The 123,410-nt window shown below is 37.7% G+C and overlaps 1 protein-coding gene and 1 long non-coding RNA gene across 2 annotated transcripts; one reads left to right on the plus strand and one right to left on the minus strand.

The window, feature by feature from the left end:
• Window positions 1-11,757: 11,757 nt before the first annotated feature.
• Window positions 11,758-19,111, minus strand: LOC126811230 (uncharacterized). The gene is made up of 4 exons (XR_007675442.2): window positions 19,045-19,111; window positions 18,612-18,880; window positions 12,017-12,097; window positions 11,758-11,864 (listed from the first exon to the last, which is right to left on the minus strand). It is a non-coding gene; the product is annotated as an uncharacterized LOC126811230 (long non-coding RNA).
• Window positions 19,112-35,357: 16,246 nt separating this feature from the next.
• Window positions 35,358-112,855, plus strand: LOC126810853 (solute carrier organic anion transporter family member 2A1). Its single transcript, XM_050536169.2, has 10 exons — window positions 35,358-35,660; window positions 98,904-99,623; window positions 101,502-101,588; window positions 104,059-104,247; window positions 105,003-105,167; window positions 106,218-106,404; window positions 106,869-107,001; window positions 108,109-108,263; window positions 110,459-110,523; window positions 111,840-112,855. Exons 2-10 carry the CDS (start codon window positions 98,930-98,932, stop codon window positions 112,139-112,141), a joined length of 1,977 nt encoding a protein of 658 aa, XP_050392126.1. The 5' UTR covers window positions 35,358-35,660; window positions 98,904-98,929; the 3' UTR covers window positions 112,142-112,855.
• Window positions 112,856-123,410: the final 10,555 nt, after the last annotated feature.

Genomic DNA, 123,410 nt, shown 5'->3' on the forward strand with positions numbered 1-123,410 from the left:
TCCACCCGAACAAGGTAAGGGAGAATAGAATTTTTTCCCTAAGCAGTCTGTGCATGCCAAATCTTCTTAATATTTTTGCCCTATTCAGGCTCTAATCGCAGCTCGCAGCCAATGTTATTCTTGTGGACAGTTCATTTGTGATCGACATCAACCGTTCATGACCGGAATCGGCCCTTCATGACCGCAAACTGACGAAGCTCCCTGGAAATCTCGGAGTTGTTCGAGACACAACAGAACGACTTCTTGTACAAATGGCAATATAGTCTATATAGACAGTCTATACAATTATAGTTTTATCTATAAGGCGATCGCAGTAAAACTCAACTAGAGGAAAACAACATCTATAATTGTTTTTGTTTCAACGTAGGGTGACCCGTGCACTCTACAGAAAGTTGGTCTCGACACGGCTAAATGTGCACGCTTCAGTTGCGTGTCTCGAACTGATTTCTGACTACCCCGCACTCTCTTTGAGTCGATAAATAGCCATGGCACGTGCAATTCTCTACAAATATATCAACTATTACAGCCGTAAAAAATCTATTGTTGACGATTTTGAATAGCAGTAAAATTTAGCTGCTTGGTTATTACAGCAGCTTTAGAAATTACGTTTGTTTTATTTTTTTAAATTGCTTTATCATTAACTGTACCGTTAAGAGCGGCATCTTTTGGTTTAGTACAAATAATATCTCTGAATCACTTTCGTTAGCAGGAACATGATACTAGCAGTAGTTTCATTTTACTTTTACAAGTTTCTTAAAACAATTGTTGAGTTGGCTAAAGTGCTAATTTCTAAATTCAATTTCTTGTTCTAGCTTTCTGTTATGTTTCGTAAAAAAGTAGTTTTGATTATCCCGACCTGTCAATCAGACGTAGAATGGTCAATAGACTGGTTAAGCGAGACTAATTTCAAAACAAGGGCACGTAACCTATCTTTTACTCAAAAGTGTCTGGATGTTATGGACGACACTTGGAACCAGTTTTCAGTCTATTATTTATAGATGATTAATGGTCATAGCTTATTAAGTACAACATGATCGTTTATTAAGTGACTATAATTGTGTGAAACTGATTTGAGGCTTGGCATATATATAAATATTGTGGCGTAATTGTCGAGATATTTGGAGATATTTATTTATGGAGGTCACCCTACAGACACTAACTGGTAATGCTAGGTTCCCACTATCACGATTCGCGCTATGATTGAAATCGTGGTTTTAATCGTGGAGTAATCGTGGTGATATTATCATGTCTTATCGACATCAGTCGTGGGACTCCTTTTGATCGTATAGAAACGTATCTGAACATATCTGCACGTACCAGATCGTGGACTCAATAGGAACAATCCTACGGTAACGAATCGCACGACAGTGGAAACCTATCATGAACAGAATAATGTTTTCAATTTACTATTTTTGATGATTAATGGGAAAGCAAGAGAGAGAAATGGAGTTTAACGTTCACTCGACATAAACTAGGTCATTTCGGTACTAACACATGGTTCAATTTTATTTCAATAATTCGCTTGCGCGTTGGGTTCTTTAGTAGTGGGGTGAAAACGGATGACCCGGAGAAAACCCACGAGGTTGGACAGGCGAGCCTACTCCTTGTCACGTACAATCTAAACCACGCTAGTTGACTCAATGACAGACCGTACGATACAGCGCGCACGATGATTAATGGAGCTAATTCTCTAACTCAATATTTTTCATAATATTCAAAATTAAAACCACGAATTAGAATTCAATATTTGTCCATTTCAATCAATATTGATGCTGTTATCTTGCCGTGATAAAGTGCGATCCTAATATCCAATATTTAAGACACAATGATCATTTTATAACCAGTACCGATAGTTGATTCACAAACAACAAAATAATAATTAAGAATGGACATACCTGGCGAAAACAATTGTCTTTAAATTTGAACTATTCACGTATTTCACCGAAAATAATTGATTAGAAATTACAATAACTGTTTTCAAAATTAAATCTAAATCAATTCAATATTCTTTTTGCAGTAATATATACTATTCAAAAAAAGTAGGGGATATTTGATTTTTAAGTGTTATTAAAGTCACCTAATGAAACTGACGAAGAAACAAATGACAAAATGAAATGAAGTTCACATTCATCGATTTATTCCAAATGATCGTTAGACTAAGTAAGGCACAGACTGACCATTATAAGGGTAAAATGATACCCGGGGTCAAACAGCAAAGTTACCACAGCATCACAACCAAGTCAGTAACGGGTAAATCCTCCTCTGTTTGCCAAACAAGCATTGATCCGACGTGGCATACTCCTAATGAGACGTCTAAGGTCATTTTGGTCCAGATTGTCCCATTCCTGTTGCAACGCAGCAGCAAGTTCTTGGACATTGGCAGGACGTTGTTGACGTTGACGTAACCTCTGTCCAAGCATGTCCCAGACATGCCCGATGGGGGAGAGGTCGGGACTGAGTGCTGGCCAAGGTAATGTGGTGATGTTCTGTTGTTGGAGGTAACCTGTAACGATCCTGGCCCTGTGACATCTTGCGTTGTCATCCTGGAAGATGAAACGGCGGCCATGACGTCGTGCGAACGGCACAACATGGACTGCCAAGATGTTGTCCCGGTAGTACTGGCCTGTAACACGCCCTGCAACAACATGTAAAGCCGTTCTTCCAGCAACAGTGATGCCTCCCCACACCATAACAGAACCACCCCCAAATCGATCATGTCTGATGACGTTAACGTCTTGGAAGCGCTCGTTTCGACGACGCCACACCCTCCTACGTCTGTCCAAAAAATCAACAGTGAACCTTGACTCATCTGAAAACATCACATTGCTCCAGCGTCGATTATCCCAGTGTTGACGATCCCTACACCAACGACGTCTTGCCTGAATGTGATGATCTCTCAAACAAGGGATCACGCGAGGACGTCGGGCGCGAAGGTGACCCCTATGCAGTCGATTCCGAATCGTCTGGCCACTCACTCTCACACCAGTGTCTGTTTGAAGACGAGCTCTGATCTGATTTGCTGTGATGACACGATTTCTCAAGGCCAAGGTACGGATAAATCGATCCTGGGCTTGAGTTGTCGCCCTTGGTCGACCTGAGCGTGGTCTGTCCTGTACAGATTGTGTATCACGGTATCTGGACCATAGGCTGCTTATGACAGACTGAGAAACATTCATCGTCCGCGCCACAACCGCCTGTGTTGTGCCGATCTGTAGCATGCCAAGGGCACGTAACCTTTCATTTTGGGTAAGCCGACGCATATCAAAATTTGTTTTCTGGTCACTAAAACAATTAAACTGATGTTTCCACCCTGGAAGTCAATGCCACAATGACTGTAACATTCAAAGTCAGAGTCGTGCAAATCTTGGGTTGGACCCCCATGATGATCCCAAGCATCACCTGCATTCCATGCGGTAGCTATTGGTGCGTTTGGGCGTCACATGTAACTGGAAATGTTTCTTCTGTTAGATTCTATAGTGACTTTCTTCGTAGTCATTTGCATATTTTAGTATTATGCCCCCAAAATCAAATATCCCCTACTTTTTTTGAATAGTATATGTTCTAAAGAAGAAAGCCATACGGCCTTTAAATTAACTTCTAATTTCCATTTCCACGACGAGTAATCTATCTATATAAATTTAACCAAAGATGTTTGTGTGTTCGCCAACGCGCTTCGTCGCCGCGATAAACCACCATATAATGTATCAATAGGGACAATCATATCGTAACGAATCGCACGACAATGTTTTAGACCATCGAATGTGGGCCCCAGGCGAATCACGCTTCGTCGCCGCGCTTCAGCCCACATATGTGGGGTCAAATTAGCCTGCATGACCCCGTGAATGTTGTAGGCGATCGAATATAGACCCAGGGCGAATTGTCTCCCTGGCAAATTTGGGTCCCGGGCGAAGATTGGTATCCAGCTAGTACAAGAATATATTGATATTGTTAAACATCTAGAGAACACCCGCGGTGTTACAACAATACTATGGTCTAATTGCCAATCGCTCGTATCTTCTCATCTTGTCTTCTTGTTGATAAGATTGGGGAACAGGTTTAGCTTATAAGGTTACTTTAGTTCTAAGAAAGGTGTTCAGTTTAATATAGAAATTCTTTACCTATATAAAGTGTGACGAAAACTAGGGTAATGAAGTAGCTTGCATTATTCTACTACTATCTTAGACTAACTCACCCACTGTTATGTCAGTATCCATTTCTAGAAATAAGAGGTACTATCGTCCAGTCATCTCGTGCACAGATTAGTACAATTAACTAGAATAGTGTTGACGTAAAACGGTGCCTATCCGACAAACTTACCCAGAAATGGTAATTGTCCTGCCCTAAAAGATAACGCATTATACTTTCTATATAGGAGAGATCTGGTTTGATTTATCCTCAGACATCATTCGGGGTTCAGAGGAACACCATACCAATAGCCTCCTCCTCGACTTAGAGGCCAGGGTGAACACATCACCCCAGCGCGAACATTATGTAGAACTATCAAGAAGTATGTGAATCTTGTCACGTTTAAGCCGTTAGGTCTGAGTTAGAAAGGATACTAAACTCAGACCGTGGATATTTTACTAACTCCTAAAGTACTATCACAGATATTGTAGTTTTCCTCTATTTACCTCTGTATTCGATATGTAAATATAGTAACAACATAAAGAGTGTTTCAGGCTTAATTGATCATTGGAAATAGTTATCACAACGTGAAGTCAAAGAAAGGCCTAGACGATAGTGTCACATTTAATTCCTTATTTAGTGCCGTGACGAAGGATTGTCACGACGTAACCCTACCCCATAGTGTCACAATAATGCATATTACTTGGCACCTAGAAATGGACACAAATGGGTCGCAACGCATATAATAATCTAATATGAATGTATATAAACTGATTGACATTCAATCGGCCACCTTTGTACTATAATTTCTAATCAGTTATGTTCGGCGAAGAGTGGAAATTGAATGACAAGTCTTTGGCGTCTGGTTATTCCAGTTTACTCCGTTAGTCTTCCCGTGTGGAATATGTTTAGCCTCGTCCATCAAGTCGCTTCATTGAAAATGACGCTCGGAAGCATCCTGGTACGCGATCCGTCCGCCTATTTTAAAATTATCATTGTGCTTAAATGTTAAGATACCAAAAGCCCATCTTTTCACGGTTAGATAACATCAATGCTGATTTAAATTGAGCAATAAGTCGTGTTTGCAATGTCAATGTCTGTGAATGATACTGAGTTAAAAACTTGGCTACTTTAAAGGGACTTAATGGGGAGGAAGGGGGGGGATGTAGAAAAAGAACTTGCGGTTCTCGCTAAAATAGTTAAACAATAGATTACGTAAAGAGAAAATGCTGAAAATCTCAGCCCAATTGCTCCACTCTGAACCTAGATATTAGCGATTGCATTTTGGGCCTAGCCTCGATCACCATCACTAAAGTCGGTACGATAAGAAAACAAAGCCTCGATTATCCATTTTGACGTTAAATCATCCAGTAAATATGGCAGGCTAGGGATGGCATCGAGTGTTGATTATGGTCTTGATAAGTTAATTAATGTCTAATTATTAATTTAGATAACATTTCAGGCAAAGAAAGTCCTGTAATAGGCATATTTAGCACTTTCATAATGCATGTTTAATAAGAAAAAAAATAAAAGATCAAACGATTCAATATTGTGATTTTAGGTTTTCAAATGGGCTTTAACTTCAATAAATATAATCTTTACAACAGCTACATCAAACGTTGACTTGAACGGAATTGACTTTTGAAATACAGTATAGTCTTTTGAATTTTAACTGTGTTTCAAATAATCAATATACACGGGATAGCTCTTGTCATCCAGTAAGCTTGTTGGTAGATAATATAATCTGCAGGAAAAACAAACGTGAATGTGATCGATTTTTAAACACGTCAACGAACAAGCATTGATTTTAACCCCGTCAATTTTCTCAGTAAAAACTTAGATCAGACAGGGTGGTTGGTTCTTAAATAGAGAAGTAATATCCAAGAAAATAAACGTAGGAGGGTGTGAAGAATACGGTTTGGAGATTAATTTGGTAAGTTTTCTGTAGAGGGTAGTGGTTAAAAGGATTGTTGTATAAGGTGGGATATATTGCTGTTTGGGTCCTAAAATATGTTACCCATTCTAAGAAGGGATGCACGGATTGAGCATGTCATTAATTATTGAACCATGTTCAGGTATAAGTAACGAAATAGGAGATTTTAGGATCCAATAAAAACTTCATGCTTCTGTGACATATTTCTGGAAACATTTTAAAAAGTAATTTACAATCTAAAGGGGTAACATCTTTTGGCCCGCCCTGTATAGTGATAGTGCTTGTGTTGGGGATTCGTAGTTCAGCACAGGAGCGATGAGGTTGTTTTGTGTCGCTCTCGCATTGGTCATACATATTTCAATCGAAAGGGGTAACATTTTTTGGCCCGCCCTGTATTGTTATAGTGCTTGTGTTGGGGATTCATAGTACCAAACAGGAGGGATGAAATTGTTTTGTGTCGCTCTCGCATTGGTCATACATATTTCAATCCCAAACGGAATGTGATCACTGTCATCCAGTACCATTGACGGTTGAGCACATTTATAACCCACAGATCCTTTCGATATTCGCGCATACCGGAGCGTATAACTTCCTGGATTATTGCCCCTAAAGGTCACATTTTTATACGATTTAAACAAAAACTGTTACACCATAACGACGTTTAAATTCGACTTTGGTGAAAATCGTGCCCCACGAAATGTGGACCCTCTGGAGGTAACAATTTTTATCCGATTTAACAAAAGTGTTCAAATGGCCGCTCTCTGTACGAAAATAGTGTAAAAGTATGTAGACCTACATTGTGAACCCTCTATAGGGTCACAATGTTTATCCGATTTTGATGAAACTTGTATGTGTATATCCCAAAGATAATGGTTCCTTTTGGTATTCGCGCATATCGGGCCGTGACTTGCTTGATTATATAGACCACTGATTGTACAATAAATCAGGTTTTTAGCTTATGGTCCCTCTAGAAGTCGGGTTTTTATCCGATTTTAAAAACCGTTACACCCTAATGATGGTTGAGTTTGAATTTGGTGAAAATCGGACCGAAACTGCCCAATGCTTGTAAATAATGTAAAAGTGTGTAATACCAAGGTTGTGGACCCTCTAAAGGTCACAATTTGTTTCCAGTTTTGCTGAAACTGAAAATGTGTTTTTTTATTTCGATTCTTTACCATACATTGGATAATGGCTCCTGATTGTACTAACCAGCAGTTGTCAGTCATGATACGCCCACATTTTGCAAGAAATGGACGGAGAACAAGCTAAAATAATGCGATATTTTGTACAACCAGGTACCATAATCCAGGATGTTACGGTCCGATATGCACGAAGATTGAAGGTAAAGTTTTATCAAAATCGGATACAAACTCTCGAGATCATTGGGATATAAACATATATTTTAAGTTTTATCAAAATTGGACAAAAATTGTGGACTATCTACAGGTCACAATTTTTGTCCAATTTTGGTATTACATACTTTTAGACTATTTCCGTACAAGGAGCGCCCATTTTGTCTGGCAGTTTTGGTCAATATGTAATACCAAAATTGGACAAAAATTGTGACCTGTAGATAGTCCACAATTTTTGTCCAATTTTGATAAAACTTAAAATTGTGGACTATCTACAGGTCACAATTTTTGTCCAATTTTGGTATTACATACTTTTAGACTATTTCCGTACAAGGAGCGCCCATTTTGTCTGGCAGTTTTGGTCAATCTGATTAAAACACAGATCCAATTTCGTTTCGTTTTTATAGTTCAAAATTTCGATTTTACTTGTCTTTACTACACTTGGTTCTGGAAGCGTTGTTATTTAACTCGTGTTCTGCTTGAAATGAGGGATCAGCCAATCAAATGGTCTGTCGAATCGAGCGTTTGACCTTTTTTGCGCGAACTGTGGGTAGACATTGGCGGCACTAGAAATCAAAACAACACTTGGTTCTGGAAGCGTTGTTATTTAACTCGTGTTCTGCTTGAAATGAGGATCAGCCAATCAAATGGTCTGTCGAATCGAGCGTTTGACCCTTTTTGCGCGAACTGTGGGTAGACATTGGCGGCACTAGAAATCAAAACAAAGTAAAGGTAGATAAAAAATACATGGCGGTCGCTAATTGGTTAATCGACGTAATTTTGTCAAATGTCGCTTGCTTGGTACCTGACGTCATAGAACGTGAACTCCCACTATAACTTGTTAGATCTACATGTAGTGCAGGCCATCGAAGGTATAAAAACGAAACGAAATATAGATCTATATTTTAATTAGATTGAGTTTTGGTCAGTTCCGATATGCGTGATCTGCTAAAACGTGATTTATTCGTACAATCATGGGCCATAATCCAGGAAGTTACGTCCGATATGCACGAATATCGACATGAACCAGGATCTTTGGGATATAAAAATACATTTTAAATTCTATCAAAATCGGATCAAAATTGTGACCTGTAGATAGTTCACAGCCTTGGTATTACATACTTTTACACTATTTGCATATGAGGGACGGCCATTTTGTCGGGCACTTTCGGTCCAGTTTTCACTAAATGGTGCTACGGTGGTATATTTGAACAGTTTTGTAAATCAGACTAAAATTGTGACCTCTAGGGGGGGGCCCAAAGCTAAACACGTGATTTTTTGTACAATCGGGAGCCATAATTCATGATGTTGCGGTCCGATATATCCTTGGAATATAAACAACCATTTGAAGTTTCATCTAAATCGGATATAAATTGTTACCTCTGCAGTGTCCACAAGCTAGACGTGATTTTTCGTGGAATCAGGGGCCATAGTCCATGAAGTTCCGATCCGATACATGCTGTAAATCGGATAAGAAATGTGACCAGAAACAAATTGGACAGACGTACTGGGGTGACAGCATAATACGTACATCTCTTGCAAAATGTGGGCGTATCTTGCATGACAGCTGGTTAATTTTGTATATTATCTGTGATATTTGTTTTTATTTATGGATATCAATATATTTCTTTGATTTCTTTTATTTTGGCTCGAATAATTCACATGTTTGGCGCAATATAGCCAGGTTGGTGGTGACGTGTCATTAAAGCACATTTCATTCGTTATAAAACGGTTTGGTGATTTCTATAGAGTGTGGTGTGGAGAGGGTATGACGTGGATGTTATTTTCTATATGTTATTTGTGGTCAGGGGATAATATGCAGTGGCATGTACAACGTCTTGGGATACACACGGTAGATTTTGTATTACACATGGTGGTGGTGGTGGTGAGGGGGATAAAACAGTCTGCAGATTAACATGGTTGGTTTCATATTACAGATTTAATGGTGGTAAGAGGGATAAAACAGTCTGGAGATTACCATATTGCAAATTTGGTAGTCTGCAGAATAACACAATGGGGTTTATATTACACACGTGGTGGTAGTGCGAGGGATAAAACAGTCTGCAGATTAACATGGTTGGTTTCATATTACAGATTTGGTGGTGGTAAGAGGGATAAAAAAAAGTCTGCAGATTAACACGGAATGTTTTATATTTTTTTTTATGGTGAGACGTTGGCGGTGGGTAAATAGTCTAGAGATTAACACGATTGGTTTCATATTACACATTTGGTGGTGGTGAGCATAGAAAGGTGTTAACGCTATGCTATGGAGGTTATGGTTACTCGGAATACAAATACTGTTGGTTTTTTCAAAATCAAAAACTTATTTGAAGTGTTCGAAATTGTATTGCATTTAATTTTCTATCTCATTTATTTAGTATAACGCAAGATGTTGGCACTGATAATCACCACAGCGATTTTCATCACTCCGTCCCGCACGCTTAACCATCCATTCAGCAGTTTCACTAGATCGAGTATAATTCAGAATACATGCGATGATCATAAAGTGTTATCAAGAACCACGGTTAGAAGAAAATTTGATTGTAGCGCAGCATGTGGTCTAGATGCTGACTGTCGGCGATTTCTATACTGTTCTAACAGAGCCAGATGTACGCTGTATCTGGATGGTACTGATTGTATTATGAACGGTGATTCTACTGGATGTTACTGTTATAGTAAGGTGAGTTTAAAGATACAGTGGGGCTATTTGAATGTAATATAGTTTAGCCGTATTATACCATCCCCATGTCCTTCAACATATGACTTGTGAAAGTGATAGCAGCTACTGTTGTATGGTCATGTGAGGACAAACTCTATTGATAGTCACAGTTCCGCGACCTTCCGTTCCCGCTTTTCCAAAAACTGCTGTTTCAACAGGTTTATCTTAAGGGCGTTGAGTAGTCTAAGATACTCACTAACTTTTCAACACCAATCTTGTTAGAACTTTGAACACGTGTCCCATGTGTAAAATAACCCAGAGGACACATAACAGTCCGATCGTTTGTTGTGTAATAATGGAGGTACAGTCGGAAAGACAAAAACTATTTATAGCAAACGAGATTTCCTCGACCTAGATTAGTTCTTGAATAAATTATGATGTCGTATACACCGTTTACATCATCGGCTTCAAACAATCATGACCGTGTCTAGCAGTAGTTTCACACTGGATCATTCACGTCTATCTAGATATGACGTCAGAAGGAATTCTCTCTTAAGACGCGATTATCCACGTCTACCATCTATCGCGATTGAAACGTGCTGGCTGAATTTCATTTGTTGATGGTCGAAGACTGCCATTTTTGAATGTATAAAATGATTTTACTTTTTACTATTTACGTCCGAATTGTTGTATTTTAAAACTTGTTGTGGACGTATTGAAAGAATTAACCCAAAATCACAAAATCCCGTTTGGGGGTAAATAATGAAGAATGATTTTAAAATACTTTAAGTCGATGTTTTCCAACGTTTTTGGTGTCGAAATGTAGCTTATAACCTCTACTTTCCATCTACTTGTGTGGTTATTAGCATGTACTAATAGAATTTCCAAGAAAAGTTATCGTTTTTTTTGCGTTACCATTGATACCAGACAAACCACGTCCTATAATTAAAAATTGACCATTGGCTTTTTTGGACTTGCTATTAGCATTGTCATCAAATTTAAAGAACATCCATGCAGGCATAACTGAGAAAATTTGACTTTTATTGTCATCGGCACCCCTTATTATCATTATTTAGGGCCAAGTTTGGAAAATAGTTGGTAAATAAAATTGGCATTCGTTTGGTAATTAATATGTAGTTTACCACCCAAAATAACAAAAAAGGTCATATCTTATCAACAAAAATTACAATGCTAGCTTTTAAATGTGCATTTTAGACTGTGCAACGCACTTAAGCTTCTGATTAGCTGTCTGTTTTCGAGACGCCGCTGTTGTGTGGGCGTATCTTTATACTATATATGTTGGGTGTATATAGATGGGATGGTTGTATCATACTATAGATGCTAGTTGTGTGTGTATAATTATATGCACGAGGTTGGCTGTATATATAAATGGGGTGGTTGTATTATACGAGGGTTGCACAAAAGGATAGATCAATTGGGTTGAAACAAACTTTTGCCACCAACAAGTACAATCATTGAATGAACATAGACGGGCAGAACTGGCTATATGGCCGTCATCAAGGACCTGAAACTGAAAAGACTAACCTCAACAGATTCCTGATGTCCCGTGACAATCTGCGCCGTTTTGAAGCAGATCCTGATAACTTGTTGATCAGATTTGTAACCGTGGATGAGACCCGTTTCCGAAAATGAAAATGTAGCAGGAGTTTTGACGGACAGACAGACTATCCGGCAGTCCAGGTCGTGGGTAAAGTTGTATAGACTAGTTGACTCCAATTAACAATACAACAGTTTATTTCAGGACAAAATACACTTCATACACATCACAAAAACACTGAAAAGATACAAAATGATTATTTACAAAAGTGAACTATTAAATACGGTATCTCTGTTATAATATAAGTACTATATTATTATGCATTAAAATGAAAAGACTATCTATTTACATTGAACCATTCAAGATATAAATACATATTTCAAACATACCCTAAGACAGGTGCTTTCTTTCCAGGAAAATAAAGATGATTTATAAAGTTATACACTTTATAGTCAACACAATACGAAACACTATAAAACAAATAGATACCACATTTAAAAGACTTTACACATGAGGGAAAAATATATTTAATCAACATTTACTTATGAAATATAAGGTTATTTAATTTCTATATATATATTATTATTAACTTGCTAATATTTACTTTAATAGTTTGGAATTATTTATATAGTTTAAAATGTCTAGTCCAGTCAAACAAATACAAAACCTACCTTGAAATAAATGATTAATTTGTGCTGTAATTAAGAAGAGCTGTTTAAAGATGGGTAGAAAATAGAAGAGTGAAGTTAGTAACCAAAATCAACAAAGCAGGTTTCCAAGGGAGTGAAATCTACTCACTACCTTATAACAATAGCATTTTTAAACTTTAAACTAAAGTAAATATCACCACTGGAAAGAAAAGGCTAGCTGGATACTCAAGACAATAGAGACTGACTGAGATAGTTAAAGTGGCTATAACACCCTACTAAAATATTTAAAGGGGCTAAAACACCCTACTACACTATCCCCCCAGCACAAGAAGTGGCGTCCCGACACGAACAGACTTAACCAGCCTATAATCCACTTTAAAAAAAAAAACAACACACACACATATATATATATATACATAATGAACCAACCCACAAAACCAAAATCATTATCCATAAACAAATCCAAGTCGTCATCAACTAAAAACTATTATAGCAACTACATATATTTCTACTTTAACCGAACTAATAATGCAAAAATGGGACAATTATAAAAGTAGATATAATCAATGAAAATCAAACCCAAACAGTATTCCCTAAAACCCAAGCATCGGATTTCATCCATCCCGGTGGTTTTCGTTGACGTTTTCAAAGAACATGATCCTCTGACGAATTAGAATCAAGCTGTGAAAAAGAACTGTCTGACCCACTTGGACCAGAAGAAATATCCAGTGGTAAAATATCTGGAGCTTTATGCAAAGAACTATCAGTAGAACAGTGATCATCAGAAACCAAATTACTATCATTAATATTAACCCCAGACCCATTTGCATCAGAAGACTGAAAAACAACACTACCTGCATCAGAAAGAGGAATGACTTCCCTAATTACATCACTCTCACTAACCTGGCTTTCGATCGGGGAGCTGAAATAGGATGCCCTGAAGAACAAATAGGTAAGAGAAGATTTCTGTGAAGGGGGCGTCTTTCGGAAGTGCCATCTTTTTTAACAATATACACTGGAATGTTGAAATCAGGCTGTGAAATTACAGTGTAACAAATATTCTCCCACTTATCAGCCAATTTATTTTTTCCTCGAATTTGCACGTTTCTTACCAAAACAATATCTCCAACATGAAGGTTAGCGCCTTTAACTTTAGTATCATAGTGAAACTTCTGTCTATGTTGAGCCTTTTCTATGTTCTCTCTTGCAATTTCATTAACCAAATTGAATTTATCTTGTAGCTGAGAAGCAAATTGTGTATATGAAGAATTAGTATCAGAAGAATAATTGTCACCAAGAATTATATCAACAGGAAGTTTCGGATCTCTGCCAAACATTAGATAAAAAGGAGAATAAGAAGTGGACTCGTGTTTTGTAGAGTTATATACATATACTAAAAATGAAACATAATCTTTCCAGCGAATCTTCTGATCTTCAGTGAGTGTACCAAGCATATTTAATAAAGTTCTATTAAAACTCTCACATAACCCATTACCCATGGGGTGATAAGGTGTTGTTCTAGATTTATTTATTCCCAAGATACTGCATACTTCTTTAATAATATTAGATTCAAAATTTCGACCCTGATCGGAATGAAGTCGTGCAGGAATGCCATATGGTAAGAAAAAATGTTGAATTAAGATTTTAGCGGTTGTTTTCGCGGTCTGGTTACTTGTTGGTACTGCTACAGCAAATTTTGTGAAATGATCAGTTATGATTAAAATATTCTCAATACCACCTTTAGATGGTTCCAAAGAAAGAAAATCAGTACAAACAAGTTGTAATGGTTCCGAAGTTTGAATACTGACTAAAGGCCCTCTAATATTCTGCTGAGGAGACTTTCGGCGAATACATCTGTCGCAGGATCTGACATACTCCTCTACATACTTCGACATTGAAGGCCAGAAGAAGCGTGATTTGACCAAGTCCAACGTGCGATCACGACCCATGTGACCCATGTTGTCATGCAGTAATGATAATACATGTTGACGAAGAGAAACAGGTAAAACAATTTGAAACACGGTATCAGATGAAGGTGAAGGTAAGTATTTCCTATATAAAATGTCATCTTTTAAAATTAAATTATCCCAGGAACGAAGTATAGCAGCTGTATCCTAATCGACACTATGAAAATCTGTAGGTTTACATCCATTTCTAACAGCTTGAATTATGTACTGAATTCCAATACAATCTTGTTGAGCCTTGAAAACTCTTGACTTATCCATTAAATTTGAATATTCCACAGGAAAACCAACAATAGAAGAAACAACACAATCTAGAACATTCTGACTAAAAGAAAAAGTTTCAATTTTACCAAGATCAACGTCAGTGAAATTAATTATGGCAGATACAACAGAATTATCAAGATTTGAAACAGGGAGTCTTGACAAAGCATCAGCTGCAACATTATGAATACCAGGTAAATATTCTAAAGAAAAATCATAAACTGAAAGATCGGCTAACCATCTATGCCCAGTAGCATCCAATTTAGCTGAAGAAAGTACATATGTCAATGGGTTGTTGTCTGTCTTTACTATGAATTTGTTGCCATATAAATAATCGTGAAATTTCTTGGTCACTGCCCATTTTAATGCCAGGAATTCAAGTTTATGTGCTGGATAATGTCTTTCAGATTTAGATAATGTACGGCTAGCATAAGCAATAACACGTCTTCTTCCATCTTGAACTTGATACAAAATTGCACCTAAACCATGAGAACTGGCATCCGTGAAAAGTTCGAAAGGTAATGAAAAATCGGCATACGCTAAAACTGGTGCTGAGGTTAAACATGAAATTAAAGTATCGAAAGCTTCCTGATGTTCTGGTAACCACTGAAAAGAATTAACAGATGATATTGAATATTTCTTGGAAGTAGGCTCACCAACAAGTAAATCAGTTAATGGTTTAGCTATTTTTGAGTAATCTTTAATATATCTTCTAAAATACCTACAAAAACCTAAAAAGCTACGGATTTCAGAAACATTAGAAGGAATCGGCCAGTTTTTAAGTGTAGAAATTTTGTCAGGGTCAGCCTTTACACCCTCTTCTGAAATAATATGTCCCAAATATTTTAATGAAGGTTGTAGAAATTCACACTCGATGGTTTTAATTTCAGATTATGCTTCCTGAGACGAGAAAATACAGATTTCCAAACGAACAAGATGTTCTTCGAAAGTTTTGGAAAAAACAATAATATCATCTATATATATAAGGCAATGAAATAAATGAATATCAGCCATACACCGCTCCAAACAACGCTGAAAAGAACTAGGCGCGTTGGTTAACCCGAAAGGCATAGCATTAAACTCCCAAAAGCCTAAATTACCAGTTGTAAATGCTGTCTTTGGTTTATCTTCTTCAGCCATTTCTATCTGCCAGTACCCACTTTTTAAATCTAATGAAGAAAAATATTTAGAACCATGAAGTGAATCAAGAGTTTCTTCTATCCTGGGAAGTGCGTAAGAATCGTGAACTGTTCTTGAATTTAATTTTCTGTAGTCCACACAGAAACGAAGGGAACCATCTTTTTTACGAACAAGAACTATTGGAGAAGCAAAAGGGCTATTTGAAGGACGAATTACATCTGCTTTTATCATATCATTAATGTGATCTTTCACTTCCTGAAACATTGAAGGTGGTATTCTGCGATGTCGTTGTTTAAAGGGAGTATCATCAGTTAGCTGGATTCTGTGTTTAATAATATCTGTTCTACCAAAATCTGTATCGGATAGACTGAAAACATCTTTATAACTATGTAAAAGAGCTTTAAGTTGATTAGCTTCTTCTTCTGTACACTTTGAATGAATAGATTGAAAATTAAATAAATCATCGAACGGCTTTTCTTAAGAACTATTTGACGATAAAAATGGAGAATTATTTACGACGTCTACTTGCTGAAGTTGACAAAGAACTGCTTTACCAGGAATAGTGATGGGTCTGTCTGACGAATTTGTAATGTTAATTCTCACTTTATTAGAAGGCTGTGTAAAATTACATGTAACTATACCAGGAACAACATGAAGAGAACCAGGAAGTGATATATCATCTAACGCCATATAACATTTACCAGGTAATGGTTTAACTAATTTTGAAGTACCAGCTACAAGCATTGACGAATTTGCAGGAATCTTAACCGAATTTGAGCTTGACTTTAAAAAACAAGGAACTTTACTGGATTGAACTTGTGAAGTTAAAAGTGAAAATGTGGAATTCCACACAGTGGATTTAGTCTGAACATTACACAATCTAGATAAAATATTTGTACCGATTAAAAATGGAACCTTTAAATTGAAAGAACACGAAGGAACAATTCAAACTAACGCTTGAAAATCCTCTGAAGTATCTGGAATACGAACTGGAACTGAAATGTACCCAAGATATGAAACCGGAACACCACCTGCAGCACGAACATCTAATAAATCGTTCAACGGATAAATCTGAAAATTGGATAAAAAACGACGATGAAAATCAGTAGAAATTGTCGAAACCATGGACCCAGAATCTAATAATGCAGAACATAAAATATCATTAATTAAAATCTGAGCAACGTTGGATGAACCAACTAAATCTGAAATAAAAGATGAGGCATTCTGTTGACATGAAACATCAGGACTTACCGACCGCCCCGTGGAATAAGTCCTTGTGAGTTTAAAGGACACTCTCGATCCCCTCTTCTGTGACCAGGTTGTTGACAAGCGTAACAAATAGGAATCACCCTAGGACGATAATCACCTATATTTGAAAATTGATTGGGTGGGCGAAATGCAGGATTGAATAAAGGAGGAGGAGGAAAAGGAGGAACGTAAACTTGACGAGGTGGATCTCTCATATTTGAAGAATTAAACTGTGTAGGTGGCTGTCTATAGTACCTCTGTCGTGGTTGCTGCATCTGATGTTCCATATCAGTTATACGAGAATTTACTGTCTTCATTTGCTCTGACAAACCGGAAATCTGTTGAAGAATTTTATTTTGAAAAGTGTCTGAAGAACTTGAAGTTGTAGATATTACGTGAAATGATGAACTAGGGAGATTAGGAGTGGCTGAAAAAATATGCATCTCTTCTTCAGCTTTCCTAACAGCAGTCATTAAAACTGAAAATGATACATCAGCATCAAGAATATGCCTAGTATTAGATTTAACTTGTGAATTGCTCAGGCCATGCCAAAATCTGTCCTTCAATATTTTATTTGAAGCAGGTTCAACTAGAATACCAGCATTAATTAACTTTGAAACAATATGTTTGATGTTACATGCCCATGAAGAAATTTGGAAATTAAAAATTACACACCATGTAGATGAAAATATTTAAGTGAAAATCAAACAAAATTCTCGGACTGGAATGTGGAATTCAATACCGAAAACAATCTACAAAGTTGAAGTCACAACTACAAAACCAGAATATATATGAAGATTTATGACAAAAAATCCAAGTCCCAAAAAAATACCCAACTGAAACTTGTCAAAACTCTTCAAAAATGAAAATACGAAAATGCAAGAAAAACAATCATCAAATACTGGAACGCTAATGTTAAATAAAAATCAAACAAAGTCACGAGCAATCAATTTCCCTTTATTAATTCAAGACGAGTTACAAGGAAAGAAAAACTGAGAAATAGAAATAGAAAGTTAAGTGCAAGTGTTTTGCTGATGTTAAGCTATGAAACTATGTTGAATGTAAACAAATAAAAAATGGCTGTCAATGTCACTAGGTCAATGTCACAGGAAGTAGGTCAATGTCAATGTAACCTATCACCTATAAGAGAAATTTAAAGCTAACCTAATTATAAAATAAATATGTTTGTTTTACACAGGATCTAATACTATAATGTTATGTAATTAATAGCACCTTAATTATTTTTAAATATTGATGTAATGTTGATATCTGTAATGTTAAAGATGTATTTTACCAAAAAACTATTTAATGATTGTACTAATATGTTAAATGAATATTTTTACTACATAAATGTATAATGTAAGATGTACTATGAACAATTATTTATAAAATATGTACTTATATACAAGTAGAGTAACAGTAAAATAACCAGTATTTATTTTATGCTTTAGTCACCTTGATTATTTATAATAATCTAGCTGTCTAAATTACGATACGTGTATTTTACTTTGTAATTTATATACATGTACCTTAACACTAAGAACAAATATTTTACGCTATAAGTATAAGATAAAGACAGATAATCTAGGCGTCCACAGATATACATACACATTCACACCCTCAATAATAAATTACACAATATTACAATTAATACAAGTATAATAAAATATATTTATTGAAACAAAATGTTTACTTGGCCAAGTATAAGAAAAACAACTTACAGAGCTCTTTCGCAGAAATCCAGAAAAATCCAAGAATTCAACACAAAAACACAAATCAAGCAAGAGTTCACAAAACACAGATCACAAAACACAGGAATCAACTGTCTCTATATCACGTTGGGCGCCATTTTGTAGCAGGAGTTTTGACGGACAGACAGACTATCCGGCAGTACAGGTCGTGGGTAAAGTTGTATAGACTAGTTGACTCCAATTAACAATACAACAGTTTATTTCAGGACAAAATACACTTCATACACATCACAAAAACACTGAAAAGATACAAAATGATTATTTACAAAAGTGAACTATTAAATACGGTATCTCTGTTATAATATAAGTACTATATTATTATGCATTAAAATGAAAAGACTATCTATTTACATTGAACCATTCTAACAAAGATTCAAGTTATAAATACATATTTCAAACATACCCTAAGACAGGTGCTTTCTTTCCAGGAAAATAAAGATGATTTATAAAGTTATACACTTTATGGTCAACACAATACGAAACACTATAAAACAAATAGATATCACAATTAAAAGACTTTACACGTGAGGGAAAAATATATTTAATCAACATTTACTTATGAAATATATGGTTATTTAATTTCTATATATATATTATTATTAACTTGCTAATATTTACTTTAATAGTTTGGAATTATTTATATAGTTTAAAATGTCTAGTCCAGTCAAACAAATACAAAACCTACCTTGAAATAAATGATTAATTTGTGCTGTAATTAAGAAGAGCTGTTTAAAGATGGGTAGAAAATAGAAGAGTGAAGTTAGTAACCAAAATCAACAAAGCAGGTTTCCAAGGGAATGAAATCTACTCACTACCTTATAACAATAGCATTTTTAAACTTTAAACTAAAGTAAATATCACCACTGGAAAGAAAAGGCTAGCTGGATACTCAAGACAATAGAGACTGACTGAGATAGTTAAAGTGGCTATAACACCCTACTAAAATATTTAAAGGGGCTAAAACACCCTACTACAAAAAGGTAACTAGTCTGTCGTCATTTTCCTAGTAATGGTACGTCATGTCATTTGTGTACAGGGTGGCTGAAGAATATGTCTTCCTGACCGGCATCCAGGTCTTCCACAGAAAGGCTTAGAACTTTTCAGCCAGCACTTGTATAGATGCCAGGTTTATATAGATGAGGTTGTTGCATTATACTATAGATGCTAGGTGTATATATATTGGGTGGTTGTATTATACTATAGAGGCTAATTGTGTATATCAATGAAGTGCTTGTATTATACTATAGATGCTAGAGTATATAGATGAGGTGGTTGCATTATCATATATTATGTTAGGCGTATAAAGATGCTAGGTGCATATAGATACTTTCGTGTTAAAATTTAAAACTGATGTAATTCTTAACAATGTAATAATTAATCAGTACAATAGTACCAGAAATACGGTGATTATTTACCATCCTAAATATTTAAATGCATATTGTGATTACTACCATGGCCGGCATTTAGCACTGGTGGTTCGAGAATATAAAGTAATCTTCGGCCCACTCATGTGGACGTATCCTGTCGTCCCACTTTCCGCAGTTATCTTTTCCTTTTGATATTTGTGCGTATCGGACGGTAACTTTGATTACTTCTCATGATTGTTCGAAAAATCAGTTGTTTAGCAAGTGGACCCTTTAGAGGTCACAATTTTTATTTGATTATTAAAGCCGTTCAAATATATCACGGTTACACTATAATTATGATTGAGTTAATATTTCATGAAAATCAGACCTAAACTGTTCATCAAATGGTCGCCCCCTCAGTATGCAAATAATTTAAAGCATGTATTACCAAGGTTGTAGACCTTGTAGAGGTCACAATTTTTACCGATTTTATCGGTGCCTTTTCGATATTGCCACATATCGGACCGTACTAACCTCGATTATATGTGGGCCTTCTGGAGGTCAAAATGTGTATTGTAAAAAAAACGTTCAGTTTGTCAACGATGCACCATAAATACCGTTGAAAATTGGACCGAAACCTCCCGTCAAAAAGGCCACTCCCAATTACGCTAATAGTGCAAAAGCATGTATTACCAAGGTTGTTGATCCTCTATAGTTTACAGTTTTTGTCCATAATGGATAAAACTTAAAATCTATGTTAAGTATTAAAGGTATCAATGTAGTGCGTTTCATACCTTCCGTTCTGTAGTTATGCCCACAGCCTTTTACGCAAAACGTGTAATATGTACAAAGTTTTTGGAACTGTTTCTAATGAACACTATTGAATGACTCTATTTATCATCCAATAACACATTCTACAGTAGGTATCGCTTGTATGATAACTTCCTGAGCGATATCTCCTTTACACGAATTTGATTGGTTAATTAAAAAGGAACTCAATTACCATAAACAATTACAATACTCCCCATCACCTTAACGGAAACACCGGGCCAATATACAGGATTTTGAATCAGGTGACTTGCTGTCAAAACAATGATGTACAGGTTTAGTAAAACTAAGTCTATACCAAATTATTATATGTACTTATTTGTGCGAGTTAGGAAGTGTTGGGTGATAAATAAAATCTCCTACTCGGCGAAACCTCTTTGTTGTTTTTTTTTTACTTTACTTTATCGACTTGTGTTGATATTTTTTTTTTAATCAAAAACTGAGCATTTGTCAACATGTCTTTGGAATAAATCAAAATGCTAAATCTTGAATCGATTGTTTTCCTTTTTTTTTCTATTTCGATGTGAAGCTTTGAGCCCTATTGATTTTCCCTGTTCTCTGCCTATCTCTTGCAAAATGTTGCATGACAACTGCATATTTGTGTCAATTCTTTAGACAATCAGATGAGTGTCTTAACTTGCATGTAAGTTATGTTGATATTGTGCCCTATTGATAAATCGATGGAAAATCTTTAATGAACTTCCGCACAAGATAGTCTTTATGTCGGTGGCGCCCTTTATTATCCAAACGGTGTGGATGTTGTATTGTTAAATAATAATTGTTCAAAAGCACTGTACACTAGAAGTTAGTTATTTATGTACATCTTAAATCAATACTACTATTATTCATGCTGGTTTATATTTGTATTTTAAGTTGTCGGAAGCACCGTAGCTAGGGTGGGATGAAGGGAGCGGTTACCAGATGACAACTCTTCTTAACCTCAAAAAATCTTTTCAAATGTTTAGATTTCGTCTTGCTGCTAGTTATTGGTATTGTCTTGCCATTTTGGAGTCCATCTTGGATGATTGCTTCGAATTGGCCAATCGATTACATATGGCCTCGAAAACATATAAAATACATCTTACATGTTTGTAACCATGGGGAACATCTTCCCTACTATGTACGTACCACTGAGGGTATTTTTTATTTTAAAGGGCGTATGGTTCTAAAAGCCAGAGAGAGAGAGAGAGAAATGGGGACATTTTTTAACGTCCACTCGCCACAAACTAGGTCATTTTGGGACTAACATATGATTCAATAATTTGCTTGCGCGTAGGGATCTTTAACAGTGGGGGAACCCGAAAAAATCCCACGAGGTTGAACAGGCAACCCTACTCTTTGTCTCGTACAACCAGGGAATCTAAACCACGCCAGCTAACTGAATGACATTCGGTCATTAATATTATTTATTAATATAATATGAATGTATGTGAAGCGATTTCTATTGTTTTTTGAAAACAATATTAATGTAAATACGTGAATAGTTCAAATTGAACGGCAGTGCATTGTACACGTTTGTTAAATTATTATTTTGTCGTTTGTGAATCACCCTTTACTAATTACTTCCACATTGTGTTGTATAGGATATGTTATTATTTGTTCATTACAAAATGGCACCTGAAACCATAGGGTACACGACTCGTGTACTGATTATAAAATGTTAATTGTTTTAAATATTGGATATTAATATCCTATAGTTTCACGACAAGAAAGCAACATAATTATTGATTGCAATTGATCAATATTGAATTCCAGTTTTTAATTTCGAATATTATAGAAAATATTGAGTTAGACACTTAGCTGCTTTAAATCAAAGCTAATCTAGTTTTATTGACTTATTTTAAAGATGCCAAGCCTATGTCTCTCTTTTATTTATCTTTGCTTTTTATATAGCCTATTTATTGATGAACATATTAGGGAATATTTGCGCTATAGAATGTCTATAAATAATAATATTTTATAAGTGGGAGTGGGGGAGCTATACAACAAAAATTCACAGAGGGAAAACAAGTCAATATTGGAGAATAAAATATATAATAACTACAAATTTACATACATATAAAACAAAAAACCTTTTATTTAGTGTAAAAAGGCTACAATATGTAACTATTCGAAAAATCAGACTTTCGCGTAGTCCTACACATGCCTGATGTAGTCCTACAAATGCTTGCTAGCTTTATCATACATTTCTATTAAAGTGGCATTTAGCACAATTGTGAAAGGTGGATCTCTGATAGGAATGCCGGCTCGTCGAGGTGTAAAAAGGGCTTAACTCTCTTGCCTCTGCTGGATTTACTAGCAGCAGTATGAGTCCATATCACGCGATTAAGATATGGAAGAAAGTTGTCATACCTGTAATAGTACAAGATATTCAATTGTGGTTTGAAATGACGAAATAATCAATCTGTTAATTAGAGATAACTCAGAGATATGCAACTCACAGAATCCAAGGACTCGATCGACGCATCTCCAAAGAAGCTACGACAACATTCAACGTGAATAGAAAAGTCAAAATTGACACTACTAAATATATATTTTTTTTTGTACGAAACAGAAGACTATATCTGGAAAAAGGGTTTTAACTTCCGTATTTGTCAATTTATGTCCGGTAATAACAAACAAAAGGGTTTTGTTGCTGATATATTTTCCTGTCCTCGAGCAACACCAACTTGTACATGTCATTAGCAACTACTTGGATAAAATGGATGTGTTCAGCAAAGTGTATGGAAGAAATAGATCAACAAGACGCTTCGGTGAGCGGAAAATACGTAGTGAACAAAAATAACCATGAAGGGAAATTGACATGCACCAAGACGTAACAATGTGTGATCTATGGAAAAAATGTAACCAAAATAGACAACATAAGCATTATATTAATATCATAATTAGGCTGGCTATTTTAACAACTGATGGAAACGTGATGTGTAATAAAACGTGTTATGATATGACAAAGCATTTTATGCTGAACTGAGCTAAGCTATATAAAGAAAGGGATAAACTGTATGAGATATATATCGATTTATTTAAATGATCTGTGGAACAGTGATTGCGATATTTTAATAGAAACCCTACTAGGATTCGGAATATATTTTGCGCCATGATCAGATGTCGGCTGCGGAATGGACAAGGTTTCTGTGTCTAGTTAGTAAAGGATTAAATGTGTGGACCACGCGACGAACTGTTTAATTGAAGTATGAATAAACTGATTAAATGTTCTATATTTAATAATCTGTCTCACTTTTCTTTATATTTTATATGTAATCTCATTATTGACGAAATGAAGATAATCAACCAATCTTTGAAATGAATTTTCATCGATCTATGCGCCTCGCTATGTAATAAGCTCGCCGCCATTTTGTTGTCGGCAAATGATTATTGATCGGTCGATTTTAAATCCGATTATGTCCTAATTAGTAGATTATCTGGCGTTGTTTTATTTTTTTATTTTGTTAAATAATCACTCTGGGTACATATTGGCGTTGATAAAGCGATGAGAAATTGGATCTGTTAGCGAAAAATGCAAATGGCGCATGGTTACTTTAAAGTAACAGTAGTATGTATTCTTTTTTCATTTTAACATAATTTTTATTTTGTACATTTGGAGTCTAATTCCACATTCGTTTTCTAATCCACCAGTAACAATAATTTAACAAATATTATCTTGGAAGAGATTTTATATTAGCACGTTATCAGATTTATGTTTCAGATTAGTTGGACTGAATACAACACGTTGATGGTTTAGCTCTGCTTCAGCGGAATTCTGAAATTCATCATAATATGTTTGGGCAAAATATATCCCGCTTCGAGCTGACGTACCATAAAAAACCAACAACGCTTTTTTGAAATAAATACCTGACGCATTGTGTACTACAAAACAAGCACCTATATAACCCAATGTAATAAACTATAACCTTTATATTAATCATATGTCAGGGAATAATTTAATGTTAGAATCGGAGGATTTATGTGGACTTTTTCACAGAATAGTGGACAGAAATTCTATTTGAAATTTAATCTCATTAATCATGTGGATGCAGGTTCTGTTATTGTATGGACCGGCAACGTTCCTCTGGCTCTTTCATCCTGGTTTCCCCAAATCAATGGTTCATACTCCCTGTATGGAAAAGGCGTAGGCGAACCGAGTTGGAATTCTATAAGACTGGGTCGAAACCTTTCCCTCATAGCACAGTGCGTAATGAACTTTATTTTTGGAAAACAAATCTGTAATTTTCTGTTTATTTATATTCATTTACAGGCGTTTGGTTATACAGGTACCAATGTCACGTGTCCATTGGGTTACTATGGAAACAATTGTGAATTTATATATAAAGGTAAATATTTAAAAAAAAGAAAAGAATTTTAAAATGTTTAGCGTTTTAAGTTTCATTATCCCCATGTCTTCCACTAATCATGCTCTACTGAATAAATAACGTTGCAGTAACGTCGCCATTTGGCCATGAACGTAAAGTTGTTTTTCGGGACAATTCACAATCAACTCTGGGCTATAATGAAGACGGGCATACGTCATACAGTGTTCCATTAAGGCAATTTTGGCCGGACAACAGCCTACTCCTTCTTATTGATTTCCAACTGCCCATGGATCTTTTACGCACACGCCAATATGTAAACAGGACCTCGGGTTTTCATCCAACCCAAACGACTATACGTTTTCACTTGCCAGACCCACGGTCCTGGACCACAGACAAGAAACAATCACACTGGAAAATCTCGGCCAACGCAGGGATCGAACACAGGACCTTCAGGTTAGCGAGCCAACGTCTTACTCAGTGAGCCTCCATGGCTCCCTCAAATCTTTTGAATAGAACTATAATCAATAATACCTCATGACATCGGATTGGAATCTGGTTATAAAACTTAAACATGCATTATGCAAGAGCTAAATCTGCCATTTCAGGTCTTTCTTTAGGCCTGAAATGTTATATAAACTATTAATTAGACATGTATTAACAAAACAATAGCATAATCGACACTCGATGGCTTCGGAAACTCGAGATTTTAACTAGATTAAAACGGTTCGCCATTTAAAAATTTAATTTAAAAATGGGAAAGCGAGGCTGAGTCCCGATTATACCAGTGCCCTGGTTACCACTGTGCACACATCTTGTCAAAACTACAAACAATTATAACTTGGCTGAGAATGAAGTAATTTGAATGACATTTTCAATATTTTCTTTTTTTATCATCTATTTTTGAATTATAGCAAGAATGACCAACTCTATATTAAACTCTTAACTAATGTATCTTTAATTATAACAAATAATAAATGAATCGTAATCAGTTTAAAATGTTCGCCTTCTTCTAGATTAAATGGCGTCGATCAAGTTTCGTCTATTTCGGAATAGATATTTGTTAAATATATGAACGTGAAACATAGTTTCAAAGAGGTCATTGGACGGCATCGTGCAGCATTGTCGGTTGAACATGATGGCTAAACCACAGACAAAATCCGAAGTGTAACACTATCCCTGCTAAACATTCTTTATTTTTACCACTAATATAGGTATGACTGGCGTTTGACTTAGAATGGGACTTGGAAACAGACTAGTCTACGAGCTAAATATGACTTCCAATATATCTGTAGAATAAGTCAGGGGGTTTTAGCCCGGATGTCAGCATTTGCACCTTCTCTTCGTCGAATTATAAAAGTCAAGGTTTATTTTACGTACACGTGTTCTCGGTTTACCGTCACATCGGAACGACTTAACGCTTTTCATTTCCAGACACCACATCCTACACCCCGAAGTCTCGTGTGCACGTAAACAAACCATTTCGATACAAAGTAGCTGTCCACGGCACAATTTCCGTCATAGCAAACTGCATGGCATATGTCTTTATTAGGCCAGTCGGCGCAGGATAGTAGGATGTTGAACACCATTTAATTTGATTTACACGCCCGACAAGTATCGAAGCGTGGACCTCTTGGTTAGTGAGCCATTGCCTTACTCGCCGAGACACAGTGATTTAATTAAATCAACAATTTGTTTTCAGATTGTCATGACGCTTGGGAGAATGGAGTAAGAATCGATGGGAAGTTTGCCTTGATGACTATCCACCCTAATGCCTCTACAAAACCATTCGAAGTCACGTGTCTTTTGGAATACGACGGCGGAAGTACCGTCATTTTATTTCGCGTTAGTATCTGCAAACACGAGAACTTCAATCGGACAATGGCTGAGTACGAACATGGCTTTGGTAGCGTTCTTCTAAACAGGTGGATCGGACTGACGAAGCTGCGCGCCATAATTAACTATCGAACATCCGGCTTTAAATTTCGGTTGCACGTGCTGCTGTATGACACTGTCTGGTTACCATGCAGTAGCTTTTACTTGGGGTTTGGAGTGCGCAACAAATTATCTCAGTACAGTCTAGATATTGAACATCATGGCGATATTCCATGCGGCGACTCGCTGACCGATCTGGTTGGTAAGCCTTTCTCGACATACGACTCCGATCATACCGGAAGTAACAAATGTGCTCAGAGTTTTGGGGGTGGCTGGTGGTTTGATAATACTCCTAACTGTACCAAGAGCTTTTTAACCGGGACAATGGATGGGTCAGGGGTAAACAACTTCTGGTTAGATGACCTAAGTGACGAAATTCTGAAGAAATCGGCAATTTTTCTAAAGCCGTATCCCATTTAAAGATGCATTATGTAATGTAAGAGCAAAATCTGGTTATTGCAGGTCTTTGATCTGGGTTTAAATGTTATATAAATATAATCGGATTTGGATAACAGGAAAGTGGCATAACTTTTAGAAAAAAAATCTCAGAGTAAATTTATGACCCCCCCCCCCCCTTAGACCATAATCGGTTAATGTTAAAATCGACGTCACTCAATAGAATGACTGACAATTGCCGGAAATGCTGTCTCATTGATATTATTTATTAATTATTTTTGCAAACTCATGTAGTTCTATTTGGATAACGGGAAAGTGGCATAACCGTTAGAAACAAAATCTTGAACCAATTCTCCGAATATATTCATGAAGAAACAAATTCTGCACTGTTCGGAAATATGATCTGCAACAACTTCATTCATATTACTAATCTAGATCGACACAAACTGTCACTTGACAATCGGTTATTTCTAGTAAAACTTCAAACACTCATAACTCAGTGAGAATAGACTATATTTAACTGAAACTTTATATATTCTCTGTTCATTATTATTTTTATCTATACTAATATTTGTAACTGTCGTCTGTTTGTCTCTGTCTGTTCAGTGTTGGCGGCTACACTAGGGCAGTCCCGGGGTTGAAATCTGAAGTATAGGGGTAGCTCGGACCGGGGAGTAACAAAGGCTAGGTGGCTTTGGGCTACAACATCCGGTTACGGAGTTATACTACTTTCAACCCATGTAGCGCCGGATCATCCGCAAGTAAATGTTATAGCAAGTTACTTTTCCATAAGGCATTTTTAAAGGGAATGGGAATAAAATAATTTGAATGAAATGTTCAATATAATATTCATATTTCATTATTTTTGATTCAAAACTATGATAGCAAGAACGGTCGACTCCTTATTTAAATCTTACATAATGCAGCTTTAAAGGGAAAAGAGTTTACTAGTCTTGTATGGGTATCAAAATAACCAACAGGACCTACTGAAGATTTTAGACGTTCTGTCAGTGTAAACCGTTAATCTAAAACGGTAAAAGACACCCGGTCCACCAGAATTCTAACCCGCAGGCTCGTCAACGACATTTAATGCATGGATGGTGTTTAACGTCCTACTCGTCTTCTCCAACTAGAATAACGAAGACGGGGACAACTTTGATCTGAGTAAACAATTACTGGTTTGGGTATCTCTCTTGTCAATGAGTCTTTTCTAAATATTGAGAAAAATTTCAATCGGAAATCAGTTTGTCTACAGTTTTTATACGCCCACATTTTCATGTGGACGTATATTGTCGTCGCCCCTGTCCGTCTGGACGTCCGTCCACAATTGTTTGTGGACTCTCTACAGGTCACAATTCTTGTCCAGTAAACAATTACTGGTTTGGGTATCTCTCTTGTCAATGAGTCTTTTCTAAATATTGAGAAAAATTTCAATCGGAAATCAGTTTGTCTACAGTTTTTATACGCCCACATTTTCATGTGGACGTATATTGTCGTCGCCCCTGTCCGTCTGGATGTCCGTCCACAATTGTTTGTGGACTCTCTACAGGTCACAATTCTTGTCCGATTTTGATGAAGAGATCTCGGCTGTTTTCGATATTGGCATGTATCGGATCGAAACTTCATGGATTATGGCCCCTGATTGTACGAAAAATCACGTTTTTAGCTTGTGTACCCTATAGAGATCACAATTTTGAACCGATTTTGATGAAACTTGACATGCATGTTTATAACCCAAAAGATCTTGGTTTCTTTCGATATTTGCGCCCCTCGGAACGTAACGTCCTGAATTATGGCCCATGATTGTCCGAAAAATCGCCTTTTTTAGCTTGTGGTCCTCTGGAGGTCACAATTATTATCCGATTATATCACCGTTCGTTACACCGTAAGGAAGGTAGAGTTCAAATTTCGTGAAAATCGGATCAAAATTGCCGGACAAAATGGCCGCCATTTGTACGCGAATAGTGTAACAATAGGGTATATCAAGGTTGTGCACCATATAGAGGTCACAATTTTTATCCGATTTTGTTGAAATGTAAGTTTATAACCCAAAGATCTCGGTTCCTGTCGGTATTCGCGCATATCGGATCGTAATTTCCTGAATTATAACCCCTGGTTGTACGAAAAATCGCGTTTTTAGCTTGTGGACCCTATAGAGGTCATAATTGTTATCCGATTTATAAAACCGTTTTAGTATATCACCGTTACCCCCTAAGGAAGGTTGAGTTTGAATTTCGTTAAAATCGGCCCATTACTGACAGACAAAATGGCTGCACATCGTACTCAAATAGCGTAAAAAATATGATATATCAAGGTTGTGGACTCTCTAGAGGTCACAATTTTCTTCTGATTTTGATGAAACTTTAAATATAAGTTTATAACCCAAGGATCTCGGTTCCTTTCTATATTCGCACATATCGGATCGTAACTTCCCGAATTATGGACCTTATAGAGGTCATAATTTTTATCCGATTTAAAAAAAAACGTTTGAATGTATCACCGTTACACCCTATGGGTGGTTGAGTTCGAATTTCGTGAAAATCGGACCAAAACTGACAGACAAAATGGCCCCCACTCGTACTCAAAAAGCGTAAAAAAATATGGTATATCAAGGTTGTGGGCCCTCTAGAGGTGACAATTTTCTTCTGATTTTGATGAAACTTGAAATGTAAGTTTATAACACAAAGATCTTGGTTCCTTTCGATATTTTTATCGGATTTAAAAAAAAACGTGTGAATATATCACCGTTACACCCTAAGGGTGGTTGAGTTCGAATTTCGTGAAAATCGGACCAAAACTGACAGACACAATGGCCACCCCTCGTACTCAGATAGCGTAAAAATATGATATATCAAGGTTGTGGACCCTCTAGAGGTGACAATTTTCTTCTGATTTTGATGAAACTTGAAATTTAAGTTTATAACCCAAAGATCTTGGTTCCTGTCGATATTTGCGCATATCGGGTCGTAACTTCCTGAATTATGGCCCCTGATTGTACGAAAAATCGCTTTTTGTTTAGCTTGTTCTCTATCCATATCTTGCAAAATGTGGGCGTATCCTGCCTGGTTGCCGCTGGTTTTTACCGTGTTTGCCCAACCGGGAGAATTAACTCAACCTTTATAACAAGACATTTATTTAATTCAAATTTTAATTATCTTTCAGTTTTGTTGTTTTTCTCTGACTTTTTATCTACATAGAGAAATTTTGATATTTGTTTTAAATTTATTTACTATAACAGTAAAGTAACGATTTTTAAATTAATTTAATAATCTGTGATATTTAATTGTATTTATGTATCTAGATATTATACGATTGTGATATGTATTGATATTGATGTATATCGATTGTATATTATGTGATATTTCATTGTATTTATGTATCTAGATATAGGATTGTGATATGTATTGATATTAAATGTATAGATCTAGGGTTGTTATATTTGGTTTAGTTTGCCATATGGTTGTCATAAATACATTAGTAATATTGTTTAGTTTGTTTCGTTGTGATCTCTTTGTTTGGCACAATACTTTTCATTAAATTAATTTTCAGTTTGTCTACTAATTGCAGTTTCAGTTAGTCTACTAATTTTAATTTCAGTTTAAGTTGTTTCAATGTGTCTAATAAATTTAGTTGCAGTTTGTCTAATAATTTTAGTTGTCTACAATTTTAGTTGATTAAAATTTTAGTTGATATATGTCTACTACTGTTGGTTTCAGTTTATCTGCTAATTTTAGTTTCATTTTTCCCCACTAATATAGGTTCCATGTATGTCACCTGTCCATCTTTAAAGGCTTTGCATATATTTGAATTGGGTAACAAATAAAGGTTTGCATTGATATGAATAATGTAATGAAATATTGTTGAACAGCTTAGTTTTCTACAGCCATCGGGCTAAAGAACACGTGTGTCATTTGGGACATTTTGCATAAGGCAGCTGTATTAGAGCTGTTATGGAAGACCTTGTTGCCGGTGAACGGAATAGGTCTGAAAATCCCGTCTATCTTTTTGGCGTCCAGTTTAGTGGTAGAAATTCGCTGTTACATGGGAGATAACTCTTTACTATCTATTTTACCTACCCTCTAAATTACCATTTTATGAAGGTTTTACATTCTGTAAAGGTCGAGCAGGTCCCAATACCCCCCCCCCCGCACACCGTGCAATCGGGACCTAATAGGAACCCACCCCCACACAAACACACACCAACTGAGAGAGAGTGATTTCTTGACTACTGTCTCATAGGGACTCCATAGTCAAGTGTTAAGGGTACCATAATGCTCAAAGTAAGGATCTGGTCCTGTTCCGCGCGGGGTTTGTCTAGTTGGAACGAAAGAAAAAACTAGATCCGCCCATGTGACCTTTGGTACTTGTCAGGTATGATCGAAACAAGCCAAACTATAAACTATTATTGATCCTAACAGCTCCGTACCTTTTAGATCGATTTGCCACATCGGGCGGGGCGGGGAAGCAATGTACACAGGACACGAATACAATTGTAAGACCCATAATAAATTTAGAATAAACTAAATCGAAATACCAGTAGGCGGAGGGGGGGGGGATAAAAAAAACTATTATTATTTGGATTTGATAGTTATTAATGAATGTCGAAAAACCTTGGTTAGTTTAATTAAATCATGAATATTTTTATTAGTTGATTTGTCAGATCTGTGTCAAGATATGAATGAGATCTTGTTTTCATTAGATCAAGCCCGATGGCATTCAATCTGATTTAAAGGACAATGTTGGTGTCAGCCAATATTGCATATAGGCCCGTAACTACCGGGGGAGGGTGGCAAAGCAAAAACTTTCGCCCCCCACCCTCCTGTGAAAAATTTGTCGACCATAAAAAAATAGATATACATTGTCCGTCAGTTTTATAGCACCCCTGAGAACACTTCCCGCCCACAGCTTGCTCTGGTCTAGTTACGGTCCTGATTGCATATGAGTAAGAAGTGGTTAAATACATTTCAAATATAATATTAACACAGAGATGCGTAAAGAAAACACGAATAGGCCTGATCCTTATATATAACTGATTGCCTATCGGAATAAACTGTATTTATCGCTTAAAATATGTAAGTAGATAAGGAATAAAAACAAGGGAATGCATGGTCTTTTTATCTTTTTTATTGCTTTCTCATATCTCGTGAAAGCCAATTCTTGTTATGACTTGTTAATTTCGAACAGATATCCTCTCACAGTCTAATATTACAACTTTACGTCTGTTATCGCTCTTAACTGCAGTCAGTTAAATATAAGAATTACTCATGTTTTTCTTTTGCTTTCGTCACTTCCGGTTCCTTGGAATCTTCGTTCACAGTAATGATCTCTGAGTTGATATTATATCTAGAATGTGTTTAACCAGTTCTATCACATATGTAATATTGGTTGACACCAACATTGTCCATTACCACTGAACCTATTTTGTTTCAGTTTTTGTGTCTCGCAAATGAAATGAAATGTGAGTTTAATGTCTTATTTTTCCGTATCATCAGGGATAATTATAACGACAGCCGCCATGTCTTACTTATTTAGATCTCTAACTGTCAAAGATTTTTTAAAGGGCATATGGCTCTGTTCTTTGGAACCTTAAAATAGACGAAAAACACACATAAATGTAATATGCTTGTATATAAAGTGGTTTATATTCTATTTCTTTATTGTATTTTCTAATCAATTATGTTTGGTGCAATACGTGAACAGTCCAAAGCTTAAAATACAGGCAAAGCACACATTAATGTAATATTATGCTTGTATATAAAGTGATTTCTATTCTATTTTTTTTTTAATTGTAATTTCTAATCAATTATATTTAGTGAAATACGTGAACAGTCCAAACCTTAAAATAGACGTAAAGCACACATTAAAGTAATATTATGCTGGTATATAAAGTGATTAATATTCTAATTTTAAATTTTTTATCGTTATTTCTACTCAATAATGTTTGGTGAAAGACGTGAACAGTTCAAATTTAACGGCAGTCCTTTACGCCTGCTTTGTCCATTTTACACGTTTTTTAATGTATTATTATTTTGTCGTTGTGAATCAGTGTTTACTAATTATTTGCACATTGCCTTGTAGGATATGTTTTTATTTGCTCGCTACGAGATGGAAACTGAAACCACAGAATACACGACTCGTGTACTGATTATAAATTAATCGTGTCTTAATTATTGGATATTAGGACCCAATATTATCGAGGAAAGATAACAACATCAATATTGATTGAAATTGGCCAATATTGAATTCTTATTCATGATTTTAATTTCCAATATTATGGAAAATAAAGAGTTGGAGATTTAGCACCTTAAAAGTTGCAATTTCATATTTTTAAGTTATATTTTTAAAATGTATTAAAATAAAGCCTTAAAATAGATGGTATCTATAAACAGTCCTACCTTGTTAAAGAATAATCCTATTAATCCTATAATTCACTATTGCCAGTTGAGAAATTGGCAAAAATATCATTTTCATCTTCAACGTTTGAAGATAACTACTCCATGGTGGAGAATAGAAAACAAGGGAGGTAATTGTGTTATTATAATAGTAGGCGGGTAGGGAGTCGGATAAAAAAAAATTGTGTTATTATTTCCGGTGTAAATGAGTTTTAAGTTTGAGAATGACACCTATGATCGTATAATAGTGAGTTGACAACCTATTGAGCAAAAGACATAGAAATAATTATGTTTTGACTTTCTTAGAAAATATGAAATTGTAACTTTAAAGCAAGAACCTCAACCAAAATGTGAACAAGTGTTGATAGTTAAACACATTTTGATTGAGTGCAAGCATCTCATTCTCAAAGATATTAGATCAAAGTATTACCGTCAGTCATTGTATTAATTATCTGCTCAACCGGGTTTTTATGGCAACATGCTAGATTTTTTTATGAAAAGAAATGAAATGGGGTTTAAAGTCCTACTGTTCTGCTCCGAAATGGGCTAATGAAGACGGGCATACGCCATACAGTGTGCTATGGGGGAAATTTTGTCTGGATAGCGGCACTACGGCCTACTCTTATATCGAATTCCAACTATCAAAGGATCTTTTACGTACACACCAATGTGTACACGGGACCTCGGGTTTTCGTCCCATCCTAACGACTAGACAGCTGTCATTGTCAGGCCCTCCGTTCTGCATCACTGACAAGGAACCACGTCGGAAAATCTGGATGAACTTTCTCGGCCAATGCAGGGATCGAACACCCGACCTGCAGGATTGCAAGCCAGCGTCTTACCCACTTTTAGCTACCGTGAAATTAACAGACTTTTATTATGAAGTTTAGTTATATTTATATTATTTTATATTTTTGAAATTATATATTGGTCGTCTATCTGTGATCCATTTTTTAAATTTCGTAAATTTATTTAAGTCCGTCCCGCTTTGATCATCGTAAGTTTGGCGCTAGCCATTAAACACCGTTACATTCATTCGGCTTTTCGGACTAAACGTACTCGTGAATACGCTACTGGCAATCACGCTGGAAAATCTTAACGAACTTTCTGAGTTCGATGCCATTTTGGTTAGTTTGCCAACTCCTTACTAATCCAGCGTTGCTCTTGAAATGACGTAGTAAGAGTTGTGTGAACATGAAACTCCAATCTTCCTCGCTCTCGTATCATGGGGTCCGGAATTCGAAAGTATACACACCCTCTAGTGCGACATAAGCGAACTATTGAACTTAAATTGGCCATTATGTCAGTACCGAAATGGTCCAGTTTGTGTCGAGTGGACGTTAAACTTCATCTCTCTCTTGCTCACACAAGTAGAAAAAGACCTGTACAGAAATCTCCCCCTCTCCCTCTCTCTCTCTCTCGTATGTAAGCAGCGTTAACATCAGCACGTGTGTTATGCATCACAGGTCAGGAAGCCACAGTCAGTCTAGTACTATAACATATGATGGCATTACACCGAGTGAGTCTCGTGCCGAGTAGACCTGTATCTATATCCATATAGTATTACACTATACTCATAACACCTATATATATACTGTGTCTTCTATATATAACCCAGGAATATTCATACCTTTAATCAGGTTTTGTTTTTGTATTCCTCACTTATTGAACAAATTCCCCCATTAAAGAGTTGGGGATAACATGAGCGTTAATACGTTATATTGATACAGTGTGTTATGTACAAATCAACATGTGTTATTTATAGAGCTGTGGACTAGCAGTAATCTACTCGAGAATGGAATAACTATTATACTGGTGAGTAGCCTGTTCTATATATAGATCTATGTTTTATTGTAAAATAAATGAAAAGAAATCTGGGTTAACTTTCCTGCATCAACCCCGGGGTAATAAAGGCGGATATATATAATCCGCCATGTCGTGTATACTACGCGAGTTATGTTGCCCAAACAGTTCGTCATCGAATTCCAACAGCCCCGCGGATCTCTGGTTTTCGTCTCCTACCAACGACTAGACGGTGAGTTTCTTTCAGCATAGAAAAATCTCGAAGATTTTTTTCGGAATCGAACCCTTGACTGCTTGTAAGCCAACCAGCGGCTTACTCCCTGTTACCTAGCTTTTGTTCAGATTGATTATATACTCTTTAAAAAAAAGTAGGGGATATAGAAATGCAAATACCTATGCAGCTTGTGATATTATAAATAGTCATGGACACTTGACATGCTTTAAGAGTATGTTCTTGTGTGAAGAACTTATCGCCCCGACAGAACTACTGAGCTGCAGGTGCGACACGCAATAGCGCCATACACGTGGGAGGGGTTCATTGTCAAATTTGACATTTTAAGAAAGGGTTGATGAAAACTGCCCCTTGCTGGTTTATCCTATCCATGTTTGCTTTATTATCGGTTCTTGCATAAGATTTACTGTTTGCTTTAGTGTGTTACGTTTAATTTGATCGGGAGACGTGTTCGTCGACGTCAACGGACAACACTGCAAGAATTGGGCGTGGCACTGCAAGAGGAGTGGGTCAGATTGCCTCAAATCGTGATTGGACTGTTGATTAGGAGCATGTCATGTCTGAGGATTGGTGGGGCAATTACTCATTATTAAGACAAAAATCAAAAACGTCCATTTTCACTTTTGACAGCGTATCTCTTTGCGAGTGAAATGGGGCCGTCAGATAAGCCGCCCATATGAACTGTTTATGTTCATGTGTAGGCAATTGGCCTGTTATTAACATACACTGGTTACCTCTAATAAAAACAGCAGTGCATTTACGCAGTTTTGTATTGTTTCTGAATATCCCCTACTTTTTTGAAGAGTATATGTGACTAATTCTATCTCCAACGCAATATCTACGTGGTTATAGTCTATATGACTCAAGTCATGGGGTCGATGAGACGTTAAAATTTCGTAAAACGACATTATGGAAAATTGGATAAAGACCTGACAGTTCTCGCTATAATAGTTTGGTTTTTTTTTTTAAAAAAAAAGATAATGTAAAGGGAATATGCTGGACATTTCAGTCAAATTACTTCACTCTGAGCCGAGAAATTCTCATTTCAGTAACACTGTAGCCTCAATTATCATTGTTACCATTGTTACGATAATAAACAAAGCTTCGAATATCCGGTTTTACGGTAGTCATCAGCTGCCGTAGATTAGCAGATCTGATTGAAATCTGTTGAAATTCAGACCCATCGGATGAAATGGAGAGTTGATTATGGTCTTGTCATGTTAATAAATGTCTAATTAATAGTTTATATAACGTTAATTAAGGTCTAAAGAAATACTGCAATAGGCAGATTTAGTTCTTGTATAATTTCTGTAAAACAAGTGAAAATTCTATATTTACTCTGAATTCTGATCTCGTCATAGCTCACTACATTGCGTAAGCCCGTCTTCATTAGCCGTGCCCCAAGCTCATGGGTTTTCTCCGGATTTTATTTCATTGATATTCTGACTTCAAGATTTAGAAACAGCAGATGTGATCGTGTTGAATTGATAGTGTTTTAGATGCTAGCAATTGTCGTGTTTGTTTTGTGTGTGGTGCGGTTCTCCTGTACTTTCTATAAAAGAACCCGTATTAAATTCTTAAGATGTAACTGTGAGAAAATGTCTACAATGATTTGTTTTACCCTGGTCTAGCTATCTCGTAATGTGAGCCAATTTCTGCACCGTGGTCGCTAAACTATATAATATGCCTTAAGACAAACGGAAACTGACACTGTTAAGTATTAAAGTCGTATTTATTTATGTAATCTGAAAAGAGAGAAAGAGTATTTTCATTGATCAGTGTGTGCTTCTCTTCTTTCCAATTATATCTACTGGTTGGGAAAATGGCGGGGGGGGGGGGGCTGTCATCTGAAATCAAATGGAGTTTAAGGGCTTCATTACTGCCACCCCAACAGGACTATTCGAGACGGGCATATGCAACGCTATGTGTGTCAGGAAAATTCTGTCTGCAAAACAGTGCTACGACCAACTCATGTTTCGAATTTACTTACACGCCACCGTTTGTTCGTCCAATCCCGACGACTAGATGTTGTCCTTGCACTACTGACAATGACAAGCAAAGTCGACCGCACACCGAAGAAATGTTGCGGCTAAAACGGGGATCGAGCCCTGAGAGATTTTGAAAACTCCAGAAACAAACGAACTGAATCTCTCTCTCTCTCTCTCTCTCTCTCTCACCAGCTCCCCGCCCCACCCCTCTCTCTCTACGTGTTACAATTGTCGACCGTATTCATTAGCCCAGTCGGAGCAAAACAGGCGTTAAACACAAACTATTTTCACAATTTTATTAGCGTGTACATATTGATTTGTTTTCTGTTTGAAAATTTTACTCCTACCTAAAACCGGACGGTGTTGGTATCCATTTTATTAAATTCTTTTATTTATTAACACTGTAACAACTTTTATTGAGAAGTAGAGTTTTAATACCTTTAACAAACCACGTTATTATGACGTGGAGATCACAACTGTTAATGTATTGCAGGTTTTTATCGCCTAGTTTACGACTATTTGCTCGTGAATGAACATTTTCTATTGAGAGATTTCAATTTACGGGATTATTTGATTCAAAGGGACTGTTCAATAATTCACGAAATCACGGTGGCTCAATGAGTAAGACGGTGGCTCACTATCCCGTCAAAGTTCCAACCCGGTACCTCCCTTGCTAAATGGGGGTGGGTGGGATGGGGGCCGAATGGTCAACGCTTCCGCGTTGGGTCAGAAGGTATGTCATTGAGTCAAGTGGCGTGGTTCCGATTCCCCGCTCGTACGTAGCAAGGAGTAGATCCTACCTCGTGGGTTTTTTCCGGGTACTCCGGTTTCCCCCTACTTCAAAAGACCGCCTACGCGCAAGCGAATTATTGAATAAAACTGAACCATATGTTAGTCCCGAGATGATATAGTTTGTGTCGAGTGGACGTTAAACTAGTCCAACCGCTGACACGGGCAAAATCTCTCCATGGCACTAAGACTTCTTCATACGCCTCATTCGTTGCAGAAATGTCGATTGCCAAATCCCATTTAATTAACCCATTTTAAAGTATAAACACCTCCTTTAAATAAAAGCGTACAATAAGCGAAATAAGAAATACAAGAATGTGTTTGTAACTCTTCGTAATTATTAGTAATTATTCGGACAGGTTCGATAGTTGCATACTGTAATAGCATTTGTAATCGCTTTATCCTGCCTTAGAATCGATACAACGTTATAAATAAATTTCACTATAATTTGTTCCAATTCCAGGGTTGTTAGCCATTTTTATTTGAGACATTTTAGCGGGTTGTAGGACAAGTAATGAAATGAAATATGGGTTAATATCCAGCTTTTACACATCAATCGGACTAATGAAGACAGGGTTAACCCTGGGGCTCTTTCGGTTAGTTGTACGAGTTAGGAAAACAATAATTACAAATCGGCACTGAGATAAAACCGGAAGGTAAGGGGTGGTGTTTATGTAAGATCCCTGCATTGGTCGAGAAAGTTCATCAGGATTTTCCGATGTGATTTCCCCTTGTTAATGGTGCAGAACGGAGGGCCTGACAGCTATCTAGTCATTCGGACGGGACGAAAAACCGAGGCCTGTGTATACATTGGCGTGCACGTAAAAGATCCATTGGCAGTTGAAATTCGATATAAAAGTAGGTCATAGTGCCGCTGTCCGGGAAAATTTTCCCTCATCGCACACTGCATGGCGTATGCCCGTCTCCATTAGCCCACTATCGGAGCAGAACAGTAGGACGTTAAACCCCATCTCATTTCATTTCATTTCATGTTTAAGTAATTTGGTGTCTGATACAGGACATACTTATACTTTCGAGGACATCTGATACGACGTATTTTCTAACTTCGCTCAGCTGTACACACTAATGCATCAGGCATACTTTATAGGGTAGTTTAAAACAAAAAATGTGGAATTTGATTTGATACCACGCAACTTCGAAGCGATGATTGTACCAAACCTAGTTTATATGTTTGCTGTAGTCGTCCGATGTCTTATCTAAAACACGTGCCAGCCGTTGTCAGTCTTCGTTATCGACTTATTCTCCAGAACCGAAACAACGGGACGTTAAACCCCATATCATTCATTCATTCATTTCGTTTAGGGATTTAGATTTGTTCATATTAAGAATGTGTTCCCATGGGTTGAACAGGGTAAAAAATATTCTTAAGAACCAATGAATGAAGATTTATTATCTCCATTCTCATTCGTTTTGGTGGTGGGGGGGGGGTAATGTTTAGGGCCTGTGAGAGGGGCGGGGACAGAAAGTCATAAACATAGTTTTCGATGTGACTGGGTTCAACTCGGATCTCGAAAATGAATTTCGAATATCTATAAAGGTAGAAATTCAAAATGGCCGCCGAAACGAAATGCAAAATGGAGATATTTTAATTATTTGCTTCCGTTGGATATTACTTTATAATATGTCGTATATAAGGGATTTTAGGTTGCCGAGTTTAATTTCTACCCAAAAAACTAATTATGAATAGCCCAGGTGGCGTAAATTTAAAACAACAATCTAAATAACAATTCGTCAAAAACGACGTAAATTCGTGACTAAAAGTGGACCCCAAACTACGCACCTGAAACTACCATACTCCTTTTTAGTTCATGCCTGAAAAAGGAGTGGGTTGGGGTATTAAAACGTGTTGCAAAGTACTTGATTACTTTAATTATAAGTAAAAATACGCCATACAAACTGATAATTCGTACATTGTTTTACAGCTACAACAAAACATGCTTCCGCTTAGTTAGTGAAGAAGGATATGGCGTTTTAAACGTGTTACAAATGATAAACCTTAAATTATCATATAAATTAACAACTGATATATTGGTCGAGTATTTTACAGTTACAAGAAAGTTTCCATAAAAAGTTCCTATAAACAATTTATTCTTAGTTCGAAGGGAAAGTGCAACGGGAGGTAGGTCATATTTAAATACTGCTCAAATGTGTATTTTCATAAACATATTATTGAAGGTTTTCCTGAATAGAAAATTTGATTTTGTGTAAAATAGGTGTTCTGGAAACAAATGGGTTCACTGGTATCAAATATCTGGTTTTGGGTTTATTTGTACACACCATGAGCCACGCGACGTGAACTCCCTTCTCAAATAATTCCTATGAGGAACAAACGTTTCCGTTTCATCGAAAATTCCAATAAACGATTTATTTTTAGTTCGGTGTGTGTGTCTGTGTGTGTGTGTGTGTGGGGGGGGGGGGGCGGGGGCGCTACGGTTGCAAGTCATATTTAAATGTTGTTTAAATGTGTATTAATATCGGTCTATATGTCAGATACCAGGGACGGACTAGTGGCTACCGATTGCCGTTTTACATTTACACCATCCGGAATTGAACTCAATATCCTCAAAAGCCTTATATTGGATAATATAATATATTACAATATACCATATCCAATCTAAGAAAATGGCGATTAATTTAAAATGCGATATTTTGGACGCGGTTTTCGATTTCGAAATTATTTTTTTTAGATCAAAATTCAACTAAATCACATTGAAAACCACGTTAAAGACAAAATACAGGTCATATCCAACAGTTGAAAATCCATTTTGGGTTCCATTTTCGCTGCCATTTTGAATTTCTGTCATGCTTGAATTTAAAAATTCAGTTTTAATTCAGAGACATCGCAAACCATATAAAGGACAAAGTAGATGACATATGTTTAGATAAATTTTAGATAAATGACAGGCACCGTGTGTAAAATACATTTTATTTTTATTGTGTTGGTCAGTCAAACTTGTTTGTGTTTTTCGGAACATTTCGCCTCGATAACCACATTGTATTGTAAAAATTTATGGTCTATTTATCGTCCCACCACTGAAACGCACTGGTTACGAGATATCGCTGTTAGAAGCTTCCTGGACGTATTAAATTATGTTAATTGCGTCATTTCGCCTTGTTCGATTTTGGCCGAATTTGAGTATGATGTTGTCTAATAAATATAAGTATGACCGAACCCTACTGCGTTGGGTTTTTTTTGCAATTTGTTTGGGGTCACTCCACTTTTCAGATTAACGTAGGTGCCGTGTTACAGTTAAATAAATAAAATTAAGTATGGAACTTTAGACGTATATTTAACAGTTCGTTTTTCATTAATGCTTTCGTGTTCTATTCCAAAATTTTCCCAGTTTAGGTAAAATCTTAAAGATTTTATTATTATTTCGTGTTTTTAGTTGGAAACTGTAAACAGCCAATTCAAAAGGTAATCACGCCATGACACCATCACTATACGTAAATCGATATGTTTATTGGACTATAAATATTAATTAGTCCAAAACTAAAGCCGTGGCCAATAAATGAAACGTATTTCAAGCAAACCGAGTAAATAAAATAAACGATATTCCACCGTCGAAGAATGTTTAATGGATTTGTACTGAATGATTAATGGGAAATGGCGATTATATGAGCTTCTTTAGTAGAAAAAAACGTTTTTATACTCTTTACAAACTCGAGGTTACCCTTCAGCTGGCATGGTGGTCGGCTGATCAATTCAAATGCACAGGAGTTTAAATGTGCAATATCGAATGTATGATTTAGATAAAGCGCTGGCTATTCTTTCTATAATACATACAGTTCAAAAATAGATAATGACAGATGGATATATTGAAAAGTTCATTCTAATTACTTTATTCTGAGCGAAGTAATGAGTGTTGGAAGATGTAGCGTATATGGTTTCTTATCGTTGCGAGCGATCTAATCCATTTAAATCTCTGTCATCCGATGGTCTAGAAAGTTGATTATGGGCTTGTCATGTTTATAAAAATGTTTGAATAATAGTTTATATAGCATTTGAACCCAAAATAAAGACCCGCAATAGGCAGATGTAGTTCTTACATAATGCATAGTTTTCTGTACCGACCGGCCTAATAAAGAGGGACATACGCCTTACATTATGCAATGAGGGGAATATTGCCCGAATATTATTATTATTATTATTATTAATAGTAAGTGGGCGAGGAGCGTACTAAACACAAACAAACCCCATTAGGCAACCCTGCGGACAATGAGACGACACACAAATTATACGGACAATTGCAAGGAATGAACAACAACGATATGATCATATATATTCAAGTGAATGGATTCGGTGCCAGACATAAGCATCCACTGCACTATACAGTCCCGGTCCGGTACTAATACAAAATGAAAACCAAACTCGCCATGAAACAGAGGAAATATTAGCAATAAATCCAAGAAAAACTCAATAGAAATTATGCGACCGATCTTGACGGTATGGTGGCTGAAAGCGTCTATTTATATCTTCGTGTTTCTGCTACTACACCCAGTACCGGATCTAGGGGGGGGGGAGGAGGCAAAGTGGGACAAATGTCCTGGGCCCCCCACATTTAGGGGCCCCCACAATTCTGGGTCTGGGCTGAGGGGGCGAGGATTAGGGCCTTGGGCAGTAGGGGATATTCGGGGCCCCAGGCACTCAAGGGGGCGGAGCAATTACTAGTACGATCCGCGGTCAGTACGAACAATTTGACAAAAAACAACAATGGGGCCCCCGAACAGTTGGTATGTCCCGGGCCCCCCACAAGGTTAATCCGGCACTGACTACGCCTTAGTATTGTATTCACGTTTGCCGGCGACTTTGTGCATTTCCTGGTCGCCGTACAGTCGCCGCATCGCAGTAAGGATGCCACCCCGGTCTGACGGGGGCATTAACGGCGACTCTCGTGTTGTGGAAAGAAACGCGGCGATCAAAATGGACGCTTTCAAGTGGTCGTCTGCTGAATGGTGTTTCGCGATGCAGATAGTTTGCCAGTTTAGGAATTTAGCAAAGAAATATATTAAATTAAATCAAGCGTAGTGAGTAAACAGGAACAAACTTCAATAACGAGAACATTCTTCCGTACTAAACCTATTTGACTAACCTGCGGACAATGAAACAGCAATAGCATATATCAGGTCAAGAGAGAGAGAGACAAAGAGAGAGAGATGGAGGACAGAGAGAGATGGGGTTTAGCGTCCACTTGACACAAACTACATGTAGGTCATAATGGGACTAACATATGGTCCCCATTTTATTTCAATAATTCGCGCGGTGAGGGGTCTTTAGCAGGGGGAGGAAACCGAAGGACCTTGAGAAAACCGACGAGGTTGGACAGGCGACCCTTCTCCTTGTCACGTACATCCAGGGAATCTAAACGACGCCAATTGACTCAATGACAGACCTAATGATACAGCACGTACACGCTAACCATTCGGCCTTTCAGCCCACCCCCACCCACCCCATTTCCACAAAGTGTCCCCAGAAGCGCTTTACAATAAACAAATTGTAAAATAAAACTCGAAAGCATATATTAAAAGGATGATATTAAAAACAAATATAGATTGACACTGAAAAGGTGAATGTGGTCGTTGTACGACCCGGGTCCCCATACTAAACTTAGGCTCTCTATCTACAGTTAGATCCGCTTGAGAACAGACTGTCATTTTAAGTCCTACATCGACAATTTTAGTCGAATACGAAATTATTTGAAATAAAATGGGGTTTAACGCCCTACTGTTCTGCTCCAACTGGGCTAATGAAGACACCAAGCATATTTCGACAAGTCTATATTCTGCTGTCATTTAATAAAACTGAAAAGGAATAATTAGCTTTTTTTTTGTTTATAACAGATTCGAACGGGGGTAGGACCGGAATTACAAAACAGTATACTAATTGTTGTATATGGCGGCTATTTAGGGCAGAGATGTATTCTCGATGTATGAAGTAGATGGATCTCTGTATGCTGAATGCTCGATCCACATTTCATCACAAATGTATGATAGTTCCCCATTTCATCAATAATAAAAACCCTCTGGCACTGAAAAGGTGGAATTTGTTGTACAACCCGCTACCTCATTTAATCAAAATGAAAACCGTTCTTTAAGTGTAACATGGACGACTAACTAGATATTAGTATCTGAACTACTGATAGTGATCTTTGTGGAATTAACTTTCCTATGAGTTCTTCTCTGAAACGTGATGGTGAAAGGAAAACCCACCGTGGATTATGATGATATAGAAAATAAATGGTTCATCTTGCTAATTTGTACAAATAAAGCTACACATTAGTCAATTTATGTTTCTGTGGGAGAGAGAGATAATATAGATATGAAAGTTAATCTAAGGTGATGTTATTGTTATAGATATTCCATGTTTATTGCCTGATCGAAAACTGCACCGGGTTGACACAAGGTATTGAAAAAGTTAATTCGTGTCGCTGTTACAAATGGATTATTGAGTTTTAGAGCCAATCGAAATTACCTCATTCTTATCATCTCTCTCTCTCTCTCTCTCTCTCTCTCTCTCTCTCTCTCGCCATCTCTCACTCTCTCACACTCACAACTAGTCCCGAAGACAGTAGTAATCAAGGTTGTTTGTCATGTCTGGTAAAAACAAGACAAATCAGCTGTAATTAACTAATTATCTCTCTGTTGACCATGTAAATGAATAGATGCGGTGTAGAGACATCGTCTGTAAATTAAGTTCCATAAATACATTCGACAACCCTAGTTATTCCGTCATACGTCACATGTTACAGACTAAACGTGGTTTCAGTTTCAGGAGAATAGGGTATAATTAGTGGCGGGAGCCACTGGGAGGCATCCTCGGTGCCAGTATATCCAGACAAATACATCCTGGTTTTTGATCAAACATCAGAAGTTTGAGATTAAAGTCCACGCAGCATGGCTACATTAATTCGGGACTAACATAGTGACATAAAATTATGAAATTCAATTTAAAGATACAAAACAACACCATCCCAAAGATTAATACTAAATAATTGTTGAGAAGCTTTCTAGCAGATTACGGAAAATTAAATAAAGCAAGTTAACCCTTGTGGTCATGAATGGTTCATTGCGGTCAAACGCTTGTCAGTCAGAACGGAGGGTTGGCAATGAACGTATCTAGTCATTCGGATGGGACGTAAAACCGAGATCCCGTACGTATACATGTTGGCTTGAAAGTAAATTGTGGAATTCAATGAATAATAGGTGATAACATCACAATCCGGGCAAACTGCCCCTCATAGCACACTGAATGCCGTGTTCCCATCCATGGTGGCTCAGTGAGTAAGACGTTGGCTAGCTAACCTGGATTACCCGTGTTCGAACAACGTATAGTTATTCGGATGGGACGGAAAACTGAGATCCCGTGTACACATTGGCGTGTACGTAAAATAACCTTTGACACTACGAATTCAATATAAGAGTAGGCCATAGCGCCACTGCCCGGGCTAAACTCTCCTCATAACACACTGCAATGCATATACCCGTCTTCATTAGGGGGATTGGATGGCGCTGTATCATAAGGTCTGTCATTGAGTCAACTGGCGTGGTTTCGATTCCCTGGTTGTACGTGACAAGGAGTAGGTTCGACTGTCCAACCTTGAGGGTTTTCTCAGGGTCTTCCTGTTTCCTGCCACTGCTAAAGACCCCCACGCGCAAGCGAATTATTGAAATAAAATTGAAACACGTGTTAGTCCCGAAATGACCTAGTTTGTGTCGGGTGGACGTTAACCCCTCCTCTCTCTCTCTCATTATCCCGGCAAGTGATAAATTAATTGTTTAATGGGTGTATTAAGACAAAGTTAATATGTTAGTGATGTATGTTGATACAACAATCACCGAAACGTAGATACGGAACTATCTACTTGACTTCTCGACTTTAAAATATGATATCTACTTTCATACACAGTCTAATCAACTCTATAAATCACTGATGTCATATCCGACGGTACACAGAAAGGCCAGTTAAAGTTAAATATGGGTGATCCAATTACTGTGCTTCGGCATGCAATGGCGGACAATTTTACTCGGACAGTGGCCCTAAGACATCCCCTTTTACGTGCACATCAATGTGACGAGTCGAATTGGTAATATCTTACAAAATTTTAGAAATGAAATGGTGTTTAACGTCCCACTATGTTGGTCCTTTTGGGCCTTGTCCGAACAGCGGCGCTACTCCCTACACGAGACCTTTTTTTGTCCCATCTGAACGACTATACACTGTTCCTCGCAAGGTCCTCCATCCTACACCATACTGACAAGGTGGAACCATGCCGGCCAATGCAGGGACCGAACACTGGACCTCCGTGTTAGCGAGCCAACGTCATGCCCACTGAGCCACCGTGGCTTCCCGCTAATACCTAACAAGGCTCCAGCTCCTCGAGCATACGACATGGTGCAATGGGGTGTGCGATGAGGTTTAATTTGGTCCCAATAATTCCGCCTACTCTTTCACACTGTCAAGGTTTATCTATCCAGACACGCTAGTGTGTACATAAGATCACGGTATTCCCTCCTATCTTAAGAATAGCTACACATTGTTACGTGCCTGGTCATGTATCAAAGGCAAGGGGAAAACAAACTGGAACATCCCGAGTCAACACCTGCATCGAACCTAGTGAGCCAATATGTTACTCACTGAGCCACTGTGCCCATTGTAACGCCCTTTAATTTCTCGTCAACAAAGGAAGCCACTGTGGCTCGGTGAACAAGACGCTGGCTCACTAACCATGAGATCTCGTTGGCATTCGTTCGGGTGAAACGAAAAGTCATGGGTCTACCCGTGCACCCATTCGCGTGCATGTTAAAGAATCGATGCCAATTGGAATATGGTGAAGTGCTCTCTCTCTCTCTCTCTCTCTCTCTCTCTCTCTCTCATAAAGAAATATACAATGAAGGGAAGATATAATATGATTAATATTATGATCTTATAAACATAGTGTGTGATAATATGATTAGAGGAAGTCTGGCATGCTTATATTACACAGATTGGTGTAGCTATAGTTAATATTATACCCATGGGCTTTAAACAATATTACATAATTGATCTATTTGTCAGATATGACTACGATATGTACACAAGTATTATGAATACCTGAAGTATAAACTAAGTTTTGTCCACCCTGAGAGGTGGGAAACCCGCACATTAACTTGAAGTGTAAGAAAACATGAAAGGAAAAGAAATGGGGTTTCAAATCTTACTTTTCTGCCCAGGCAGGGATAATGTAAACGGACATCTATTAGGGTACTTTTGCCATGGCAGCAGCACTATTTGTCAAGAGTTCTTTTAATTGTAGTGTACACCAAAGCTTTTCGTTGAATCGAAACGACTAGAAACCGTTACTTGCCTCCCCGGAAAATTCCGGCCAACGCTTGAGAACCGGGGTCTTACTCACTGAGTATCCGCGGCTCCCAGTTTTATAATTAGCAATAGCTATGCTCCTAAAACATTTCATGTTCATACAGGTCACAATTCTATGGAATACAGTTACTGCTTTTTACTAAGCGACGTTTCAGCTAGACTTTTCTAGTCATTATAAAGTAATGTTACAATATAAATATAACGAGACAATATAAATATAATGATACAATATAAATATAACGAGACAATATATTCATGTCAAATACAACACTTGGTTATTGCTGACCAACTAGAGACACCCTTCTAATTACCTTGAAGGAAACCTAACATAATTAAAGTAACTAAAGATGTGATAAGTAGGCCCTTCGGAACTTAACCGGCATCTCTGCGTCGCATACAATGTCATGTACATATTTACCCTCTGTTATTCGTATTTGATCGATGGGTTTGACTGGTACATCTCCATACTGATGTCTGGTTGTTGGTTTCAATGACATTTAGTAATTGAACTGGAATATACGCGTTACAATTCTATTGAATACAATTACAGCTTATTACTAAGCGACGTTTTAATTAGGCTTCTCTATTCATTATAAAGCAGTGATACAATATAAATATAACGAGACAATATATACGTGTAAAATACAACCATAATGCTGACCAACCAGTAATAAGCAGTAATTGTATTCCATAGAATTACGACCTGTGTGACAGTATTGGTTCTTTTATCAGGTTCGGATGACAAGACTAGTTTCAGCTTCTATTAATACTTTTATTCTGCTTCTAACATATTATGTACAAACATAAAGACTCAATAACTAACATATGCTGAGTGAGCCATGGCCTTAGCTTGGCTAGGCACGTGTGCCAACTCCAAACTAACTTACATTACATGGCCCCAGCTCCAGTGTCCTGCTTGGACCTCTCTGTCTATTTGTTTCTTAATCTGGGTTTATAAACCTTACCACACACAAAGGAATCTCATTAGGCATCTGCTATAATGTATCATGTTTCATATCAGTTAACGTTCAGTATAGTTTATCAGACAAAGAAGTAAGATAAGACATGCCATCAACAAGTTAAAGTTACATAAGTTACATAATGCTACCAAGATCTACAGGGGTCGGCAGGTGGATTTGATATTCAAATTACTTTCACATGTCAAGATGGCAGGGGGCGTAACATGTCATTTTGTAACATACCTTCCCTTTTTTTTTCAATAAAGTTATGAATTATATGAAATAACTTATTTTAAGACAGTTACAAACTTAAATATAAATGGAGTCGAGAATAACTACCCTAATTAAAATATAAACAAAAATACGAAAAATTACAATATACTGATTAAAAGTTAAATAAACAAAAATAAAAATGTAAATGGCAAAGAATAAAACACTGGTTGAAAATATACTAGAATGTTCATACATTATGTCGCAGATAATTTTAATGTTCACACACACGAGTTCTTGGAATCGCATATAACGCACACTATTCTGTTTTGCACACACGCGAGTTATTTGAATCACGAACAAAAAAAACACTGTAAAACTATTCTAATGTTCGCACACAATCACTAATAATTATAAAAAAAACCAAAAAAAAACCATTGTAACTATTCTAATGTTCGCACACACTCGAGAAGCGTGAAATACAATCCTTGAAGCCAACTGTAGGGAGATACAAATTCATTTTTTTCTTCCTTCATCCCGCCGTCTTCTTCTTATAAGTTTCCCGTAATGGCAAGGGGTCAGTGTCTTCCGGTAGTCTTATCTTTTCCATACCACCTGGCCGGAATGGTGTGTTATGACATGTGCTATGTGGAGTATTATAACTGCCACCCATGCGAAAGTTTTATCATCTGTTTATCATATCATGGAGTGAACTTAATTAATAGTTAATCAAATTAGCAAGTGGAACAGACTTTAATTAGCTATATAACGATATTTACATTATTATTTACATGGATAGAATTGAAATTAGGATGTCATATTGTTTTGTTTTTTTTCTGAACACATTTTACCAATCTTCAATAAGATATTTTGAAAGAACTTATCAAAATTAATAACGGTTTATCTCTATAATTTTTAAAGACAACACAAAACAAGACAATACGTTCGCTCCTAATTCTGAGCACGACCCTCTCCTGGGGTTAAACCAATCCCACCTGACTGGGGTTTCACATAAACCTTTTCCCGTAACATATCGGGACCTCCCAATCTATATTATTGGGGTATCACAAAATAAAAATAATAAAAAAATCCCTCCCGTACATATCGGGTCATCCCATTAACATTTGGGGTACTACGTTAAACACGAATAAAATCTTTCCCGTAAATATCGGGCCACCCCATTAACACTTGGGGTAATATACACGTATAGACAAAACAAATAAAAAACCTTAGAGATAAACGCGGTAATACTGTGTGAATGTTATTGGGTTAAATTTCAAATTACGATACTGTTAACCCAATTCTAGTTAAACAATCACAAAACATTTTACTTTTCGATATTAACCTATTAATACTAATTTTAAATGCCAAAATATGTGTTCAAAACAAACAATTATAATTTATAATCTTTTAAAAACAACATGACCCATTGTAAAACAAACAATATATATACAATTTTGTTTTAGTCATTTTCCTACAAATAGTTAAGGACTGTTCCACTACTAGCTTGCACGTTATATTAAATTAAGTAACTACACCATGATATTTAATAAAGCGTGATGGTAAACTGCTGATTTCCCAGTTAAATTATAATACATTATAGCACAATGTCATTATTAACCGGCCATGGTAGGATTAGAAAAAGACTTACCCGTGTAGACTAATATCTGTGGCCTGTGGTCTTCTAGTGGTGGACTTCAAACGTTGCTCTGGTCAGCGGCGCCAATTAATATGTGACAGTATTGGTTCTTTTATCAGGTTCGGATGACAAGACTAGTTTCAGCTTCTATTAATACTTTTATTCTGCTTCTAACATATTATGTACAAACATAAAGACTCAATAACTAACATATGCTGAGTGAGCCATGGCCTTAGCTTGGCTAGGCACGTGTGCCAACTCCAAACTAACTTACATTACATGGCCCCAGCTCCAGTGTCCTGCTTGGACCTCTCTGTCTATTTGTTTCTTAATCTGGGTTTATAAACCTTACCACACACAAAGGAATCTCATTAGGCATCTGCTATAATGTATCATGTTTCATATCAGTTAACGTTCAGTATAGTTTATCAGACAAAGAAGTAAGATAAGACATGCCATCAACAAGTTAAAGTTACATAAGTTACATAATGCTACCAAGATCTACAGGGGTCGGCAGGTGGATTTGATATTCAAATTACTTTCACATGTCAAGATGGCAGGGGGCGTAACATGTCATTTTGTAACACCTGTATATTCCAGGCATTAAAACAATTTCAAGTTCAATGGAAGTTAGGGGATTGGATGTCCGAATGGTTAGCACATGCGCGCTGTATCATAAGGTCTGTCATTGTGTCAACTGACGTAGTTTCGATTCCCCGGCTGTACGTGACAAAGAGTAGGGTCGCCTGTCCAACCTCGTTTGTTTTCACCGGGTCCTCTGGTTTCATCCCACTGCTAAAGACCTCTACGCGCAAGCGAATTATTAAAATAAAATTGAACCATATGTTAGTCCCGAAATGACCTAGTTTGTGTCGAGTGGACGTTAAGTCCTTCTCTCTCTCTCTCTCTCTCTCTCTCTCTCTCAAACGGTGTACCATGCAAATATGTATAATTCGTTAAAGCGATCAGTCTGTAGAAATAAAATGACACGACGTCCTACGTTTCTGCATCAACCGTGATAACTAGGGAAATCTTTGCCCGGATAGCGGAGATTCGAGGGTCGCTAGCCTGGTTACCTGTAACCCCCAGGTTGATTCCACGTTAAACTCCGTTTCATTGTTTAATTTCAGGTAATGTGGTCATATTGAATGTTGTTATAAGCATTTAACCTTATAATCCTTAAATTAAATTAGATTCCCTTTAGGTACATGTAATTAGAAGGGGTATCTCTGGTTGGTCAGCATTAACTAGCTATTGTTGTGTACATGTATATATATTGCCTTGTTATATTTTATCACTGCTTGATAATGACTAGAGAAGCCTAGTCGAAACGTCGCTGACTCATAAGCAGTAATTGTATTCCATAGAATTGTGACCTTTATATTCCAGTTCAATCACTGCTTATTCCATAGAATTATGACCTGTATATTCCATTTTATTTAATTTCATTTCCAGGGTTGATTAAAATCTGTATTGTATTCTATGCTTGCTAACGATTTGTGAAGTCTTGTTGAAACGTCGCCAATCTGATTAAAATACAGATCTATATTTCGTTTCGGTTTTTTTATACTTACGATGGCCTACACTAAATGAAGATCTGACCGGTTATAACGATAGGTCGCGTCAGAGGTCATACGAGTGGCTTTTGACCCTATGACGTCAGACATTTGATTAACCAATCAGCATTGATGTTACTAGTAGATTACCCACAGTTTCGTTCAAAACACGCCTAAAGCTCGCCGTAACAGTCTGTTTCATAGGCTAATACCTCACACTATTCAGAACATGTCAATGATAACAACTCTTCCAGATCCTAGTGTAGTAAAGACAAGTCAAACGAAATTTTGAACTATAAAAACGAAACGAAATAGGATCTGTGTTTTAATCAGATTGAAACGTCGCGGCTTAGTGTTATAAACCACATTAATTGTTATTCCAAAAAAAAAAATGAAATGAAATGGGGTTTAACGTCCTACTGTTTTGCTCCGAACTGGGCTAATGAAGACGGGCATACGCCATACAGTGTGCTATGAGGGAAATTTTGCCCGGACAGCGGCACTACGGCCTACTCTTATATCGAATTCCAACTGCCAAGGGATCTTTTACGTGCACGCCAATGTGTACACGGGACTATTCCATAAAAAAGTTGCATCATTTCATTTTGTCCCAATTACTAAATTACACTCAAATATAAAATCTTTATCATATTACGTTTCGTGTTAATTACAGATTCAGTTTTGATTTTTGGTTTCTGAATATCGAAATTATAAGAAACAAAACGATATAAACCTGTAATTTCCAGTTTGATTAAATTGTTTATTATATTTCGTTTCGTGTTCATTTTAGTTTCAGTTTTAATTCTTGGTTTCTCAACATCGAAAGTATCAGAAGATATGTATTATATTTTGTTTCTTGTTCATTATAGTGTCAGTTTTGATGCTTGGTCTCTCAACATCGAAAGTATCAGGAAACGAAATGAAATATAAATTCTTGTATTAATCATACTAATAAGCCATCTCTCTCGCTTGTTTGGTGTAACAATTGTTAGGATAATGCTCCTTTAATACAGTATACATTCCTCGCGAAATATCACAGACTCCCGGGAGATTCATTAGTCTAAGTCATGGCGTCGAAGACGTCAATACTATTTAATGGGACATCTTATTAGCCAACAGAATGCGCCAGACTTACTTCCGATTCTTGCACCTGAACGAACAACATTGGAAACGTATCGAAGAAACATATTTGATACACAAGGCGTTGTATTTGACAAGTGGTCTCTGGTGTTTCGGATATCGAAAGCATACACACTCTCTGCACGACATAAGCGAATTATTGAACTTAAATTGATCGTAATGTTAATCCCAAAACACCTGGTCTTTTTGTTGAGTGGACGTCAACGTGGCGTGGTTTCGATTCCTCGCTTGTACGTTAGAAGGAGTAGGATCCCCAGTCGAACTTTGTGGGTTTTCTTCTGGTTCTCCGGTTTCTCCCACTGCTAAAGACCCCAACGCGCAATCGAATTATCGAAATAAAAATGAACCCGGTGTTAGTCTCTAGTTTGTATCAAGTGGAGGTTAAGTCCCATTACATCTCTCTTACACATGGAAAAACCCCGGACAGGTAGGACGTTAAACCCCATTCCATTTAACTTTAACACTGTAATATATTACAAATATAGAATTATAACCCAGCAAATATTCAAGCTTAGTATATATTAAGAAATCCCATCCCGTCGGACTTTTAAAAGTTTAAACATAGAGTTTATATCCCCGAATTGCTAGCATAAATATTCAAAGTCCCAACACATGGAGTTTAAAACCTAATCATGCCGAAAGAAAGATTAAATATAGAGTTTAAAGCCTAATCGTACCACGATAAATGTAAATATAGAGTTTAAATCCCTAACATTCCAAGAGAGAGAGAGAGAGAGAGAGAGAGAGAGGGGGGTGGTAAATCCCCAACATGTCATAATAAAGGTAAATATAAGAGTTTAAAGCCCCAACATGCCATAATAAATATGAATATATAGAGGTTAAATCCCTAACATGCTAAAATAAAGGTAGAACGTTAAAGCCCCAACATGCCATAATAAAGATATTGCCAGATGAATATAGAGTTTAAATCCCCAACAAGCATAAATAAGGTAGATATAGAGTCTAAAGGCCAAGGGGTATTGGGTGGCTGAATGGTTAGCACGTGCGCGCTGTACCATAAAGTCTGTCATTGAGTCAACTGCAGTGGTTTCGAATCCCCGATTGTACGTGGCAAGGAGTAGTGGTCGCCTGTCCAACCTCGTGGGTTTTCTCCGGGTCCTCCGGTTTCCCCCCACTGCTAAAGACCCCTACGCGCAAGCGAATTATTGAAATAAAAATTAAACCATATGTTAGTCCCGAAATGACCTAGTTTGTGTCGAGTGGACGTTAAACCCTATTTCTCCCTCTCTCGCTCTCTCTCTCTCTCTCTCTCTAAAGACCAAACATTCCGTGTGTGTAACCTCCATCTCCATAATATAGCCTATCATCTGTTAGTGTGGTTTCTAGTCTTTACAAGATTGGACTAATAATTGTGCTTCTCAACATTGATTCAAATTGCCAACAAATGATTCTGAATGATTGCCTAAATCATTACAAGAATATCATAACGTCTAAACATAACATCAATCATTAAATCTACATTGGTTACCAATAGGTTCGGGTCAAATTTAGAATCTTATCATTGGACTATCAATCTCAGCACGATTCAGCTCCTTCATATCTCATAGACGTTGTGTAACCTTATGTACCAAATCGACCACTCCGTTCAGAGAATAAACTATTACCTGTAGTGCCATCAACTAGATTAAAATCATTTGGGTCTAAAGCTTTTAGTGTATATGACCCGCGATTAAGGAATGGCTTATCAGATGTGATAACGTGCTCAGAAAAGATTGCACAATTTTAATCTTGGCACATATGTTCATAATGTATTATCCATAGTAGCCATAGCCGTATTACTGCATCGTGGATGGATTAAGCGCTCTATAAATGCACATTATTATTGTGCCCCGTCTTTCGAAGAAAGCAGGAAACTATTAAAATGAGTCTGCCCTTCTGTCTGGCTGTCCGTCCGTCTGTCACACTTTTCGGGGCACAACTCTCCTTCGAATTGAGCTAGAATTTCAAACTTGGTGTAGGTGTTTATTAGGTGAATGCCTTCATGGAGTTCGAAGATGAGTATTTTCTTTCCTAGGGTAAGCAGAGATAAGCAATTTGATTGGTTGATGCTTTGGGATACGATAACTTTAGTTCTAATTAAGTGAGATTGATGAAACTTGGTGTATGGTTTCATTACATCAATACCTTGACTAAGATCGATAATGAGCACTTTCTGTTCGGGATAAGCAGAGCGATAAGCAATTTGTTTGAGACTTTGGAACACAACAATATTCCTAATTGAGGTAGAATGTTCAAACTTTGTGTCGGTATTCATTAGATGAACATTTTCTACCTAGGGTAAGCAGAGCAATATGCAATTTGATTGGTCGAGACTTTGGAGCTCGACAACTTTGAGTCTAGTTGAGTGATAGTGGTTAAACTCCGTGTATAGTTTCATTACATCAAAACCTTAAAGTTTGGTGCTGAGCATTTTCTGCTTAGGCAAAGTAGAGACTTCGATCTGATTGGTCGTGACTTTGGAACTCAATAACTCTCCTTCTAATTGAGGTAGAATAACTTTAAGCAGTTGTCTATTAGGGGAATGCCTTGACAGAGTTCGATCATGCGCATTTTCCACTTAGCAGAGATAAGCAATTGATTGGTTGAGACTTTGGAACCTGATAACTCTGGTTATTATTGGGTGAAAGCGATGAAACTCAGAGTATAGATTAATTGTATCAATACCTTGACTAAGATTGATGATGAGAATTGTCTGCTTACGATAAGTAGCGATAAACAATTTGATTGATTAAGGCTTTGGAACATAACAACTCTCTGCTTTTAATTGAAGTAGAATGTTTAAACTTGATGTAGATGTTCATTAGGTGAGATGTCTTGACTGAGTTCAATGATGTACATTGTCCACATAAGCAATTTCATTGGTCGATGCGTTTGGATAAGATAACTTTGATTCTAACTGATGGACAGTGATCAAACTTAGTGTATAGTTTCACTACCAGGTACTTCAAAACCTTGGCTGAGTTTGATCGTGAACATTTTCTGTTTTGATTACTCGTTACTTTAATTAATATTTGTCATCTATTTATTTTGGGATTTCGGCAGGGGACATCAGTCACACTGTTTTCTTGTTTGAATAAAAGTTAACTATGGGGTTTTAAAGACCCAACATGCCAGAATAAATGTTAAATATAGCGTTACGTTAAATAGAGAGTTTTCCAAACCCCGGCAAGCCAGCATGAAAGTAAAATATAGAGTTTAAAGTCCCAATATGCCATAACAAATACTTCGAAGCTCCCTGTGTTTTCCGAGAAAGTTTCTATGGATTTTCCCTTGTGATGCAGGACGAAGGACCTGCCAAGCATATTACGAAAAACATTGGCGTGCACATAAAAGAACACTTGATAGTTGGAATTCGAAATAAGAGTAGGCCCCTTTTCGCTGCTGTGAGGAAATAGTTTGCCTCGTAGCACACTGTATAGCGTAAGCCAGTGTGCATTAGCCCAGTCAGTGCAGAAACGTAGGATGTTAAACCCCATTTCATTCCATGACTTCTACTGCCTTTACTGTCCATACGCTATTTAATGTAGTCCTAATGCTAGTGATAGTTATATATGAGATTCATACTAACAGTGTTAGTTACATAATACCGGTGAAATATAAACCCCAGAACGTTCAGATATAGCTATAAATTGTTAGTTAATTACTGATAATTGTATTAATAATGACGGTCATTATGAATTATATGTATGAGGTAGATAACGGGATAATAACGGTTAATGTATATTACACGATAATAACAGTGTTTATCACCGAATAAAATAAGCTGATAATCAATAATACTCGAATCATATTTTGTGTTTTGATTCGTCCTGGAGATTAGTATTATTATGTTATTGTCAGTCATAATGAGAGAGAGAGAGAGAGAGAGAGAGAGAGAGGGTGTAACGTCCATTCGACACAGACTAGGACATTTCGGAACTAACATGGTTCAATTTTATTTCAATAATTCGCTTGCGCGTAGGAGTCTTTAGCAGTGAGTGGAAACCGAAGGGCCCGGAAGAAACCCCACGAGGTTGGACAGGCGACCCTACTCCTTGACTCAAAGACAGACCTTCGGATCTAACGCGCATGTGTTAGCCATTCGGCCACCCCCCCCCCCATTCTCATAATGACGGGACGTTAAATGCTTCTGGCTCACTAGGCGAATCCGGGGTTCGATCCCGGTGTTGGCCGAGAAAGTTCTTCGGGATTTTCCAGCGTGATTGCCACTTGTCAGTGATGCAGGACGGAGGGCCCGGCAAGTAACGGCGTCTAGTCGTTCGGGTTGTCCAAAAAACCTAGGTCCAGTGTACACGTTGGCATGCATGTAAATATCCAGTTGGATTTCGAAATAAGAGTAGTCCAAAGCGCCACTGTCCGCATAATTTTCCTCATAACACACTGTATGGCATATACCCATCATCATTAGCCTTGTCAGTGCAAAAACGTAGGACGTTATTAAACAGTTCAATTCCATTTCATTCCAAGACGTCTGTTGTCAAATGCACCATCAAAGGAAGCATCAACTACATTATCATAATCTTTAATAGACATTTAGTTACTCAATCTGGTTAAAACACAGATCCTATTTCGTTTCGATTTTATAGTTCAAAATTTCGTTTTACTTGTCTTTATTACACATGGATCTGGAAGAGTTGTTATTTAACTCGTGTTCTGAATGGTGTCAGAGATAGGCCAATGAAACAGTCTGTTACGGCGAGCTTTGGGCGTGTTTTGCACGGAACTATGGGTAATCCACTAGTAACATCAATGCTGATTGTTTAATCAAATGTCTGACGTCATAGGGTCATAAGTCGGTCTTTTGACCCCTGACGTGACCTATCGCTATAATTTGTCAGATCTTTATGTAGTGTAGGCCATCGAAAGTATAATAAACGAAACGAAATATAGATCTGTATTTTAATCAGATTGTTAGTAACTGAGACCCCAAATTTTATGTGAAATAATCAGTGGTTTACAAGCACGAAGTTTGACAGGTATCATCTTATCGTTATCAAGTCGGGTTGATGCCGAAAACTAAGACGGTTAAGTGAGTCACGGTGGCTAAGAGAGTAAGACGCTGGCTTGCTTACCTGGAGATGGCGGGCACCTAAAAGATCCCTTGGCAGTTGGAATTAGGTATAAGAGTAGGCCGTAGCGCCGCTGTCATGGCAAAATTTCCCTCATAGCGCACTGTATGGTGTATACCCGTTTTCGTCAGCCCAGTCAGAGCAGAACAGTAGGACGTTAAACCCCTTTGCATTCCATTTTGTAAAACGTTAAACCCCTTTGCATTTCATGTTAATTCCACTGTAAATCACCTTCTAGTTTAATTAAACAGTATGGCTAGTGACAGGTCAACTCCACATAGACCATTTTATACACAATATATGGCGTTTTTTATTGCTCTAATAGTTTTTGTTTTGTAGAAAATTAGCTTTTAGATTATTTGGTTATTTCCCTGTAGAGAAGTCAGCTTCGTGCTTGATGAGTTAATTTTGTATGTCTATCTGAACGGTAATTATCAACTATTGAATGACAATGGGTATAGCATTCACTCCAACCTCGTGAGAGTTCTATTCGTTCTTCCATCCACTTCATCTGCTAATAATCAGTCCGTGGGTTGAAGTGTCGTACTCATTCTCAAGAATCTGAAATGGAATGAAAGAAGAAAAGGGGTTTAATGTATGGAGCGGAATTCACGACATAGTTCAAACTTATAAACTGGTATGCTAATAGTTATGGAGTGCCGTACTCCTTCCCAAGAATGGGATTACAAGGGTTTTGATGTATGGAACGGAATTCACGACATATTTCTAACTCTTAAACTAACCCACTTACTTCTTCAGTGTTGTAACTGAGACAATGCCCATTTATATGACATTTTGGTATAGATATTGCAATTTATTTGTTCAAACATGAGATTAATTGGGTGTAGCCTACTAATGTCTGTACCAAGCATATGTCATGCTATGAAAGAAAATGTGCCACGAAAACGCCATTTCCGCCTACTCTTGAATATTGAAGTGATTTAGATTTAATTTCTAATCAATTATTTTCGGTGGAATACGTGAATAGTTCAAATTTAAAGACAGTTCTTTACGCCTGCTTAGTCCATTCTACACGTTTATTATTTTGTTGTTTGTGAATCAACTATCGGTACTGGTTATAAAATGATCATTGTGTCTTAAATATTGGATATTAGGATCGCACTTTATCACGGCAAGATAACAGCATCACTATTGATTGAAATGGACCAATATTGAATTCCAATTCGTGGTTTTAATTTTGAATATTATGATAAATATTGAGCTAGAGAATTAGCTCCTTTAATCAGCAAAAATGGTAAATTGAAAATCACTTTGTTTAATGCTAGATTGCCACTGTCGTGCGGTTCGTTATGATAGGATTGTTCCTATTGAGTCCACGATCTGGTACGTGCAGATATGTTCAGATACGTTTCGATACGATCACCAGGAGTACTACGACTGATCTCAATAAGACATGATAGGATCACCACGATTAAAACCACGATTTCAATCATAGCGCGAATCGTGATAGTGATTTGCAGCGAATTTCGTCAGGTTGCGGTCATTAAGGGCCGATTGCAGTCATGAACGGTTGATTTCGATCACAAATGAACTGTCCACAAGAATAACATAGGCTGCGAGCTGCGATTAGAGCCTGTATAGGACAAACATATTACGGACAGTTGGCATGCACAGACTGCTTAGGGAAGAATGATAATCTCCCTTCCTTGTTCGGGTGGAAGGTATATTTACGCAGTGGGACTGAATGTGTTGCCTAGTTGTTCGTATGGGGCGAAAACTTAGGTCAAGCCATGTAGACATTGACGTGCACATAAACTAACCCATTGAAGGTTGGAATTCGATTCAGAAGAGTGGGTGTTAAACTCTATTATTTTAGACAGTGTGCAGTACCACGATTTGGTTTAATTCAGACAATGAAAATGTTGACTAGTCGATAGGATAGGGCAAAAATCCTATATCCACCAATGTATCCATTGGTGAGCACTAAATAATAACCATTCAATACAATAGACAGTGTATACTACTACAGTAGGTATTTTTCAGACAATGCAAATGTTGCCTAGTCGATCGGGTAGGACACAAATAATTTTGACACCTGAATACAATAGATAGTGTGCGGTACCACAGTTGTATTATTCGTTGAAATTGTTGTCTAGTCATTCGTATAGGCAAAATCGCCTGGGTCCACTCATAAACATACAAATAACTCAGCCAGTTCACAATTGTTAATACAATAAACCCTGCGTTCCCAACTTCGGGGTCGCGGAGCACTTTTTGTGGGGTCGTGGCGGACTACTCTGGAACTTTTGAAAAAATGCTATGTTTTATGAAAAACATTTAAATCTCTGATGTATACAAATCTTACCACATTGCTAATCGTCGTTCCTCTCTCACTTTCACGATTTGTTTCCTCAGTCTCTCATTACAACATTTTGATCTATAAATAATCATGATGTTTCATAGTAAAAAGGTGATTTTGTTCTTCGAGGGGTCGCGATCAGATGATGGCGTCTTGAATGGGGTCGCAACCAACCTAAGGTTGGGATTCACGGTGGCTAAGTGGGTAAGACGCTGGCCCGCTGGCCCGCTAGCCTAGAGGCCGGGTGTTCGATCCTTGCATTGGCCGAGAAAGTTCATCCAGATTTTTCGGCGTGGTTCCATCTTGTCAGTGATGGGACGAAAAACCGAGGTCCCGTGTACACATTGGCGTGCACGTAAAAGATCCCCTGACTGTTGAAATTCGAAATAAAAGTAGGCCGTAGTGCCGCTGTCCGGGCAAAATTTCCCTCATAGCACACTGTATGGCGTATGCCCGTCTTCATTATCCCAGTTCGTTAAATCCCATTTCATTTCATTTTCACTATAATAGACAGTGTGTAGTACCACGGTTGGTTTTATTCAGACGAATTATCGTCACCTGACTGACAATACGAGGTGTTATTAATGAAGACCATACGATATTTATTACAGTCTCTAGAGACGAGAAGACCGTGAGGAGAATTACACACACTCACATCCATCTACTTAATTGGTTTCCTGCTCTTCGTCAAACATTCAAACACGGGATTCTTAACATGTTGTCACTGAACCATATTATCTTCATCGTCGTCATCGTCATCTTTGTCGCCCCCCCCCCCCCACACACACACACTCCCGTTATTATGATCGCCGTCAATGTCTTACCATCATCGTCGTCACCATCGCCATCACCACCACCATTCACTAGTGTTGCCATCATGGGTCGTCGTCGCTGTTGCTATCATCATCTTCTTTATTGTAGTCATCGTCGTCACTGTTTTATTCATTATTATGATCACCCTCATCATCACATGCACGTAGCCACAGTTATCATGATTTAGTCGTTTTAAAATTAGATATCAATTTCGTTTCGTTATTATATTACATTGACCTCTGATATGATTATGTTTACTCGGTGTCACGTGAACTAACTGACCAATCGTTTGATTTTGAAACCGTCATTTTAGGCATCAAAACAAGGGAGGTAATATTTCCTCGGTCAAGCAAGCATCATTATCCTTACTTGGACAGTCGATCTCTTCCATTATGTAGACTTTCAAGTGAAATTTCGAATTACCTTTTGTCGATTTTTATGTGAATGTTTTTCTAAGCGCTAAAATGTTTATGTGAATGTTTTTCTAAGCGCTAAAATGATTCCTATAATAGTGATTGGACTACCTATTCAGCAAAGGATGTAGAAATAATTATGTTTTCACTTTCTTAGAAAATATGAAATTATCACAAGGTTTCCAATCAATCGAGCTCTGCATACCCGATGAAATATTTCCTTGTTCTGCTTTACAAAGCAAACTTTACAGTTAGGCTATATGTTAAATAAATGTTTCAAGCTAAGTAAATGCCATTATTTGTTGTTTCTTTAATGTATCTGACTTAAAAGATAAGCAGTAAATTAAATAAATGTCTGTTCAATATCTCCATGGAGGGCATGTGGGGGTTGTATTTATGTGGATGATCGTCTATAAATAATACAACGCCTGCGCATTACAAGAACATTGGTTAGATTAAAATGCGGTGAACAAAACAAGTATGATAATATTATATGGATCAAAAATAGAGCATGACGTCATCACCGCCATCTTAAAATTATGACATCTTATTAAAACTCTAGGATCGAAATTGTTCAAGAAACAAGCAGGGCAACTGTCGTATTGACCGTATATGTACTTGAATTGCCGGAGCCTTAGGTTTTTGCCGCGGTAACAATAATAAATAGTTAATGCACATGTGTTGTCAAAACTATAAACACTAATAACTTCCCTAAGAATAAAGTAATTTGAATAAAATTTTCAATATATTAATTTTGCATTATCTATTTTGAACTATTATAGCGATAATGGCCAGCTCTTTCCCTAAACCCTGCATAATGCCGCTTTAAGATTAAATAATTTCATCATTTGTTATCCTTAACGGTATGGGCACGAGAGCCAAGCCACGCATATAAACTCTAAAGAAACCCTAAGACAAACTCTCGGACATTGTAAGCTTTCTGGAATTGATTATACAATTATATGTGTAAAAGTTCAATTGATACATCAACGTATACATTGGTCTATATTTTGATTAAAGCGGCATTAGGTAAGATTAGATAAAGAGCTGGCAGTTCTCGCTATAATAGTCAAAATATAGATAATGAAAAGAGAATATGCTGAAAGTTTCAGTCAAATTACTTCACTCTGAGTCTAGATATCGGCGATACAATTATAGTCTAGCTAGATTATCCATATTTACGTTAACCGCATCGACCACAAAACGTATTTCAATCTACTTATATCGCAGTTATCCGATGGCATCGATAGTTGATTATGGTCTTGGTAAGTAAGTTAATTAATGTCTAATTACATGTAATAATTTATATATTAGTTAGATTTAGCTCCTGTATAATGCCTGTTTAACTCTTGACAATTAGAACTGAAAGTAGTATACGCGGAAGTGGCGCTATCCGGTCAAAATTTGACTCTCTGACATGCATACTTGACTGTGGTAAACTCATTCGTTTGTGTTAGATACCGAATAACACCAACTAAAGTGTTGATTAGAAGTTACAACACATATCATTCCTCTGAGAGAGACAGAGTAAGATAGAGATAGAGTAAGATAGAGATATAGTACAGAGAGAGAGAGAGAGAGACAGAGAGAGAGAGAGAGAGAGAGAGAGAGAGAGAGAGATTGTTAATTGTTTTTTATTAAAAAATATTTTTATTCGGGATGTCTGAATGGGATTGGGGAACAGGCTTAACCTACGTAAAACCCCTCTCCCTAACTAATATATATACATAATATTAAGACAAAACAAACCAAAGGGGTGTATATATATATATATATATATTAGTTAAAATGCCAAACATACATATAAATATAATAAAATGGATATAAATATATAATATATTTTATAGATTATAGTTAAACAGACATACATACACACATACACATTATATTACTAAACAACATTGGAGAACGAGACAACGTTCAACATAAAACTTGAAAAAATACTAATTGATCGAGATTAAAATCTGTTTGACATATCAATAAAATTGTGGACTTGATTGAAAATGTTATTGTTAACATCTAGACTTTATTTGTGGGGCCGGACAGGAGACGGTTTATGTTTTTAAAATCATATTGTAATTTGTCTAGGGTTTCCTTTGGTGCATTTGAACGTAAAGAGCACCGCAGGAGTTAGCACTAGGTTATTTCATGTGGGTTAAACCCTCAAGATATGACAGGCTATTGCATCGTCTCGTTTGAAAATAGCGTCCATATCACGCTACAAGTTTTAATTTCTACTTGCAACATAATTTTATTTCGCCAGTCGAGTTTTCAAGTAGAAAATACAACATTTGACTTGCTCAGATCAATGTCTTTAAACAGCAAACACGTAATTGCGTAAACAGGTCATTATTCGTAGTTATATAGTGCTGGGGATCACGATGGCTAAGTGGGTAAGACGCTGGTTCGCTAGCCTGGAGGTCGAGTGTTCGATCTTGCATTGGCCGAGAAAGTTCATCCAGATTTTACGGCGTGGTTCCCCCTTGTCAGTGATGCAGGACGGAGGGACTGACAAGGACAGCCGTATAGTTGATCAGATGGGACGAAAAAACCGAGGTCCCGTGTACACATTGGCGTGCACGTAAAAGATCCATTGACCGTTGGAATTCGATATAAGAGTAGGTCGTAGTGCCGCTGTCCGGGCAAAATTTCCCTCATGGCACACTGTATGGTGTATACCCGTCTTCATTAGCCCAGTTCGGAGCAGAATAGTAGGACGTCCAGTAGGGGAGGCGACGTGGGTAATTCCTGGGTAAAGAACATTATCAACGGATATAAATGCATCTTAGTGGGCCTACCGATTGAAAAGGGAGAACAATAATCATGAGACTTGGCTAGTTCGAATGTAAAGTGAATACATGAATTTACGAACTTTACGTCCGTCGACAAGATCTCGTAATTACCGTAAACACGACAGGAACGAGACTTGGTTAGTTCGAATGTAAAGTGAGTACATCTCGTAATTACCGTAAACGCGACAGGAACTAGTAAATGCCGTAAACACGACAGGAACTAGTAAATACCGTAAACACGACAAAAACTGATGGTTACCGTAAACACAAGCTCTCGCAATTACAGTAATCACAATAAGACGAGTAATTACCGTATACACGACCAGATCTTGTAATTACCACAGACAGGACCAGACCTTGTAATCCGATCATGTACTTATTATAAACACGGCGAGATCTTGTAATTACCATAAACAGAAGAAGATCATGCAACTACCGAAAACACATGAACCGAAAGCACGACAAGACCTTTTAATTACCTTATGAACTAGTTATACCTTAAGAACTAGTAAATACCGTAAGCACCATCAGAACTATGACAAGAACTCGTTATTACCGTAAATACGACAATGTCGCGCCAATACCATAAACACAAGATCGCATAATTGCCATAAACAGGACAAAATGTCGTAAATACCGTATGCACGATAAAAACCTGTGTTTACCATTAACAAAACCAGTTTTCGTCATGACAATATCTCGTATTGTCCTTAAATACATGACGTTCCCGAATATTCCATAAACAAGGAGTATAATTTTGTCGACGTGACATTCTTATTCTATTGAATTCTATTTGTTCTGGATAACGAGTTAATTACAAGGAATTATATGTATGAGCGTAGCGTGTAGTGATAATATAATGTATTTCTCGACGTGAAATATATTTATAATTACTGTTATTCTCCTATACACATGGTTGTAATAAATTACACAGCGGTATATCACCATCAGTTAATTACTAATTCCTACATCCCATGGAATACAAAAAACTATATTTCGTAAAAGGAATAGAAATGTGATTTAACGTCCTACTTTTCTGTATCAACCGGGAAAATAAAGACGAGGTCGTACAGTGTATTATAGGGGATGTCTTGCGTGGGCAGTTGCGCTTCCATCTACGTTTCGTCGAAATCCAACACCAACTTGTACACGGACCTCGGTGTTTCGTACCATCCGAACGACTAGTCGCGCGGACAGTTGCGTTTCCATCTATGTTTCGTCGAAATCCAACACCAACTTGTATACGGACCTCGGTGTTTCGTACCATCCGAACGACTAGTCGCCGTTCCATGCCAGACCATCCGCCTAATACTGGTATCGAGCAGTTTATTCTCTGGACCACTGTGGGTCCAATGCGAATGAGATTGTATACTGTCTTTAAATGACATTTAGCGATTGGGAAACACATTAACAGAACATAGTTTTTATGGGAAACAATCACTGGTTTATTCTAAAAGCACCACGTGTTCTGTTAATTGTATACTGTCGTTACCCTTCCATCATATATCATCCATTCTTTTTCAAAGTTATATTAAAATAGTATTGCTATCAACATTAAGTGAGGCAAATATTTAGTCGTTTGAATGGGACCAAAGACCCTGGTCACGTATACACATTTGTGTGCAGATACACGTTAAAAAAACATTACTAGTTCCCGCATAGCACATTGTATGGTGTATGTGCGTGTTCATTAGCAAAGCATATGGCGTTAAACCCAAATTCATTTGATTTTAAGGCTCAGTCGTAGCAAGAGTAGGTGGGGGGGGGGGGGGTTTGGATGGCCGAATGGTTAGTACGTGCGCGCTGCGCTGTTTCATTTGGTCTGTCATTGAGTCAACTGGCGGGGTTTCGATTCCCCGGTTGTACGTGCCTGTCCAACCTCGTGGGTTTTCACCGAGTCCCCCGGTTTCCTCCCACTGCTAAAGACCCCTACGCGCAAACGAATTATTGAAATAAAATTGAACCATGTGTTAGTCCCGAAATGACCTAGATTGTGTCGAGTGGACGTTAAACCCCATCTCTCTCTCTCTCTCTCTCTCTCTCTCTCTTGAAAGAGTGAGCATGCCCTGTGTCAGACACAACAACTTCCAAATTACTTAAATGGCATTCCTTTCCTTTCGGTTGTATCTGATAGCTGATTTATAATTCAACACGAACCCCGGGTTCACGTAGGCTTCATTAGCTATGCCGGTGTGTGCATATAAACCCCTATTTCATTTCATTACTTGGCCTACGACCTACTAACACGTTCAAATAAAGGTGGCTAACAAGCCTGGAATTGGAATAACTGGCTTCAAATTATAGTGAAATTTATTTATAAGGGGGTATCGATTCTCTGGCAGGATAACGCGATTACAAATGCTTTAATAGTATGCAACTATCGAACCTATCCGAATAATTACTAATAATTACGAAGAGTTACGAACTTTGTTAGTATTTCCTATTCCGTTTATCGTACTTATTTAGTTAAAGGCGCAGACCCAGCTTGCTGAATAAAATATGTTTATGAAATAGGATTTGGCGTCCTACTTTTTTGTACTAACCGGGCTTATCCAGAAGGGCTTTCGCCAATTCCAACGCTCACGTGCACTCCAACGTGTACACTGGACCTTGGTCGTGTTAGTCCCACCCTAACCGCTAGACGCCTTTCCTCGCCAGACTTTAAATACAGCGCCGCTGAAAAGGGAAACCAGGTCTGAGTTTCCCGGCCAACACCGGGATGGTCTATGAATTATGGGGCTGTACCTTAGAATCAAATGTCTCCGAGCTTATATAAAATCTTCTAATACAAGTTTTAATAGGAGTCTCTCAACAGCACCTTTCCAATCATGATCGGGGCGGGCTGAATGGTTAGCACGTGCGCGCTGTATCATAAGGCCTGTCATTGAGTCAACTGGCGTGGTTTCGAATCCCCGGTTGTAAGTGACAAGGAGTAGGGTCGCCTGTCCAACCTCGTGGGTTTCCTCCCACTGCTAAAGACCCCTACGCGCAAGCGAATTATTGAAATAAAATTAAACAATAATATGTTAGTCCCGAAATGACCTTGTTTGTGTCGAGTGGACGTTAAACCTATTTCTCTCTCTCTCTTTCTCTCTATCTCTCTCTCTCTCTCCATGATCAAATATAAGTCAGCAATGCACTACTCGTGGTAAACGTAACGTCGAAATAACATTTGTTAAATGTATTAAACCCCAACTTCTATATGAAAGTTGCTACGGAGTTAAAAAATAAACAGGAACTTAGTAAATGGATGTTAATACTGCTATTTTTTCTATAGTGGTAAACACAGTAAAGTTGGCATCATTAATTAATGAACAAAAGACTTTTATAAATACAAATATATGGCACAAACAGATCAAAGTCGTCATTTTATACACATAATGTTTATTGGTTTGTTAAAATAGTTAGTAAAGGTGTTATAACAGTGACTATTGAAATGATATACACCATTATTAGCCAGGTTTGTGTATTCGATAGTGATGGGTAAATATTCACACTTCTACACAAGTGTAGTAATATCTTAATTTACACACCTGCTAATATATGACAACTACATGTATATAATTTCTAACCATGTTCTGTATTTACTTGTCCACGATATCACTTCGGTGGAAGCGGAAATTAAATAAAGCTATTTCCCACACTCTGCGATATCACCACGGTGGAAGCGGACGTCAAATACAGCTATTCCACACTCTGTATTTACTAAACATTAGTTTAAAATAATGACTACTTGTTTGATTTAATGACAAAACATTTAATTAGTAAATGGTATCAGGTTAACAGTGAAATATAATATGATACTGGTTTTATCTATAGGAGTACAATCTAAATCAATTCTGGTTTTATCTGTAGTAGCACAATTTAATACAATACTGGTTTTATCTATTGGAGACCAACAATTTAATACAATTCTGGTTTTGTCTATAGGAGTACAATTTAATACAATACTGGTTTTATCTATAGGAGTACAATTTAATACTATACCGGTTTCATCTATAGGAGTATAATTTAATACAATTCTGGTTTTGTCTATATGAGTACAATTTAATATGATACTGGTTTCGTCTATAGGAGTTACAATTTAATACAGAGAGAGAGAGAGAGAGAGAGAGAGAGAGAGAGAGGTGGGGTTTAACGTCCACTCGACACAAACTAGGTCATTTCGGGACTAACATATGGTTTATTTTTTTTATTTCAATAATTCGCTTGCGCGTAGGGGTCTTTAGCAGTGGGAGGTAACCGGAGGCCCCGGAGAAAACCCACGAGGTTGGACAGGTGACCATACTCCTTGCCACGTACAACCGGGGATTCGAAACCACGCCAGTCGACTCAATGACAGACATTATGATACAGCGCGCGCACGCTAACCATTCAGCCATCCACCCCCCCCCCCCCAGTTTAATACAATACTGGTTTCATCTATGGGAGTAAAATTTAATATGATACTGGTTGCATCTATAGGAGAACAATTTAATAACATACCGGTTTCATCTATAGGAGTACAATTTTAATACAATACTGGCTTTATCTACAGTAGAACAATATTGCAACAGTAATGTAAATATTAGTATATTGGCTGTATATTGAAACAGTGATATAAATGTTAGTCATAAGATAAGATAAGCTTTTAATGTATAATGGCATCCACAAAGGACAGCACACACAGCTTAAACAAAAGTTGATCATACAATTATAAAATAACATCTGGGGTAATCATTTATGGATGTACAATGTTATATATTGTTTGTATTTTGAAACAGCAATATAAATACTAGTATATTGTCTGTATATTAAAACAGTGATACAAATACTAGTATTATATTGTCTGTATAATATAACAGTGATATTAAAATACTAGTATATTGAAGCTTGTATATTGTTTGTATATTAAAACTGTGATATAAATACTACACATATTATCTATAATGGTCCAATAAAACGGTGGCTTATATTGTGGTCTGATATTATCATGTAATATGGTTGTAAGGTCGCCTGTACAGTTCACTACGCGCAAGCAAATTATTGAAATATATTAGTCTCGAAATGACCCAGTTTGCGTCGAGTAGACGATAAACTGACCGACGGAATATGTTTGACACTCGTTGAGCGTTATGATTATGATTATAATGTTGAAAACCGCATTGAAACCGCGTGATTTTTTGCCATTTGCGAGAGGGCGCAAAACCTCAAAGGGGCGCAAAAAACAAAAACCATGACGCAAATATCGTCATTGCGTCCCTCTCACTAAGCTCCCCCCTCCCCCCCTCTCTCTCTCTCTCTCTCTTTCTCTCTCTCTCTCTAAATGTTAAATGGCAGACAGGTGCTATATATCATGACGTATTGTAATAGTAGTTTACAGACAGGAAGAATCGAGTAAAGTAATTCATCCACGTTGAATCTCACTTCGCTTTATTTCATTTTGTAAACATACATTTTAATATTATTATATACAGTTATATGCATCTCTTCATTCTGGAGCTTTATCAGTAATACAGTGTGCTATTTTAGTAATAACTAATTATCCTATCTTTAAAGAGCATTTAGTGAATATATGATAACAGGCAGCTTTATGGATAACTTTCACTAGGTTTATTAAAGTAGCTAAGTCTCCAACTCAATATCATCCAAAATCTTTGACATTGAAAACACGAATTATGTGTCAATTTAGATCAACATTGATGTTGTGATCTTACCGGGAAAAGATGGGCTTCTGATATCCAATATTTAAGACAAAATTAACATTTTACCTTTGGTACACGAATCGTGTACCATAATGCGATTCGGTGCCTGTACCATAATGCGTTTCGATGCCATTTGTAACAAGGGACTCGAAAAACGAGGCTAGACATATTCCACGAGTCATGTCAAACGATGATGCCATATTCTTATCTGAAGAGCATGCGCAATAAATACTATCGGTGTAGACTGGAATAACCAGATGCTAGTGACTGCCATTCGATTGAGACCTCTAGACTATTTCGCCGAACATAACTTACTTGAAATTAGAGTAAAAACGGAAACGATTGAACGTAAATCAATTATTTATATACATTCATATTACATTATTATATGAGTTGCGACCCATTTGTGTCAATTTCTAGGTCCCAAATATTACCGATTTAGCTCCTTTAACTGCAATATTTCAATGAGGGTAATATCATCGTTATCAAGCAATGATACAAACAAACGTTACGAATTGAAATGAAATGAAATGGGGTTTAACGTCCTACTGTTCGGCATAGGCCATACAGTGTGCTGTGAGGGAAATTTGGCACCGACAGCGGCACTACGGCCTACTCTTATATCGAATTCCAACAGTCAAGGGATCTTTTACATGCATGCCAATGTGTTCACGTCCCATCCGAACCACTAAACAGATGTCTTTGTCAGGCCCTCCGTCCTGCATCACGCAAACATGTTACAGAAGGTTATAATGCTCGCGTAGGTTGAAAATTTATTAATTTACAAACTCTAACCAACGGTGATAGTAATAATACCTTGCAAATGAATACGCACATTTTTAATACAGTCCATAAATCTATACATTCATCCAAAAGACTCCAATAACCATCGTTAGCTGAATTAATTACTTTCTCGGTTAATATACATCTGACGTCCTCAAAACATCATACGAAGCAAGCATATTATGAAATGGCAAGGCACTGTAAGTGACACAAACTATTAAATTACTTGCATGCACAATTAATAGTAAATCACTAATATATACTATTAAATGTATTTTGTATGTGAAGTGTACATATTACAATTGTATTTGTAGTATATTTATTAACTAAGGAGACGAATTAATATAAGCCTTTGGCTTGTTTTTGAATCCCTACCTTTTGACAGTGTATGTAAACAATATCTATCTTATTTGAACAAAGTATTGTTTAAATCAACATCAAGGTTGAGTTATTCTACTAGCATAAATGTCATCTGGGTTTAGATTAGTGGAAATCATATAAATAATTACTGATATAAAACCAGCTGGTAGCTTGTATATATATATAGATACATCATATTATTATTATACTGATTGGATAAATTTTCTTATAGGACAACGTTAAAGTTATATTGCCTGGAATATGATCAGGTCATATTATACCATTAGAACAACGTTAAAGTTATATTGTCTGGAGGGGGGGGGGTGGCTATATCATAAAGTGGCTATATCATTGAGTCGACTGGCGTGGTTTCGAATCCCCGGTTGTACGTGACAAGGAGTAGGGTCGCCTGTCCAACCTCGTGGGTTTTCTCCGGGTCCTCCGGTTTCCTCCCACTGCTAAAGACCCCTACGCGCAAATTAAACCAGATGTTAGTCCCGAAATGACCTAATTTGTGTCGAGTGGACGTTAAACCCCATTTCTCTCTCTCATATTGTCTGGAATATGATCGGGTCATTATTTATACTATTGGGACAACTTTAAAGTTATATTGCCTGGAAGTTATTTTTAATACTTTTATGATAACGTTATGGTTTCATTAACTGGAGAATGATTGGACCATTATTGATACTGAAAGGTTAACGTTAAAGTTATAGTCCTTGGAAGCTCATGGGGACACTATTGCTACTATTAAAAAAAAGGTTAATGATTATTATTATAAATAATACACCAAAAAATAAAATTGAAAAGTGTATTAGTAAAATTCGTATATTGATGGGCACCAATTTCCTCAAAGTGAACGACGAAAAGGCTAAACATCTTTTTGGAATGAACAATTTAGTATCCTAACTTGATAAAAGTTTTTCATTCTTAGTTGGTGAGCATGAAATAATTCCTACATATTCAGTCTGTAACATTGCTGTTATGTTTTACAGTGAATTGTCAATGAAGAACACAAAATAGCAATGTTTGCAGAAATTGTTATTTTCAACTGAAGAAATTAGTAGGTCCAAGTACAATACCGGTGATTCCCAATGTGGGGCGCCACACAAGTGGGCAATTTGAATATTTAGGCGGACAATTTGAATATTTAGAGGAGTAATTTGAATATTTAGGGGGGCAATTTGAAAATGATGTCAATAAGAAATAACTGCACGTGTTCCATTTTTACTTTTACACCATAGCAACTTTTGATACAAGTTACTGTCCAAAACGCCCGTCTCCCCCTTCTCCATTCATGGCACCACCTTTGACAAGGATTTAATATTATTATATGCTTTTACAAAACTCAATTTGTTTTCATACCAAAGGGAGACACGAAATGATTTGCGATGTTGAGGTAGGACATGGTACACAAATGTTTGGAAAACACTGGCCTAGAACCAAAACGTTTCATGGGAATTTCTAGCCTGATTTCCCCTTGTCAATCGTGTATGACCGCAGGACTGGCAACGAAAAGCGTGTAGTCCTTCGGATGGACATCACGTTAAAGAACTCGAAATAAGTAGGAATTCGAAATAGGAGTATCACCACTGTTTACGCAAAATGTAAATCATATCAGACGCCATTTTATTTTATTTCCATGACATCTGTAGGTAAGTGATCTTTATGATAAAGTGGGATTTACTGGCGAACCACTATACACTAAATCATGAACTGACATCTACAATATATCAAGCCATTAGTTCGTAATGGATAAAACTGGCTCAGTTTCAGGTGCCAGATCATAAGATAAGTCAAAAGTTCAATTTTAGTTTTTTTATGTGTTAGGGGGGTGGGTGGGCATGGGGGGGGGGGGGTATATGACCTGGGACCTGTTTCACGAAATTTTAACTAAATAAAATCCAAATTTTAGTTATTTGATTGGATGATATTAGATTGATTTTAGTGCTTAGCCAATCAAAATTGAAGTATCTACTAAAATTTGGATTTTATCTTATAGTTAAGATTTCGAGAAACAGGGCCCTGGTTAGTATTGGGTGGACTTGAAACCACATTTCTCACGTTCTCGGTTTAAGGGTTTAAACCTAGGCATTTTTAAGTGCCAGAGAGTAGGGTAACCGTGTATCCGTGTAGGGTTTTTTTCTGGTTACTCTACTCCATGCCCTCCACCCCTACAACATTGATGGAGCCATTTTACCCAAATATTCGACTCATCATTGCTCCAGTACCCTCTTACCGAAATACTAGATTCACTATTGATGGAGCCATCTTACTCAAATACTTGATTCACCACTGGGGTACCCTTGTTTCAAAATATTAGATACGCCCCTTACAAAATACTGAATACATCACTGGCCTAGCCAGGGCCTACAATAATGTGCCTTGGAGCACGAAAGTGCTTCGAAATGAAAAATCGGTGCTTCGAGAATAAAAAAAAACATGCTTTGAGAATAAGGAACCCTTGCTCTGAATTTTTGTTTTTTTGTTTTTTGAAGTGCTCTGAAAAAGTGTAAGGTAGCGATGCCCCCTGACCCCTAATGAGTGTTTCCTCTTGTGGTGGTCAATTGCACAGATCAGATCAGATCGTCATTTTATTTTACCTTTGAAAAAGTTTGTTGTTTTTTTACATAATTTTCACGAATTTTGGGTATTATCTGCGATAATTTTCAGTTCTGAGTTTTCAAAATTCCCCCCCCCCCAAACCTTCGCGGATACAGACTCCGTGCTACGAGAATTTAACCTTATTTTAAGCCCAGGACCTGGCGCCCTATTATCATAATACTGGATTCGCCAATGATGGAACTGTTTAAACTGACAGGTAGAAATTACCCCGTGTAATATGATCTATGGACAGAAGATTGAATAGCGATGAGAAGGGAAGAATTTAGTATCAAATTACTGCTTTTATTGAGATGGTTTGATGGCAATATAGATTGCTTTGTATGGTTTGTATCAAGATAAGCACTGTATCGTATGTGTGACTGTCTTTGTGGTGTTTGGGTGTGTGTGCCAGAGAGAGTGTGTTTGTGTGTGTGGGGGGGGGGGGGAGGGAGAGAGAGAGGTATTTCGGGATTTACATAATGATAATATGGGAGGCTAATATATGGTAAACGTCATTACAATGACAGCTGTCTAGTCGTCCGGATGGAACGAAACCCAGGTCCCGTGTACACATTGGCGTACACGTAAACGATCCCATGACAGTTGGAATTCGATAAAAGAGTAGGCCGTAGTGCCGCTGTCCGTGTAAAATTTCCCTCATAGCACACTGTATGGCATATGTCGGTCTTCATTAGCCCAATTCGGGAGAGAACAGTAGGACGTTAAACCCCATTTCATTTCATTTCATTTCATACAAACAAGAGAGTACGCCTTGGAGTACGCCTTGGAGAGAAAGATAGAAGTGGAAGGGGTGAAATGTACGTATTTCCGGACTAACATAAGTGCGAGGATACCCGGAGGCCGGGTGTGAAACCCATAACTTGAAAATAGCACCTGTTTCACATTTTTTCTAGACAATTTATATTAAACGGCATTATACACTTTGTAAACATCTTCTGGGAGTTAAGCGTTTCAAAACCAAGGCTAAGACTCCGCCAATTCGAGTACAGTTAATATCAAACTGGGCATGCTTGTTCTTTTGAGAAAAGTGCATCCATGTTTGATATGACGTGACAATTCCAAGATGGCTGCAATGACGTCATGCTCAGTTCCTGGTTCAAATATAGTACGTTCGTACTTTGTTTCTTCTAGTCTACAAAAATTGTTTAGTTTAATTGTATTGGACAATAATTAAAGCCTGGTATATATAATCTTTTTCTCGCCAATTACTGAGATTTCCCCAGAGATGTTTGGTGATTGTTTAAAGAGAACATCATATGTCTGTTTCTGTCAAAACTATATATCATGACATTTTCAGTAGAAAAAGATTACTTGATTTACTTTACCACTTTTGTTTTGTAAGCCATTGAATTCGATTGGTACACACCATTAAAGGAGTCTAAATCCCATTTGTTTTCGCAATAAAATGAGCTAATTCTGGCTGGTTTAAACTGTTGAAGGAGCTAAACTCGACTGGTATACACCATAAAAGGTGATAACCTCAACTGGTTTACACCATTAATGGGGCTAAATCCAGGTGCTATACATCATTAAGGGAATAAACTGGACTGATTTACGTTGTTAATGGAGCTGAACCCATATGCTATACACCATCAACGTAGCTAAATCTTTGTTTTATACACTGTTAACAGTTTTAAACCCAGGTGTTATACACAGTTAAAGGAGCTAAAACCCTCCGGTATACACCGTTAAAGGAGCTAAACCCCACTGGTTTACACCATTAATGGAGATAAACTCGACTTGTATACACCGTGCAAGATTTTCTGGCATCGATTATTATTTGTGAATGCAGCTGCAACAGTGTGATTGAATGGTTGGAATTCAGGTCGGCATTGAGTGGGATTTTGGTTGTAAAACAATTGGACAAGGGGAGACCACAGTGTAAAATCCTCTGAAATTTTCTCGGTCAACACCGGTATCAAATCCCGACTAGCTGGTTAGAGAGTCAGCGATTTACTTACTGGTCCACAGTGGCTAAATGTTAAAGAAAAACGTGCTCTTCGGTTCTATTAACATCCGCTTCTACAACAATGATATCGCAGACAATATTTAGGAGCCGCCGAAGCTTGCTCCTGTATACTAGAATATGATTTTGCAATCTTTCCATTTCCGGCCTGTGACTATAGGGATTGGATTATTTTAGAATTATTATAATTTCATTTTAAAGTGCTACATTATAACAAGTTATTTCTAAGCGCTGAATGAGAAATTTTACTTATTATATATAGTACAATGGACTTATACCACCTACTCTCCTTGACTCGCTAACCTGTAGGTCAGGGTATTGGCCGAGAACGTTCATCGTGATATCCGGCGTGATTCGCCCTTGTGAGCGATGAAGGACAGATTGGGCCGTCGCGCCGCTGTTCGGACAATCCAACCTCGTTGGTTTTCACCGGGTCCTCCGGTTTCCTCCCACTGCTAGACCTCTACGCGCAAGCGAATTATTGAAATAAAATCAAACCATATGTTAGTCCCGAAATGACCTAGTCTGTGTCGAGTGGACGATAAACCCCATTTTTCTCTCTCTGTTCGGGCAAAATTGTTTATACTGAGTTGATTATATTTTGCTTTTACTGTATTATATAATTTAGCCATTATGTTGCCAATCTCTCTGGTTTGTTTCACTTTGTTTCCACACAATCACGTGACTCTTAGCAAGTTCATTATCTGTAAGACGTTTGAGTTTTCCTATGGAGCTTACATAATTAGATAATGTTATAACGCACCGCATGCCGTTTACCCGTCACCATTAGGACGTTGAGCTCCATTTCATTTCATTTCTCCTTGACAGTTTATAATTAATTTCGGGTTCGTTCATGTTTTTTTCTTGTTTTTTTTAATCCGTGTCTGTGTTCATCTCAAGTTAATGAAGTCGACGTTCTATTTCTGGCGTTCTGATAGACTGCATGTCAGTACATATTACTGTGTGTTTTGGATTTTTTTTGTAAACTAATTCAGCAGTCAGCAGCCTTTCATCGCATCATTAGCTGTATGTTAGCAACAATATATGTTTTAACTATTTAGTTTCGTACTCAAAATTGCAGACGACATGTGTCTATATGTATACATAGTAATTGATTTCACGTCTGCTGCCAATATCAACAACAACCTAAGCAGACGATCGCGTACATGTTGAAGACAGATGTTTGGGTAATAGTATATTAACTTGCCATCTTACAAACGGGGTTGTAATAAAAAGGAGAGAGAGAGAGAGAGAGCGAGATGGAGGGGGGTATGCCAGAACTAACATAATGATAGTGTTTACTTCAACAGTGGGAGGAAACCCATGACTTCTCAATGGTGCCCATATCACGTTATTTCGAAACTAACACATCCTTGGTGGGGAGTCAAAAGGTCGTATCTGGATTTTGCGAAATTGTCCAAGAGAGGCACACATCACACAGAGGTTAAGAATCAAAATGTCTTATTCTTATAAACCCGTCACGTCAAAATGTCGTGAGTGGGGGTGGGGGTATGTCAGGACTAACATAATGATAAGCTTTACTTCAGCGACTTTTTGATGGTGCCATATCACGTTATTTCGAAACTAACGCAATAGCGCCTGATTCAGTTTCATGTTCTGGGGCGACGTTCTCCCGGAACAAGCCTAAGACTCCGACAGTCAACACAAAACTGGGCATTCTTGTTCTTTTGTGAAAAGTGCATCCATGTTTGATATGGCGTCACAATTCCAAGATGACTGCGATGACATCAGTAGAGACCGGGAGAGGTGCCGGGGTAGGGTGGACCAAGCTTCCATCGAGTTCGGTTCGCGAATACATTAACTATACATGTGTATGCCCGCTTTCATTGTCCCTGTTTGTTTGTGCAGAAAGGTGGGACTTTAAACCCCATTTCATTTTCATTCATGTTTTCTTACACTGCAAGTTAATGTGTGGGTTTCCTATCTCTCGGGGTGGAAAAACTTAGTTTACTTCAGGTATTCATAATACTTGTGTACATATCGTAGTCATATCTGACGAATAGATCAATTATATAATATTGTTTAAAGCCCATAGCTACACCAATCTGTGTAATATAAGCATGCCAGACTTCCACTAATCACATTATCACACACTATGTTTAGAAGATCATAATACTAATCATATTATATCTTCCCTTCATTGTATATTTCTTTACGAGAGAGAGAGAGGGAGAGAGAGAGAGCACATCACCATATTCCAACTGGCAACGATTCTTTCACATCGCAAGCGAATGTGTGTACGGGTAGACCTTGGTTTTTCGTTTCATCCGAACGACTGCACACGAGACCTCGTGGTCAGTGAGCCAGCGTCTTGCTCACCGAGTTCATATAAATTATAATAGCTCACGGGTGTTTTTCAACTTGTCTACGATATCACCTTAGGTGGAAGTGGACCTAAAACACCAGAAACGGGATTCATTTCACAAGTCATATATAACTTCTATTATAAAACGTAGCAAATGAAATTTAATATGGTTTAAAACGAAATAAATGAATCAAATAGTAATGGAGTTTAATTTTGGGGGGCAAGCAGGACTATAGAAGTGTGCTATAATTGAAATATTTCGATTTCCAACTGCCAGACAAGGAGATATGTAACGTGTCTCTGTTTTTCGTCCCATTCGAACAATTACGGGCTACACCACTGCCAAGGAGAAACACGACTGAAAGTTTCTTGGTTAGTTAGCCAGAGAAATACTCTGCGAGTTACAAAGACATGTGCAGTCATTATACCCCTTTACGTTAGAGGGGGAATTTTGTTCAAACAGTTGCGTTTTCTCCAACTGCTTGTGGAATGCCTAATGGTCAACGCGTGCGCGTTGTATCATAAGGTATGCCACTTAGTCAAGTGGTTTGGTTTCGATTGCCCGCTTGTACGCGACAACGGGTAGGATGGCCTGTCCAACCTCGTGGGTTTTCTACGGGTCCCCCGGTTTCCCCCCACTGTTAAAGACCCCTACGCGCAAGCGAATTAATAAAATAAAATTGAACCATATGTTAGTCCTAAAATGACATAGCTTGTGTCGAGTGGACGTTAAATGCCATTTTAGTTCTCTCCCTACTGTCCCAACAACCAACTGCCAATGTCTACATGCCACCACGATCTAGTTCGTCTGGACATATTATCCCCTCCGCGGGCAACAACAGAAATTCTGTTATAACCATTAGTCCATATCCCCAAACCACGAAGCTGCTAACCTAGTTAGCTAGCCTTTAAACCACAAATAGATTGCCGCAGGTTAAACACGATTCAGACAATAGGCCGCCATTGTTGTCCGCCATTATTTATATTGAGTAGGTTCTGTATTGTTTTACTGTATAAATTTAGCCATTTTGGTATCAATCGATCTGGCTTTGTTTCAGTTTATTTCCATACGATCACATGACTCCTAGCAGGTTCATATCAATTCAATGTCTCTAAGTAGTTTAAGTTTTCCTATGGAGCTTACATAATTGGGTAATATTTGGCACGCGAGGATGCACCATTCAGTCATTTCGCCTATCAAAGGTGAATTATGTAAGCACTAAATCTGCCTACTGCAGGTCTTTCTTTTGGCCTCAAATGTTATATAAATTAGTGAGAGAGAGAGAGAAATGGGGTTTAACGCCCATTCGACACAAACTAGGTCATTTCGGGACTAACACATGGTTCAATTTCATTTCAATAATTCGCTTGCGCGTAGGGGTCTTTAGCAGTGGGAGGAAGCCGGAGGGCACGTAGAAAACCCGCGAGGTTGGACAGGCGACCCTACCCTATATACCCTACCCTACACGGTCACCATTTAATAATTTCATTTAGAAATAAATAACCGAGACATTGTTTATTATGGTAACAATAGTAGAAATGAGAATCAAGAGTACGCCATTCTTATCAAAACTTAAACAAATGTATAATTTCGCCCAGAGCAAAGTGATGTGACTGAAATTCCTTTTCAGTATCTATTTTTACACTAGTATAGCAAGAATTGTCAGCTCTTATCTAAATCGTACATAAGGCATCTTTAATATATCGAAAATATACAAGTGGAGTGGAGTTAAAATATACAATGTATAATCAATTTCCAAACTTTGGTGTACCATGCCCCAAATCCCCCTCGACCCCTTTGATACTAAAAAAAGGAGTTTTGTAAAATTATATATTACAATAAAATCCTCGAAAAAAAGTTATTGATTCCTTCCAATAAAATAAAATTATTTAAATAAAGTAATAAGGAATCAGAAAATAATAATTTTATATAGTAATTAGTTCAAGAAAAATCAATTTAGTCAACAAAATACAATGACCCAGGCGACTAAATGAAATGAAATGAAAGGGGGTTTAACGTCCTACTGTTCTGCTCCGAACTGGGCTAATGAAGACGGGCATACGCAATACAGTGTGCTATGGGGGAAATTTTGCCAGGACAGCGGCACTACGGCCTACTCTTATATCGAATTCCAACTGTCAAGGTATATTTTACGTGCACGTCAATGTGTACAATGTGTACACGGGACTTCGGTTTTCCGTCCCATCCGAACGACTAATCAGCTGTCTCTGTCAGGCCCCAGGCGACTAAAATTAATGTTTATATACATACAAATGAATGATGGATCATAAAGGTCATGGAGTATCAATTTACAAATTCAAGGTAAAGATATTAAAAAAGGTAAATTAACACCTGGTAATCAGAAAATTGATAACTCTCAGTTAATAGGGTTAAACCTTCTTGTTCAAAGCTGTAAACAAATTGTCATAAATATGGTGGCAGATGCACGGTGATATGTATGGAGGAGGGGAGACTGGTGTTTCCGACAGTAATTTATATCAAAAGTTACTTTGGTGTAAAAGTAATAATGGAACACGTAACGTTTTTCCTTTTGAAATTTCCCCAACCCTAAATATTCAAATTGCCCCCTTGTGGGGCGGAATCCATACGTTGGGAATCAGTGATCTAGGGGAAGCCGAAGCTTCTGCTGTATATTATAATACGAGTCTGAAATCTTTCCATTTATCGGCCCATGACCATGTATTTAGAATACGAGTTTGAAATCTTTCCATTTATCGGCCCATGACCATGTATTTAGAATACAAATATTTAGATTGCAAACTCGTATTCATATATACAGCAGAAGCTTCGGCTTCCCCTATATCTTATCTGCGATATCACTATTGTGAAGGAACAGGTGGGTGAGGTATACAAACTGGTATATGACCATGTATTTAGAATACGAGTTTGAAATCTTTCCATTTATCGGCCCATGACCATGTATTGAAACATTTATTGGTTCTAATACATGGTCATGGGCCGATAAATGGCAAGATTGCAAACTCGTATTCTAATATACAGCAGAAGCTTCGGCTTCCCCTATATCTTATCTGCGATATCACTATTGTGAAGGAACAGGTGGGTGAGGTATACAAACTGGTAGTCAGATTGATAGGGCATTTAATCAAGAGGGGCGTGGTAGAAAGTTCCAGGCCTAGAACAATTTTCGGTATGTTTCAAGCTCGATTGTGGGTTATCAGGGACGAACAGGGCAAGTGTGTCTAGATGTTGCGAATTTCTAAACGGGTTTACACATTTGCGTGCACGTAAAAGAACCCTTAACGGTTGGAAATCCAAAGCAAACATGCCGATATTTGGGCAAAACTCACCTCGCATTGTACCCGTAATCATACACTGTTAAGCGGATACCATTGACTTATTAACCTCGGCGTAGGGTAGCCTGTACAACCTCGTGGGTTTTCTCTGGGCCCTCCGGTTTCCTCTCATTGCTAAAGACCCCAACGGCCAAGCGAATTAATGAAATAAAATTGAACCATATGTTAGTACCGAAATGTCGAGTGGACGTAAACACCATTTCTCTCCCTCTCTCTGAACGTAGGCCTTTTAGTAATGAAATTGTTGTCATTTAATCACAAAAGTGATCATTATTCTAAACTAATGTTTAGTATGGATGGAAAGTGATTAGAAATTATACAGTAGTCATTAATTAGCAAGTGCGTAACTAGCTGTGAAAGATGCCACCTCTAGTGTAGAAGCGTGACTATTTATAACACCCATCACTATTGAATACACAAACCTAGTCAATAGTGGTGTATATTATTCAATAGTCACAGTTTTAACACCTTCTTAGCAACTACTGCTTTATTGCTACCAACTTTAACTAATAAATATTATGCGTATATATGACGATTTTGATCTGTTTGTGCCAAATATTTTCATTTATAAAAGGTTTTTTTTGTTCATAAATCAACGGGGGGCGGGGGCAAATGGTTAGCGCGTGCGCGCCGTATCATCATAAGGTCTGTCATTGAGTCAACTGACATGATTTCGATTCTCCGGTTGTACGTGACAAGGGGTAGGAGTGGATTTTCTCCGGATCCTCCGGTTTCCTTCCACTGTAAAGACCCCTAAGGCAACGATATTAACTTTACAGTGATATCAACTTTACAATGATATTATATCACTGTAAATGACCATAATGTCTGTGTCAAAGTGACCGATGTTTTGTGTTGATACGACATCAAACTACATGTACATCTTATTTCATGTCCTGTTCAATTTAATAATATCGTCTCCGTATTGTATACTAAATGTATTAAAGTTTCATAAAATATAACTAACGGACAGAATCCATACATGGAACCAACCACAAAAGGATAAAACCTAATTGAATCTGAATCATATTGACGTCTCATGTCTGCGTGGTTTATAAACGTGACGGACGTTACGTGTCAGAGGTTTTTATGGACAGCGTCGTATTATATATTGCACGGTTTCGTAAATAAACACCATTTGTATTGACAATAATGTGCACAGAACGTATAAAACACTTCACGTCGCCATATTGTTATTAAATATGCATTATGTGAGAGGTAAATCTGCCTATTACAAGTCATTATTCTGGCTTTAAATGTTACATGAATCAATTTTTAGACATTAATTCAATTGATGGCAAGCCCATAATCAACACTCTAGACCATGAGATGGCTGAGGTATGTCCGTCTTATCTACGTTAAAAAATAATATGGCGACATTCACAATAAAGGTGGTTGAAGGACTGAAAATCGAGACTGCGTCTATTATTGGGGCATAGTCTTGACAATCGAGAATCTGAAATGCCAATCAGCAATGGTCGAACATAATTTAGGTTATTTCTTGTTAAAACTTCAAAAATTCACAACTTTACTCAGAATAAAATAATTTAGCTGAAATTTCCAACATATTCATTTTTCATTATCTATTTTTAAATTATTATTATAGCAATAACAACCAGCACAACATCGCCCCAGTCTTTCAATGATCAATTTCAAACTTATTGAATTTTACAAACATCCACTTTTCTCAAACACAAAGTTTGAAAACTCTAATTCTTAAATTATTTGGCAATCCGACGTTATGCAGAAATTAACAATGGACAATATTTACGAATATTGAATGTACAAAGAGCCCATGATCATAATATTGAAGGGGGTTGATCGTTTTGCCAGGCCCGGTCAAAGGAATCTACAGGCAGTGACGTCATTTTATTCATGTACGTTTACTTGCTGGTCCTTCCGCCTCAAAATCATGAATAATCCCCAAACATGAAAATTCAAATACTCTTCTTCGATTATAAAGCAAAAAGTGAACAGAACATGACACACAAAGGGAGAAGGAAAATGTAGATGGGAGAATGATAGAATTGCTATAAATAGAGGCACTACATTCTTTAATACGATCTGATTCCAATCAAATGTCATTTTCTGTTTTCTGTTTTGTAAACCGCCCAAGGCACACCCGTGAACATCAACTGATCTTCTCTAGTCATTTGATAAACATGAAATGAAATGGGGTTTAACGTCCTACTGATCTGCCATTTGATAAACACTTACTAGATAATCAGGAGCCACGATAGTTAAATGAGTAAGACGCTGGCTCGCTTATATTTGAGGTCGCGGGATCGCTCCCGATGTTGGCCGAAAAAGTTTATCGGGATTTTCTTGCGTGATTTCCCCTCTTGTCAGTTGTGCAGGACGGAAGGACCTCAGTTTTTGTCCCATCCGAAAGACTAGACAGCTGTCCTTGTCAGTGATGCAGGACGGAGGGACAAGCAACGACTGCTGTCTAGTCGTTCGGATGGGACAAAAACTGGGATCCCGTGTATACATTGGCGTGTAAGTTAAAGATCCCTTGCCAATTGGAATTCGATATAAGAGTAGGTCGTAGCGCCGCTGCCCGGGCAAAATTTCCCTCATAGCACACTGTATAGCACGCTAACCTGGAGGTCCCGTGTTCGATCCCGTTGTTGGCCGAAATAGTTCATTGGGATTTTGATTGTTCATTGGGATTTTTTTGGGCGTGGTTTCCCCCTGTCAGTGGTGCAGGACAGAGGAACAACGTATAGCTGTTCGGATGGAAAAAAATCCGGAGGTCCCGTGTATACATTTGCATTCGATATGGCTGTCTTCATTAGCCTAGTCGACGCAGAAAAGTTTCAAATTAAACCATCTGTTCATTTATTTTTTCTTAAAAGTTACAAAACCTTGCTTTCTTGGAGACATTACAGTTCGTTGGTATCCGTCGAAGGCCGCATTATTGGCAGAGGAGAAACCTATTTGATTAATTTATATCCCATTTCCACAAAGACCCTATTAATTCACAATAATTAGCAGTTAATGTCTTGTCTTAGACAAACTGGTATTAAATGCACATCTGAAATCATTTTGGGTCAGTCGGGTCAGTCATTCTAACCTTACTGACTGTCTATGGGACATATAAATTATATAAAGCTGGAAAGAAGTTAAGGTGTTGTTATTGAAACGTTTTCTATCCTTCTGAATTCAATTTGGATCAGTCGGGCCAGTCATTCACACCTTACTGACTGTGTATGGGACTTCTATGTTTCAAAAAGCCCGAACAAAGTTGGGGTGGATATTTAGACGGGTTCAATCCTCCTGAAATCAATTTGGGTCAGTCCTTCTGACCTTATTGATCGTGTATAGGACTTCTATAGTTTATAAAGCCGGGACGAAGTTTAGGGATGAATACTGAAACGGGTTTCATCCTTCCTTTCGTCACGATTTTGTTTCTGGAGCATATCGCATAGACAATTTTATTGAAGATGAACTTTTGCAAAAACATCAACTTTTATCCCACCTCTCACTCCTCGCGTCCTGGTTTGCTTTCCGAGGTCATTGAAGGACTAAAAATTTGGAACAATTTTGTTTAATTAATTCGCTTGCGCGTCGGGGTCTTTGGCAGTGAGATGAAAGCGGGGGACCCGGAGAAAAAACAGGATATTGGATAGGCGACCTATACCTTGTTACGTACAAGTCTCGGCGAGAATACGTTGGTTCGCTAACATTTAGGTCCCGTGTTCGAACCCGGTTTTGACCGAGAAAGTTCATCGGGGGCGCCAGTGATGCAGGACGGAGGGCCTATAGTCGTTCGGATGGGACGAAAACCAGAGCTACCCCACCGCACCCTTCATGGCGTATTCCAGAAAAGTCGGTGCAGAAAAGTGGGACGTTAAACCCCATTTCATTTCATTTGTACCTTAAAATACAGGAGTTATTTCTACTAGATAATGTTTTGTGTCGTCATCAATGCTTGTGATTGATCGAGACTAGTGAAACTACACGTGATCGATACTGGTGTACGTTAGAAACTATATAAATCTGTTTATATCATGGGTAATGAGACGTGAAATGAAGTAAAATGGGGGATTAACGGCCTACTGTTAATAAATATACGCCATATTGTGTTCTTTGAGAGAAATTGTATATTCGTATTTCGGGTTCCATCTGCTAAGAGAGGAGATATTTAACGTGTCCCGGTTTTAAGTACAGATTAAAATACAAATCTTTAGTTCCTTTTGTTTTTTTCGATGGCCTCCATTACCGAAAGATATGGTCAGTTGTAGTGGGATGTTAGAGGTCACGAGAATGGTGTCTCACCATGACGTCAATTGTTCGATTAACTAATCAGAATCGGTACAACTTTTGCTAGATTTGTTTTCTATCGCTGCGAATGTCTACTTGAAGTGTAGTGAAGATAAGTAAAACACAATTTTGAAGTATATTAAACAAACAATATAGGAACTGTGTTTTAATCAGGCTAAAGACTATACACCACTGACAAGCGGAAATAAGGCTGGACAATCCCTGGTGAGCTAGCCGGGATGTACTCTGCCAGTCTGCCCAGTCCCCGTATCTGTGTATTTGCATCAATCTCTTTATCTCTCTCTCTCTGTCTCTGTGTGTGCGTCTCTCTCACTCTCTCTCTTTCTCTCTCTCTCTCTCCCATTCACCTGTTCAACCTCGTGAGTTTTCTCCGGGTTCTCCGGTTTCCTCCCATTGATAAAGACCCATACACGCAAGCGAATTATTGAAACAAATTTGAACCATACGTTAGTCCCGAAATGGCCTAGTTTGTGTCGAGTGGACGTTAAACACCATTTCTCTCCTCTCACCCATCTTTTCGCCCTTCCTTTCTCTAGAGCAGTCGAGGATATCAAGCGGGCCATTTTTATTTTGTCAAGCAACGACAACTTCGTTTTAAATATAAAATGTCAGCGTTAACTCAAGTTAATGTGTTGATAGCGTGCCAACCTAGATTTATTGTATATAAATCGACAACGTCCAATTTGAGTCAGTCATTGTGACCTTACTAACTGTGTATGGGCCTATGATAGTTCATAAAGCCGGAACAAAATCAAAGACCATACGTCTAAAACTAGAGGGATGACCAAGTACAGTTTAAAAATGCATTACCCGACTATTGCAAGTCTTTCTTTAGGTCTTAAATTTGACTGAAATTTTCAACATATTCCCTTTTCATTATCTATTTTTGTGAGAACTGCCAGCTCCTTATCTAAATCTTACATAATGTATCTTTATTCAGGCTACATTTTACTACAAGAAATGAAATACGGTTTAACGTCCTGCACCAACCAGGCTAATGGATACGGGATAAAGTCATGCTGCGTGTCATTATGCGCAGTGGTGCTACAGCCTACTCGAATTCTGGCTGTGATATAAGTTTCATGAATTCCTTATCCCTTTGTAAATTATTATTATTCGAACGACTGGACATGTGAGGCCGTTCGCCTTGAACCACTTACACGAGGAAATCATGGAATAGAATCATGACACAATATTTAGTTAACTTTTGAGACAAACGAGCGGTTTGGTGTTTTTGATTTCATTTCTATGCTTACGTGTCTATCATGGAATAGGGGAATTTTGTCCCGACAGCAGCGTATCCATTAAGAGAGAGAGAGAGATAGAGAGGGAGAGCGTAATGGGTTTAACGTCCACTAGACACAAACTAGGGCATTTCTGCGTATGGGTCTTTAACAGAGGGGAAGAAACCGGAAGACTCACGAGGTTGGACACTCTTTGTCACGTACAAGCGGGGAATCTAAACCACACCATACCGTCTGATCCAACGCGCAGGCGTTAACCATTCGGCAATCCACCTCCCCTGGGCAAATGAAGACGATCATGTAGTCTGAATTCGATTCAAAGCTGTTCTACACCAACCGGCCTGATGGAGACGGGCATGAGCCATACAAAGTTGTATGAGGAGAAATTTACCCCTGGTGATTCTCATTTCACAATATAAGAAAATAAATGAAATGAAATGTGGTTTAGAACGGAAAAAAATGAAATGGAATGAGATGAAGTTGGGTTTGGCGTTTAAATTTTCTGCGCATTCGGGGTAATGAAAATGGACATTTAGCCTTGGAAGTGGTACCGCTGCCTACTCTTATTAAAATTTACAACATTTAGGGGGTGTTTTAACATGCTAAATTAAAGAGAGCCAGCTCCTCGGTACACATTCGCAGAGAAAACGCAAAAAATATTCTCCCAGTCAGGCTAAATCACTAAAAGCTACGAGGTTGGAATAGTTCAGTGAAATGTCGATTATTTTCTTTACTACTTTAGGGTTTGTTTGAAATAAGTCAAAAATCGGTCATTTATCTAAAGAAAACAAAGGCTATAGCCTTATATTGTATTGGTCACACACAGCTTTATTCATAAGATATTTCATTTTTATAAACCAATAAGCATGTCTAATTACTTCTGGGAATAGAGATATGAATGGAGGAATTGAAAGGGGGTTAACGTCCTACTTTTCTTCAGCTACCGAGGCTTATGAATGCGGACATACCCTGTGCAGTGTGCTACGAGAGAAATTTTGTTCTGGACACAGTCAATTCTGTATTTCAATTGCCCACTGCCATGGTTTCTTTTACTTGCACGTCAATTTGTACACCGGACCTCAGATTTAACGTTAAGTCGACAATATAGTGACAGATATTATACGATGGTGGTCAATATTGTATAAAAACAGCCTCGTGACTTGATAAATGAATTTGTAATCCATTTAGTAGAAAGCTCTAAATTTGGAGTCGACCGTCAATATTCTATAAAGAGAATATCATGTCGGTTCGTGTCGTGTCTTTTTATTAATAAAGCCCCTGTCACACTTTTGTGTACATAATTTCACGATAACACACGATTTAAAAAAATGTGTATATATCGACTTCTCATACGACAGTACACGACTTTTGTATATGACTGCTGAAGTCCATTCCCGGCCTGCTTAAAGAGACTGTTGTTTCATGTCGTGTCGTGTTGTTGAAAATGGCAGTCAGTGGTGTAACAAGGTCTTAAAAAGAATGTCGGGGTCGTGCAGGGTCGTGTTGTTAAAAATCGCAGTGGTATGACAGAAGCTTACAAAAAATATCGTTTCCATTCATGCCATGTCGTGTTGTTAAAAATCGTAATACCTTGAGAGGGGCTTAAAAAAATGTCGTTTACATCCATGCCGTGTTGTTAAAAATCGTAATGCTGTGACAGAGGCTTAAGCAGATTGTCGCTTCATTTCATGGAATGTCATGTCGGGTCGTGTTGTTAAATATCGCAATGATGTGAAAAGGGCTTAAAAGTCGTGCCCATTCATGTCGTGTCAAGTGGCATCCTGGTGTTAAAAATCGCAATGAAGTGCCAAGGGCTTAAAGAGAACGCCGTTTCCATGCATGTCGTGTCATATTGTTAAAAATATCATTGGTGTTACTGGTGCTCAAAGAGGATGTCATTTCATGTCGTGTCGGACCGGGTCGCGTTGTAAAAAATGTTCACATAGTAGCAAATCGTAAAGTAAAATTGTAATGGCGTGATAATGGCTTAAAGAGAATGTCCTTTCTATTCATGCCATGTTGTGTTGCTAAAAAATCTCAATGGTGTGAAGAGGGCTTACAGAGAATGTTGTGTCCATTCATGCCCCGTTAAGCCGGTCCGTGTTGTTAATAAAATGAAGTAGTTTTTATTGTAAAGCTGGTCAATATACCATAAACAAATTGTCAATATTGTATAATTATAATTATTTGTATTGTGTGGATATTGTACGCTGTGTTTATTGTCGATATTTCTATAGTGAGGCAAACTAATCTGTCCATATCGATTGTCGTTTAATCATACTAATTAAAATATCCAGGTGTGCTCACCCACCCCACCGCACAATAATAATATTTAAAAAATCATTATGAATAAGTGAGCGTTTTGTTGGCTGTGGTACGCTCGTATAATAGGTTATTGCTGATGAAAAGGAATGTTATATTCGGGTGCAGACAGTCGCCATAACTAGTCCTTCGGATGAGACGAAAAACCGAGGTCCCGTATATACATTGGAATGCACGTAAAATATCCCTTAGCAGTTGGAATTCGATATAAGAGTAGGCGATAGTGCCGCTGCCCGGGCAAAATTTCCCTCATAGCACACTGTATGGCGTATGCCCGTCTTCATTAGCCCAGTATAGGAGCAGAACAGTAGGACGTTAAACCCCGTTTCATTTCATTTCATTTCATTTCAGTCGCCATAACTCGACATAGACACTCCGACTCTAAATTCTCTCGGACCGAGGCGCCCCTCTCCCCTAACCAAAAATATCACGCCCTTCACCGAATATACGCAGATTAATTTAGGTTCTCCCTTGTCAGTGGTGCAGGATGGAGGGCCTGTCAAGACAAAAGGTATAGTCGTTCGGATGGGACAGAAAACCGAGGTCCCATGTACACATTGATGTGCACGTAAAACCCTTGACAACTGGAATATTCGATATAAGATTTGACCGTAGCACATTGTATAACGTATGCCCGTGTTCATTATCCCAGTCAGTACAGGAAAATAGGACGTTAAACCCCATTTCATTCCATGTCATATTAAATGAAATGAAATGGGGTTTAACGTCCTACTGTTCTGCTCCTAACCTGGGCTAATGAAGACGGGCATACGTCATATAGTGTGCTATGAGGGAAATTTTGCCCGGGCAGCGGCGCTACGGCCTACTCTTATATCGAATTCCAACTGCCAAGGGATCTTTTACGTGCACGCCGATGTTATACACAGGACCTCGGTTTTTCGTCTCACCCGAAGGACTAGTTATGGCGACTAGACAGCTGTCCTTGTCAGGCCCTCCATCCTGCATCACTGACAAGGGGAAACCACACCGGAAAATCTGAATGAACTTTCTCGGCCAATGCAGGGATCGAACACTCGACCTATAGGCTAGTCTTACCCACTTAGCCACGTGATCCCCTATGTCATATTAAAGAAGCTAAGTCTCTAACTCAATATCATCCAAAATCTTCGACATTGAAAACACGATTTATTTGTCGGTTTAAATCAACATTGATATTGTGATCTTATCGGGAAAAGATGGCCTTCTGATATCCAATATTTAAGACAAAATAAACATTTTACAATTGGTACACGAATCGTGTACCATAATGCGTTTCAGCGCTATTTGTAATAAGGGACTCGAAAAACGAGACTAGGCATATTCCACAAGTCATGTCAAACGGTGACGCTATATTCTTATCTGGAGAGCATGCCCAATAAATACTATCGGCGTAGACTGGAATAACCAGAAGCTAGAGATTGAAATTCGATTGAGAATACTGGAACCTAACTGATTAAAAATTACAGTAAAAACGGAAACGATTGAATGTAGGCCTAAATCAATTTATATACATTCATATTACATTATTGTATGCGTTGCAACCCATTTGTGTCAGTTTCTAGGTCCCAAATATTAGCGACTTAGCTCCTTTAATTTAGATATTCTAGCAGTTTGAGCTCCGATATTAACTGATTGCTTCATGGGCATATTGATTTATAAATTCTAACAGTTTAAGTTCCGTTATATAAACCACTTGTAAATAATATCCCCGAAAACGTCGTTAAATGTTAACAGACGCTATTTCATTAGCCAACCCATTTTAAAAGTGGAGGTTTCGAATGTTTATTTGAGCACTTGTAGAAGTATTTCAGACACAGTAACCGGTGAATGGCCCTAATATGTAATGTCTGTAGACTACGGAAAATCAGACATGATTTGGGAGGTTTTCGGTTAAAGATACATTGTGTAAGAGCTGAATCTGCCTAATGCAGATCCTTTGTTTGGCCTCAAATGTTATATGAATCATTAATTAGATATTTATTCAAATGCCAAGCCCACAATCAACGCTCTAGACTATCGGATGCTTTTGGCTTTCAGCAGATTTAATCACGACTGGCAGTTAATACTTTAAAAAGTGGATAATCGAGACTTTGTTTATTTGTAGCAATGATAATCGAGACTAGAATCTTGTTTAAACGACTATAACTCCGTTCAGATTTTCAAAATATTTCCTTTTCATTATCTATTTTTAACTATTAGAGCGAGAACTGTCAGCTCTTTATCTAATTCTCCATAAATCATCTTTAACGTAAATGGCCATATATGTTATTTTTATTTTATGGAAAAATCAGACATGATTTGGGAGGTTCTATGGTTACAGTGAATGGTCATATCATACTATATTATATTTTTACATTATGCAAAAATCAGATATGATTTTTGTTTTATATTTATTAAATAATAATGTTGTTACTTTAAAGAGACACTTTACTGAAATGAAGACAGGTCCAAAATCGAAAACTACTGGATTTTATCGAAACTATTTTCAATTAAGATTTATGATAATCCCCGCTTGATGAGGCCTACTTACCGACCAACTAAGGAATCTACGCGGGTAAAATAGTTCGATTTTATCTTTACTACAATTGGACATACGTTATATATCGACATAGATATCGACTGACTATGGAAGGCAACAGCAGGCCATTGACTTGTACTGGTCACAACTTTATAGGACAACAAATTCTTATAGACTGGTAAATATGTCGATTGGCGGAAATATATAGATAGACGGTTGAAGGCAAAATAGGACTCTATGTGGTCCAGTAAATATGTCGATTGATGTAAATACATAGGAGTGAATATCATTTATATATTTAGTACCTTGATAGAGCAATAAACTATATAATATAATACTTATGGAGAAAACAAATTACTAATTTATTTGGCGATGTTTCTTAGCTTCAGTTAGTCCCGAAATGATGTAGTTTGTGTAGAGTGGAGTGTTAAACCACATTTCTCTCTCTCGTTGTTCGTTGTACAGAATATTCACTAGAATCGTGAAGGGACTGTGCGTTATATCTGCTGGAAGAGTGAGACTACTTGATCCTCGGACACAGGACACAATTAATCCCTACATCTACTAATCTTTCTCTCTCTTTCACCTTTTGCATGACGCTGTGTGTTGACATTTTGTTGTAAAAGCGACGGAAAGGGTTTGAGTCAACTTGCGTGGTTTCGATTCCCCGGTTGTACTTGACAAGGAGTAGGGTCGCCTGTCCAACCTCGTGGGTTTTCCCCGGGTCCTCCGTTTTCTCCCACTTCTAAATACCTATACGCGCAATCAAATTATTGAAATAAAATTGAACCATATGTTAGTCCTGAAATGACCTAGCTTGTGTCGAGTGGACGTTTAACCCCATTTCTTTCTCTCTACGTTGAAATGCAGGGCGGATAATTACATGTTTACCAGTATGCTACTTTCAGTTTGTGTATCTCAAGATTTCCACGGTGACCTTCATACATGCTTTTGAGATATACGTTGCCAAATGTTGCTCCATCTGTGGTAGAAAGCGATCAACTCAACGAAACATTTACTAATCGGTCAAAGAGTCGAGAATTAACATTGGAGTAAATCGGGAAATTAATGGGGGTACTGCGACCATATTATTGGCTAGTTTCGATTTATAATAATTACTATAGCCACATTGGTAATTATTGTACTATCCATTGGTTAGCTATTTCTGTGTCCTGTCTATATCAATTCCATTAGCTACCCCCTATCATTAAGTAAGTAAGTGGGCTGGTTTAGTGAGACTAATGCACAGTGCGAGGCTATCCAGTCTCGTTTATCAAGTCACGTACGCAGTTTAGTTAACGTATAAAATAGATTAGCGGACTCTGTTTCTGTCTCAAGTATTTTGCCGGCCATTTCCGTTTGAACGTTTCAAACAAAGTAAATAGGTCATTTCTTTATGTGGATATTTTAAGAAATAAAATGGCGTTTAACGTCCTACCTTTCTGCATCAACCGGGATAATGAAAACGGGTATATATATATATATATATATATATATATATATATATATATATATATATAAGTGCGTTTTTGCCCGGGCAGCGTTTTGCTGGATACTTGTTATCGAATTCTATCTGTCAAGGTTTCTTGTAAGTGCACACTAACGAGTATGCAAATGGACACTGTTCCTGACTAGGCCCTCCAACCGCCCCTGAATGGTTAGCGTGCGCGCGCTGTATCATAAAGTCTGTCATTGAGTCGACTGGCGTGGTTTCGAATCCCCGGTTGTACGTGCCAAGGAGTGGGGTCGCCCGTCCAACCTCGTGGGTTTTCTCCAGGTCCTCCGGTTTCCTCCCACTGCTGAAGACCCCTATATGCGCAAGCGAATTGTTGAAATAAAATTAAACCATATGTCAGTTTGTGTCGAGTGGACGTTAAACCCCATTTCTCTCTCTCTCTCTCTCTAACCGCCCCACTGTAATCATTATTCAGCGGAATTTCCAATTAATATACAATATTTGTTATGACCAATTTATCAGGAAACAATTACTAGAGTGAATTAATGTTGTGTAGAATATAACATGTTGCGTTATTGATCACCAGACAAGAATCGATCCCAACATATTATACATATACAAATATTGACAAAAAGAAACAGATTTTATAAAGAGACACCTTGCTGAGTAATAATATTCATCTATAAGAACTTGGGTGAAGGAGGTAGAAATTGATTCTATTCGGGTCATAAGAGTGAGCGGGGTAGAAAGACTCCTAAAGTGACACTCCGCTGAGTATTAAATGAAATGAAATGAAATGAAATGGGGTTTAACGTCCTACTGTTCTGCTCCTATACTGGGCTAATGAAGACGGGCATACGCCATACAGTGTGTTATGAGGGAAATTTTGCGCGGGCAGCGGCACTATCGCCTACTCTTATATCGAATTCCAACTGCCAAGGGATCTTTTACGTGCATTCCAATGTTTACACGGGACCTCGGTTTTTCGTATCATCCGAAGTACTAGACAGCTGTCCTTGTCAGGCCCTCCTTCCTGCATCACTGACAAGGGGAAACCACGTCGGAAAATCGGGATGAACTTTCTCTGCCAATGCAGAGATCGAACACTCGACCTCCAGGCTAGCGAGCCAGCGTCTTACCCACCTACCCACCGTGGCTCCGAGTATTAAAGGAGGGTGGGGGTAGTAATTGGGTTTAATGTTGACTAAACAAAACTACTTCACGTCGGGACTTAGGGAATAGTAAATTTATTCTAAACTGGATGATTCGGGTCTATTTGAATAGCAAATCTACTCTAGCTTGGATAATTTGGGGCTGCGAAAATAATCAGTCTACGAGAAGAGTCAATCTACCCTGGACTGGATAATTCGGGTCCACTAGAAAAGATAATCTACTCTGGACTGGATAATTCGTGACTACGAATAGTAATACCTCGCTAGACTGGATTAATCGGTTCTACGAGAAAAGTAAATCTGCTATAGACTGGATAATTCGGGTCCACGAATTGTAATACTACGCTAGGCTGGATTAATCGGGGCTGCTCCAGACTGGAAAGTTTGCGACTACAGTAAAAGTCAATCTACTGAATAATTCTAGCGTGATTGTCCGACTCTAGGGAACAACGCTATACAATTGTCAATGAGGTTGAAATTATGTACGAAAGAATCGAGTATATTGTCACTGGAGTTGAAAAAATTCGATGAAATGTCAGGTATTGTGTTACAACTTTTGGTTTTACAAGACATAAGTTAGATATTGACGTACTATTGGTTTTAGTATTGACCGAACCAAAAAGGCAACAACTTTATTTATTGGCTAACTCTAAAGGTTAGTCTAGTCTATACTAATATTTGTGACTGTCGTTTGTCTGTCTGTTCGGGGTTGGCGGCTACACTAGGTTTGCCCCGAGTCTGAAATTTGGGGTATAGGGGTAGCTCGGACCGGAGAGTAACATAGGCCAGGTCGCGTTAGTCTACCACTTCCGGTTTCGGGGTTATGACCCCCGAGCGAAGCCGGGCATTCTTCTAGTATATAATAAATGAAAAGAAATGGAGAGTTCAACGTTCTGGTGGTCATTTCATTTCCAGTGTAAAAATAAAGAAAATAGGTTTGTATTCAAAGAGAAACCCCCATTGACCTAATAATAACGAACAAGCATTGGTTCCCATTTAAAAAAATAATAATACGCTTTGAAGCGCTTTGAAATACTTTCTGTGTGGAATAGCGCTCTATAAAGGACATTATTATTATTATTATTATTATTATTATTATTAACGGTCTTAGATCTCAAAAGAAGGTCCTGCGAACCTAAAAACAAAGAACTGGTTCCCCTTTAAATAATCTTGGATCTCAACATAAAGTCGACAGAATGTATAATGATAATAAATGTATAATTATTGACACAATGAGATAAACAGATCTAATAGAAAGATTAGTCACAAATCCATTTCCTGATATCTGCTAGCTTATCCTTTATTACATCAGACTGTCATGATAAGAGAGATACGGCACCCACGGGGCAGATGGAATGGATAACTCCTACAATCAGGGTTCCATTACCGCTTATCGTGAAAAGTTTTAATATATATGAGTCAATGTCTATGATGCAGAGTTTCTGATATAATAGCAATACAGTTTATTTGCTTTGTTTGTTAACAGCATTATCGTCGTCGTGGTCGTCAGCTTCGTGGTCGTCATCATCACCACCATCGTTTATAGTGAATGGATTTAATACAGACAGTCTATTGGGCAGAGTTTCTATTTATTATATAATACAGTTTATTTGAAACCACCATCATCATCATCATTTATAGTGAATGGATTTAATACAGACGAGTCTATGTCTATTGTGCGGAATTTCTAATATTGTAATACAGTTTATTTACTTTGTTTGTTAATTAGCATCGCCATCATCGTCTTTATAGTCTATGGCGCAACGTTTCTAATGGAGGTTAACGTCCTACTATTCTACTCCTCCTGGGCTAATGAAGACAGGCATACGTCATACAGTGTGCTATGAGGAAAATTTTGACCGGGCAGCGGCACTTTGGCCTACTCTTATAATATCGAATTCAACTGACAAAGTATACACGGGTCCTCGGTTTTTTGTAACACCCGAACGACTAGACAGCTGGGACAGTTCTTGTCAGGCCCTCCGCTCTGCACCACTGACAAGGGAAAACCACGCCGGAAAATCCCGATGAACTTTCTCGGCCAGCGATCTCCAGGCTAGCGAGCCAGCGTCTTACCCACTTAGCCACCAGCCTCCCCCCCCCCACAGGCCCTAATGTTGTTATAATGTTTATTTGCTTTGTTTATCATCGTCTTCGTCATCATCATCGTTCATAGTGAATGGTGAATGCCCGAATGAATGTCTGGGGTGCAGCGTGTTTAATGTAGCAATAGTATATATACAGTTTATTTGCCTTGTTTTTTTTTTATTTTTAGCATCATCGCCGTCGTCATCGCCGTCATTATCATCATCATTATCGTCTTGATGGTATTGATATAGTGCACGCAGCGCAATTTATTCGCTTTGTTTTGTTTGTTAGCATCATCGTCATCATCATCTTCATCATCATCGTATATAGAGTATGGATTTATAGCAGCTAAACGTCTAACTACCCGCCATCAACATTGATCGTCACCATCAACGTTTCGTCTTTGTTTCTAATACTGTAATGCTATTATCGCCGTCGTCTCTATCAACATCGTCGTCACCATCATCATTTCGCTGTTTCTAATACTGTAATACCATTATCATCGTCGTCTCCACTAACATCGTGGTCATCTTCATCGTTCGGTGTTTCTAATGAGGCAATGCATTTTACTTGCTATATTCATTATCATCAATGTATAGTTGCAGTGTCATTATCCTACATAGGTTAGGAATGACCCAAAAGTACATAGAAAATGATTTAATTCCGTTTAAGTCCGTATTTAGATAGTAAGGTCAGGGTATTGAGTAAAGGGGCGCCGTTTCGAACCCAATGAGTAGGGTCGTTAACCTAACCTCTGCACTGCAAGTGAATTTTTTAAAAACAAAAGACCCCCCCCCCTCTCTCTCTCTCCCTCCATCTCTCTCTCTCGCTTCGTGGCAATTTTTAGTAGCAGATCACATTGACCGTGTCTTTAGTGGCGACATGACTGCTTCCGGAATGTAATTTATATAACTCCAGAAGATGGAACCGAAACATGCGACACTGATCATGGGTTTAACGAGACTTAGGGGATACTCGAATGAACATTCCGGAAGGTGTCTATGGAATAAAAAAGAGAATTTATGACGACATAGCCTGCGCCAGCTCAATTTGTTACTATTAATCACCATAGCTCAAGGGCGTCTTAACGCATGAGCAATCCGGGCAGTTGCCGGGGGCCACACAAGTATAGGGCTCCCATTTTAATATGTATGTTCTGACTGATTCATCTGTGCAGTACAGAATGTTTGTTAATGTTTAAACAATAAATATGTTTAATTTTGTCGACCGTTTACTTCTTTGCACTGCTTTGCCCGGGGGACACCTATTTTGTTGTTGCGACGACTGACTCTGTCATAGTTGACACGTTAGATTACGTTAAGCCTACTTTACGTTACTTATTGATCTTTTAGCGTTTTCTGAAACTCACTCCGGATTACCGCCCTTATTATCGATATATTTTTGACATTCTAACTCATGACGTCATTTTCTCCATCCCTATTGCGGTTTTCTTGTAAATCATTTAATTGCTTTGTTTTTCATTTGGATTGAAAGCTGCATCATTATAGACCCGGGGCATTTTCACCAGGAATTTTTCAGCGCTGTCAGGAATAACGTTCATTTCCAATTTATTAATAAAACTATAGTGGCTTTGGTTATATTGTGTCGATATAAACGCTAAGTTTAGCTACAGAATCAATGAAACTTTCACGAAGCTTTGCTTTGATTATGTGACGTGACGTGACGCGGAAATTCTGCGAAGAAGCTTAAACGGTAATCTCCTAAAGTTCATATTGAGTGTAAAGATTTGTTTTATTTTATCTTTCAGACCATAGATGACGTAGCCTGGTTACCATGGAGAACAACTCCTTACTAAAACCGAAGAGCAGCTTCCGTAAGCCGAAACATCGTCCTCTGCAAGAGGAGGTCAGCGTGTGTACGTCGAGATGTTCCCGATCCAGCACCGCCACAGTTAAACCATTTTTCACCCAACCGGCGTGTCCCGAACTGCTTTTATTTACTCTGTTTTACACTCTAAATAGCTTCTTTGTACAAATCGCCGTTGTATTCCTCATCTCGCACGTGATCTCTATAGAAAAACGATTCACACTGGATGACCACTTTTCAACTTTCGTTATACGATGTGTGGAGATAAGCTACGTCTGCGCTGTGATATTTATGACGCACTTCCTGCGACGTTGTCATCTGCCTAGAACCCTACTCATTTCCGCCATTATTAATGGATTTGCAACTATATTTGTGTGTGTTATTTATATGACAAACCCGGATCGCGGTTTGATTAAAGGGGCTTCGAACTTAACCCGGACCAAAGTGTCTTATTTATGCAATCCTACAAACTTAACAATTTCTGAAGCATGTAGCGTAGACAGTATTAGCAGTATCCACGAAGATGTTCGACCTGAATTAGAATGGCTGTTGATTGGTTGTATTATGTTGCTAGGGGTAACCATGTCATGTCGTCTGCCTTTGTCGTCTGTTTATATAGAAACCAATATACCAGATAAATACAATTCAGCATTTTATATAGGTAAGTTGTCATAGCAACCGAATTAGACATCACTTCATTGATAAATAGTGGGTGTCGTGCTCGACTTCTCATTGTTGTTCCTCTTTGTCGCTTTGTAAGAAGATGCGGTTGTCGTCTACGGTGTGGGTACTTCGGTACCCCACTCTCCCGCCTCTGATTCCAGCGAGCAGGAGAAATTGGTCTCTCTAATTGATGAAAACACCTGTATCTCGGCAATTATTGTTAAGTACTAGGATAAGGTTATATACCACCCTAAAGTAACATGCTTGCAAATTTCATATCCGCTCCGACATGGCGGGAAGCCTGTCTTATTTTCAAATGATGTTTAACTTTTTATAACCAATGTCGCTCTCTGTCTGTGTTCCGTCCCGAACATTGCTTATCATCCCTTCATATTTTAATTATTTTGGTCAACAATTAGTAATATGCCTGGAATTGCCATGCCGTTGCCTTTTTACCGCGTGGGAATTAATTTCAGTTTTGTTTATATCTCGGTACTGAAGACCAGCCATGTTGGGCCTAGTTATCCGGAACAGCCCAAGAGAACCAGAGGTGTAGGTTTGGCTTTAAGTCGTTTCGGCCTACTTGTATGTTTAGGTAGTTGTTTCGGCACAGTAAAATATAACTTGTTTTTAAAGAGCTATTTACGGGATCCCAGACCATCATTGTTTCTCCGACTGACTTGAATATTTAATTTTCCCCAGTCATACGACTGTAACTTTTGATACATACATACAAAGTTTAGCTTCATATTGTACGTGCTGAACATTTTACGCGGTTACGGATATATCTGTACTCAATGTGAAGGAAATCTCTGTTTTTTGAAATTTTATGTCGTTTACTATTATTCATTTTATTCTGTTTCTCAATATAACTGAATAATTGCTTGATACATTCCTTGACATATCGCGTAATTTTCATCTCGAAATTTTAGATAACAATAATCCATTATTTAATTGGTTATATTTTCTACGATAGGTTTTTGTCTTTTCTACTACAATATCTTGAACAAATCTTGTTAGTCCGTCTAACGCGAATCTAAAACGAAATGAATACCGGTATGCGAAACTACTGTAAATCAATAATATCATAAGAAATGGCAATATTTTTCGAGTCGGATTGTCACATGGAATACAAATGAAGACTGGGGTAATGAAGACGGGTTAACACCATACAGTGTGCTATAAGGGAAATTTTACCCGGCGCTAAGGCCTGCTTTTATAAGTTGAACAAGGCTCTACTTCCTCACCACTGACAACTGGAACCACATGAAAAATCTGTAAGAGTTTTCTCCGCCAATATCAGAACTCTACCCTGACTACCCCATTGTGATTGAGTCAGCGTCTTTCTTACTGAGTCGGCCATTATTCACTTGACCACAGTGGCTCCTATAAATTGAAAAAGAGGCATATCGGCTTATCAATCAGGCAATTGGTGTCAGTTCCGAATAAAAAAAATATCTTACCTCCCGTGCATTGTGTATTGTGTGACACGACACACCCAGTGGTGTTGCATCCTTCACATGACAGAAGCCTACTGTAAATAGAAAAGAAATGAAATGAAATGGGGTTCAACGTCCTACTGTTCTATTTCGACTAGGCTAATGGAGACGTGCATACGCCATGCAGTGTCCTATGAGGGAAATTTTTCTCGGACATTGACGCTACGGTCTACTCTAATATCGAATTCCAACTGCCAAGGATCTTCAACGTGTACACTGGGGTCTGGGACCTTGGTTTTTCTTCCCATCCAAACGACTAGACAGATGTCCTTGTCAGGCCCGCAATGCTGCACCACTGACAAAGAAAACCACGCCAGATTTAATGCAACAGACAGTAGGGATTACATATTTGTATTTATACATGTTTTTATTTCCAGGTATATCGATGTTACCGTGTTTCCTTAGTGTTCCGCTGTCTCTAGTTTTTACGCCAATATTCGCAGACATTCCACAAAATCTTTCAGGTAAGCTGATAGCCATTGTTTACCTTTGGCTTTGTATAGTCTACTTGCCAACCATCAATCTTAGTCGTCATGACATTCGCTTTAAAACCATAATGAAACGGCTTGTTGACCGAGTCTATGACAACCAATACTCTTGGTCAGTAGGACATCCGCTTTAAAACACTGCCTTACCATCAGACGGCTTTGTGACCGAGTCTATGACAGCTATTAACCTTGGACGTCATGACATCCGCTTTAAAACAGTACCTTACTCCCAGACAACTTCTTGGCCGGGTCTCTGCCAAATAGAAGCACGTTATTCTATAGCAAAATAAAACGATTCAGTGATGAGGAATAAAAACAAGAGACCAGCTGCTGCAAAGAATACAATTTAGACAGGATGTCGCGGATTCACTTTCTCCTCGTTTTGGCCCAGTACATTATTATTTTAGACATAAATAAATGATCCTAATCTTGCAAATAAAAATAAAATGGGGTTTAACGTCCGTGTTTTCTGCACCAACTGGGCTCATGAAGACTGACCTACTCCATACAGTGTGTTATGAGCTAACTGTACCCGAACAGCGGCGTTTCCGCCCTCACTTCGTCCAATTCCAAATGTCAAGGGTTCTTTTACGTGCACGATAGACGCGGTTGCTTGTCAGGTTATCTAATTTTCACCACTGAAATGGAGATGCCACAGGGAACTTTCTCGGCCAAAATCGGGATCCATGTCGGGACGTTCTAATTAGTGAGCTAGTGTCTTACTCACCGAAAATAAGAAACCAGATACATAACTGTGTTCCACGCACAAAAACACCGAGCAAACCGAGACAAAAGAAAACAAACATCCTGCTTTTCTTCAACGACTGGGCTAATGAATACGGGCTTACTCCGTGCCCTGACAGCGGCGCCACGACCTACTTTTATTTCGACTGTAAAAGGTTCTTTTACGCGAATGTCAATGCGAACCTGGGATCTCGGGATTTTGTCGTATCCAAACGCCACCGTCCTGATTAGCGAGCCAGTGTCTTTGTCCTCCGAACCACGACAAAAGGATACTAGATTTTAGCTATATATACTTTCATATACCAGATTGGTGCATCCTTCGTCTTTGTTTCAACAACCCGATGTAGAACAATAATTGGAATACCGAACAATTGGGATACCGAAGCAAGTTGGGTTCGGGCAGATTTCTACAACTGTCCGCGGCGAGTAATCTCCCTTTCTCTGATATCTGAATACATGGGGGTGCTCGATTGACAGAATTCACAGAATTGCAATCGAGTGGCGTGGAATTGAGTTCTGCTTCCTGTTAGTCCTGACAACAAAGGTGGTGCGAGTAGAATCGTGACGTAACTAAAGATAAGGAATATGTTTCAGTTGTTACAGTTGTTTGAGATATTTTCTTGTTCATTCGACGCATGAGTTGTAGCACAAAATCACCTTTTTTTACCCGATTGTCACTTCCCGAACGTTCGATCGAGTATCCATATTATATACGAAGGAATAAGGTATATTTGGTACGCAGAAATATAAAATACTGTATGTTCAGTAGCCAAGTCTTTAACTCAATATCATCCACGGGCTGCGACATTGAAAACACGAATTATTTGTCAATTTAAATCAACATCGATGTTGTGGTCTTACTGGAAAAAGATGGGCTTCTGAAATCCAATATTTAAGATAAAATAAACATTTTACGATTGGTAAAGGAAATGTGTACCAGAATGCGTTTATGTCCATTTTAAACAAGGGACTCGAAGAACGAGACTAACATATTCCACAAATCGTGTCGAACGGTGACCTCATATACTTATCCGGCGAGCATGCGCAATAAATACTATCGTTGTAGACTGGAATAACCAGACGCTAGAGATTGCCATTCGATTGAGAGTAAAAACGGAAGCGATTAAATGTAAATCAGTTTATATACATTCATATTACATTATTATATGCGTTGCGACCCATTTGTGTCGATTTCTAGATCCCAAATATTAGCGATTGAGCTCCTTTAACCATGTATCGCTTCAAATGACTCATTCCTTTTATATTCTCGGTGCACTGGTTGGAAACATTAGTGCATAGTTCTAGCATTTTCATGTGCTATAAATTTGGCGGTTATTAAGGTATAAGAACTTTTTAAAAAGTACCGAAAGACCTTATTGTTCGGACTCGCCCTTGTCTCTTTATTATCTTTCTTTACAGTTTGGCCTGGCTAAACATTTTGGCTCTGTTTGACTAAACAGGTTTGGCTCTATGTTACTTTACAGTTTGGTCATATCTGACTATGCGGTTTGACTCTTAATTGACAATTCCGTCTTGACCTTATTTGACTATACAGTTTGACTCTAACTGACTTTACAGTCTGACCTTAATTGACTATACAGCTTACTGTATTTGACTAAACAGTTCGATTTAATCCATTGCAAGGATTTTTAATAATTATTAGTTTAAATATATAATTATTAGTTTAAATATGTATTTGCAGGTATATCATCGTCGGAAACAAGTGATACGGAAATAGAATGGTGGTTAGGCTATATTGTGTTAGGCGTATCGACGATGGTAACATCTCTACCGCTGCTCTACTTTCCACCAAAACTAAACTCTATAGAAACTCGAAGACTTATTTTACCTCAATATACATTTCAACAAACAGCCACTACATATATAAAAGGTAAGTAGCATGTACAGTTAAATCGAGGTATGTCGAATCTATTTTTAGTGAAAGACAAAAACGCCACGCATTTTACTAAGGTTATAATTATATAACAACCACTAAATATATAAAAGGAAGACATGTTTTACAGTTAATTACGATACGTCGAGTCAAGTATATTGAACGACAAAAGAAATGTTACATTTAAGAAAGTCAATTTTATCAAACATGCACTATACAGATAAAGAGAATATTTCTTTTGGGGACCGAAATGAAATGAAATGAGGTTTAAAGTCCTACTTTTCTGCACCCACTCGGCTAATGAAGACGGGCATACCTTTGTAGTGTGATATGAGGGAAATTTTGTCCGGACAGCCCCGTAAATTTCAACTGCAAAGGGTTCTTTTAGGTGCACGCCATCGTGTATACGGGTTTCGTACCATCCGAACGACTAGACGATCGATGGAACTCAATAGACCATTTGGTTTTTTTTTACATTGATTAGCAAAATATACAAGGTGAAAATTAAATTATACCTAGTGCAATAGACTTTGTTAGCTCCCTTCACTCGTTTATTTGTATTAATTGTAAAAAATTAGAAATTCCGTTATGTACTAACTTTATTTTGTTAGCTTTTAACTGGCATGTTTTGTCTTTTAATGAATAATTTCAAAGCTAGCTGTGTCTATAAATAAAATGATAATGTGTCGAATGTATATATTATTGTGTTAGCGTCCAACCCTCGTTTATTGTTTATCGTTGTATAATTTCAGAGCTCCCTGTATCTATTTATAGAATAATAACATGCCCGGTGTACGTACTGGTGTTAATGGGAATGTGTTTTATCAATATGTCATACTATGGGTTTTTATTCTACTCGCCTCCATATCTCATGACACAGTTTCAACTCGCATCCCACACAGCTACCATGACACAAGGTGAGTTTTAACTCGAGTTGTTCATACTTTATCGCGATACGAGATTGTGATTAAAACGTAGAGCACGCCAACAAGGGTTATTCATGTTTTATTGCGGTGCAAGGTGAGATTTAAAGCGTAGGGCATATTAGCCCGAGTTATTCATGTTTTATTGTGATGCATGGTGAGATTTAAAGCGTAGGGCATAATGATACGACATTAGGGTTGAAATGTAGAGTATATCAACCCGAGTTATTCATATTTTATCGTGATACGAGATTAGAATTAAAACGTAGCGTATGCTAACCCGAGTTATTCATGTGTTATCTGCAAGATGAGATTTAAAATGTAGAGTATGACAACCCGAGTTATTCATGTTTTGTCATGAGCCAAGATAGATTTTAAGCGTAAAGTATATTAACCCGAGTTATTCATGTTTTATCGTGATACAAGATTAGATTTAAAACCTTACTATATCAACCCAAGTTATTCATGTTTTATTGTAATACAGGATTCGATTTAAAACGTAGAGTATGCCAACCCAAGTTATACATGTTTTATCGTGATACGAGATTAGTATTCAAATGTATAGTACATGTATGCCAACCTGAGTTATTCATGTTTTATTGAGACCGAAAATAATCATGTCGTGTAAAGGTCATAGTCCACATTATGAAACTTTTTTCAAACTATGCAGCAAAAAGTAAGAAAACCCTTTCCCGCTAAGATCTATTGTTGATCCCTGCCATAATATTCCTTGCAACGACTGATATAATAAGGATTGAGGTAGACAAACATGGTATAAAATGGTATATCTAGGAGTGCGTTGCTCTATATTACATTTACAACGCGGTGTATTATTTATGTTATAACGCGATGTATTGTTATTACGTGTATAACTACTACAACGCGGTGTATATCTAGGGTGTATTATTTATGTTACACGTATTACGTGGTGCATATGTTACACGTATTACGTGGTGCATATATGTTACAGGTATAACGAGGTATCTTTGTTTATGTTACATATATAACGCGGTGCACATATAGCGTGTGTTCTTTATGTTACAGGTACAACGCGGTGTATATCAGCTACTATAGGTGTATTGCTGGGTGGTTATTTAATCAGTGGTTATAAGTTTAATATTAGAGAATGTATTCGACTTATACTCGTCTTGTATCCAGTGTCTACAGCATTAAATGCATTCACTACCTTATTTGGATGCTTTGGGCCATCGATACAGGGTTATCACAATAGGTAAGGTATATTGGCGCTGTTCTGGTAAAATTAGGAGTAATCAAATAGAGTCACAATGTATAATCAGATAGAGTCAAACTGTATAGGCAAATAGAGTCAAATAGTCAAATATGTCATTTTATAATTTTTATTTGGTCGTTTTTGAATCAGCCATTGTCTTGTAGGATATGTTTTTATTTTTCTCATTACCAATGACACCCGACTTGTGTACTGATTTTAACATGTTCATTTTATCTTAAATATTGGATATTAGGATCTCATATTTTGACGACAATATAATAACATCAATATTGATTGAATTTGACCAATATTGAATTCGAGTTCGTGTTTTTACGATGTTACTGATTTTCTACTGTCGATACATTGGAATCTTTGAACAGAAAACTTTATTTATGTAGAGCTTGTCCTATCACTAACCGAATGAACACCTTTGGAATGTACATTTTATTTTATATCTTAAACAGCACAAACCAACTTGACTATCAGCAGTTACCCGGATGTTACTGTTCGGAATCTTTATTTCTTCCAACTTGTGGCGATGATGGCCGATCTTATTATTCTCCATGTGTGGCTGGCTGTCGGAATATGTCGGAAACCGTAAGTACATTTATTTTTCTAAATTTCGTGAAAATTTCTTTCGTGTTACATTTGCGAACTGTAATACTGTTTTGCTGATGTTACATATATCCATAATATGTTGTTCGTTGCACAGGTTATAATAAATGAAATGGGGTTTAACTTCTTATTTTTGCTGCATCAATGAAGTGGGCTCTGGGGTAAATTGTGCCCCTACACTTGCGTTTCCGCCCATTATTCATTGAAGTGCACACTTAAAGATATATTCTCACTAAAGTATTTATAGAGTGGTTACCCCCAATAAAAGTTTGGCAAATTTGGTATAAATGGAAAGTAGAAAAATACTAGATTCCCTGATAAATACCCACGAGGTAAGCACTGGGATGTCAGGGTATCACTAACTGTCAGCCCGAAGGCTTATTATTTGCCAGCTTGACTTAGGGAGCGGCTGTTATTTCTTGATCGAATGGCTAGGCGGTTTTGGGGACGTTGAGGACTTTAAACGTAAACAATTAAACGGCGGTGAAAAAAAAATTGGCAAAGGATAATACAAGAATTTTCTTGGCAAATGGACAGTTACTAACGACAAATACATTCTGATAATGCCGCCTCCCCCCCATAATCAAGTCACATGACACACATGGCTTCTAAAAATAGATTTTTTTTACATCTTGGGATATTTCCTCGCGAATTTTTGATATATCATCAAATCACACAGTTTGTATGCGGGACGGCATCTTTGATAGATATTATTATATAAGACCTGATGAACAGTTTAATTAACTAAACAAATTCTACGTCTCTTGACAAAGCCCTCAGTTGACTCAATCTTGTAAATACGTAAATAACCCTCACCTGTATGTCATGAATATGAGCGGAGTTGTAAATAATGTTATATGTGTTTGTTCTGTACCAGATGTTTATTTGTGCCAGACCCCCTGACAAGACGAAGAACTTTCTCGCTCTACATTGGGGTCGATCCGTCGACCGCCCTTTAACACGAGCCCCTTTAACAGTAGTCCCCTATATGTATGTAAGACATACAAGATATGTTATGAATATTAACAACATTTTCATCTGTATTCTCATAATTTCAAGGGATTTATTTTGTTTATGAATTGTTTCCAGGGCTTCATAAAGTGTAATACTGGTGTATTAGGAACAGCCAGGTTGGGATTATGTGGTGATGAATGTACCTATATATATCCTTATATAGGAGCTCAGATGTTGGCCGATATATTCACAGCTATGTTAATTCTACCGTCTTATATTATACTGATGAGGTGAGCAACTTATTTCACTTAATTCCGTATTTTCACTTAACTATTTATTATAGGTCTTATTTCAACCATTTCACTTAATATTCTCATTTCACTTAATATTCTCATTTCGCTTAATAGTTTTACTTCACTTAGTATTCTCATTTCAATTAGCCCAGGTTAGGAGCAGAACAGTAGGACGTTAAACCCCATTTCATTTCATTTCATTTAGTTCAATTAATATTCTTAGTTCACTTAATCTTCTTTTTCAATAAATATTCTTATTTCATTTACTATTCTTATTTCACTTAATATTTTCATTACACTTTCTATTCTTATTTCTCTTAATATTTTCATTACACTTTCTATTCTTATTTCGCTTAATATTTTCATTTCAGTTTCTATTCTTATTTCACCCCTATTCTCAAAAGGGGTATTAGGTAAGATTAGATAAAGAGTTGGCAGTTCTCGCTATAATGATTTAAAAAATAGATAATGAAAAAGAAATATGCTGAAAATCTCAGTCACATTTCTTCAATCTGAACCGAGATATTACAAAACGTATTCAAATCCACTAAATATCGCAGGCTAACTATGGCATCGACGGTTGATAATTGTCTTGATGAGTTAATTAATGTATAATTAATCATTTAGATAACATTTAAGGCATAAAACAGGCCCACAAATAGGAAGATTTAACTAAAGCATAAATATCGCAGGCTAACTATGGCATCGAGGGTTGTTAATTGTCTTGATGAGTTAATTAATGTATAATTAATCATTTAGATAACATTTAAGGCATAAAACAGGCCCACAAATAGGAAGATTTAACTAAAGCATAATGCATGTTCAATATTCTCATTTCACTTAATATTCTTATTACCATATTTCCACTTACTATTGTTATGTCCACTTAAAGATACATCATGCAATAGATAAATCTGCCTAGTGCATGTCTTTCTTTAGGCCTGAAATGTTATATAAACTATTAATTAGACATTTATTAACATGACAAGACCATAATCAACTCTCGATGCTATCGGATTGGTCCGATTTCAAGTAGATTAGAAAGGTTCATTTAATGATTTAATTTATAAATGGCCAAGCGAGGCAAAGCCTCGAACAACGAGTATGGTGGTTGCAATCAGTGCACACATCGTGTCATACCTTCAAAGGCTAATAAATATCTTCGCTCAAAATAAACTAATTTTAATGAAATTTTCAACAGACTCAATTTGCATTATCTTTATTTGAACTTTTGTAGCGCGAACGACCAACGCTTTATCTAAATCTTATATAATGTATATTTAATATTCTTAATTATTTCACTTAATATTCTTATTCCACCTTAATATTCTTATTTCACTTAATATTCTTATTTCACTTAATATTCTTATTTCACTTAAAGATACATTATGGGAGATAAGATAAAGAGATGGCAGTTCTCGCTATAATAGTTAAAAACCAGATAGTGTAAAGGTAATTTGCTGAAAATTTCAGTCAAATTGATCCACTATGAGCCGCGAAAGAAGCCGGTGACATTTTTGCATAGTCTCGGTTATCATTACTAAAATCATTAATATAAACAGCATAGTCTCGATTATCCCACTTTTTCTAATTTATTATCTTTGGCCGTTAGCGGCATATAGGAATCTAATCCAGCCTACATCGAAGGCTAGCCTTGACATCGAGAGTTTATTATGGTCTGGATAAGTTAATTAATGTCTAATTGATAATTTAGATAACATTTCAGGCCTAAAGAAAGACTTGTAATAAGCAGATTTTGCTCTTGCATAATGCATGTTTAATATTCTTATTTCACTTAGTATTCTCATTTTAATTAATATTCTTATTTGACGTAATCTTTTTATCTCATTTGCTATTCTTATTTCATTTGCTATTCTTATTTCATTTGCTATTCTCATTTCACTTAGTATTCTAATTTCACTTGATATTCCTATTTCACTTGATATTCCCATTTCACTTGATATTCTTATTACTGTTCTTATTTCAATTTACTACGCTGAAGACTAACGGATAATTATATCAATGATTACTTAGCGCTCATGGGTGTTTATCAGGGAGAAGAATCAGGTAAAAAAATTTACGAGGTTTTGTGGAAAAGGGATGAGGTGAGGCGTAACACACTGCTGTTTCAAAAAAACAACAAAACAACTTTTAGGCATACGTATACAATGACCTCACTATTTATTTTTCAGGAGTATAGGGGATGAAGATAAACCATTAGCCTTGGCCATCATGACCTTTTTTATAACACTATTAGGTAAGTTAATCCAGCTAGCCTTGGTCATCATGACATTTTGTATACCACTGTTATGTAAATTAGGTCACCACTTGTTTCAGAATTTTAAAATGACCAGACCTGTCGATGTTATAACTGTCGATGTTATAACGTGTTGGTTTATTTTGTGGGATGATAAAACCAGTGTTGAGATATAACCGATTGTATGTAACACTGTAGGCAGTGCAGTCCAAATTATAAACTAAAATTAATATAATTCATCTTAAACATACATTATGCAAGAGCTAAATCAGCCTATTGCAGGTCTTTCTTTATGCCAGAAATGTTTTCTAAATTATTAATTAGACAACAATTAACTGATCCAGGCCATAACCAACTCTCGATGGCATCTGATTTCTTCAATTTTAAATAGATTAGAACGGTTCAGCGATATTTTAATTTTATTTAAAAATTGAGGAGCGAAACTTAGCTTCGAACAATGAGTACTTCTGGTAAAACCTTCAAAGGATAATATTTTCGCTCGCAATAGAGTAATTGGCATGAGATTTTCAAATTATTCATTTTGAATTATCTATTTTGAACTATTATAGCAGGAATGGCTACCTCTTTATCTAAATCTTACATAATGTATCTTTAATATTTTGAAACATAAAATTAATTGTTTACAGCTTGTCCTCTTACATCCAAAATCAAAGAGGTATAGTCCCGTTAAAATCAAAACTTGAAATTTATTTAAAACGAAATAAAATAAAACAAATAGTTAATTATATTTTTGGAAAGAAATTTAAGCTTTAGACATATAGTTTCCAAGTAGAAAATATTCTTCGAACTATATATTTGTGGCGGATTAATAGCAGTGTCAGTAATCAATGATGGCCGTACAGTTTAAGTGTATATCTAAATGTAGTTCTTTGTCGATGGTATCGGTGAATGTATTGCTATAAAGCCATCGCGGGAAAAGAGTTTGTTATTGTAACATAAACACTTGGGAGCCGCGGTGGCTAAGTGTGTAAGGCGCTAAGCAGATCTCGGTGTTGGTAGATAAAGTTCCTTGTGATCTTCCGGCGCGGTTTCACTTTGTCAGTGATGCAGGTCCGAGGGTCTGGCAAAGCACAATGTCTAGTCGTTCGGATGAAACGACAAACCGAGGCCCCTTGTACACCTTGGCGGGCACGTAAAAGAACACTTGACAGTTGTAATTCGAAAAAAGAGTAGGTCGTAGGCAAAATGTCCCTCATGGCACTCAGTATGACGTTGTCCCGTCTTCATTGGCCCCTTCAGTAGGACGTTAAACCCCATCTCATTCCGTTCTCATAAACATAATATTAATGTTTCAGGTTTTATAGCAGCACCTGTATTATTTGGCTACGTCATCAACACAACTTGCCTTATATGGTCAAACATATGCACAGGTGACGGAGAATGTTTATTGTACGATCTGACCAATCAACGAGTACGATTAAAGCTGTTAGAGTTGGGTGTCTCCATATTAGGGGTGTTATTTTTTATATGGGGGTACTTGGTGTTCGAGACACAGGAAGAAAGAATTGCGCATGTGCTTAAAGAAACGAAGAAGAAGCGTGTGAATTCAGTACATGGAGAAAAACACAAACATAAACCTGGTTTAACTCATTTGTGATGTTATACATAGGGCCTTTACACATCTAGGCCTATTGATGACTTGTTTATCTATGTTTCAAAGGAGCAATGACCAATTAACTCCCCCAATCTCGATACCGACGATTGGCGTTGTTTCAATTTCTATTACATAAATTGAGAACAGAACTGGATATTTATTTAAGTGGTATTTGAATTATTATTTCTAGAACACCTGATAGCACGTCTGTATAACGAATTCACATAACTAACGCGTTTGTTTATGAGTTCATACAACTAATACATGTCCATATAACTTATATTACACGTGTATATTGATGAGATCGTGTAACTAACACGTTTGTTGATGAGTACATGTAACTAACGATAGTTTGTTGGCGAGTTCATATAAATTACAGGTGTATATTGATGAGTTTATATTACTAACACACGTGTGTTGATGCATGTAACTAACACAAGTTTGTTGGTGAATTCATATAACTTGCACGTGTTTATTGATGAGTTCGTATATCTAACACGTGTGTTGGCGAGTTCATATAAATTACACGTGTATATTGATGAGTTCATATATAACTAACACATGTATTGTTGACGTGTTCATGTAACTGACAAAAGTTTGTTATCTTTCATTTGTAATTTACCAAGATTGTTTATTGTATATATTCATATTATTATTGTTTGCAGTGCATTATTATTTATCATTATTTATTATTATTAAAGATATTTTTACAATCAATTTTACACGAATTAAAATCTTATAAAATTAATCAGTTTCCACGTTTAATAAATTGAAGTACGGGAGGTAACTCTCGCGACGTATATGGATGCAGACCACCATTAATTTTCCCATTGACTTCAATCTTAATTCTGGCCTCTTTGTCCACCTCCAACTTTTCCCAAAATTTTCTTTGGGCTGAATGCTTTTCACTACAGACAGAGGAACAAATGGTCATGTCTTTGCACTAAAATTTGTATGAGGTTGACCACTCAAATTTGAGATACACAAACTTGAAGAAGCATACTAAAAACATGTAACTAGCTGCCGTACAGATCACCGTAGCCAACCTGACAACCCCGTTATCCTTCCACCTCAAATCATGATTATTTAATAAAACCTTGCAGAAAATGTTAATTTAAACCCTCTCCGTCCATTCTAGACCAAAAAATCACCAAAAATGGGCATGCAAAAGATGGAGAAAAGAGACAGGGAGAATTGCTATAAATAAAAGAACTACAATTTGTGGGTACCGAGATGGTGAAATTTAATGGTGGCCTGCCTCCATTTTGCGTATCAGGTGACCATAGGTATTTTGCTAGTGTGTAGCCTAATATGGCAACATTAGGGGGTTTGACGTCGATTATTAAATCACAAAACTAAACAACTGTAGTTATACAATATAGAAAGACAACATGACAGTTCTTACAGTGTAACTAGGGGGTCTCAGTTTCGCTCCCGGTGTTAGCACAAACACAAAACAAACGAAAAAAAACCCAATCAATATGTATAACTCTATGTCTTGTAAATTGATTTACAGTCGGGTTTAACGTCCACTGCCATTCGGGGTGAGAAGGCAGACAAGTGTTTCCTAGGAAACTTGCGAAAGGAGCCAGTCGTAAAATGAGAGGATGACCTGGCGGAGGTTGGTCATAAATGAGAGAGTAGTAATTATACCATTTTCATTTCTTTATTTAGAGAGGCTATCATGCCTTTGTTATACTTTCGATGACCTCTACTGCATAAAGATCTGACCAGTTGTACTGGGTCACACATTCACGTTTCTAGCAGGATATCCACAGTTCTATGCATCGCATGCCAAGAACACGCTGCAACAAACCATTTCATTGGCTAATCCCCCACATCAACCAGAACGCGGTTTATATAACAACTCTTCCAGATCATGGTGTAGTGAAGACAAATCAAACGAAATTTGTAACTATAAAAAACAAAACGAAATATGATCTGTGTTTTAATCAGATTGGCCTTTTGAGTTAGTTATTCAAGGGAGGTAATAACTCTGTCTCTTTGCCCGACGCCAACTCTTCCCCAAATTTTCGTTGGGCTGAATGCTTTGCGCCAAAATTCGTATGAGGTTGACCAGCAATATTTTGAGATATGCAAACTTGAAGGAGAGAGGTTTTTGTTTTTAAAAATTCACTTGCAGTGCAGATTTAAATAGAGGAATTTTAATGACGGTCTACCCCCAAAGGTCTTGCATCCAGAAGTGAGAAAGGACATAGCCGAAATGACAGTAATGGTATTTTAAGGACAATGTTCTTTTACTGAATACACTAGTGCACGTACCAGATCGTGGACTGAATATGGACAATCGTGTCGCAACGCATTGCACGACAGTGGGAACCTAGCATAACTACACTTTTGCGTTTGGTAAAGATTGTTTAGAAGGGCGTTAACCCTATTTCATTCATTTTACATTTAGCGAAGCAAATTGCAAATAAAATTATTGGTATGGCGGTGCGTACGAAGCCAAGGCGGCACCACAATTCAGTAATTTAACAATAAACATTTTACTCAATTGCAGAAATCTAATATGGCGTGGATTACAGATTATATTTAGAAAATCAATTGAAACAATTCCTAGACGATGTATTCTCTATTTGGAATGAAATATCTCAGAAAATGACTTCACAAGCTCCCAGAAAATGAAGACATGGGTTCATTGTCGTTATGATAAATAACGCTCACTATCCTGTAGAAATCGTAACGCTCTGATTTTAATAGTGCATTGCCATTTGTCTTAGTGCCGTCTTTCCATAGTTGTGTCAGCCATTATTACATACGTGATAGAACTGGTTAAACACATTCTAATGATCTCTGTGTTAAAATTATATTTTGAATGTGTTTAACTAGCTCTATCACATATGTAATAATGTCTGACACCAATAGTGCCCTTTAAAACATATTGAAGCAGCCACCTCACCCTCTAACTGTGAAACCAGGGGGCATAATTGTAACATTAGATAGAGAATATGTCATATCGCATGGTAAATATGGATGCAGCATATTCGTCTGATATCAGAGACAGATTTGTCCTAGATAGAGTACAATATGAGTACGTCATATCATGAATAAATCATATTAATCTAGTACCAGAAACAGATAAGATAGAGAATATGAGTACATCATATCGCATGATGAATATGAATATATCAGATGGAGAACACCAGCCACAATTAACATCTAGTATTTCAAACTTTCAACAATATTATTCTACAGCGTTATCCTACAACAACAGACCAGTTTTAAATTCGAAAACGGGCTAACATTCTAATTTTCTTTCTACTGTTATGAGTGCTGTCTGGCAGGGAGAATGTACATGGAGAATGAAGAATGTACATCTAGTTACGATACATGTGTACACTATAATGACAGCACTTCACTTAATGTAATATGCACATCACATAATTGCAAAATCACTTCACGTAATGTCAAGACCACCGCACAAAATATAATATGCACATCATATTTTCGTAATATACTCTTCAATAAAAGTAGGGGATATTCAGAAACGATACAAAACTGCGGAAATGCACTGCTGTTTTTATTAGAGGTAACCAGTGTATGTTGATAACAGGCCAATCTCCTACACATGAACATAAACAGTTCATATGGGCGGCTTATCTAAAGGCCCAATTTCACTTGTAAAGAGATTCACCGTCAAAAGTGAAAATGGACGTTTTTGATTTTTGTCTTAATAATGAGTAATTGCTCCACCAATCCTTAGACATTTAGCAATTCGTCGTGGCATGCTCCTAATTAACCGTCCAATCACGATTTGGGGCAATCTGACCCACTCCTCTTTCAGTGCCACGGCCAATTCTTGCAGTGTTGTCGGTTGACGTTGACGTCGACGAACACGTCTCCCGATCAAATTAAACGTAACACACTAAAGCAAAAATAGGCTAAACAGTAAATCTTATGCAAGAACCGATAGGAAAGCAAATATGGATAGATAAACCAGCACGCAGCAGTTTTCATTAACCCTTCCTTGAAGTGTCAAATTTGACAATGACCCCCCCCCCCCCCACGTGTATGGCGCTATTGCGTGTCGCATGTGCAGCTTGGTGTTTCTGTTTGGGCGATAAGTTCTTCATCTGTGAATATACTCTCAAAGCATGTCAAATGTCCATGACTATTTATCATATCGCAACCTGCATAGGTATTTGCATTTAAATATCCCCTACCTTTTTTGAAGAGTATATGTATATTGTTACTCATAGTATGAGTTACTCGGGTGGTATATTATTGCTCATCGTATAATGAGTTACTCGGGTGGTAATTAATCTGTTTAACATGTGACCTCAGATCCGCTTATCTTGTATATCTCACTCTTCGGGTAGACACGCTTCGACCAACATCTTATTGTAGACTTGTATGATTCATTAATAAACATTAAACTTATATGAGTTGTTAATGAGTTTACCAAGTATGAAGATCAATAACACATATAATGACAAACTCTCATCATGTAGCTTAATTAAAGACTACTGTGTGTAATGTAATATTCATAACATGGCATAATCACATTACAGAAGGACAATATCACATCATGGAATGAAATAACCACTGCATGTAATGTCAAGATCATCGCACATAATGACAAAAACCACCGTATTTAATGATAAATCCACCAGATGTAATGATAGAATCACTATTTGTAATGACAAAATAATCATCCACAATATAGACACATTAGGCAGTGATGGCGTTCCATATTAAATCGTCAGTTTAATTAAGATTTGTGTAAATACATTCACAGCATACGTATGTAACGTGATTACACACGTCAATGGCGTTTAACTCTACTGACTTAATCATAATGGCGGATTTATCGTCTGCACTTGAACTTGTCAAAAACAAGATGACCTGTCAATCTGGACTAATTGCACGTTGTATAACACAACATTGACAGCGTAATCTCTAATCATGGACATCTTCAAGAGATCGCGTGAACTGCTGGTGGCGTAATGTCAATGTCGCATAACCAAAGACGTAAACGAATGGGTCTCAATTATCTGATCAAATCAGGGACAATCTATCAAGTTTAAGGAGTAGAAAACTTTCTTATAATATTTAATATTTATGTGTCTCACTTGTCGAGTTCTGGCCACATTTAGATCATGGTTGTTTTGCCTAATTCTAAGAAGTATTTCTTACCATGTCTCCCAAAGCTCGTGTAGTCCGGCGGTTGGTGTAAGTTGTGGACGGTGATGGGGAGGTGGGGGAGAGGGTTGGGGACTCCAACCCCTATTTATATGCTATTTAAACGGATGAAATATAGCATTTAAACAACAAGTAACATATTTTCAGTCCATTTCCATCAACAAATTCGGACAAGAATTGTGAACCCCGAATGCCTACGCATATGCAAATCCTGTGTATGTTCAAGTTCCCGTGACACATACGGCGTCCTATGCAGTGTCCCGTGGGGCTAAACAGAGTAAGAGAAGTTTCCTAGCATGAACACGTAGCCATGGGAAATACAAATTACCATAAATAAGTATCAAAATGTCCGATGTTAATACTGGTCTCAAAACTGTAACTTACTAATTCAAACCAATTGGGCGTTTAAATCTATAATTTATCGGTCAAATAAACTAGTAATTACGAGGCCTCTGCATCACAAACTGATGTTCGCAAGTGGCTTATATGTGGCTGTGTTGGAGTTCAGTGCGTTTCTGTCTATCATTCATCGAATTCCGACTGTCAGGAGCTCTTTTTCATACACGTCAGTATGTACACGGGACATCGGCACACGTGTTTTCCCAACTTAGCTTAAACATAATACTGAAACCATATATTAACGATGCCAGTTGAAACCCGGTTTTAGTTAAGGTGAATAGAGCGTGTATGTTGACATTTGGATAAAATTCTTTTGATGTCACGGCCACTAAATCAATGACGTCACATGGCTTACATACGTAAACTACCGAATGCGACGTATTGTCCTCGCGATCAACAGTTTAACCTGCCAATCAAAAATAACCCAGTAAACGACAGGAATGATTAACCTGTCCACAATATGTACGACCCCAGGCAACTGTCTACGTTACGTTAAACAACATATACCCAGACAAGGTGATCGAGTATATGATAGAATTATTATCAAGTCTCAATATGACAATATGAATAAAAAAATTATATGGGCGTCATTTAAACCGCGAACATCATGGATAGCCGGTTGCCAATTATGGCTGGAAAAGTAATACGTGACCAGTTTGGGTTCATTTTTATTATTCTATTTGTAAATCAGGTAAGTGCCATTTTATCACGGGGTACAAAAATGCAGTAAAAAAAAGGTATCGTCCTTGACAAAGGAATTGATAACCGAATTTGGTGTCATTTAAACCGAGAACACCAATTTGGATTCATTTCTATTATTATCCTTGTAAATCTGGTGCCATTTTATCACGGAGAACAAAATTGCAACCCAAAAAGTATTGTCTTGGACAAAGGAATTGACAGCGTATTTATGTTTAGCGTCTTGTCAAGAGAAAACGCTTTGAAACGTCGCCTAAATATATTAGTGCCTGTTTTCTATAATTAAGTGTAGAACCTTTTTAGTTCTTATTTTGGATGCATTTCAGTAAGGACAATAATTATTTTTCTGACGCATTGCAGCTTTAATTAGAAATTTATAAATCCACCAATCACTTTCGCTTTTTCGACCAGTGATGTCATTGTTCTTTTTATTTGGACAGGTGGAATTTACGACAACCCAGGTCACAGGTGTACCCAGGATTCCCTTTAATATACCTTCAACATTCCCTAAACGTAATGGTCCATTATCACCACCCCAAAACGAAACCGGTATACAATCAGTGGTGATCAATCCACAAAATCGGATAGTACTTCCGACAATCTATGGCCAAACTCAAACCCAATCTGGTGCTTCTGTACCCAAAGCACAACCTTCACCACACATGCCACGACCGTACGTTGCAGCGCTTGGTTCTGCGCCATCGCTTGGTGCACATTCTCAACAGGAACCAATGAACTTTCACGATAAATACAATCAACAACAGTTTTATGTTCAAGATTTGCTATCAGTTGAATCAAGTCAACAATATCCACCACCAGCACATCAACCACCTACAAGCCAGCAATATCTGCAACCACCATTTGCATCGGCAAATCAACCACATACTATTCAGAATTACCCACGAACAGCTACAAATCAGCAATATCCCCAGCCTCCATTTCAAGCTGAATACTACCAACAACAGTTTTCTCCTCACGATCTACTATCAGCCTCATCTATTCAGCAATATCCACAACCACCACCAGCATCAACAGCAAGTCAACTACATGCAAGTCAGCAATACCTGCCACCACCAGCACCCCCACCGGTAAACCATCGACCTACAATTCATCAATTCCCCCGACCACCTGCAAGTCAGCTATACCCACACCCGCCACCACAACACGCAGCATTAGCAAACCAACCACCTGAAGGTCAGCAATACCCACAACCACCATCAGCATCAGCAAATCAACCACATGCAAGTCAACAATACCCACAACCACCAGCAGATCAACCACATGTAAGTCAGCAATACCCATTACCACAAGTACCGTCAGCGCTAAACCATCAACAATTCCCCCGACCACCTGCAAATCAGCGATACCCACAACCGTCACCACGACACGCAGCATCAGCAAGCCAACCACATGCAAGTCAACAATACCCACAACCACCAGCAGATCAACCACATGCAAGTCAGCAATACCCATTACCACCAGTACCGTCAGCGCTAAACCATCAACAATTCCCCCGACCACCTGCAAATAAGCGATACCCACAACCGCCACCACAACACGCAGCATCAGCAAACCAACCACCTGTAAGTCAGGAATACCCACCTGTAAGTCAGGAATACCCACATCCACCAGCAAATCAACCACCTGCAAGTCAGCAATACCCCAAACTACATGTAAGTCAGGAATACCCCAAACTACATGTAAATCAGCAATACCAACAACCACCAGCACCGCTAAACCATCGACCTACTATTCGACGATACCCACAATCGCGACCAAAACACGCAGCATCAGCAAATCAACCACCTGCAAGCGAACAATACCCACGACCACCAATACAAGCATCAGCATATCAACCACCTGCAAGTCAGCAATACCCACAACCATCACCAGTATCAGCAAATCAACCATCTGAAAGTCAACAATACCCAAATCTACATGCAAGTCAGCAATACCCACATCCATCACAATCATCATCACCAGCAAATCAACTAGATGCAAGTCAGCCATTCCCACAACTATCATCAGCAGCAAATCAATCACCTACAAGTCAGCAATACCCTCAACCATTACCAGCATCAGCAAATCAACCATCTGAAAGTCAACAATACCCAAATCTACATGCAAGTCAGCAATACCCAGAGCCATCACAATCATCATCACCAGCAAATCAACTACCCGCAAGTCAGCCATTCCTACAACCATCATCATCAGCAAATCAATCACCTACAAGTCAGCAATACCCACAACCACATGAAAGTCAGCAATATGGAAAGTCAACTGCAAGTCAACAATATCCACACCCATCATTTCCATCAACAAATCAACCACTTTCAAGTCAACAACACACAGAACCACCATTTGTATCATCAAATCAATCACCTACAAGTAAACAATACACAGAAACACCATTTATATCAGCAAAATCACCACCTGCAAGTCAACAATCACAAGTCGAAACAACACCAGCAAATCAACCACCTAGTCCATCATGGTCCTCAAGTGCTTCTAATCAGAATCAAACGCTAGCTGTAGTGAGCGAAAATGCCACACGCCTTCTTATTCCAAATCAGCTGAATACCATCGATGTTCCTTCAGTTAAAAGTCACCAAACTCGGCCTGGCCGAGTTCAAGTGGTTTATATTCCTGGAAATCGATCAAGATCCAATATGTCAACCATGGGCTACTTTAGGGTAATTCACGTAAGTCTTCCATCTTTGCCCATAAAGAATAAACCCATCGTGACCCACTCTATTACGCCTGATAGTACAAACCTAAACCAGGGACCTAGAACCAATCACCAGAATACCACGCAGATCAACCCAACTACTAAGCCGCTTACTGCCATTGATCGTTACTTTGGCGTGACCTCCTCTATTACGCCTATTACTAAAAACATAAGCCAGGAACCTAGAATTGATCACCAGAATAACACGCAGATAAATACGACGACCAAGCCCCTTGCTGCGATTGATCGTTTCTTTGGTCTTAAAAATAGCACAAATAAACTAACAGATGGACAAACAACAGAAACATCCCATAAAATATTCGGTGCTCAACTGGGTAACAACTTGAACACAGCGCAGCACAGGAAACCCACAGCGGGAGGACAAACGAACCAATCTTCTATCGATGTGATTGCTAAGAATAGACATGATCAAACATCAGAAACATCCCACCAAAAATCCGGTGCTCAACTGGGCACCAGCTTGTACACAATGCAGCACCAGAAACCCACAGCGGGGGGACAAACGAACCAATCTTTCATCGATGTGATTGCTCAGAATAGACACGAATCTACTCCAAAAGTACAGATACCGTCAGCTGTAGAAAAACAGAAACCTACAATTTCTGTCGAAATCGGACCAAACCCGATACCGCTACATCGGACAAACATAAGCTCAAAATCTGCATCAAACTTTCTTCGCCGTTTTAATGACCGTAAGCAACTTTCCCAGCCTTCGGAAAAAGACTATAGGAATAGTTATACCGACTTCACCAGGTTGCAACAGCAACAAAAACCTTCACAGGTGGCAGACCAGCCACTGGCTTATTTTAGACGTTGGGATGGTCATAAAGACGCTAACCAGTCACCGAGGAAGGACCCGATGGGTATATATATGGATTTCACAAAGTCGCAACTAAATAAACCTTCTAAAGAAATCCTTGTGCCTAACCCACCAGTAGATTTTGCACGATCCAGAGGTAACAACGAAATGCACAGACGGAACAAATATAGCATGTTCACGGCTTTGATGGAACGCAAAATGAACCCGAAGCAGACGATTGGTAATCCGAGAGGTGTATTAGAGGGTCAAGTTTTAGCCGCAAATACGTTACAGACGAACGCAGGTTTACAAGGGCCTGCTGTCGCCTTTGATCCCGTGGTACAACAGACCAACATCTATGCCCAAGCAGCTTCGCCAAATTTAAAATTACAAGGGCACAGTGCCGGCTTTGGTGCCGTGGTACAACCGAGCAACACAAATCCTCACACAACTATACAATCATCTCCAACAGCACTTAACACCCCACAAGGTGGAAGACTTATGATTTCAAACAGTATGCTACAGCAAATTATGACGGACTACTCCGCTAAGAATAAAAGCATGTCTCCAAACACAAATCAGCCGAAACCAACTGTAGTTGCTTCTATCACCGCCCTAGATATACCTGGTTTAAACAGTACTCTCCAACAAATTATGCCGGACTACTCTGTCAGAAATACTAACAAAACCATGTCCTCAAACCAACATCACCCGAAACCAGTCGTACTTGCATCCGCCACCGGCCTAAATATACCTGGTTCAAACAATACGCTCCAGCAAATTGTGACGGATCAGTCTGCACAAAATAATAGCCAATATTACCCACAAGCAATCGTGCATTCATCTATCCACCGCATTGATATGCCCGTGTCTTCGCAGATTAGCATATCTCCATATAAGGTACCGGTTTCGGCTAAGATACCAACCTCACTACAAAATAAAAAAGTGCTAAGTAATCAAGCACAACAAAATCATCAATTCGCTAATGTTCCTGGGTCGTCTATCCGTCGCATTGATATGCCTGTGTCTTCGCAAAGTAGCATATCTTCATATGAGGTACCAGTCTCGGCTAAGATACCAACCACACTACAAAATAAAACAATGCTAAATAATCAAGCACAACAAAATCATCAGTTCGCTGATGTACCTGGGTTGAATCCCAGTCAACACATTGCACAACATAATCCTTATCATACAAAATACGAACACATCATTTCGCGAGAACAAGGCACAGTACCAGTCCCCCGAGTACATTCCGAAAATGTCGATAGTCCATTGTCTATTATTCCAAGATTTCCTGGACAATACCAAACACAAAAGGCTCAGCACACAGCTCAGGGTACAAAGACGGTTATTCCAACTAATAAATTACACAAGCAATTTACACTTCATGTTCGTAAGTCTAAGGGAACTGCTTCTCAGTATACACTAGGAGCTAATGATACGAATCCAAAAGCAGCCTC

This window comes from Patella vulgata, chromosome 1 (genome assembly GCF_932274485.2).
Source record: "Patella vulgata chromosome 1, xgPatVulg1.2, whole genome shotgun sequence".
Classification (NCBI taxonomy): Eukaryota; Metazoa; Mollusca; class Gastropoda; family Patellidae; genus Patella; species Patella vulgata.

What these genes read in the sequence shown, in the direction of transcription:
- LOC126810853 (XM_050536169.2), top strand. Translation starts at nt 98,930, where the DNA reads ATGGAGAACAACTCCTTACTAAAACCGAAGAGCAGCTTCCGTAAGCCG. An exon ending in CATTCCACAAAATCTTTCAG is followed by an intron (nt 101,589 to 104,058) that starts GTAAGCTGATAG and finishes ATGTATTTGCAG; the next exon opens with GTATATCATCGTCGGAAACA. An exon ending in CACAGCTACCATGACACAAG is followed by an intron (nt 105,168 to 106,217) that starts GTGAGTTTTAAC and finishes TTTATGTTACAG; the next exon opens with GTACAACGCGGTGTATATCA.